The sequence below is a fragment of the Ursus americanus genome, chromosome 24, assembly GCF_024610735.1.
Source record: "Ursus americanus isolate L20-20 chromosome 24, mUrsAme1.1.p, whole genome shotgun sequence".
In the NCBI taxonomy this organism is placed as follows: domain Eukaryota; kingdom Metazoa; phylum Chordata; class Mammalia; order Carnivora; family Ursidae; genus Ursus; species Ursus americanus.
The window spans coordinates 19974066-20118244 of record NC_142150.1 but is presented as its reverse complement, the minus strand read 5'-3'; the positions used below and the strand labels follow the sequence as shown (position 1 = coordinate 20118244).

General features: G+C 39.8%; 1 protein-coding gene across 5 annotated transcripts; it reads right to left on the bottom strand.

The window, feature by feature from the left end:
* Nucleotides 1-53584: 53584 nt before the first annotated feature.
* HIPK3 (homeodomain interacting protein kinase 3) lies at nt 53585-140599 on the bottom strand. Of its 5 annotated transcripts, none has more exons than XM_045808530.2 (17): nt 140020-140599; nt 110882-111980; nt 78080-78203; nt 70593-70712; nt 69821-69907; nt 69118-69302; nt 67896-68055; nt 67378-67501; nt 62423-62544; nt 62036-62163; nt 61784-61945; nt 61565-61627; nt 60975-61271; nt 60538-60678; nt 58818-59053; nt 58400-58527; nt 53585-57544 (listed from the first exon to the last, which is right to left on the bottom strand). In XM_045808530.2, exons 2-17 carry the CDS (start codon nt 111976-111978, stop codon nt 57068-57070), a joined length of 3651 nt encoding a protein of 1216 aa, XP_045664486.1. In that variant the 5' UTR covers nt 111979-111980; nt 140020-140599; the 3' UTR covers nt 53585-57067. The 5 variants fall into 5 exon arrangements, with proteins under 5 accessions (XP_045664486.1, XP_045664489.1, XP_045664487.1 ...); XM_045808533.2 differs by having other exon boundaries at nt 62036-62160; XM_045808531.2 differs by lacking the exon at nt 140020-140599 and adding an exon at nt 139237-139597.
* Nucleotides 140600-144179: the final 3580 nt, after the last annotated feature.

The window sequence follows — 144179 nt, the reverse complement described above, 5'->3', positions numbered from 1 at the left end:
CTCCACAGATCCCTCACTCCCTGGACTGTTAATCGGCATTCTTGATAAAAGAATTCCATGTTCAAATAAATCGGGGAAACTCTGGGGTAAACAAAGTAAAACTGGTTTCTTTGCCGCCAAACCTCTGTAAAGACACTCATTACTATACGACACTATGTACTTCGATACTAATACTACAGCAAGGCAGTACCCAGAAACACGACTTCTTGCCCCAGTGTAGAACCCAACTCCTTTTCCAGGATCATCCAGCCCACGCAATCTTATTTATAGCAAGTTTGTAAGGGTATTAGTAATTCAGGGAATGCCTATATTAGCAGGATTTAGCTAATATACTTCGTCTGCAAAACAAGCCCCAAGAGCAATACATGTAATTCTTTTTACCATTTGGATATATATCACAGAAGTTACTCATATAATAACCCAAGAAGACAAGTTTCCAATAGCCATTGGACATAATGTTGGGTAAACATATAGGCTTTCCTTCCTGGGTAGTTCATATAAAATATTCATGTAAGAACCAGAACATTAGCTGATTTAAACATCATCATTTTTATTGGCTATAACACAGGCTTAGAAACCTTTAACTCTAATGGAAATTAAACGCTTTGCATTTAAGATATTTCCTGCTCTGACCTTTAAACATTAAAATAACTAGAAGCACCACAAAGCAGAAATGATCACGTTTCACTTACATGGTGCTACATTTCAGACTGCAGTTGTGAGTAAAAAGATGTTTCACCTTCAAGGTCAGAAAGGACAAGACAGCCTGTGTGTAGCTAGAGTAGAGGGCACAGCTGACCCCCAAGAACCCTCTTCCCCACCAAAGAGGCAAGAGAAGGCTCAGATGGGGGAGGCCTGCATGTTTGACAGCCATCAGATCTGAGCGTCTGACTTCATTTCTCAATAATCCTCAGTGATAGTCAATCTGTGCTGGAGAACGCAAGTGACTTCTCCTTCATACAAACGCACTGTTCCCGAAAACGAGAATACACTGAATGCCAGGCAGGAACACTACAGGAGCTAACTCCTTAAAAAGAAAACTATCGCAAACTCTCCCTTGTCACGTGAAATGTTACCAGCACTTGGGTCCCTGCGGTTTGAATTTTACGCGTCAGTAAAACAAAACATTAAGTAGAAGTAAAAATGAAAACGCAAAACAAACAAGGTTGGGCAAAATGAACCAAGAGTTTCCAGTTTTTAATTTTGCCAAATATGGGCATCTAAACATTAAAACAAAGCAACCACCACCAGCACAAAATTCCTACCATGCACTAGAAGAGAGTCACAATCCTGGCTGCACCCCAGGATCGCCTGGGGAGGACCACACACACACCAGTACCTGGTCTGTCCCAGGATTCTGATTCAGCTACCTGAGGTGCAGCCAGGACTCCACTGTTTCTACGAGCTACCCCAAGTGGCTCTAATGTGCAGCTAGGGTTGAGAACCATCATCATTTCATCATGGAAAAAGCATTTTGAAACCAAAAAAGAGTAAGAGTATAACCTCAGATTACGGAATGACTACTAAAAATAAATAAAATGAAACTTATGAAAAACACACTACATTAGCTTTGTATTTCTTGCTTCGCCTCTAACAACCTAGGCTAAAGAACTTGTGGACCAGCAGGTGAAGACACTTGGTCTACACTAACAGACCATACTTTCCCACCTCTCACTCCATCCGTAACCCTCTACAACCAGGCTTGTGTCCTCTCCACCCCACCAAAGTAGCCCTTGCAAAGCTTAAGAAGGAATTTTAGGTAGCCAAATCCACTCACTTTTCCTCATTTCACCTAATTCCATATCTTTGCCCCTTCCCAGAGTGGGCTAGTCCTGCCTTCTTGAAACGATGTTCTTCCTGGCCTATAAGACAATTCACTATATCCCAAACACATCTGCAAATCCTTGCTTTTGGTTTTGCTCATCCTGCTCCCTTTTCTTGGAACTCCCTTTTTCCTTCTCCATGGACCCAGACCCTATATCCATTCCAAGGACAAAGTCAAATGCTTCTACCCATCCCCCTCGCTCATCCATGTTCCATGCGTGGGTCCACAGGGGACCTAGTAGAATTTAAAATGCAGTATGGATTTCAAGGGGTAAGGTGAACTCATGAGCTGAAAAGCCAACCTCAAGGTCAAAAGCCATGAAGACTAAAAATTTTGGAAAGCAGAGTACCAGACGGATTAAGGCAAGTGTTTCGAACCTAGATGGTTAATATCGTCCATTATAGTAAGAAACCTGTAACAAGACCTAATCCAGGTACTACCTCTAACCAGCCTGTGATAACAGTTGCCGTTTTCTGGAGCCATTTCCTAGACCCTGCCTAGGAACAGGAAATTCATCATCTCAATTAACCCTTGTAACCCCACAGGGAGTATTACTGTGCCGTTTACAAACGCGGTATACATCAGCCATGCTGATAAGAGACTTGCCCAACAGCACCCAGCTGGTGAGTGGCTGAGACAGCGTGGGAGCCCACCCCTTTGCACTCCCAAACCTCGGGAAAATCTCTCCACTACAGTGCACTGCCTCTTTTAATGAGAACTTCTCTAAGCCTTAGCTTACTTTTCCAAAAACATGAGGGGTTTGGTTTTCATGATTCCCATGGTCCAGGCTCCACATCTAACATTCTCACAGTTCTGTGAACAGGGGAAGTAAGGCAGAAACACAGGCACAGCAGAGGGCCGCGAACAGAGAGAAATAAAAGACAGAAAGGCAGCAATAATAGAAAGAGGAGAATGAGAAAAGACAAAATGGCCTTTGTGACCCCCGCCAGCCCAGACTCCCTTGGGTTTGTTCCTGGCTGTTTCGAGGGGTTTTTTTCCCCCCCTACTCTGAGACGGATGAAAGGTAACTCTATACTGTACTGAGCTTTCCTTCCAAATCTCATCCCCAAATGCCCTGAGGACTTGCAGAAAACCACTAAGGAAATAAAAGTACCGGGAATTAAAAAAGAGAGAGAGAGAGAGGCGAGAATACACTAGAAAAACAAGCTTAGGGGTTTTCACTTTAAACTGAGAAAGAGGATTATGATAATGATCGAGTGAAGTCATTCAAAAGGGGTGTTTTCCAAAGAAAGAGAATAAATGAGGAATGAGAACAGAAAAGAAAAAGCAAGCAGAATGACCTTGATTTAGCAACTGATCTTTATTGATTTTCTTTCACCTTCTTACTTGGTTCTGGGAAAAGTCATAATCCAAAGTGTGTGACATTGGAGCCTACCCTTAATGAAATTAGTGGATTAACAAAAATGTCTGTGAAGTACAAAGGAGGAGGGAAATATCTTGGAAGAAAGGCTACCTCCTTTAATCACCAGGAAAACCAGCAAGAAAAAAAAGAGCACTTAGTGGAAACCTTCAGGGTGGTAAATGTCTTCTATTTTACTTTCCTACAAAATGCCCTTTAGAGAACAATAAATTATGAACCACCGCCTTTCTGACCCTGATGAAGAATTTTGCAAAGCCACTGAGCCAATACATTAGTAGACCAGGACCTTAAAGAGTCTCAGGTTTCGTAAGCGTCAGCGTTGACGTGATTTGGTTTCAGTGCTGGAGGCATACTTTTGAGACTCTTCCGAACCCCTCCAAAAAAGAAAACAAACAAACAAACAAACAAACAAACAAACACAGGTGTTATGACACCTGCCCCCCAACCCCCCAGCATCTAAACTCTGTTATTTTACAGGAGAAAATGTTTGCCATGCAAGCAGCGTTTGGCCTTTTTTAGAGATTAGTTTAAGGGCAGGACACCTAATATTAAGGGCAGTGTCCAAGTGAGGTAACCAACCCTTTAACAGAGGAAAATCTGTATCACCTTGGCCACAGAGAGCTGGGATGCAGAGATGGGCAAAAAATGGCACACACAACATATCCGTGTTTAGGAAGTTCTAAAATTTATATTGATTGGTTCAAAGCTAAGGTCATATAGCTGATAAGTGGCAAAGTCCCCTGCATTTCACTTCCAGCTTGGAATTTAGTTCTCTACTCCCTATTGCCCCCCCAAACAGTTACTGGCTAAAAGAATTTCCCTCAGCTCCAGAACATATTAGCTATTGTGCATTTTAGAAAAGAAGGTGTGGCAAAAGGCACTTTCCAATCTTTATTCTTTGTATACAACAAATATCTATTCCTCATTTCAGAAAAGTCGAATTTACTGCAATTTCTCTTTCTCTAGAAGATAGATAACTAACTAAAAGAGTGAACTTTCTATTATCTTAACAGTTCTTAAGAATTATCTTGTTTAGGAGGGGAAAAAAACTTGCTGAGCTCCTTGGGCTTAGAAGGTGAGACCCCACATGCAGAATCATTGAGAGTATGAAGTGACTAAAAAAACTCAACAGATCTCAGTGAAAACTGTTGAGGAGTTGCGGGGGGAGGGGTAGGCGAAAGGGAAGAGAGAAGACCAAAAGACAGGAGCAGAAGGCTGAGGGTTTTTAGAGTTGGCCAGAGAACCTGTCAGAACAGGCATACAGAGTGAACTTTTTAAAGCCATTTGCCTGCTTTGAAGTGCAAATCCTTTGGACTCCCCATCCCTCTTTAAAGTCATCTTAACAAAGACAACAAAAGCAAAAACAAACTTGTGGGACTGCCATCAAACTAAAAAGTTTCTTCCCAGGAAAGGAAACCATCAACAAAATGAAAAGGCAACCCACCAAATGGGAGAAAATATTTGCAAATCATTTTTTGATAAGAGGTTAATATCCAGGGCGCCTGGGTAGCGCAGTCGTTAAAGCGTCTGCCTTCGGCTCAGGGCGTGATCCCGGCGTGCCTGGATCGAGTCCCATATCGGGCTCCTCCACTGTGAGCCTGCTTCTTCCTCTCCCACTCCCCCTGCTGTGTTCCCTCCCTCGCTGCCTGTCTCTCTGTCACATAAATAAATAAAAAGTCTTTAAAAAAAAAAAAAGAGGTTAATATCCAAAATACATAAAGAACTTACACAACTCAGTAGCAAAAAACACAAACAATCCAATTAAAAACGGGGCAGAGGAACTGAATATTTTTCCAAAGAGGACATACATATGGTCATCAGGTACATTCACCATCACTAATCATCAGGGAAATATAAACCAAAACCACAATGAGACATTGCCTCACACCTGTTAGAATGGCTATCATCAAAAAGACAAGAGACAACAGTACTGACAAGGATGTGGAGAAAAGGGAACCCTGGTGCATTGTTGATGGCAACGTAAATTGGTACAGCCACTATGGGAAACAGTCCAGAGGTGCCTCAAAAATTTAAAAATAGAACAATCATATCATCTAGCAATTTCACTTCTGGGTATTTATCAAAAGGAAACACACTATGTCAAAGAGATATTTGCACCTCCATGTTCATTGTAGCATTATTACAATAGCCAAGACACAGAAACAATCTAAGAGTCCATCAATGGATAAATGGATAAAGAAAATGTGATATGTATGTATCATATGCTATTTATAGCATATGTCATATATATACATATATATAGTGAAATATTATGCAGCCACAAAAAGAAGGAACCCTTGCCATCTGTGACAACATGGATAAACCTTGGGGACATTATGCTAAGTAAAATAAGTGAGACAAATATATATACTATATAATCTCACTTATATGTGGAATCTAAAAAACCAAACTCATAGAAACGGAGAACTGATTTGTAGTCCCAGAATCCGAGCGAGGGATGGGTGAAATGGATGAAGGTGATCAAAAGGGACAAACTTTCAGTTATAAGATAAATAAGTTCTGGGGATGTAATCTAAAAAAATTTCTTAATTAGGGGCGCCTGGGTGGCGCAGTCGTTAGGGCGTCTGCCTTCGGCTCAGGGCGTGATCCTGGCGATCCTGGATCGAGTCCCACATCAGGCTCTTCCGCTGTGAGCCTGCTTCTTCCTCTCACACTCCCCCTGCTGTGTTCCCTCTCTCGCTGGCTGTCTCTCTGTCACATAAATAAATAAAAATCTTTAAAAAAAAAAAATTTCTTAATTAAAAACTAAAGTCTTCTGTGGACTTACAAATGCTTAGTTCACATGGGCTGTTTGAAGAAATTAAGGAAAAGGACCAAATTCCATATGATCTAGATGGACATGTGAAGAGCGAGGACAGACAGCCCCTAAACTGAGCGCACTCAGCGCAAGCAGGAGCTCAAAGCCAGAAGTGAGTTTAAGAACGTAAGTCCCTGAAAATTGGCAGGAATCTTAGAGCCTTATGCTTCTACCTGCAGGCAATGGGGCAGTGGGGGGAGGGGGGGGAAGACCATCTAAAAGTAGGGTTTAAGGAGCAAAAAGACCTCATCTGGCATCTGGGTATATGGAAGCGAAGGTTAACCAAAGAGTTCCAGGCAAAAAAAAAAAGAAGAAGAAGAAAGAAGAAGAACAACAACAAAAACAACAAGAAGAAAAAATCCAAAGAAGCAGCAGCAAACTAACTGCTTCCTGGAAGGTGCCCTGATCCTTGTGTTAGATTCGTGAAGATGATGCAGTGGGAGGTAATCCCTTCTAGTGCAGTGTAAGGTCAGGGGGCCGTAAGAAAGAAAAGTACAGAGCAGAGAGCAAATGTCAGGCCTCCCAGAATTTCAGGGCTCTTGAGAGCTTTGCTAAGCCAGTTGAGATTTCTGCTGGATTACAACATAACATTAGCAAAGATAAGTGTGTGCTGCTGCCCCGCCCCCACCCACATCCACCTGTCTGTGAGACATACGAGGTCATACGATTTGGACCAAAGATCATTTGAAAACAGAGACACCAAATGGAAAGCCTAGGGGTCCCAGCAGCCAGCCCTCCTCTGCACATGCACACTCGTGTGGCCATATGGCCAGCGCACGTGTGAGGCATCCGTGGGAGCCTGCAGGAGCCCCCTCCCCTCCCAGCCCTTCTGAAAGCGGGCCAAGCAAATTAAAGCAACACTCAGTTACTAACAGAAACGCGAACAGGGGTGGGTTGGGGTTGTGGGATTCTGGATTATATTTTTCCGTCTTCTCTGCATGCCAGTTTGGGGGGGGGAGCAATGTGGTTTTATTATATTCACACACACACACACACACAACACACGAAATTAAAATAAAATTATATTTTGTTACTAAAACCAAAAAAAAAAAAAAAAGACATCACAATGGTCATCGTTCATTCTTCGACTCCTGTACAAATGAGTTAGTTTTGCTCCAACTGCTAGAATCACTCAAAGGAATGGTACACACAGCTAATAATAAGCAGCCCTACTTGGAGAAATCATGAACCTTCCCTGTAGCTGACCAGGTCCATCAGCCTATAGACGTATCGCCTCCCTCTTCTGAAAACGGGGCTAATGTTACCTCCCACACAGATAAGATACTAGTCCTGCTGCAGGTTTCAGTTCTTTTGAAAACAAAACATATAGGGTGATACTAGAAAAGACATTACCAGAGGATATTTAGCCTGAAATTTCGTTGTTGTTGTTAATTTGTTATGGTAGTTTTATTTGAATTGTCTGTTACTCAAAACCACTGTTTAAATCATTTCATAGCTCAAAATAATTTTGGTCATCTTGTAAAGTCTTTTTGGTTACTCCCAACACAGCCCCTTCCACAAGCCTAACCTAACTTTTTCTGTTACATATTTTGGCATCAACACATTCATGATATTGATTCTATTCACATGAATGCTTTATTGATACTCTATTTCTATTTCTCATTCTTCGTTTCTGGACTGAAAGACCCATGAGGGCAAGAACATTTATTCTGTTCCCCACTATGTTCTTCATTCCTATTACCAAGGACAGTTGTTGAATAAATGACCTGATATATGCCAAAAACATTTTTTTCTTGGCTGTTATTTTATTTGACTTCGAATGAAGGTTTTATGAAACCTCCTTCACCCAGTAAATCCTTTTCATTGTGCTTCACCCGGTTTTTCCCTCCCGCACGTACAAGAGATTGAAGGGACCCATTTCACTCTCCCTGAGAGTCTGCAAGTATTAACTTCACTTAACAACAAACAATACAGGACATGTCAGAGAGCTGACACAAAGGGCCCACATTCAAAATAATTATCACTAATTTCTATGCTTGCGTGCACCAAACTGGCAATGTCGAATCCCGCTGAAAATAAATTATCTAAATCAGTGGTTACGAAATCTGTTTTCGTCAGGCCCCTTGGAAAGTGGAGTGCCAATGAAGTTCCTCTCTCCCAGAAAAAATGCAGGTATGGTAAACACTAAATTTAAACACATAATCTTAAGGATTTATAGACACCCGCCCCCCACCTCGGGCAGTGTTTTTCTAAGTATGGATTGTGATGCATTACTGGATCATGAAATCAATGTAGTGGGGGTCCTGACCAGCTTAGAAGCACAAGAAAGAAAAGGAGGAAGGGAGGATGAGGGAAGAAGAGGGGAAAAGGAGGGAAGCAGGAAGAGAGGTAACGGTAAGTATTATTTCCCAGCACTTTTGTTCAGTTGTGGGCATGTGGGGGCGCTTACGCACGCGTATTCAAGTGCTAAGCCAAAATATAAAATGTAGTGCTTATTGTGTATTGCCAACAAAATAATTTAGAAAAGAATACTCTAGGGGTTCATGGAGTCCTGACCCAAATGATTAAGGATAAAACTGCCATCTTACTTGGTTGCCAAGATCCTCAGGAAAGAATATTGCCTCTTGTGTGAGTTTTAACCAGAAGAGGGATACGTGCCAAGGCAGAGGTGTGAAACAGAATGCCGAGTTTGAGGTACTCCCAGAAATGAAGCTTGATGGGCATGGGGTGCAAGGACTGCAGTGGGGCCCTTGCAGCCAGAGGAGGCCCAACTTCATTTCACAAACCAAACCCAGGTGGGTGACGTGGTGTGGAAAGCACGCATGGGAAGGTGGGGTCTTTGATTCGCTGGAGAGGGTGCACACCTCCAAGAGGCGCAGATGTCTTTCTGTCCAGCCAGTGGCTGTCCTAGAGGAATGCAGAAGCCAGAGGGCCAAGATTTCCGGCTTCCAAAGATCAGCGAGAAATCTGGAGTTGCGAATGTGAAATGTTCTGATTTTTAATACAGGCAAGTAAAGCCAAAAGAAAATTGTTTTTAAACATGGTGCAAGCTAATGTTATGAGTTAAATAAAACCTATCTGGGGGCTGGATCCAATTTTCAGCCCTAGGCTAAGGAAGGAAATATAATTTGTTTTCTGATCTAGAAAGACCTATGGAGGATGGACTGAGGTGGGAGGGAGGAGAAAAACCAGATAGGAGGCTACAGAAATCACTAGATGGGAGATCACAGGGGCTGAGTAAAGGCTGTAGGAGGAAGAGGGGACACAGGAAATATTAAGGAGACAGAACTGAAGGACCAATTAGATGTGCAAGCTGAAAGAGAGCAAAGGCGCTTAGGGTGACTCTGGTTTCTGGCTTGCACGGCCTCGCAGGCAGAGGCTCCATTCAACAAGACTGGGAATATGGCAAGAACACCGGGTGAGGAGATCAGACTGGCAAACAGCTGAATGCAAGGTGCTTGGAGAGCACCTCATTGGAAGCATCCATAGCAGAGAAGAACAGGGCTGACGTACAGCAGAAAGTATAGTGGAGATGAAGCGCTGTGAGTTGTCTACACCTGGATGTCGGTGAAGCTAAAAGTAAGAAGGCTAAGACAGAACCTTGGGGCCCACCCACATTAAGGGATGAGCAGCTAAAGAAGATGCCACAGAAGACATCTATTGGAAGCAGGTGAGAAGGCTCAAGGAGAGTCATGGCCATTTGAAAGAGCCATTTGGGGAAATGGGAAATGGCACTGATGAGAAATCCATGAAGAGATCGCAAATGGCACCAAAGCCCCGCTAAGATGAGCAGCATTGGACCTGTTGACTACAGGGATGCTGGAAACAAGAATCCTAAGGGCACCAAACTACCAGTTGTATTTTCATCTATTTCGCAGCCTGTGGGGTGAGGCAGACACAGTGAATGGCTGGAGTACTGCAAAGCGGAGGGTCCACAGGATGAGAAAGACAGAAAGGCCAGGAGGCTGCGACACACATTGGGATTGGCTGGATGAGAAGAAAACCGAAGCATGATGGGGGAGACGGACTAACATAAAAGTCAGAGGAGGAGGCAGCCAAAACCTCAGAGAGGCCAAAAAGTAGACCAAGTGGGAATAAGAGAGCGAGCATCAGAATGATAAGAGATTGTAGACAGCATGGAATACCACAGTCTGAGATGTCAGAGGGGCTCAAGCTCCTGCAGGTGGTCAAGGGCGTGGCCACCGGGGAAGGGCAACTGAACTGAAGGGAAAACAAAGATGGTTCCAATTAAAAAGTCAAGAAACTCGGAAGCTGGGGGAGGAGCGGGGTGGGGAGGGTCTCCACCTGGATCCTGATGCTGCTTGTACTGACACCAGGACCTGGCTAAGAGAGTCCTGGAGCGTGTCAAATCCTCAATAAACGAGGCCATGTCGCTGTCAAGTCTGAAGGTGACAGCAACAAGAAGGGGGAAGGCAGGAATCTCAATGGAAGAGGATGCTTTGTATGAAGGTGAAAGACGTAAAGCAGGGAGCAGCAGAACAGTTCAAATCAGCTTCCCCCCCACCCCCCCCACAGTGCCGGTAGAGCCAGAGAAGCAGCAACGTCACCGCGGAACCCGGAACGCCACGCCTCGGGCTCCTGCACGCCACGCCCGTTCACCCGACAGATTCCCCGCCTTCCACTTACAACTTATTCTCCCCTTTTTCCTTCCCGATGACGCATAAGGGCACTGCTCCAGGCACGCCGTGGTGACAAAGAGACAGGACACTCGGGCTCTGGGTCTGAATCCGCCATTTACCAGCAGAGTGACCGTGAGCGAGTCACGTCATCTCTGTGCGCCCGAAGTTAATCGTCTAGAAAAATGGGGCTGATACTCGTCTTCTTCACCAGTGCTTGGCTATTTCGAAAAATATAAAAGTCAAAGCAAGAAAATGTTTTCAAGGGCAACTTTATTCCTTAATCCAACTGGTGGAGCTTAAAGCTAAAGAGGTTGCCAGGGGCGCCTGGGTGGCGCAGTCGTTAGGGCGTCTGCCTTCGGCTCAGGGCGTGATCATGGTGTTTCGGGATCGAGTCCCACATCGGGCTCCTCCGCTGGGAGCCTGCTTCTTCCTCTCCCACTCCCCCTACTTGTGTTCCCTCTCTCACTGGCTGTCTCTGTCCAATAAATAAATAAAATCTTTAAAAAATAAAATAAAGAGGTTGCCAAATTTTAAAATGAAGCTTCGATACTACTGGTTACTTAATTTGACCAAATGATTCTTCTTGGAGCCTCAATATCTTATCTGTAAAATGAGGGAGATGGGTTAAATGATGGTCACCTGTCTACCCAACATTTATTTTTGTTTATTTGCTTCGGGGGGAGTCTCCCCGTGCTCCGATGCCTGGGAGTGTTTCTGTGACCAAGGTTCTCCCAGCCTGAGCCTAACCTGTTAGCGATGTTTATGACTGCCCTAACACCTGACAACCCCTCCAGATAGCTGGCTGCCAGCAAATGTTTGGGGGACAGCTGAGCGCTGATGGTCACCCAGAGGTGGTTAGCAGAGTCAGCGGAGAAACGGGCTGGACGAGAGGTGAGTGTCCAGGAGAGCACAGCCCTTGCACACAAGAGGCACTCAGTAATTATTGTTGAATAGATTGGTGATCTAAGAAATCTGGAAATTTTTTTTTTATTAATAATGATTTTTTATTATATTATGTTAGTCACCATACAGTACATCCCCGGTTTTCGATGTAAGGCTCGATGATTCATTAGTTGTGTATAACACCCAGTGCACCATGCAATATGTGCCCTCCTTACTACCCATCACCGGTCTATCCCATTCCCCCACCCCCCTCCCCTCTGTAGCCCTCAGTTTGTTTCTCATAGTCCATAGTCTCTCATGTTTCATTCCCCCTTCTGATTACCCCCCCTTTCTTTATCCCTTTCTTCCCCTACTGATCATTCTAGTTCTTATGTTCCATAGATGAGAGAAATCATATGATAGTTGTCTTTCTCTGCTTGACTTATTTCACTAAGCATTATCTCCTCCAGTGCCGTCCATGTTGTAGCAAATGTTGAGAACTCATTCTTTCTGATTGCTGAGTAATATTCCATTGTATATATGGACCACAACTTCTTAATCCAGTCATCTGTTGCAGGGCATCTCGGCTCCTTCCACAAGAAATCTGGAAATTTTTTAACTGAGCATATAGATGCAAGAAATTCTCAATACCCATCTCAGATCCAGTTCTCTGGTATAAATTTATGTGAATTCCATAAAAGGTAGCTGGAAACCAAAACATTATTTTCAATATTGCCGGCATAAGCCGAGCCCACAGTGGTCACCGAGGGCAAGGAAAATGACGAGTCCCCAGACAAAATCATAATTCACCGAGCTCAGAGGGCAAATTCAGAAACGTATCCCACGGCATCTAAATTTTATTTAGATGTGGCCACAGTGTGACTCATGCCTATGCATTTTTTTAAGGGCTGAAACGAGACCAAAGGCACAAATGATTCAATCCCTACGTGTGAGCTACGGAAATTTCTATAAAAATTCTTTTAGAATTCTTGCCAGTGTATTTGAATTTCAAGCACTAGGGGGTCAAAACCCAGTCTAGTCAGTTCTCATTATCCCCAATAATAAGAGCTTGGAAATAAATGCCATATAGTGTGTATCTGAAATCTGAAATCCGGAGACACAAACGTGGATATGCTTGCGGCCAGAGCCACGCTCATACCCGCTTTGTGGCCAAATCGTACTACAGAGATGGCGGATGTAAAAGCTCTCTGTAAAGCATTCAATATGCGCCTATCGGGTAAAACTGCTTTATTTTAATTTTGTTTGTATTTTATTCACACAATCACAGGGAGCACTCAGCAGAGCAGTGGACAGAGCATAGGTCCAACATCGTTATGCTCTGTGGTCCTGGCAAAAGTCACATCGTCCCTCTAAGCCTCAGCGTCCCCATCTGTAAAACAAGAATCATTATATTTCACGCGTCCCGTGAAATGGCTGTGAGGGTAAGATGCTGTAATACGCACGTCAGGCCCTCAGCACAGAGGCAGAAACATGGTAGGCGTTCCCAAGAGAAGCAGAAACCATTGCTGTCACTGGAAAGTCCGTATCGCAGAGTTGCGTAGTAAAAATATCCTACAGTTTCAGGTAATTCAAGTAAGAACAGTTTAAAGATAACTTTATTCCACAATTTCCACTGTGTCTTGTGGTCAGAAGTAAAATGCCAGCTTCTCTTTTAAAGATTCTGTTGCTGGTGCCTGATTCTCTAAGACTTGCTCTGGTAAAAATCAATAATTCGGAAGTTCCCAGAGGGCCTCTAGCACCATCCCAGACCGTGGGATCCCGGATCCCAGACACTCAGCAATCCTTGCTCTTTCAGACAGCTTCTCCACAGCAGGGACCCACCAGTCCATTCCTGTTGGAACCCAAAGCAAGGTAGATGGAAACTTGACAGCGCAGTCCATGAGGAATAAAAATGAGACAAATTCTTTTAATGTCCATTCTCTGCATCACTCACTTCGCATCTGAGTGCTTTATCTTCCATATTTAATGAACTATCTTCTTGCAACCATGTATGTCCCTGTGTATATTTCTTAAAAGCACTATTGGTACCACTTTGGAAACCTCCCCCTACACCGGCCTTCCTTAGCACATCGTGCGTGTTCTGCAAACATCTGATTGGTTGATTTCTACACATTTACAAATATCATTGACTCATGAAGATGTACTCTACCTAAAAAGCCAGAAACCAACAAGACTGCCAAAATCATTGTCAAAATAGATGACATTATGTCAAAATAATAGAAATTATTTTTCTACTAATTAATACTAAATTCAGACCAGATTATTAAACATCCTTCTTAAAGATGGCTTGAGATAAACAACTAACTAAATAGAAAATCAGTTTCCTATCAGCAGGTGGGGGATTAGCTCTTTCCAACAAGGGCCAGCTTTATGAAGCTACAAGCCAAAAAGCTGAGCCCACAGGCAAACGACCCACAACGAAGAGGAGCTGGAATGCCACAGCCTATGACAAAACCTGGCCACGTCCTCCTTCCTTCTTCATCTTTGTCACTCTGAATTACTAAAACTGAGTGAGTACAATTTGGAACCATTTCTGAGGCTTAGGAAGAGATTTTTAATGAATAAATAAATAAATAAATAAATAAATAAATAAATAAGACCAAGGTGGGCACAGGTGACTCAGAAGAGATCGCATCCGTCAGCACGGAAAGCCAAAATAAACCCTGGGGTGGGGGAGAACAGATGGCCTGTGGGCAGTGGACAGAGCCAGGGGGATTCAGAACCATGGCCCTGTGGATGGCATTCCACCATGGGAGATGCCTGTTTGTAGGAGGTGATGACCATTTTCACCAGATGGCCCGCTCACCGCCTGCAGTCTCCACCACCAGGTAAGCTGGGTGACTTGCGAGGGTTTAACCTCACCTGAACAGAGAAAACCACCAGAGGACAGAAAACGCATCTTCTATAATCCTTGGGCTTAGTGAGAGTCGAATACTGCAAAGGTAAAGATGCCTGCATTATTGTCTAGCTGTTCTTGTCTGCATAAACCAAAAACATTTAAAACAGAGAGGAAAAATACCTTCTTCCCCTCACCCTCACAAAAATCTCAGGATGTTATAAACCTAACTGGAGCCAAAGCAGCTGAAAATTCCTTTAAAAGGAGACAATCAGGAGATTAAACTGATTACTAAATCATTAACTCAGACTATAGATGAATCACAAAAATGGCGCATGACGTCAACTAGGAACCCGCGTCTGAAGATGCAGACACCGTGATGGATGATGGTTACGATAATGGTGAAAGGTGTTCGAAGCGAAAGGATGAAAGGAAAGACAGCAATCCCGAGAATGGTTGTGTTCGACTGCTGGGATTAGGGGTGATTTTTCTTCTTCTAACTAGACTATGAAGAGAAGAATAAGTGATAACTTAATAGCAAGCGGTGTGGAACACTATCCATGCCGAAGCACTAGTGCTCTGTGTGTTGGTTGGTTAGTTGGCTGGGTGGTTGGTTTTCACTTTCCAGTCCATCACCTACAGCTCATCACATCTGCAACTCACCATGTGGGTTCGATCCCACCCAAACTGGACTAGTCCCTACTCTGTGGGACAAGTCCAGCAATCACACACATCTGATGTCCCACAATGTCTAACTGCGACGTTTCTATACCTTTCGTCCCTGTTCCTGTCTCACCATTCACTGCTAAAAAGTCACGTGAAGCAGTAATTCTGGTGTAGAGAGGATGCTGGCCTGACATGAGTACCTCACAGCCGACCACCATATTGGAACTTTTAGTTTCCAACCAGATATAAATTGAGTCATTAATGCAAGAAATCTGTGAGTGATTTTTCCTTCTTTCAAAACATTCCTTTAATATTATTAAAAGGTTGCCTTGCAAAAAAAAAAAAATTTAAGGTTGCCTTGTGGTGCATTTTTTAATGGAAAAATGTACATTTTAATGGAAAAATAAGTTTTAACTTTTAAAGACATTATGATGAAATTTAGAAAGAGGAGGGAAGGCCTAAAACAAGCATTAATTCATTACTTGAAGCTTTTAAAAGAAAGGAAAAAGATAAAAAGTGAGTGCTAGTGGTAAGGCAGAGGAGCAAAAAGAATGAGTGAGTTTGAGTGCCCTTTTCACTCAGGTTTTCCTGAGTTTCCCACTGTGGCCGGAAATCACTCAAGTCAAACTCCTCCCCTCAAAACTGTTGAAGGTCTTCCCTCCGATTAAGCCCACTTCTCAGACGTCCTCCCAGCACCACCCCGAGTCTTCCTCCTCTCACAATACTTCTGTAAATATCTAAATGGTCTACTTCTATGAGGTCTGTGTTCATGCATTTCTATTTTCACTGCATCCTTCCCACTTCTTATGGGCAGTGTTCTGGGAAAAGGGACTCGAGCAGAGTCTGGGAGACACAGGTACCTGCAGCCAAGCTGCTGCACCCCAGCGGCCCCTTAATAAACGGAAATACAGATTTCCAATAGCTTGATGGCCACGTGATAGGGTATACTTCATGCAAAGGGAACTACGCTTCCTGCTGCGCTGAACGCTGTGCCATCACCTTAAATTGCTCTGGCTGAGGGCTTCGGGCCGTAGGGTCCCATGATAACTGACAAAGATGCTGTGCCAGGGATAACAAGATGTGGAGGATTTTACCTGTACTCTTATGGGGAAAGAAAAAAATGCAATCAATTCTTTCTAGTTAGGCTCAGACTTCCTCCCAAATAAATCAGAAAGGTACAACAATGACAGCAACAAATTGGAATTTGTTACATACGGAAAGGAAAGTCTCCCTTGAAGTAGGAACCTCCTGTCTACCAAAGCTACGGAGGTTGAAAACAGCTGATCTGATACCCCAGCAATCAGTCAATAAGAAAATATGTTAAATTTTGTCATCAGTATCTAGATAGAGGGAATCCCAGAAAAACACTGAAAGTGGGAGAGAAGAGAAAATCACATTCACCCTTCATTCTAATTCTGTGGCCATAATTACTGTCCAAATCCCAGCACTCTTTTCCTGAGACAGCACCCAGCCTACCAACAGAATTAAGTACATAACAAGCACTAAGTAAATGGTAGCTATTATCACTGCTTGGGACAGAAAAGGGACTTGTTCATATAATCCACAAAGACCTGTTGAAACACCTTCTGTGTGCCAGGCACTGGGTATACAGCAGAGACCAAAACAGAGTAAGCCTCTGTCCTGCTAGAGCTGACGTTATAGTGACTTGACCCTAAGGTTCCTTGTCCCCACGGACTGCAAACTCAAATGCCTAAAGGGGCCAAGAAGGTAAATTAAATGAGTTGGATCAGAGACTACCTGGCTGTTCACCCAACCTCTTTTCTCTTCCTTCTGGGCCCACTCTTAGTTTACATTTCTCAGCCTCTTTCTGCAGGTAGGTGTGGCCAAGTGATGGAGCCCTAATCCATGGAATGTGAGCAGAATGATGCATAGTCCTTTGGGTCCTGTTCCCCTTTCTCTTCCCCCTTCCATCTGATGGATGCAGACAAGCACAGTAGCCTCGGAAGCCACAGACTTAAGATGGCAAAATCACAAAAGAAGGTTCCTGGGTCCCTGAATCACTGCTGTGAGCTCCCCGCCAATCAGGTACGCTCATTGGGTCTTTACGCGCATGAAAAATAAACGCTATGGCTTTGAGCCATGATAGATTTGAGTATTGGATTAACTAACCCATATCAGCCAGTATGGGATTGAGGTGGGACAGGCAGGGGCCGTGACAGATGCCCCATAGATATCACTTTAGACTCCAGCTAATTGTTGCCATGCAAGAATGTAATTTACTTCACCAGTGTGGTCAACCTTCTGGTCGTTTCAAGAGAACCTAGAAATCCTGATTTTTATGGAAAAGCTCCTGATTTTTAAATGATTTTTATTTTTGTCTGACAAGTGTTTGATTTTTGAAAACACATCTGTAGACAGAAGTGAGTCCTCTGGGCTATGATCCCCACACACCATTCCACCACCAGTACTGCGCTATCCATAAGTAATTTTTGGCAGAATAGTCAAGAAAGGTTCTAAGAATAGAAATAACAGAACAGGATTTTATAAGTAGGGTGAGAATGTACTAGGAAATTCTCTTCCTGCCTTTATACATACCACGATTATCCCATATCTATTATGTATGTGTAAGATGCTGTGCTAAGACAAATAAGACATGATCCCAGCCTTTGTAACTTCAGAGGTTGTCTGCACACCTTCATCTGTAGAGCTGATGCTGACTTCACAGTTACCCCAGCTTTTAGCAGTTAAGTGGCATTGCTTCCTGCCCCGACAGCTCTGTCCACGGTCTTCTGTGTTCAGGAGCCCATATCTTGGTTGTCCCTTAGAACGGGCTTGACTTTGTTGTATATTCTTCCCTCTTGCTCTGAGCAAGTTGTCTTACTTACTGAGCTCACTGTTTCTCCAAATGGACATGGGCTGTAATAGCATGTGTCCTCAGTTATCATGAAAATAGATTTTGCACACGGATCATAGTTCTTGTGAAAGCATTTCCAGGACCCCAGTGAACCTGAGACTACCTTTAGAAAATTGCTCAAAGGAGCGCAGTCTGAGATAGGAGCCAGATCAGTAGACCATCTCAGATGGGACAGGGGTTGGGAGTGGGGAGAATGGTTTCTAACTCCTGTGGAGGAGGGCAGACTGTGTGCCAGGAAAGGCTACTTGAAGGAGGCAGGACTTGGACTGGGTCTTCAAGTAAGTACAGCTGCTAACCAAGCAGACAGGGCTGAGAAGTGTTTCCCAGGCAGAAAGAAAAAAGGTAAGGGCTTTGGGGGAACTGCAAGTCTGGCTATGGTGGCAGGCAGGAGTTGGAGGCGGTTCATTCAGAAAGTACCCAGAGTGCTAAGCAATGCTGAACTGAGTTACAGGGCACCACTGGGTAGATTTATGCTTTATAAAAACCTCTGGCTGAAGGATGAGATGGGTTAGCAGGGGCCAAGACTAGAAGCAGAGTAGTCAGTTAGCAGGCATGGCTTTGACAAGAACACCAACCACACAAAGGGAAGGTCTGAAAAAAGGGCAGCAGAGACAGAAAAGGGACAGAAATATAACAGTTTTCAGAAATACAATAAAGAAGATTTAGTGGCCAACTAAATGAAGGGAAGGAGAAAAAGGAAAGAACCTAGAATGATTCTCGGATTTCTGGGTCCAAATCTCTGGTTGGTCAACCATTGAAATAGTAAATCCTGGTGAGGAGCAAGACTCCAGAGAAGATGAGCTCACTTTGAGGGAGAAATGCTGAAGTGTTGATAGGCAGGGTGGAGCTATCCAGTAAACAGCTGCACAGATGGGTCTCAACCTCGGGACACAACAGAGAGTCTTTTACATCATCAGTACATAGGTGGTTGTTAAATCCATGAGTTTGAAGGAGGCCACCCCGGGAGGGTCTACAGAATGACGGAGCAAACAGGATTAGACAACGGCTCCAGGATTTAAGCGATCAGGCAGTCACTGTGACTCTAGCAGGATCCAGTGGAGGGGAATTAGTTAAGGAGCGGAAGAGGCAACGAAATAGAGGCAGTGAGGGTGGAAGGTACAGGCAAACAAGAGCTCCAGGTACCGAGGATGTTTATCTCATGGTTATTACTGCCCAGGCAGGCAGACAGGTGAGGAAGAACACGATAAGGAATCCAAAGATCTCTGTAGGGTTCATAATGTGAATCATAAAGCTCCTAAAACTTGGAAATTTCATGCCTATACTATTTCATTTTTGTTATGATTCCAGAGCATATAGTCCATGTCTTCTCTTCATCCAACTCAACTGGTCGGGCAATTGAATGTCAAGGTCACACAATGGCTTCCTAATTTAAAAGCTAGAGTCTATGGCCCATCTCCTGTGTGACGTGGCCCCTGCCACCTCTCCTGCCTAGTCCAGCACTCACTATCCTCTTGATTCCTGCCCCCCCAACCTCCTTCTCTCTAGTTCCGGAATAAACCACGCTTCTTCCCAACACAGAGGACAGTACCCACACTTCCCTTTGCTCTAAATCTCTGCCTGGTTGTCTCCTACTCATTTTTTCTGATGTTGGCTCAAGTTTCACTTGAGGAAAGTCTTCCCTGACCACCCTCCTCCTTACTCACCCAGACTCCGCCGCACCTGAGGTTTCCCTTCACAACTCTCACCTCTGCTGGTAAGTGTATACTTATTCCTATGAAGAACTGACTGATGTCTCTCTCTCCCCTACAAACCAATGTCTGCTTCCTCCCCACTATATCCCTTACAGCCAGCACAGTGCCTGCCACATACCAGCTGCTCAATAAATACTGTCTGAATTAATACATATAAGGAAGAGTCCGTTTAGAAACAACAGGCATCATTATTTAAGACTAGTATTAAAATTAAAACATGGTGAAAAAAATCAAACCATGATGCCTGGGGAGAGGGTGGGTAGAGATGGGGAAGGAGGGAAATGTCTACAGAAGAGCAAGAGGAAACTGATTTCCTGGGGTGATGGTCATGTTCGAAATCCTAACAAGAATTTGGGTTAAACAGGTGCGTGCATTTGTCAAAACACAGAAATATACACTTAGGATTTCCATATTTCTCTGTACATAAAAGTTACCTAAAAAATTAAAAATAAACAAATACTGAAGTTTAATCAATGGCATGCATGCCAAAGTGTTTAGGGATAACATGTACTGATGTCTGCAACTTACTTGGAAATATATCCAAAAAAATAAGAGGACTTAATGGATGGACAGAAGTACAGACAAGATAGATGATAAAACAAATGTAACAAAATGTTAGCGGTATCATCCAGGTGATAGGTAATGGCTGTCCACTGTACAGTACTTTGAACACTTCTGTATGCTTAAAAATTGACTAAGATGTGGGGGGGGGGAGCCTGCAGAGTATAGCTGAAAACGGATTTACATTGTAGTCACTGGTTTCAAATCCCATCTTCACCACTTACAAGCAATGTGCCCTGAGGCAAGTCGGTTTCTTACATGTTCTCTCAATCCTGGCTTCCTCCAAGAAAAATGGGCAAGGATTACCTCACAGCGTCATCATGGGGGTTAAGTAAGGTGGAATTCCTGATCCGGTGACTCGCACGAGAGCAGCTATTTCATCAATGTTAGTCCTCCTATTCAGAAGTCAACATAGCCACGAACTAGGACAAATCTCCAGTGAAACAAAAAAGAAGAATCTTGTCAAATTTTTCTCTCACACAACCCCTGGGAAATTAAAAGAATAAATTAACTGTGCTATTTTTATAGGTAAAGACGCTGACCTTCCATCAGTAGGACACTTGGAACTCCATGTCTAAAGGAGATCTACGCTGTCGACACTTCCTCCTTCCATCTCCCGGCGGCCAACACCACTCTTTAGAGCTGGCCAGAGTTAGTGACATAGTCACATCAGGCAGAAGGACGGCGAACGTCGGCCGAACTCTAAGTAGTGTACAGAAGCCAAGACTCCCAGTCCCCTCCCAGATGTGCAAGGGAGAAGAGCCAACCAGACGAGCCTTAAGATCTGTGAAAGCATCTGACATGTCGTCAGGGGTGGCAGTCCCAAGACTGTCCTGGCTTTTAGCATAATTATATGAACTGAGAGATGGCCTTATGACCATAAATAAAAGCCTCCGGTCAAGAATAATAGTGTTGATTCTACTGGAAGACGTGTAACAGGCCACCACATGGCCTTCACCTCTCTAGGTCTGTAAGGTGGAAGAAAGGAATCCGTTGATGACGACCTGAAATGAGAAGGAATTGCTGACCTCGAGAACCAAGGAAAACAACAAAACCAATGCGCCTCCAAGAAAATGAGGCCTGACATCTTAAAATCGGTGGAAGTGTTAATTCTATGTCACAAGTGAGACATTACAGGCGGAGGAAATTGTGAGTTTTTAGAAAGCATCCCTGTGTGCCTACTAGATGGCACATTTAGGACTATATAATTCAAGCTATTTTAGGCTGTGCATGCCCAATCTAACTTCCACCCTCTCTTCCTTGAAATAGTATTTCCTTTTACATAACTCGAAACCCACCTAGTTCGTTAGCCTCTTAAGCCTAGACTTTAAACTTCTCGGGGACTTGCTGCATTTACTGGGTACACTGCATGGGTCGTGCATGGAGCCTACGGATGGATAGGATCCCATCGGCGCTGAGCCAACTGTGCACATCTCTTCCCGACTCCACCGTCACATTGGTAGTCCGAAATCAGCCATGGTGGGAGTATCTATACCATGGAAATTGGCCAACACTATAAATCAGGCCACTTATCCTTGATGTGTTTCATAGAGCCAGCTTACGAGAGCACATGAACTTGTTTTTCCCTGCTATGGAAGAGACAGATTTGGGGAAGCCCGCCCTATCCACACCACCTTATTTAAAACTGCCCTCTACGGTAGGCCGTGGCTAGAGGACGGGTCAGCCTAGGAAGTCATTTTTGTACTGCCTGCCCCTTCTCCCCTGGCCTCTGCTGATCAGACGAGGGGTACATTCCTCACCCCATTGGTCAGATGATGGCAGCCTGATTTTCCTTCCTGGGAAATATGGAAATGGGACAGAGACTGGACGGTAGGCCCTGAAACTGAAAAGTCTTGCCAACCCTAGCTGCGGTGAGCACCACAGCAAGAAAAAGCACGCTGAAGATTTAGTTACAGGCGGATCGAGTGGCTGTGATAAGCAGAGAAAGCCAGTCTGCAGGAAGAGGCAGAGAAGGACAGACCCAGCCTGCGGGAAAAGAGAGAGGGGCCCTGAGACACAAGGCCAGTAACCTCAGCCTCTTAGTGTCGAGGAAGGCAATATCATGCAGCAGAGTGAGGGCTATGGAATCAAACTGCCTGGGTTCAAATCCCACCTCTGACACTTACCCAGTGATACTGGATGAAAACTATAAAGTTCCTCTGTGCCTCTGTTTCCTCATCTGAAACGTGGAGATTATAACAGAACCCACTTCCTAGGGTTGTTGTGAAAAGTGAAACGGGCTGATACAAACAGTAAACGCTCCAAAATGTTAGCTATTATTTCTATCAATTAATTGTATAGTGCACACGGCCCAGTTATATTTTATTCCTAGTCTGAATCTGTCACGTGAGAGTCCCCTGTGGCCAGAGGCCCCATACTTGGGCTAGTTTTAGTTAAGTAGCTAGGTACTGTAATAGAGCAGTGTAATCGTCCAAGCAGAGAACAACACAGAATTCCTGAATCATAGAACGATGTAAAAATCCCTGGACCATTGTGTGACCTTTAGCAAACCGCTTCCTTAACCCTCTCAAGACCGATATGAGATTCAAAGAAGGGAGTGAGAACTTCAGCAAGTGTGAGGTGTGACGCCAAACTCCGGAGACTCTTATCCCTGTAGGGAAAAGTGAATGTATCACATTAGCCATAGGATGGGAAAATACTTAAGTTTAAAATGTTGTTTTTCTCGTTGGACTAGAGACAAGAAATTATTCTCCATCCCACTGCGAGGAAGGTTTTGTTCCTGCAGGATTCTCCGGGTTGACACGTGTGTTCACCTCCAGTGGTAAGTAACATAATAGCAGGGAACTGGCAGAGACAGCTCTATGGCACTGATTTTTTAATACATTTCCATTGGGCTTAATTATATTCAAAATAATGCTCGTAATCCAGATCCTCCTATTCTTTTCAAAACAAAGACTCGTTATTTGATAATGAAGTACGTAGGTTTAGAGATATTTTTGCTCAGCTCTTTTAGACAAGGACTTACAAAGCAGCACCATTAATTTCAACACATTTTCTTCTCAGACTTCACATTTTTGCCAGTCCTCCTTGGTTTGCTGTTGACATTTGGTAAATAAAAAGACAAGTGACAGAGGCGCAGCATTCATTACCAGAAACCGAGGTAGAGGGGTAGGTCTGGGAGGCCTGGTTTCATTGTGGCACTTAATTCCATATTTCACGCTACAAGAGGAAAGTTAGAAATATTCTAGACCTTCCTATTTACTGGTACCGCATAAATAACAAAGCCATTTTGTGTTTCTGACGTCAAGGGATTTTATTTCGGGCTAAGAATAGATTTAACATATATAAATCAAAATCAAAATCAAATTCCCCTCTTGTGGTTAGGATGCATTAGGCGAAGACTCGCCTGAGTGGACAGATGGCAGGTGCAGCAATGTCCTTGGGCTAAATACTTGGGGCGGCCACTTGGCCTTATTTACATCCACATTAGTTGGTTTAAACACAGTGTTTCTCCCTATTCTGTTTGGTGTTTCAGGGGGGTTGTGATTTTTCATCAGCATCTGTGGAAGTTTTTTCCAAGGAAGGAAGCCAAGGAGTAGAGAAAATAGGAGAAATGGTCTAAGGAGAGGTTTTAACTCTATAGGTTTGAATCCAATCGGTGGTTTTAAAACAGTTTTCTTTTATAGTAAAGGCTTTTCTATGTTTCAGGGAGAAGTCCAAATTCACTTGTGACAAAATTTACTTAACATGGAAAAAGGGTCATGATACAGTGTCAAGTTACAAAAATTCTGAATAGTACACCCTTAATCTTTTTAATTTTTTTCAGATTTTTAAAAATTTATTTATTTGAGAAAGAGAGAGAGAGCATCAGTGGAGGGAGGGGCAGAGGGAGAGAGAGAAGCAGACTCCCCGCTGAGCAGGGAGTCCAACCAAGGGCTCAATCCCAGGACCCTGGGATCATGACCTGAGCTTAAGGCAGACACTTAACTGACTGAGCCACCCAGGCGCCTCCACCCTTAATCTCTATAAAAAATTAAATGAGGATATGTGTATGGATATAAATATGGTATGAAAGAAAGGTCTGGAAAGACTCATCCTATTTGCTTGACAGCACCACTCTAGGAAATAGCAATGGGGCCAACAAGGCCTTTTGCATTTCACTGCATACACTTGTGTACTGTTTGAACTTAATAAAGTATATATGACTTTTACAATTTTTAAAAGCCAATGAAGATTAAAGATAAGCCAATGTTTATCTGGGCTTCAAGTTGGAACCATGAGAGCAAAATAAGGGAAAACTCTTCCCTTTTGAGAATGAGAGTCCTTGACTGGGCTCACCACTAATGTAGGAAGAGATAAGAAATGCAAATGGTCTAACCCACCAAAACATTTGCCCAGGGCTCATAAACACACAGCCCGGGGAATGCGGGGAAGAAGGGAGGAGCCTGAGGCTCTTACTTACTGATGAGAAGACTAAAGTCCTGAAAAGCGAAGTGAATTGATAAATAGCCAACAGCCAGCTAGGGGTGACCTGTCTCCTGAGTACATCCAACACAATTTCCCCTCACCCAGGCCACTCGCCCTAGACCTTAAACCAAATCAATGTCTTAATGTCTAAGAAGTGTCCCCTGTTAGCCCCCAGAATGAGGAAATGTACTAGAGGTACCTGATACTTCTTAATTTACTAAAGAAACCCTTAAGCAATCTTCAATCTCATCTATAAAACCATAGGCCCTAGGGGAGAAATAATACCAATTCTATCCAAACACTTAATATAAAATTGAAGAGAGAATGCTTTCCAACCATTTTAGAGATCAGCATTACCCTTATTCCAAAACCAGACAAAACATACCAGGAAAACAAAGCTACACACCAATCAATATTCTTCATGAACATAAGACTTTATAAATTTCCAATAAAAAGATTAGAAAATCAGGCCCAGCTGGAACATACATCATGACTAAGCTGGAGTTTATCCCGGGAATACAAGGTTGGTCCAACATTCTAAAATCAACCAATGTCTTTTTACAGACTGAAAAAGAGAAACCTTGTGGTGATTTCAACAGATAAAGAGAAAGCATTTGACAAAATTCACTACCCATTTATGATAAAACTTTCACAGCAAGTTGGGTATAGAAGGGCACTTCCTAAACCTGATAAAGGGCCTCTACAAAACAAAGCAAAACAAAACAAAACAAAACTACAACCAATATCATACTTAATAGTGAAAGACCGAACGAGATCAAGGCAAGGATGCCCACTCTCCCCATTCCTACTCAACAATGTACTTGAAGTTATAACCACTGCAATGAGGCAAGAAAAAGAAATAAAAGGCATAAAGATCTGAAATAAAGAACAATCCCAAAGATTCTACAGAAAGCAGCTAGAACTACTGTGAGTTTGGAAGGGTCACATGATACAAGGTTAATCTTCTTAAAAACATATATCTATGTACTGACAAAGAATTTTTTAAAGTACTGCTTACCAAAGCATTGTAAAACATGAAATACATATGTACAAAATTTGTACGCTGAAAACTATAAAACACTCATGAAAGAAAAAGAAGACTACCTAAATAAATGGAGAGAAACATGTTCATGGACCAAAAATTTCAATATTGTTAAGATATCAGTCTTCTCCAATGAAATCCCAGTAGAAATTCCAGCAAGTCTTTTTTATACAGATTGCCAAAAAGATATTAAGCTCTCTAGGGAAAAACACAAGACCTAGAATACCCAAAAAGATTTTGAAAAAGAAGAAAAAATTTAGAGGATTCACACTATCTGATTTCAAGACTTACTAGAGAGGTCAATCAGGGGTAATTTTACTTCCCTAGGGGCCGTTTAGCAATGTCTGAAGACATTTTGGTTGTCACAACTGGGGAAGGAGGGAGCTACTGGCACCTACTGGGCACAGGCCAGAAATGGCACTAAACATCCTACAAGGCACAGGACAGTCCCCCACAACAAAGAATTATCTAACCTAGAATATCAGTAGTGCTGCGATTAAGAAACTCTGAGCTAGAGAAATCAAGACAGTGTTTTATTGACATAAGGAAAGAAGTATACATTAATAGAACAAGCTAGACTCCAGAAATAAGCCCATACATATAAAGCACCAGGTAATTCAACAGAACAAATACAATCTCTTTAATAAATGGAGCTGGAGCAATTAAACACCCATATGCAAAAGACATTAACCTCAACTCTTTCCCTGCCTCGTATATAAAAATTAACATGAAATGGACCACAGATCTAAAGGTAAAAATAAGACTATAAAACTTCTAGAAGAAATCATAGCTGTTTGTGACCTTGAATTAGGCAAGTATTTCTGTCCTCGGATATAAATAACTACAAATTTTTTATTTTAACGTGGAATGAAGCCTCCTTAATTTTATTTTTATTTATTTTATTTTAATTCCAATGTAGTTAATATACAGCGTTGAATTTGTTTCAGGTGTACAATATAGCAATGCAACAATTCCATGTATCACTCAGTGCTCGTCAAGGAAAGTGTACTCTTCGTCCCTTTCGCCTGTTTCACCCCACAACCACAAATCTTACATTTAAATGCTGGTAAACTAGAGTTAGCCAAAACCTGAAACTTCTGTTCTTTAGAAAATACTGTTAATGAAACAAGAAGCCACAGGCTGGGAGAAAATATCTGCAAAGAGCATATCTGATAAACACCCTGCATCCAGAATACATAAAGAAAGCTCAAAACTCAATAATAACGAAACAAATACTCTAATTTTTTAATGGGCAAAAGACTTAACAGACACTTCAAAACAGATACATATGCCAAGTAAGAAAATGAACACACACGTAGCGATGACATCATTAGTAGCCAGAGAAATGCAGACTAACACTACAGTGAGACACCACTAAAAACTTTTGGAATAGCTGGAATTTAAATTTAAAAAGAAAGTTGACAAAACCAAGTGCTAGGGAGGCTACCAGGGAACAACCAGAACACTCACACATTGCTTATGGGAATACAAAATTGTACAGCCACTTTGGAAAAGAATTTGGCAGTTTCTTTTTCTTTTTTGTAGAGGGTGGGGGAGGAAAAGGGAGAGAATTTTAAGTGGGCTCCACGCTCAGCACAGAGCCTGATGTGGGGCTCGATCTCACAACCCTGAGATCATGACCTGAGCCAATATCAAGAGTTGGACACTTAACTGACTGAGCCACCCAAGCGCCCCAAGAATTTGGCAGTTTCTTATAAGATTAAATACATATCTAATGTAAGATCCAGAAATTCCTCTCCTAGGTATTTACCCAAGAGCTGAAAGCTGCTCAGACAAAAATTTTTATGCTGAAAACTGGAAACAAGCCAAACATCTATCAACTGGTGAATGGGTAAGCAACCCGAGGTGCTTCCCAATAAAAATCGTACAGAAACAGAGATGCCTGCACGCAATACCATGTATGATTCTCAAGAGCATTGTGCTAAATCAAAGAAGCCGGACATAAAAATGTTACATACTGTACGATTCCTTCTACGGGCCTCAGTTAAAGGCAAAATTATAGGGACAGAGAATAGATTAGTGCTTGTCAGGGACTGGATGTGTCGGGGGGAGAAGACTGACGACAAAGGAGCAGGAGGAAATTTTTGGAGGTGACAGAAACGTTCTATATCTGAATCGTGGTTGTGGATCCATGATTATATACTTCTGTCAAGACTACTCATGCAGTACACCTAAAAAGGGTGAACTTTACTGTATGTAAATTATACCTTAATAAACTTGACTTAAAAAAAGAGAAAAAGTGGTGGCTCATGGCTCATTTTCTTTGTACGGCATGACATTTCAAAAATGTGAATTAGTTGGTGACATTTGAAAACAAGATTTTACGTAAAGACGCAGCTTTTCTTGAGAAGTCAGAACTTTGGCGCCCTGGGCCCCATCCCCTCCCAGGCTGCAGGTAAGCGAGAGCTGCCTCTTTGCACAGAGCAAATACTTTACGTCTTGCTGCACCCCCCAACCTGAACCAACTCACATAGGTATTTTATTGACCTGCTACTCCACCCACTGAGTAAGGGCTGCTTACCCTTGGCCATAGACGGTTCGAGGCCAGAGGCCAGGCCTAGTAGTTCTGCAGCATACCGCCAGTATCTGGTGAAGAGCTTGGCCCTGCATATGCCAGGTGGTTGATAAACATTATCAAATCGTTGTGACGCACTTGCCACCTTCCCACCAGCTTCAATACTGATATTCACAATATCCAGATTGCCAACTGCTCCTTTGGACCTGCAGTCCCCAAAGGGTCACCATCCAAGGCAGCCATCTAGTGACCTAGAATAATGTGTCCCTCTGTGTGTTTAGAAATCCCCTGGAATATGTTGTCAAGCAACGAAAATGTTTTAGGATCATTCCAACTATTCATTTTTGTCTGCAGAAGAGTAGAGCTGTTGTTTGTTTTAAAAAAAAGAAAGAAAGAAAGAAAGAAAACCACAATACAGACTTCACGGGTAGTGAAAATGAAAAAGGAAGGGTGCACATTTGGAATATTCTCAGATCATATTCTAGTAATTTAAGACTTAAGATAAGTAGGCTTCTGTGAGATTCTCTGGTTGTCGTCAGAATGCAGTATCTCAAAGTTTTCACAGTGACGTTCAGTTGTCGGGAGGGGGTAGGGCAGGGAGGGGCTTCTGACTTCTGTCTGATGTCAATATTAAAAGTAGAGTGTTACTATTCCCCAAATCTTCTTTACTTGTGTGCTTCTTTCCCCAAAGAAGCAGCAGCAAGGTTTAGGACATCTTGCAAGTATCTCTGAAGCACTGATAATTAACAGAGAGAGTAAAAACCCAAATACATTTTATTGGATCGTCTATATCTGGGGGGAATAAACACCAAATCAAACACTCTTCCTTGTACTTCTTTAAAGTTAAAAAATGAGAAAGTACAAACGTAATACAATTATATCCCATCTTAACCCTCCCTTGACCCTCTCCTCTTACCCTGCTTTCCTTGACAGAAAAGACTTTTAAAGAGTTGTGGGGTTTCCTTACTATCTCTGATTTCTCTTTTTCCTTTCTCTCTTGAACCCACTGCAGTGAGACTTCCATTCCCTCTACTCTCAGGGCACCAAACACGTCCACAACTCCAAACCCAACGTCCACTGCTAGTCCCCCTTTCTCAGTCTCTTTTGCTGGTCCCGCTTCCCCCATGAACCCCTAAATGCTGCAGTATCCTACGGCTCATTGCTTGGATCACCCCTCTTCTCTATACTTACTCTCTAGGTTTCTCAACCAATCTCATGCTGATGGCTTCCAAATTTATATCTCTGGACCCAATATCTGCCTGGAATTCCAGACTACTGTGTTCACCTGGCTCCTGGACATCTCAGCTTAGATGTTTAATAAACATTTTCAGCTTAACATACCCCAAAGCAGCTCTTTATTTCCTCCCGCAATCCTCAGCCTCTTGCAATCTTCTGCATCTCAACTGATGGTAACTTCATCTTCCTAGTTGCTCAAGCCAAAAATCTTGGCGCCATATTGGTTCCTCTCTTTTTCTCCCACACCACCTCCAGCTGATTAGAAAAGTGTATTAGCTCTATCTTCAAAAGACGTCCAAAATTTCACCACTCTCTAAGCCGCACTACCTGGTCTCCCTGTTTCTACCCTTGACCTTACAGTCTTTTCTCCCCACAATAGTGAAAGAGATTCTTTTAAAACTGAAGTCAGATCACATCACCTCTTACTTATTCTCATTCAAAATAAAACGCCAAGTTCTCACCATGCCAAAACGTCCTACACGATCTGGCCTCAGCCTGCTCAGCCAGCAATGGTCATATCTTACCACTGTCCCCTTGTTCACTCAATTTCACATGGCCTCCATGCTGGTCCTCAACCATCCCAAACACAATCTCTTCTCAAGGCCTTTGCACTTGCTTTCCCGTCTGCCTGGAATATCTTCCTCCCGATACCCACTTTTAGGTAGCTACGCAAATGTCATCTGATCATGGAGGTCTTCCGTCCCTGTTCTACCCATAAGCACATGCGTGAGGGCACACACATACACACCAACATCAGCCTCTTGCTATCCCCTTACCCTGATTTATGTGTTTTACCACCATCCAACCTACAGTCATTTCTGTCTTGCCACTTGCTACTTAACGTGGGGGTCAACGAACCCCCGGTGCTTGCAAGAAATACAGAACATCAGGCCTTATCCCAGACTTGCTGAATCAGAACCTGCATGCTAACAGGATCTTCAAGTAATTCACATCCGCAGTCAAGTTTGGAAAGCACGGGGCTTGTTCCATGAGAATGAGAGTTTCTTTTCGCTCATTTTGGTGACCTCAGAAAGCTGAGGCACTCAAGATACACCGAGTGAAGGAAAAAACAAGTGAGCGATTGCACCTGTTTCAAATGGAACTCCAAGTTGATGATGTGGTACAAGGTTGGAGAAGGACAAGAAAGACATCCTAGGTCAAAATTAACTCCCCTAAATTTTGTGCTAAACTAGAGATTCCCCGGGAACAGCAAACCCTCCTTCCAAAATGCAAAATACATTCCCCGGCTAAAGCAGTCATTCACAACTGACTGTGGGTTATTTAAATGAGATACTTACTCTAACAAAAACAGAATCAGCCAAACTGAGGGAACAGGAGTGTAAGAAGGCTGAAACTTTACTAAGTGCCTACTGTGTGTCGGGCATCATAACAGGCAAGAGGGAAACACAGATAAATCAGGGAACTTACAAGTAGGTGGGCGAGGCAGAGGGCCTTTCAGAGAAGGGCAAAGACGGTGTGGTGCCCTGGGAGGAGGGCTTGGGAAAGCCGCAGGGCACGGAGAAAGTCTGGAGAACTCCTCCCTGTGGGCATCCTGTGCTCCGGCCACAAAGAACCCTTTACTTTTGCTCAGCCGGAAATGCCACCATCAATCCTACCAACACCGACTCATGCTTTAAGGGGCCTCCCCGCTCCCCAGAATTAACTGCTCCTTCATTTTGTGAGCTCTGATCCCATAGCGTCAGAAATCAAGGGTGCCTATCACTCTCTCCATGAGGGGCTTCTACTACTGTCTTCTCCTTATTCACCTCTGCAGCCGCAGCCCCTGCACTAGCGCCGGACGCAGTAATATTCAGTCCATTTCTGCCATTTTGTAAGAACAGCTAGTATTCCTGGAGCATTTACTATGTGTACCAAGCACCGTTTGAAACACTTCACATGAATTAACTCATTCGAGCCTCATGACAACCCAATGAGATTAGAGCTATTATCTCCATTTTACAGATCAGAGAACTGAGGCCCAGAGAGGCAAGGTCACAGAAATGAATGAGCCCTGTACCTGCGCCCAACCGGCACACGGTGAAGGTTTACGGATGTGAACTGCAGGGAGGATCAGTAGTTAAGAAGGCTGGGAAGGCAAACTTGAACTTCACCATCCTGCCTGGAGCCCCTGAGGGCAGAAGAGGCTAGAGGAGGTCAGAGCCCGCTGTTCTAAAGAAACTCCTTTCCCACACCGGTCTCCCATGTCCAAAACAGAAGTTACTGCCTGGGAGCAAGAGCGCCGTGGAGATGGAAGTTAGGAGAGGAGGTCCAGGGGAGGACACTGAAGGCCTTTCCTTTATAGGACAAAGAGAAGGGGCTCCAATTCCCCAGGAATGTTAAAGCAAAAGCACTGGGAGGAATGGGTGGAGGGAGGCTAGAACAGACAGTAGGGGCTTGGGAACACAAAGGTTCTCAACCGCTGCTACAGATTTTCCTGAAACAAACTATTTTCACCCATTTTTCAACCCAGGGAAATGTTTACCTTGGCCGTGCTTAGAAAACAAAGCACAGCAAGGGCATGACTGCAGCAAACTAGCACCTTTAGTCAGATCTTAATATCATAGGTCTGGCTTCTCAGGCAACTCGGGATCAGACACATTGGGCAGCGAATAACAGCACCAAACTGCAGCTACCCCTCCCAGAAGTCCAAAACCAGGTTGTCGGGAAGTTACAGTTCCCAGAAAAGTGTCATCCAATCCCCTGCCTCCCTCCAGACACTGCTTCCTTACACAAATCCCTGAGGATGCCTTGCGTCAGTCCCAGGACTCACCCACCCTGCAGTGGTGCTGCCTCAATCGGAAATCAGAGAACAAATGAAAGCAGGTAGGAGGCAGGACAGGGAGCCCAGGAATGACACTGAATCAGCAGCCAACTCACAGGAAACTGTGGAGCCCAGTGGTACACTCTGGATCCGCAGGTGAGCTAGACCACAGGAAACTGGTCATCAAGGGTGACAGCAGAAAGGGCACCGCCAAAAAGCACAGAGGAAGCAACAAGTGATTCCAATGAGAGGGGAAGACAGGAGACTTTGGGGAACAGCATCCATTTTCATGATTTTACCATCATTTCAATCAAAGCACCTTTCTTACTCATCCCCGTGAACACCACACTAAGAAGAAAAAGAAAAAGGACATCAGGGCTAAAACTTAAAGATACAGATCAAAAGCCCCCTATGTCAGGCTCTGGCAGTCTGAAGGAAGAGCCAAGTCAAGTCGGGTCAGAAGGGTCAGCGGTCCGAAGGAAGAACAGAAATTCAAAACTGACCAGAGGGACTCACGCGACATCAGGCTGAACAGGAACAATACGTAAACTCCAAACTGCACGTATTCCAGATGGCTGAACAGTTTTTGGTACATGCGCTCAAATGAACAGCATCCAAAATTACCATCTCATAAACAGTTTACAAACCTACCAGAGATCTGATTTATTTTAAATGAAAACTCAAAGTGTGTTTCTGATCCAAGGAATACTAAGGTGTTTACATGTGTCTGACTCTGGACTTAACGTTTAACCATTATGCCAAATACACATCACCGAAAACTGCCAGAGGCATAAAAATTGGGGGCTAAAATTCTTCAAAGCTTTTTCTCGGGTCTCAGGCACCCATCCAAAGATTACCAAACTTTGTCACCACTATAATCGTAACAGAAAATTTCTGGACAGTAACTTGTACACATAGACACTTCATGTTAGGGACCCTTTAAATGAATCCCCCCCCCCAAAAAATAAAATGGGCTTTGAATTAAGCTGTTGAAGACAGGCAATAATTTAACCTGAAACCCTCTTGCCTATATCCTTCATAATTAGGAAATTTAATCTAATTTGGGGGAAGGTGTACTGTGGGAAAAAAAGCAGTCTTCATTAGTCCTTGCTAGAAATCACATAACTACAGGATCCCATTTGCTAAAGTGAGAACTATAGTCCTTGATAAATGAAATGTACCAAGAGCCCAGAACTTCATCACAAACAAAAGCCTGACCTTTACAAGTGCCATAGTAATCATTCTTATTTCAAAGACCATTCCTGACCGCACAGTAAGTTTTGAAGCACATTAGCAAAATAACCCCCCCCCCAAATAGTTACAAGAGATTTCTCAAAATCGTCCGAGGAATTACAGAAATCTATTTCCTGGGGTTCTTGGGAGTCTAAAAGACAAGCGGGATTATTTTTAACTACCCTCCTGCAAGCAGTGGGTTATATACTTGGTCAGTGACTGGATACCTTTGCGATGCAAGCAATTATTTTAGGTACCTCTATCCCAAAAGAAAATGGGTCTTCTGTCAACATGCAGGGAAAAACGCTATTTGGGAAGCAGGGAATTGCCTAAAACTCTCTGGCCATTTCATGCAGTTAAAACAAAGTGGACACCCAACAGGGAGCCCAAAATACAGTGGACGTCCCCACCCTGAAATGTGTCCTATTAAAACACATCCCTTTTAAGGTGCCTTTAACACACCATGTCTTTATCTAAATGAAGCGTGCCTGCCGGGACCACTGGGAAGGATCTGCAACTTGTCCAGAAAGAAGATACGAATGCACCTCTTTTTACTTCCCCGCCCAACGGTGCCTTCCCGGGAGACAGATTCCTGACAGTTCTCCTGCTGTGGCAGCAGCAAAGGGCGGAGAAAATCCCAGCGCCGGTGCTGCAAAGACCTCTCCATCCACCGCCACCCCGCCAGGTGCCGGCCCCGACGGGCGGCCCCGCTCCTCCAGAAACCTCCATGGGCGCAAAGCAGCCGCCAAGTGCTTACCGGTGTCGGCCAGGCAGTGCTCGGAGAGGGCCGCCAGCAGCAGGAGTCCCAGCAGCAGCGGCGGCGGCGGCGCATCCTGGGACGCGGCGGCCCGGGGACCCCGCGCCGGCCGCGAGCCCCTCACGCCCGGGCCGCGGGCTGTTCCCCCGCCGGCCCGGCCCCTGCGCCCCCGTGCCGCCGGCGCAGCTTCCCTCGGGCCCTGGGGCTTCGCCTCCTGCCGAGCCATGGGGACGCTTTACACATCCAGGCCGCAGCCTCGCTCCGCACCGCGCCGGGGAGCCCAGCCTTCGGCGCCCCGGTCCTCACCGGGCATCTCCGGCCATAGCCCGGGCGCCGGAGGGCGGGGGCGCCGGGCGGCGCGACTTGCTCGCTCGTCCTGCCGCGCCCGGGGCGGGCTCCGCGGAGCCGCGGCTTCACCCGCGCAGGGCCGGGGGCCGCATGAAGCCGCGGCAGGAGCCGGCCGAGATGCCCACGGTGCCTGTCGCCCCGCGCCGGCGCGCCCGGGCTGCGAGGGTGGGACGGGCGCCGCCCGGGGCCCCCACCCCGGGGCCGGCTCCTGCGGACTGAGGGGGCGAGGCGGCGAGGAGCGGGCGCTGGCGGCCGCGGGGCGCGCTCGGGACCCTCCCTCCCGCCGCCGGCTGCTGCCTCTCCGCGCGGCTCTCCTCGCTCGCTCGGGCTCGGGTTCCAGCTCCGGCTCCGGCTCCCGGGCCGAGAGTGTTACTGCAGCTCAGAGCGGCGCCTCATTGACAAAGAAAGCACGTAGCTACCGGAGCGGGCGAGGGAGGCGAGGCAGGCGCGCGCGCGCATCCCCGCGCGGAGCCACCGCGCGCCCCCCGCTCTCGCGCGCCCCGCCGGCCCCTGCCCGGAGGGGGACCCCTCGCGGCCGTTCCCGCGCGCGGAGGTCCGGACCCGGGTGTGGAGGCGGCGGGAGACGCCGGAGGGGACTCACCTCTCCTCCCCCTCATTTCCCTGCTAGTCTCCCATCTAGAGGAGGGGAGATGGCCAGGAGAGCTCCTCCGGCCCCAAAGGGGGGGGGGGGTAGATGGTCATGGTCAACGTACTGAAGAGGCCAGTAAGCTCCTCAGCCTGGATTTTGGAAACCCATGGCAGATAGGCGCGCGCGCTTTGTGCTGTTTGTTCACTGCTTCTCCTCCGAGGGGCCGGCGGACACCTGCATGTCCGGCTTACTACCCCTGAGGAACTAAAGCGACTATGGCCTAGTTGCAGTAACACGCTGGACTAAAACACATCCTGAATATTTACTGCAGCCATACTATGTGCAAAGGAAAATCTTTTCATGAAAGTCCCTTCCCGCAAGTAGAATTGGGCAGTCACTACCCAGTAGAACAAAAAGCCTCCGCCGAGTCAGCCGAATTGGCCTGCTTGCTTGTCCGCTTGCCAAGCTTGATGACCTTAGGCAAGTTACCTCGTTCATCAGAGCTTCGTGCTTCCCTCAGTCAATAAACATTGAGAGCCCACTGCCAGCCAGCTACTGTGTTAGGTACTGGGGATAGAAATGGTGAGCAAAAACACAGGTCCCTGACCTCAGGAAGCTCAAACTCTATTCATTCCACAGTACTTACTGATTGCCTATTGTGTGTCAGGCACTGTTCTAGACACTGAGGACAACAGCCACAAACAAAATCCCTGCCCTCCTGGAGCTGACCTTCTAGTGGAAATACAATGGCAATAAACAAATAAGTGATAGATAATCTGTCAGCCCATGATAAATGCTATGGAGAAAAATGAGTATAAAAGAATGAAAAGCAGGGAGGGAGTGTTGCAATTAGATGGGGTAAAGGAAAGCCTCACTGAGAAGGTGACATTTCAGCAAAGAGCTGGAGGAAGTGAGGGAATAAGGCGCACAGGGAGAGCATTCCAGGTAAAGGGACAGCAAGAGCAAAATCTCAGAAACAGAGTGTGCCTGGTGTGCCCAAAGCACTTCGAGCCAGCTAGTGGGTGTGGAAAAGTGTTATATCTCACTCATTGTGCATCAGTAGGATAGAAATAACACCATATTTCATCTAAGACACTCATCTTTTTTTACATATGAACTTCTCAGACGTCAGATGTGTTTTATAATGCATCTAAGATTTGTTGAAATACAGAATGCCTTCTTTGGGTCATTATTATTTAAGTTGCTGTTCAATTAAATTAGTTCTGCTGTTTTTAAGAAACTTAGTCTAGTTGAGGCAAGAAAACAGCTCAAAGAACCAGTTTGAGCCACTGATGAGGAAGCCAGTTCATGGCCATGATTCAGGTAGCATCACAAGGCAGGAGGAATGGTCTTGGCAGCAAGTGGTGATCCCAGGGAGAGGGAGGGGGGCGTTGCTGGCCTGAGATAGAAAAGATCCAGAAAGGGAGAGGCTGTGGGCAAGAGATAAGATCAGAATACAGCTGGGTTCTCCATGAGCATTTAGAGAAAGAAGAGAGGGGCGCCTGAGTGGCTCAGTTGGGTAAGTGTCTGCCTTCAGATCAGGTCATGATCCTAGGGTTCTAGGATGGAGCCCTGCGTTGGGCTCCCTGCTAAGCTCCCTGCTGGCCTCCCTGTCTCCCCCGCCCTCCCCAGCCTCTCTCATCCTCTGCCTGCGGCTCCCCCTGCTTGTGCTCTCTCTCTCTCTGTGTCAAATGATTAAATAAAATCTTTAATAAGAGAGAGAAAAGAGACATTTGGGGGGGCAAATTCCTTGGGGTTGAGATATAACAAATGTGTATCTCGAAAGCATGTCTTCTATGTGTTAATTGGGATTTTCCCTTCAAAATTACTTGCCAGACTTAGACAAAATATAAATTTCCTTTCAGTGATATCGGTTGTTAGACGTGTTTCATTGAGTTTCTCTGCCAGATGAAGCTGGCGTCCAGAGCAGACACGATTCTTGTCCTTAGGAAGCCCGCAGTCTAGTGAAAGGAGCAGACGGGGCAGCATTAACTGTCGGGAGACAGGAGGGCACCCGGTGGAGGCACCCACCGCACCCCCATCATCGCGGCAACGTGGGGGAGGGGTGGCTCTTGGGGCCTGGAGGAGTTTGCCAGGCCCAGCAAATGGCAAGGTGGAAAGGCGGGAACAAATTTGTAGTGTTTTCAGAGGAAGAGCAAAGTACCCGGTGAGGGCCGCGCAGAGGGCACTTGGGGGGACCCGGCTTTCGGGTGGGAGATCCACGTTGGCGCCGAAGTGGAAAGGCCGAGTTTGTGCCTCATTCTCATCCAGTAGGAACAACTGCGGGAAGGTTTCCTGCCAAAGCAGGAAGCTTGATGAGATCCCTGTACTTGCTTGATAATGAGCCAGAGCCCAGACTCCGAAACTCGACTCCTTGGATATGTAAATTCAGGCTCTGTCATCCACTAGGTGTGTAACTCTGGACAAGTCACGTATTCTTCATATAACTCGCCTATAACCCTGGCATGATAAGACTGCCTACCTCACTGGGTTGTTTTCAGGACTGAGTTGATATATGTCAGACATTTAGAAATTTACACACAGCAAGCCAGTCAATCTCAATCTTATATATTATGTAACAACTGCATCTCTCCTAACCCATAAACCCTTTAGTTAACTTTAGTCGGTTGAAACTAAGGCTCTGGGACTTTCCCTGTGTGGGATATTGCTACATAGCTTAAGAAGCCTGTGTCTCTATGCAAAGTGTTTTGTTGGTCCATGGGTAAAGATCAATCTCCAGATGGTGGTTTCTGGCCCTCAAAGGAGATTTCCGACATTGCCTTAGAGGGGAGATACCTGGGCCTCTGTTTTGTTCTTTTTGCACTAAGCAGACCTCCCTGCTCTAGCCCTAATCTCTATCCCTGACACTCCTTGCTTGTTCAAAGCCCACGTCTACACTGAAGTCCTTCTTTTGTGTGCCCAGGATGATGCTAGGTCCTGCGGCTGCTACGTGCGCCGGGCCCTTGCCTCACTGTCCCTATCCTTAGAGTCAAGTGAGGGAGACACACAATTATGCCACGACCATATAACAATGTTATACGAAATGGACCATCAACGGGCCCCCTCCTGCATCTCAGTGTCCCCCACCCTGAGAAAAGTGTTTGACTCACTACGTGGGTTTCTGCAGACAAGAACCGCCCTGAAGGACAGGAAGATGTGGTTGAATTAACTACGCCCGAGGGTAGTAGGGAGCTATGGGAGAGTTTGAAAGCAGAATGAGTGATCAATTGTGTGTTTTGGGAATATCACTCTCCAGCTCACAGAATGAACTAGAAGAGGGATGAGAGGGGAGTGAGGAGCCCAGCTAAAAGTCTGTTGGAGAATTGTAGATCATCTTGTTTCCCTTTCTCTCTTCTCTCAACCTACTTTTCTGAAAGCAGCTTCCAAATCCTGCTCCAGGCCCCCACACAACGGGCCCCACGGCGTGGTGCCAGCAGCCACGAAGGCCAACTCCGAGGGCCCCGGTGGGCGAAGCTGATCTCAGACCTCACCTCGGCCCCACAGCAGCCTCGCAACTCAGTGCTTGTTGATTTGCACTGGTCTCCTGTTGACAACATTTCAACGTCCCAGGTTCTGCCTAATTATTCTCCAAATCCTCCAGTGGGAGAATGCAGTTCTTTAACCATGAAGGGCTAATTTGTCTTAATATTTCTGGGGCTCCTGGGGCTCATCTAATCACAGAGCGGGGGGTATGGTCCAGGCTTTGACACTATGGGACTAGCTCATTTTTACTGCATCTCTTTGCCTTCAAGTTCCACTTAGCTGTCTTAAGTCCTTTTCTCAGGCCCTTTGCAGGCTGGGAAGTAGGAGTGAAATCATTGAAAATCTCAGGGATTTACCACCTGGGTTCCAGTCCTAATCTATCACCTAATAACTGGAGACCTTAGGAAAAAAGTAAAACTCAGTATCCTGCTCTCAGAAAACCGGAGATGTCTACCCAAGATGCCAAGGTTATCTACCCAAGATAAACAAAAACATATGTCCACAGAAATACCTGGATATAAATATTTGGAGCAGCATTATTCACAACTGCCAAAAATGATAAAACCCAAATTTCCACTGACTGATGGGCAGATGAGTAAAACGTGCTACAACAGCCCATTATTCATCGACGAAAAGGAAACAGGCTACAATACGGGTGAGCCTTGAGAATATCCTGCAGAGTGAAAGAGGCCGGTCACAAAAGGCCACATATCATATGATTCCATTTATACGAAATGTCCAGAAAAGGCAAACTCAGAGAGACAGAACGGGATTGTGGTTGCCCGAGGCTGGGGAGTAACAATGGGGACTGGCTGACTGTAAGTGGGCACAACGTTTCTTTTTCTGGTGATAAAAATATTCTAAATTCGATCATGGTTACGGATCTATAACTCTGTAAACACACTCAACTTCACTTTTTAAAAATTTATTTATGGGCGCCTGGGTGGCGCAGTCGTTAAAGCGTCTGCCTTCGGCTCAGGGCGTGATCCTGGCGATCTGGGATCGAGTCCCACATCAGGCTCTTCCGCTGTGAGCCTGCTTCTTCCTCTCCCACTCCCCCTGCTGTGTTCCCTCTCTCGCTGGCTGTCTCTCTGTCACATAAATAAATAAAATCTTTTAAAAAAAAATAAATAAAGATTTATTTATTTTAGAGAGAGACAGAGAGCACCAGGGGAGGGGCAGAGGGAGAGGAAGAGAGAATCTCAAGCAGACTCCCCAGTGAGTACGGAGCCCAACGCGGGGCTCCCTCTCTCGACTCAGAGATCATGACCCTGAGATCCCAACCTGAGTAGAAACCAAGAGTCAGACACTTAACTGACTGACCCACGCAGGCGCCCCGTATACCAAACTTCATTTAAGTGAGTACCAAAAACTAGTGAGTTTTATGTTATGTACATCTTCTTTCAATGAAGGTGTTAAAAAAACTGAATCTGGCACAAAGTTCTCAGTGAATTTTTGATGTTATTGTTATATATAGTGTTTTTCTTAAGCAGGTAAAGGATATTTATATTTAAATTTTCGTTTTAAAGGTCTATCACTTCTTGTAAAAAAGAAAACCCACAAAAGACTCAACAAAATTTGCATTGGAAAGGGAGGTGGGTGGGGGGATGGGGTAACTGGGTGATGGGCAGTAAGGAGGGCATGGGACGCAATGAGCGCAGGGTGTTATAGGCAACTAATAAATCATTGAACACTAAAAAAAATTGCATGGTTCATTGTAGCACTATTGGTAATAAAAGAACAAATGTTTGTGTGTTTTTACTTGAAAATCCTTCTCCTGTTTCATTTGGGAAGATGAACAAGGTCTGCGTCCTTCATTTTACTTCCCCTTCTGTTTTGGAAAGGCAGTTTCGCCAAGCTTAATGCAAGAATATCTGACTGTTTAGAAGAGAGATATGGCCACAATCTCTGGACGGTTTCCAGCGTTGCATTATTGCTGAGCTTCGTCTTTCCAGAATGGACAAAACACTGTCCGGTTTTTGTTATGACTTTGTAATAAATGTGCACATTTAAAAAATTTTTGGACATCACAGGAATAAAGGTATGTATGTACGAATGTGTATATATTGTATATATGACATCTATTTTGGAAAATGTTTGCCCTGGTGTACCTCATTTTTAGGAGGTGTGCACGGGTGCAATATATGAAAATGGAACATTCTGGAACTGCTGGTCATGGGACTTTATCGCCCTGTGCACTAAAGGGCCAGATTTTCAGGAGCCAAGGACATCCATACCTACGTGAATATGATGGGACTTAAGGAAGTGAACTGAGAAGATTCCCTCTAGCTGTTGGAATGGCAGCGTTTCATAGGAAGAGAAAAAAGGATCAATCCTGTATTTTCTGACCACATAAAGGCTTCTTTTTGTGATAAAGTAGAAAAGCTGTCCTCAAAAAAATATAATAAAATAAATAAATGTCTATCATTTTTGAAAGTCTGTAAGACATGTAATATAAACAACATTCTATCAGGGGTTCAGCCCACCAGCAATAAATGCCAACCCTCCCAACCAATCAATGCCCCTTTTTGTTTGACAAAAACAGCTTTATTCTATTAGGAAGTCCAATCAAATGCATCTTTCCAATCAAATGATGAAACCGTCGCTCCTTTAGAGGCACCATGCACAATACTAAAAGCATCTTCCATTCCTACGTACCTGTTAGGTGCCCGAGTAGACTTTTTTTAATATAAATCCAATCCTATCTATCGTTTCTTCACAGTGTTGGGTTTAAGCCATTTTAATCTTTACTATTTCATTTGATAAACCTTTATTGAGCACCTACGATGTGCTCAACCCTGTGCTCACTGGGGCTATGAAGATGAGTGAGTCCTCAAGGGTCTCAGGATATAGCAGCAATGGAGATCTAAGATCATAAACCAATTACTCCTGCCGGAGGCGAAAATGACATAAGGAAGGAGAGAGTACATCTCTTCCTGAGCTAGGGGAAGCTGACGGAGGTGAGGACACCTGAGCTGGGACAGAACAGGCAGATGAGATGGAGGCAGGAGAGGGGGCATTTGAGCCACGCAAAAATGTGGAGTTACACATCAACACGTACCCTCTGCAGAGACCAAGTAGCTGATATGGCTGTTCAGTATGAGGAGAAAGGCAATGAGCGATTCCGCTGGTGAGTCAGACAATGGACATGTCATAGAGAGTTTAACATCCTCCCAGGAGATCTGGACATTTTCCTGAAAGTGATAGTAAATTTTAAAGCAGGCAAACATCCATTGGCTCCTGGAGACACCAGGGTTTCCACATGAGGAGCTTTGGGGAAACTGGTCTAAGACTTGCCTCGAAACTGAATAGGCTAGGCAGAGCTCTGCTTTTAGGCTAGGCAGAGCTCTGCTTTCACTCGTGTGTTTACTTGCACTCCCTCCCCTGCCCCAAGCATCTCCTTGTCACCTCCACTGCGACGATCTTAATGGGAATTGAACTCTGGTAAGACCACAGGGCAAGTAAGAAGAAGGCTGGCTGGAGTTGGGAGTAGGGGTGGATGGGAGGCAAGGAAAGCAGACGGGAGCCTTAGTTTAGTTCCTAAGCTGAACCAAGACGGCACAGTGGGGATGGTGAGGACGAGACAGGAATGATGTCGAAGTGGGTCTGACAGGGGTGACGCGATAGGAGGGGGAGAAGTTGAGGACAACATTCAGTTTGGGGGTTGGGGTGAATGAGGATGCCGTTTCCCAAGATCCGGGAAGAAACAAAGGGAGTTTGGGGGATCAGGAAAACACAAGCTAGAAAGGGCATCTGGGGGGAGATGTCTGTTAGGCCTGAGCTTCACAAATTTTAATGTGTACGTGAATTTGTAGTCCTTGTTAAAAAGAAGATTCTGGTTACGTTTGTGGCCATCTGAGTCTGCTTTTCTTTTTCTTTTTCAGGTTTATTTTAGAGAGACAGCAAGAGCATGCATGCGTGTGGAGGGAGGAGTGGAGGGCAGGGAGATTAGTGGGGGGAGAAGGAGAGAAGCAGACTCCCTACTGCGCATGGAGCCCGATGTGGGGCTCAATCCCAACACCCTGAGATCATGACCTCATGATCATGAGCCAAAATCAAGAATCGGGTGCTCAACCCACTGAGCCACCCAGGCGCTCCCTGAGTTTCCTTTCCAAGAAAAAAAACTCCTAAGTGATGCTGATCCTGACTGATAGGCCACTCTTGGAGTAACAAGACATTAGGCCATCGACTACAGGGCTTTTTTCTTATCTCAATAACTGAATTTTTAAAAAATCAAGTCCCTGAGCTTTGGTAGTTTTTGAGAAGCTAGCTCTGTCCCTTCACAAGGAAAAACAAAGACCAGCTTTCTTTCCGTTCTTCACTTCCCCCTGAAGATTATACTTCCCCACCCGTGACTGTGTGACTTGCAGTATTTTTCTGTCCGGGCTCTTTTTCCCTCCCCGCTGATATTTGGCACGGCCGTGTGACCTTTTTGGCTAACAGAATGTGACAGTAGAGACGGTGGGCCGGTTCCATTCATAAGCTTCAAGAACCATTGCAAAGTCTAACTCTGCGTCTTTTCCCTCCTCCATTAGGACGGCGTGTCCTATAGTTATTATTCCTTCAGTCCAGACATAAAAATGAAGGAGACCCATGGACTAGACGTGGCCTGTACCCAGGAGCAGAGCTGCCACCAACCTGGGACCGATATGGCACAAGAGCAAGAGATAAGGCTGTGTTGTTTGCAGCCCCTGAGATGTGGGGATCACTTGTGACTGCAGTGTAACCCAGCAAAAACTCACCATAGATTATCTCCGCTATTAACGAAAGAAATGAGGCGAGGAAGGAATCAGAGGAGCTAAAATAAATGTTGCATTCTTTTAAAATTATTAAGTGTTCTCATAGATCCTCTTTCTGGATATTAGGAAGATCTAGAACAAGGGCTTATGGTCACTCTCGAGATGATTTGATTGAAAGCTATCAGGAAAGTTGAAGGAACATCATCAGCCTTGGAGTGATCGCTCTGGCCATGCCATTCTTCTGTGAGCTTGAACAATGCACGGCCCTCTGCTGTTCACAAAAATGAGGGACGTGAAAGTGTGAACCGCTTATGGGTGTGCGGGATCTGGCTTGTACCAGCTCATTAGAGTCCATTGTTAAATTTGCAGGAATTTTGTGAACCAGTTGTTTAAACACACTCATTATTAAAAATGGAATTACATAAAAGGGCGCCTTGGTGGCTCAGTCGGTTAAGCGTCTGCCTTGGTCTCAGGTCATGATCCTGGAGTCCGGGGATCAAGCCCCCAGTCAGGCTCCCTGCTCAGCAGGGAGTCTGCTTCTCCCTCTGTCCCTCACCCTGCTCGTTCTCTCTCTCTCGCTCTCACTCTCCCTCAAATAAACAAATAAAATCTTTAAAAAAAAGAGATTCTCTCTCCAAAAAAAAATTGAATTATACAGTTACAATTAGGGGCTCCTGGCTGGCTCAGCCTGTAGGACATGCAGCTCTTGATCTCGGGGTTGTGAGTTTGAGCCCCACGTTGGGTGTGGAGATTAGTTAAATAAATAAACTTTAAAAAAGAAATAAAGTTACAATTAAATTGTGTTAAAAACTAAAGGTAGGCTCCCGGCTGGCTCAGTTGGTAGAGCATGGGGCTCTTGATCTCAGGGCTGTGACAAGCCTACTTTAAAAATAACAACTTCCCCTGCTGTGTTCCCTCTCTCGCTGGCTGTCTCTATGTCACATGGATAAATAAAATCTTTAAAAAAATAAAAAAAATAAAAAATAAAATAAAAAAAATAACAACAACAACAACAAACAAACAAAAAACCCTTCTATTTGGGACGCCAGCTGCCAGTCGTTAAGCGTCTGCCTTCAGCTCAGGCGGTGATCTCAGGGTCCTGGGATCAAGTCCGCATTGGGCTCCTTGCTCAGCAGGGAGTCTGCTTCTCCCTCTGCCTGCAGCTCCCCCTGCTGTGCTCTATCTCCCTCTCTCTTTCCCAATAAATAAAATCTGGGGGAAAAAAGGTAATAAATACAAGCAACTCTCACTTTACACAGTTGCAATATGCACGAATTTCAGTCACCACAGTTCAGTGAAATAACACAGTCCGCCGCCAACGTGGTTCAGCTTCTAGTTACCACAGTGTATTTGCCACGAGTGACGGCGTGAAGTTTGTGCTTTGCTGTCGGCTCTCCAGTCCATAAATCACCGTATGAATAATAGATGCGCTTCATCGTCAGTGACCGGTCACACCCATCTTTCAAGGCCTGTTGGTGATTGATCACTGCTCATCTGTTAATAGTTCGTGCAGACGGGGCGCCTGGGTAGCGCAGCGGTTAAGCGTCTGCCTTCAGCTCAGGGCGTGATCCCGGCGTTATGGGATCGAGCCCCACATCAGGCTCCTCCGCTATGCGCCTGCTTCTTCCTCTCCTACTCCCCCTGCCTGTGTTCCCTCTCGCGCTGGCTGTCTCTATCTCTGTCAAATAAATAAATAAAATCTTAAAAAAAAAAATAGTTCGTGCAGACACCAAAGCATGGACTTGGGTTCCCTACTTGTCTCTTGTGACAAACCCGTGTGGCATTTTACAAACATGGACGATGAAGAAAGGGAACTGTTCAACAAAGATGTAAGCGCGGCAGAGAAATGAAAATTGATAACGCTGGAAGGCACATCTGAATCACATCTGAATCAAAGGTGAAGACACTCGTGGAAGAAGGAGCTGGTTGTGGGGATGCTGACAGGCTGCGGTCTGAGAGACGGAACAGATAAAGCCAGGGGAAGTCAGCAAAGGCGAACGCGTCGGTGGAAGTGAGCAAAGTGTTCGTGACAGAAAGGATGAAGAGATCCAGAGACGTGATACCGGCAAAAAAAATAAAAACAAAATCACATTAGAAGGATTCTCAGAGATACTTCACGACGTTCGAAGCACAAGGGATAAAATGTTAGAAGCTGATCCAAAGTGAGAAAGAGGCGTGACAATTCACCACGGTGTAGAAAAAAGGCATTGTACGTTAGACAACGAGAGGTATGCAAGCACCACTAAACCTTCGTTCTTGATGTTTCTAATGTCTAAAATTAGTATACTATCTAAGTATTAGCCTATTTTTTCATTTCCCTATATACATTTGTAACCAATAGTACGAAAGTTTGTAATGTCTTAACAAAAAATATTGAAAGTCATGCAACAACTGCGATTTTCCCCATTGATTATTAAGGTCATTTAGCATGGTTTCAGTTTGCACCGTCATTTTTATGGTCCCACAGTCCTATCCAAATGAGGCCTGCTTGTTCGCAAAGCTCACCACTCCCTAATTACTTTACTACATTTTATTATTACCTGTGCTCCTGCAGTTACTTCTGTCTATTGTATCGATACAGTGGAAATACTACATAATGGTACACGTCGCTTCCCAACTTTATGCTCACGGACACCATGTAAGTAGCATGAAATTGTCTGTGGTGGGAGCATTTACACCACAGAAACTGGAAACACTACAAATCAGAGTTTGGTTTATTGCTTTGTGGATTTTCTAGACTTAGGTGATGGAGAAAATGTTAATGCAAGTTTAAAGTGTTTCATGTCTGCAGCTGTCCACTGTAAGCAGCACAAAACAATTAAGAGAAGGCATGTTTTCCAATATTTGAAAACTATCATCAAATTGAGCAAAGAATTCACTCATGGCACTGGCAACAAGTGAAGTTCCAAGACCTGTCTTTGCTGTTTCACTTTGGTCTTAAATGTAAAAGAAAATAACAGCGAACGTTCAGGTCAGAACTGCCCTTGTTCATCAGTAACATAAGCAACTTCTTTGCTAAGTGAGATAACGTTCGAGTATTCACAGCCTGATTTTGTCAAATTGTGATTTAACTAGAACCGTAGGTTGGCTATAGATACAAGAGTTTGGCAAAGCTCAATGAACGCATTCTGTGAGAATTAATTGGATATATGGAAATAATCATAAAAGTATTGTATATTTTACCATCATTTGTGTGCCACATTCTTTTTTCAAAAAAGATTATTTATTTATTTAAAAGCAAAAGAGGGGGGAGGGGCAGAGGGAGAAGAAGAGGAAGAGAAGCAGACTCCCCGCTGAGCACGGAGCCAGATGTAGGGCTCTATCTCATGACCCCGAGATGGATCTGAGCCGAAATCAAGAGTTGGACACTTATCTCTTGCTGGCTCTCTCTCTCTGTCAAATAAATAAATAAAATCTTTAAAAAAAAATTAAAAAAAAAAAAGAGTTGGACACTTAACTGAGCCCCCCAGGCGCCCCTGTGTGCTACACTCTGTAATGAAATTTACAACAAACTCATGTAGGTACATATACATGCAGCCCTCTCCCCCTCCCACCCCTTCCCCTGCCCCACCTCCTTCCTCAGGCAGTTCTCAAACATTTACCAGTACTGGGTTTAGAGAAGGTGGGGAGGTGGAATTTTCACAATCTTTGGAGTCAAATGGGGCCTTGCATTTCAGCACTGCTCCTTTCTGTGTTATCTGAAGTAAATTATTGAGCCTCTCTAAGCCTTTTCTTCCGCAAAATTAAAAAATAGATAAATAAATAAAAAATCTTGGCACAGGAAGGGGTTGTTGCGAGGAGGATGCCATTTCCCTCCCCTTCCGGCTGCCAAATCCTCTGAAGTCTGATTTCCTTTGCTGGAGATGAAATGGCCCACACATTATTGGACTACACGGCGGGTCCTAGTGGCAGCAGAGGAATGGATGGATGAACGGATGTCCTCCTTTGATTCCATGGTAAACCAACCAGGCTAAGTAATCTAAAGATTTGCTGAGGCTTGGAATCCTCCCCGACTTTTTCAAAATCTATCTACAAAAGTTAGAAACTTCTCCCATTATATTATCAGTGTTCATGGGACACAGCCTCCCCTACCCACTTCTGATTTGTTAAAGTTATGGGACCAAACTTGAGAGAAAAATTAGAGAACACTTTCTCCCCCTGCTGGCCATACCACAATGAAGCAACACGGAAAGGAACAGAATTATTAAATGTCAAAACAGACAGGAAACTCAAAGAATAACTATTTCAGCAGACTGGCTACCCACAGACTAACTCTGGCCTACAGACAATTTGTATTTATTTATTTATTTATTTATTTATTTATTTATTTATTTATTTTATTTATTAAAGATTTATTTATTTATTTATTTGACAGAGATAGAGACAGCCAGTGAGAGAGAGAACACAAGCAGGGGGAGTAGGAGAGGAAGAAGCAGTCTCATAGCGGGGGAGCCTGATGTGGGGCTCGATCCCAGAACGCCGGGATCACGCCCTGAGCCAAAGGCAGACGCTTAACGACTGAGCCACCCAGGTGCCCCGACAATTTGTATTTAAAATGAAAAAAAAAAAAAACCAAACCTTTAATTAGTTGTATTTCACCGACATCCATTTTCTCAAAAAACTAGAAGTTGGTACACATTGGTCTATCATCCTGATGCATTTCCCACTCCCTTGACTCTCCGCTGGGCCACAGTCGCCACTCTAATTCACATACTTAGGTCGTTGGCCCAGCCCTTGCTGCTTGAGTTTGCACCCCCAAGCTCTCTCAATTTACCAGTGAATAAACTGAAGCCCAGACTTGCTCAAAACCATACCACCTAATTAGTACCAAGGCAGACGATAAAATTTGAGCCTCCTAAATTCTATTCAACAAATCTTTGTTCATTTCATTCATTTATTTTGCAAATGTTTTAGTGCTTACTATGGCCAGGCACATAGTAAGTGCCAAAGATACAGAGTATACAAGATAAAAATGGTCTTTGCATTCAGAGTTTAGTTGGTGGGAAAAGCAGCCAGGGAATTACAAGAAATATGGCGAAAGTGACATATGAAGGCAAGGACGGGGACTATGGTGTTGGGGCAACACAATCCCTGCTCCCATCGCCTCATCGCCGGGTTCAAGTCGATCAGCAGGGTGAACACAATGCAAATATTACCAAGACTTACCGAATAACGCCCTCCAAACCCAGGGTTCACATTTATTGCACATTCACTGGCACAAGTGCTAACCATTGGGGAAACAGCTATAAACACAGCATTTATTAGATGAATCCTACTTACATGCACGCCCTCTAAATTGTCATTCATTCTTCTCCGCATTCATCCTGGCTTTGAATTACCATCTGCAATCAATGCACAAGGCCAAGAGGGAGTCAAGATCAGCAATAGTCACAAGATAGTTAACAGAGGTGGGCAGCAGCTGCTGGGCAAGCGGCATCTGTCCACAGAAAGAGCAGTCAGATTTGAGCTTCAGTAGTCAGATTTGGGGAGACAGGATGAAAGCTAAACTAAGAATTGGTCAGCAACACCCATGGCACTGTACAGGGACGGCACTCCAAAAGACAAGGAACTACCTTATGTGTAGGATAGAGCCATTACTCAAACTGGGTCCTTTGAAACCTGGGCTCTTTGGAGAAATGACCAATTCCAGATCCAAGGCCAGAAGAATACAAGATGAGCCTAAGACACCTTATTGGGCCAGAGAACAAGGAAATATTTGAGACTAATGCAGTGATATCAAAAGGATTCAGTGAATTAAAATTAACTTACTGAATAAAGCAAAATCCATGAATCCATAATGATGGGGGAGGGCAGGGTACAAGCAGGCTCAGGGAGAAAACCAAAAAAGTCTTTCTTTATAGAATGATGAATGATGCCAGGTAATGAATGTATAAGGAATGATGTATAAGGAATTGAAAATCAGCATTTGTAACCCCAATGTAATAACTGATTCAGACGACATCAAGGGATGTTAACCCCACTGAGTAAGATGTTACTGATTCTGCCACAGCATCACCCCACAGATGACAACGGAGAGATTTGCTACCAACCTCTTTATCCCAGTGCCATTACTGATAATGGACAACCTGGAAACTATGTGCTTCTTGCCGTGATGCAATAAGGACACATCTCCTATAATTCTTGTGATGAACAAAGAACTCAATGAACAAACATTGAAATTAATCAAGCCATTAGACCCAACTTGTACTTTACAGAAAATATAGAGAGGAACCAGTTAGCATGAAAAAACAGTGAGACAAATTCAGAATGTAGGACATTCCAGCCTAAATTCTTCAAAAATGTCATAAATATGGAGGACTGCTCTGAATTAAAAGTAGTCAAAGATGTATGTCATAACCAAATGTAATGGGTGAATCTTGATAGGTTCCTGGAGTTGAGGGGAGAAGGGAAGAGGTATAAAAGATATTGAAACAACGGGGTAAATTTGAATATGGAATGGATGCTATAAAATCATTAATTTTGCTAGGCGTTATGAAGTTTTGTGGTTAGTTGAAGAATGTCATTCTTACAGATGCATGCTTAAGTATTTAGGGGCTATGATTATCCACAAACGGTTCAATTTAAAAATTATATGTAGAGATGAAGCGTTAACAACTAGTGAATCCAGGTTAAAGTTTTATGTGTGCTCATTGTACTATTCTTTTGTTCCTGTTCATATTTTCTTAAATTAAAAAACTGGCTTAAAAGAGTATAAAAATCTGATGTGGCAAGAAAGATAAGTGAATTCTTTGGATTCTCCAGGGTCACTGAGGAAACAAGCAATGATTAGATTACAGTTGATCATCTCCAAGTTTCACATTTTGGCATTTGAAATGCAAGATGCTCATGTTCCAAGTTGGAAGTAGAAACTATCAGGATCTAAAATTGCTTACAATGGGCACCTGGGTGACTCAGTTGGTTAAATGACTGCCTTCAGCTCAGGTCATGATCCTGGAGTTCCAGGATCGAATCCCACATCAGGGGGATTCTCCCCCTGACCCTCCCCCTGCTTGTGCTCACTCTCTCTCTCTCATTTTCTCTCTCTCAAATAAATAAAATCTTCTAAAAAATAAAAAAAATAAAATTGCTTATGTTATTTTAACTATCTGAACACTTATATTTCAATGAGTTTTCAAAACCTGCTTTTCTGCATTTCCCAAATACATTGTAATAATGTATTATTCTTACAGTGGAAAAATACGAAACATTAACTTTTTTTCTATTTCAAATGACCAAACTTCTAATTAGGGAAAATACATGGGTTCTCATAGGATAAAATGATGTCGTAAAATAAAAAATTGACACAAAAATTAACATGAAATGAATCACAGACCTAATAAAGCTTAAACCATAAAACTTCTGGCAGAGAACAAAGAAGAAAAGTCTTTGCAACTTTGAGAAAGGCAAAAATTTCTTCGGACACAAAAGCACAAACCATAAAAGAATATACGGAGAAACTGGACTTTATCAAAGTTCAAAACCTTTGCTCTTCCAAACACCCTGTAAAGAAAATGAAAGGACAAGTCACAACCTGGGAGAAAATATTTGTAATACAAACGTCTTGACAAAGGACTGGTTATGTGTCATCTCTCATCTGAACTATTTCAACAACCTTGTCCTATCTGGTCTTCCAGCTTCCCCTCTGGCCCTGCCTGTCTGCCTGCTTAAAATCTTCCCAAGGCGTCCCATAATGTCTGACATTAAATCTAGACTCCTTTCTTTGGCAAAGGCCTGCATGCTCACCCCTCTAGTTCTATCTTCCAGCTTCTGCTCCCAATCGCACGCTTACTCTTCAGCCTTACGGGCCACTTTCTGATTTGCCCATATTAAAAGCTCATTCCTGATCTAGGCCCATTGCCCCTGCTGCTCCCTCCACCAGACACTCTTTTCCTGCATAGCTGACCAGCATCCTCCTTGTCGCAACCCAAACGACATCTTCTCACTGTGGCACTCCCTGACCTGCCCTGTCCAGTCAGTACACCGTATTTATCCCATTCATCTAAGCGGACTTAATTGCTTTAAATCTTTCCCTCCCACTAATAGGAAAGATCGAGAAGAGCAAGAGAACCTTCTGTTTTGTCCACTGACATATGCCTAGTATATAGTGCTTGGAACATGGTAGATGCTTCAGGATGCTTCAGAAGTGTTATTGAATGACTCATGAGACATACTGTGTGCCCGGCACTGCGCTAAGTACTGACTGAATGGTTTATACATGTTGCTCAAAGACTTTTTTCACCTCTTTAAAAAACAATTTTGTTATGTCCCTTACTCCATGTAAAATGGCTGAGTACTTCTTGGTACAGGTATCCCCCATTTTTCAAAAAGTTTGGATTACGGCACTTCACTTTGAAGGCAGACTTGTATCAGTACCTGTTCTTACTAACCAAAAGAGGATTTCAGTTTTTATGAAGCAAAAAGCGAAAAGAGAGTTCAGCAGCGTTTGTTTTGCAGAAAGCCATTGCAGAGGCAGCGCACCCGGAGCAGAGAGAGCCGCCCCACCAAGCTCGTTCCTGGGGAGCTACACTCAGCATCCTAGCGCCAAGCAGCCATAGCTTTGAACTGTGTTTGTAAAGGTCTGTGCTCTAGCTCCATTATTTTGTACGGCTGTGTCCTAAGGGATCAGAAGAACCTCAGAGAGCTTATTTTTGGCGTCTGGGAAAGCTCAAAAGCTTCTCCATTAAAATGAATGGTGATTGCTTCTTCACATCATTTGGCTTACGGAAGGTTTCACAGGAATGCCCTACTTTCACATAGTGGAGAAACTTGTCTTCTTAAGAAGCCAATCGACTCTCCTTTCAAGTAAATTGCAAAATCTGGATCTCATCTATATGTAGGATCAGTGCTTTGGGCTAAATGAAAATCTTCACATTACTTTGAAAAACTCACACCCACAAGAATGACTAAGATGAAAGAAAAAAATATAATGTGTGAGGACATAAAGTAACTGGAACTCTCATATTACTGCTATTGAGGGTAAATTGAATTTAACTACTTTGGAATATTGTTTTAGTATCTAATAATGTAGAACGTCTGTAAGACCCTATGATCCAGCTCCGTGGCTGCATATATGCCCACAGGAAATGCATACACGTGTTCTCCAAAAGATACAAACAAAACACCATCAAACAAAGTATTACATAAGCACACAAAAGAACAATCTACAGCAGTGGGAATAAATAAGCCACTGCTAAACACAATGTGGATGTATCTTACAGAAAAATGTCGAACAAGAGAAGCCAGCTACAAAAGTGCGTATGTTATACTTCTATTAAAAGTTTGCCGAGAGATTATGTATTCTCACTATTCTGGTAGAATATTCCTCCCAAAAACTCTCCTACTGATGTTCCTCTAAAGCTCAATCCTTGAAGTGTGAGATGGTATCTGAGGACGTAACTTAACTTGGCCTACTACGACTACATTCTCCTGAGCTCTGTTTTAGAGAGAGAGAGACAGAGACCGAGCATGAGCGAGCATGGGGGCGGGAGGGGCAGAGGGAGGAGGAGAGAGAATCTGAAGCAGGTTCCGTGCCCAGCACAGAGCACAACACGCCGCTCGATCTCACCACCCTGAGATCATGACCTGAGCTGAAATCAAGATTTGGATGCTTAACTGAGCCACCCAGATGCCCCTTGAAGTCTCATGTTTTGCATCTTAAAAATACTTGTGAATTCTCTACTCTTCATTCATCCATATTAAACAAGTATTTACCTCAAAAAATATTGAAGGAAATGATATTCAAGGAAAATAGGCTGTGGTTATCTTGTGGGTGCAGGACTTCTGACACACCGCCTCAGGCCTCAGTTTAAGAAGAACCAGTGGAGGGGCGCCGGTTAAGCATCTGACTCTTGATTTTGGTTCAGGTCATGATCTCCCGGTCATGAGATCAAGCTCCACACTGGGCTCCATGCTCAGCAGGGAGTCTGCTGGACATTCTCTCTCTTCCTCTGCCCCTCCCCCTGCTCCCACACACGTTCTCCCCTCAAATAATCGTTAAAAACAAGCGAACAGAAGAACTGGTGAAAAGCAGAGGAGTTGTGATGAGACAGCCGAGTTCATAGATGAGATTCACCACTGAGCGGTGGGACTCTGGACAACTTCCCTAGATCTTTCGAACCTATTTCTTCACTTATCTCAGAGGTGGTTTTGAGAATTAAATGAGATGATGGATGTAAGTCAGGTGCTAAGTGTTACTAGCCTTTTCCTTCCCTCCCCTGTAAGAAGTCCTAGGGTGGAAAAAAAGCCAACAAGCTGTTTGCTGCAATATATATATTTTAATTCAAAGTGAATCGACAGTAATACACCATAAATTCTTATTTTGACACTCACCAAAATAGTCACCTGGAAAACCCGCTTTTTGTGACAAAGTACAGAAGGCTTGGTCACATTTAAATCACTGAGAACTAGAGAGAAATACTAGCGCAAACCGTAATAGACATTACATCCATAAAAATTTTCCCAGTCCTTATTGTAATATTGCACAGTGCAATTGCTACATGGCAAACTAGTGTAGCATAGAAGTAAAAGCAAAAACAAACCAAAGAAAGAAAGCCACAAGTCTAAAATTGTTAAACAGTTAACAGTTCAAACTCAGTAATCAAATCTATTATCATTGGGTTCATTAAAACAAATCTTCCTACACCTTGCAGTGTATGATTTAACTTTTACTTAAAACAAACCAAGATTAAAATTAGTAGTAGAGATTTGAAAAAGTGAAAATGCTTTGCTATTACAGTAACATATTTAAACACCCTGAAGGAAAAGGAAAAGTAAAAATCAGGGTATTTGGTTAAAAAAAAAAAATTGCAAATTAAAATAGTATGCAAATATGCAACTTGGAAGTCATGCAGTGTTTTATTTAAGAAAGCAGTAAAACCAAAGAAAACTGGTAAAATGGTTTTAAAGAGGGTATAAATCCAAATTCTTTTGTCAATAGGCCAAATTCAGAAGTTAGCAGGATTCTGATACTTTTAATTTTTAAACACATTAAAAAGCCCATGATTAGAATCGGTTAAGAGCAGTGTACTCGACTAGGGTACGCCTTTATCAAACTTTACTATTACGAAAACATTTACCGTCCACTTAACAAGACCATCTGAGTCTTGGAACTGAAATACAGAAAATACGACATTTCAGGGTAGTCAATATGGCCCTGAACGAAAATAAAACTGCGCCAGTTCTGTACCTGTGGTACAAACAGAAATCGATCCTTTGCACTTGGTGTTTCTGAAACATCCGCTGCCAGCACTGATTCTTTTCCAAGAGGCGAGCAGACACCGGGGTTCTGCCGGACCGTATAAATAAAATTCGTAAGCTGTGGAGGACAGCAAGTTTACTTAAATAGTGACTCCATAAATTTGCCATCTGTAAATAATCTTTTAAATTAATCTTAGGCTACTCCTTTTTTCTGTGTAATATATATATGTATATATATATTTCTATTTATATAAAATGCATAGAATTGATTACTAAAAACACTGAAACTTGTGGGGAAAATTAAGTCCTTCATTTTCAGTGTGACTAAAAATGTACTGCTGGTTTTTTATTTTATGATCTAATACTGTAATTTTAAAATCAATTTCAGGCACATTTATTTCATTGATGATTATTAAATAAAACACTGCTTGTGTTAATGGAGTAAAGAAAAGTTTATCCATTATTAGCTTATTGTCAACGCTGTATTAGAGCTGTACTAGTGGTATACAATTCATTTATCAAAGAAATGCTGTAAATCCAAAACATTTGGAGAGTTTTACACTCAAATGCTTTGTACTGCTTATTCCAGTAAATGCTGTAAGATTATATTCCAGATTTTTAAGGAAAAAAAGTTAAGTCAAGCCTGCAAGATACAGCTTTCTCAAGTGTCTACAATGCCAGTATGAAAATAAAAAATTAAGTTACATTGATACATCCAAGTTTTTTATATGCAGTGATGAGCACAAACATTAATAGAGATAAAATACTGATGCAAATAACACACCCCAAAATAACATATGCAATTATTTTCCATCATTTACAATACAGTAGTTACAATGACACTCCAAACAGAAAAGCAAAGTAAAAAATCAAAACCCCAACTTCTATTTCATGTAATTAGACTTATACAGAAATTAGAAGGCTAAATAACAACTAGTTAATCACCTAATTTCACAGCTATCTGAAGTGGCAATCGTTATATAGCAGCTTATCTATGATACATTCAAGATAAATGATACAATTTATTACTTGTCCATAAGCTAAAACACAGCCTGTTTAATACCTTTCCTTAAATTCCACCTCTACACTACAATATACTTGAGGTCTATGCAAAAAAGTAGCTACCTTTTATATAGGAAATGGATGATTAAGTCTTTGGTGCTGTAAAAGCAACTTCATTTAAACATAACCACCACCGCCACCAAAAAAAGAAAAAAAGAAAGAAAGAAAGAAAATTAGAAGGAAAAAAACCCAAGACACACTTCCTAGGAAAGAAAAAGCATGTAATTTCTGTCCCTGACGGAATGTATTAAATAAGCAAACACCACCAACAAGCAAAACAAGTACTACAATGTAAAAATACTTAAAAAAAAAAAAAAAACAAAAACCCCTCTCACATGCATAAATGAAAAATTGCACACAAAGAACTCACATCTTTTCAAGCTTCAATAGTAAATATTCCGCTACTATTTATTAAATACTGCATGGTTTGCCCAAGCTAAGATGAAACCACATCATGAATCAATGAGCATTTTGCATTTTCTTTCATTATCTACTCAAAGTCATGCCTACTGCACCTCTAAACATTTTATTAAATCCAATTATACAGCAAACACTCCCAAAATAAACTTAGATTGTATTGCAGTTTCACTTAACAGTATATAAAATGCTGTGTTGTGACAGATATCAACTATCCATTAGATACTGAATCAATTTTTCTTAAGCACTACGAACTGCTTGCTTTTCTTGAAGCTAGATCATTCGGAAAAATCAGACAGCAGAATTCAGCTATAGCAAACATGCTGCCCTCTTAGTAAGGAAAAAACAGCTACAACCTGAAATCATACCACACAAAACCAAAAATGAACATTACTCTATCAAAAGAAAACTAAAGAATAGATCTGAATTTTAAGTGCTGCAGTCCTCAACATTTATATATAGGTAATAACATTAACAACCTCAAATATTTAAGGCACTATGTGTGGGAACGGTTTACAATGCAGCTGAGATTATTAGAACAACATTTAAGAGCAAAGTCTAGGCAACATTTTGCCCATGCAAAGACACATGCAAATGTAAAGAACAATAGCTCAATTTCTTAGGTAAGTGACCCAACATTTATACACTAAGACACAGATAATACAATTCACTCGTATGCTGTAATTCTGACATATGTGCATCTGTTGCTCTAAGTCTGTACACAGAATGGCTTCCCAAATGTGGATGTGTCTTGCACTAGTTAGAAGGCAATTTTATAAAAAATAGCAGGAGCAAAACTGGACTTCTGCTCCCATAAGTCACCTGTCTAGAGTTACTACATAAGAAGATAACATGACCAAAGACAAGTTATACCAAATGTGCAAAACACATTAAAAGTGAGTTTTTTTTTTTAAAGCTCAAAGTTGTTTAAATTGCACCCAAGTCTACATGATTCAAAAATAATTTTCTTGTGCCATGGCTAATATTTATTAAATACCATGTTTTTATTTTTAATCAAATGTTTATATCATTGAGCTTCCTCAATATACTCTTTTTGAGTTTTCACATATATGGATACTGGCTGAGTTTTGTTGGACTCAATGGAAATCCAGTATATGCAGGTGATGCTGCAATGTAAGAATGTGGTGGGAAGATTGGTTTGTACGGAGTCTGATGAATGGTTGGGGATGGTAACAGACGGGGATTTATGCCCACTGGGACTTGGTGAACTATGCCACCGGGATGAGAGATATTGTAAGTTGGATGCTGTAACATAGGTCTTGAGGTACATGGAGAGGCTAAGAGGTGGGCCACTGGTGCAGCACTACTGAGGGTAGCTGATGATGGGTATGGAAGTAGAGTAGGCTGTCCTCCAAGATGCGCATTTCCGGCCAGATGGGCATGCACGGCTGTGTGATTGGGACTTCCATGAGAAAGAGTGAATGGATTACTGGTAACACTAGTAGGTATATAAGCTTGCTGTCTTCGATGTCCGAAGTTTCCATTCCACTCCTGATGCCCAGATCCAAAGTGCTGAGCCTATCCAAACACATAAATGAAGAAAGACTGAATGCATATTTTATAAGTTAAAAAAAAAAAGGAAGACAGGGAAATGACAACACACTCTGGGACTGATCATCCACAGAGGACCTCTCCGATCTCCACTTCTACTCAACACACAGAATTCTGAGTAAAATATCAATTGTACGCATATTAACAGTAAATGTGTTGATATTTATTACTATGTATTATAATAATATTAACATTGCCACTACCACTGCTACTAGTATCACTATTCCCCCATCACTACTAATCACTACCATTTGTGGAGCATTTATTTTATGGAAAGCTAACGCCGTACATATGTGACATTATTTAATTCCAAAACAACCCTACAACATAGCTCTTATTCCCATTAACTATGGTCCAGATCTGTTGAAGAGATCTGGCCGAGGTAATATACATAGTACTTGGCAAAGGCAGGATTTGAACACAGGTCTGACTCCAATACCTGTGATCTTTTCTCTCCCAAACTGAAATACAACTGCTGAGCACAGTACTGACCAGATGGAAAGTACTCAGTAAGGTGTGACTATTACCACAACTGACACAACAAACGCAGCCACCAATCCATTAGTGTGCATTCTGAGTGGAAGAGTCTTAGACAACAGACACACTAGAAAATTATCTGAGAGAATCTAAAAGCTTAATCTTTCTGACAAACTCAGGTTCTGCTTCATTATCCTCTTACAAGGCGGATTTCTCCTTAGTCACATGGGATGATGAAAAGGGATACATTTTTCAAGACTGTGTACAGCATTAGAATCTTTCTTCCTCCAAATGAAACACTGCTGATATTGAATCCCAAAGACTCTTGTGACTTCACAAACATACCTGACTGAAATTCAAATGCTGCTGCTGGAATGCTGATGTCAGTTTCTGCTGACGATGACCCACCGTGGAAGGCTGGTTTAATCTCCCAGGAGCGGATCGGCCTTTTATTAATGGCTGGCATATAGAATCTGGTAACAAACAAAAGAGTAGACAGCTGACGCTTTTCCCTTCCCATATAAAAGTTAGAAAGGTCTTAGATATTTTACACAGTACTGATCTGACAACCTTAAAATTAAAGAGAAAAGACATCTCATGGTTTCCAGCACCAAATGACATTTGGAAAGATTTCCCTTCTAGGATAGGTTTGGCAGGATCAAGCTGGAATTTCAGAGATGACTTCTGGCAATGTTGTTCTCTAAGGTTCCCAAATTAAGACTTTTTGAAGGGCTAACAGGGAACTAAGGCAGACTCAGTTTACCTGTGTTTGCCATATGCTCGTCGGCATTTAATCCATTCTCCAGTCCCACTGGTGGCACCACGACAGTACAAACAGCTGGTTTGGTTTCCGTGCTGGCAGAGGTCACTAGTTCTGGGTTTTGATGAGCGTCCTCCACAAAGCTGCTCTCTGCAAAGGGACTGTCGTGTCCCGAAGAGTCTGATGTTGGAGAGCCATCCACGGTATCACAACCACTTTCCTGCTCTTCATCTGACATACTACAAGAAAGAATTTTTATGAAGAGTATGTTTTTCAACATTACATCCAAAGTTAAGTACTATCCAGGCTCCAGTACATTAATGAGAATCTTATTGTTATTTCACATCTAATTATAACTTCTTCTTATCCAATAACATTTTTTTCATAGACTTTCTAGACTCTCACATTAATTCTCTATGCAGACTGTTAACCCTAATTCTATCCCGTTTAGGTACATCATTTTGGCACTTTATTTTCTCTCCTTTCCCTTCCCACTTGATTCTTAGTAGCGGTTCACAAAATTCCACTTTATAAACTCCAAAAAATCTCATCAAGACACTACAAAAGATCCACTATTCTGGATAATTTAAATGAAATGTACAAACATATAATCATGTGACCTGGATATTTCAAATTAAGTTCTAATGTCAGGATTCATATCTTCAGTGGTAATTAGGGTCCTTTTAACTGGACAGTTATCTGAAAGGTCTTTCCCATCTCTCCAAAGGCCTAGCCAGAGTCCCATATTTCCCTTCTCTTCCTGGCCCCCTCAGGCCATGACAATCTCTCCCCTCTTGGAAAGAGCAGTGATGGTCTATTTCAATCATTCATTTCATACTTAACAACGTGAAGCATCTCTTTTTATATATGTACTTTTAGTTATGTTTCTTATTTGTACATTTATACATATACATACATATTTTATATAGACATATATATTTACATAGATGTATATATATGTCAACTGCCAAACCATATTATAAGCAATTCACAAAAAGATGTGTTAAAACCTCTTTACATCTTCCAAAGTATTCAATACCGTATTTCCTGACTAAGGAAAAAAGAGAAAACAAATATATACAATTAAGACTTAAAGGATTTTTCAAATTCTGTTTCCACTAAAAAAAGGAATTTCTAAGAGTTGAAATCAAATGTATTTCACTGAGATCTTTACGGCTAATTCCCTTCATGTGTTGGTGTATCACAATGACGAGAAGCTCACTACGTTAGTGGCAACGCATGTCCCTGGCCCAAAAAAGAGCAGGAAAGGAAATATGGATAAAACCATGCAAATCAATCACCAATGAGAGAAAAAAATCATATTGGATACTTGACAGTGGGTTATTACTTTATTATGCAAAAATTCCTTTTATTTTGCCAAAATGTTTATTTTGCTCTATGTTCTTATTCCAAATTTAAGTAATGACTGTAGTCTATGGAGAACTTGAGGACATGGCTTTTTCTACCCTTTCAAAAACAAATCATTCTTTAAAAATCATTTATTAGAAGCTCAATTTTCCATTTAGATGTGTTCTACAACAATAGAAGAAAAGTATTACTTAAAACCCAAGTTTCTAAAAAGTGGTCTGGTTAAAAAATTATGTTCCAGAGAGAAGCCACTGTGGTAAATTGACAGGCACTTATTAACGTAAACAGCAAAAGAAATGACGGGCTTTTTAGCAGACCTAGTATTTACGGTATGCCACCACTGAAATGCCCTTACCTGTTCGGTCTCTTGCAAGGGGATGGGCTGGACTGCCCTGAGGAGCTGGTGCTCAGAGTACTGTCAGGACTACTTAATGAACACATCCGATCGATATTCAAAGTGCTCTGGCAAGCTTCACAATCTAGACTATCTTTACATCTAGTGAAAGAGGCACGGGAAAACCACAGGTCAAAAATGAGAAGGAGCCAAAATTTGCATTATTTAATTAAGGACATGAAGCAGTTCAGAGTGCCCCACATCAACCAAAATCTAAAGCTTACTAATACAGGAGAAACGCTGGTAATAAACATGTTAATTACTATTCAGGATGTTTCCTCCAAAGGACACTGACAGGCCAGAGGTAAGTCCCAGGAAGGTGTTTTTCACCACACCAGAGGGCGCCCTCATTATTTAAGGATGCGCCATGAACACAAGGAAATGCTTCCGGCACTTACTCTCTGAGTGAGTGTCTCTGCGACGTCCCCTCGTCATCAGTGTCACTGCTAATAGTGATCACACTCACTGCAGGGCTCGGGGAGTCAGCAATGATGATGGTTTGCCGCTGCTTGTCGGAAACTGAGGAATCAGACTCCTGCCGGACAGATGTTTCACAACAGTCTCTTGCCTCTCCTACTGAGTTATGATTGTCCTGTGTTTCTATACAACGTACTTCCTCGACATCTTTCCCATTTACTATCTTTGGAGAAATAAATGTTGAATGTGGGACATTCGTATTCTGCAACGAATTACTCCTGCAATCAAAGGAATAACGTGTCATTTCTATAATAAAAAAATGTACCTGACATTTTTCTAAGACAGCTTGTTAAAATGAACAATGTGAAACTTCACTTGTTTAAGATCACGTATATAACATACTAAACACATAGATCATTTTATAAATATATTATCTCTAGAAATATCAGTGTAGGCTGCAGTTATATACATTAAAATGGTCATTTCTTGGTAAATGTGATATCTGAGTATCTAAAATTGTCTAAAATTATATGTAGATAATAAATCAAAAGGGCAATAAAGACAATCTTACCAACTGAAAGCATTTATTTCCTCTCTTCCTGGCTCCCATTCCATTAGTTTTACCAAAATACCTCTGAGAAATTGAGAAGGGAGCTGGCTTAGTGTTTGTAACAAAGCTATCAAAGAGGTCATTTTGAATAAAACAGCGTGACCCTTTAGTGTACATGCAAAATTTACTTTAAAGACTAATCTTCAAAATGCAGAGGAAAGTTAAAATATTGATACCAACCTGTTCTGGCACAGTTTATTTTTCTTTGCAGTGGCAGGCTGAGGCCAGACAACATGCGCAATGCCCACACTAATTGGCTGTGGGGCCGATAAAGTTATCTGATTGGTTAGAAGAGGTTGTGGCATCACTGAGCTATAATGATTACTGTGCGAAATCATTTTCCTAGGGAGAAAGTTTAGAAAAATTGAATCCCTTCTACACCCAGCTCTATTTTGCAAACTTCACAAACTAGTATTTTTGTTTTTAACTTACCCCCAGTCTCCAAGCCTTTGGGAACCAGCCACCCCCTCAGAAGTTAATGCAGTAGTAGCAGGAGCCAGGGGTGTGACCTGCTGCCAGGCAGGTACGAGCATCTGCTGCGTTCTGCCAGACCATGTCTGCTGCACCAAAAGCAAAAGAAAAGCTAGGAAGTTACAGGTAATTCATCATCACTACATCTTAAAATCAAAAATACATTGCAGTAACAATCATTAATAATTACGTAAAAGTTAAAGCCAATAACTGCAAAAGATCAAATTCCCATCTAGATAATTTTTACTATTTCTCAACAGCACAGGCTGATATATTACAAGTGGATCAGTGCCTTACTTGAGAATGAGGAGGACGGCACATATGCAAAAGTAATAAATTATTACCAACCTGAGAGAGAACTCCCGGTCGGATCTGTAGTGGTTGTACAGCTGGGGCCTGAGTTACAAGTGGAACTGTATTATCTACTCTTATTGAATAACTAGTAGGTTTACCATGTGTTGCAGGAATACCTGTGAAAAAGAAAAACAGAACAAAAACAAAAACAGTTCTTAAATCAAAACTATTTCTCTGAGTTAACTTACAAAACTCTTAAATTCAAAGAATTGCTAAAATTCTGATTAGGATTTTAAGACCAACTCCTACATAAAATGTTCATAACCTTAACAAAGCAATCTGTTAGGAAAGTGAGGTTCTTTCTATCTACCCTATTTACATCATTCTAAAAACTGATACAAAGCGACTCCTTCTACTGCTTTAAAATGCATACCACCAAGTTGAATCATTTATTTTTCTTGAAACCTCCCATTCCTTTTAAGGTTTGCTACTCTAGCTTTATTTCCTTCTCAAATAGTTTTGCCACTATGCTAAAGGACATGGAAGGTGAGGGGATCTAGCCCAACATCCTGATCTTCTAGCAGGCCACGTACATCTTCTCATACAAACTTAGCTATGCTTAGTATTCTCCTCTTTAAAAACTGTAACAGGATCTTAACACTTTTGGCACCGAAGGGGGGAATGTATCATAACTTCACACTTCAATGGCCATGATGGTTTACATGATTCAAGAAAATTCAGAGCTGACACACTCATTCCAACCTCCAAAGGAAAAGCAAAAATAACCTTTCATGCCTAGTCTGACGCTACAGCTGAGCTTTGGCCAATGTGGCTTACTCTACTAGTACTCCTAGCAGAGAGCAAACGCGCTCCACTTTGCTCATCCACTAGGAAAGTTTGAAAGTAGGACTGCCAGTCATGTTAATCCTGTTAATACTTCTGTGTCATATACTGCAAAAGTACCTTGCAAATACTGTCTTGTATTAAACTCTGAGACAGTGAAATAGTATCACCCCAAATGAGAACTCTGACTCAACAAGATTTTAGGGATCCCCGAAGCTCAGAAAGCTCGGTTATGAGAATAAATTCACTACTTCACAGTTCAGGTCTCTTGCACTGACTTTCAATATAGGCTGGCAGATTATTTAGGTACCATCAGTTTTTGCATAAAAGTGATCTTAGGTGTTTCTGATCAGCCATAAGAGAAAAATGTAACAATTTTTTTCTTTTACTATTTAAAAATAACCTTATAATTTTATTGCACAAATATATTACAAGTGTTAATCCTGAAGAGAATGTGAATTTGGTTGTGTTAATTTATCTTCATAGAGGCTTTTCTCCTACTACCGGGGTGTTCTACCCCCTGAACTCCACCTAAAAAGCTAGGATTAAGTTTAACAAAGATCTTCAGATTATTTTTTTAAAACTGACCTTCTTACCCTTCCAAAAAGCATGTCTTGATCAGCAAATTCCCCAAGAAATGGAATATAAGCACACCCAGGCAGTGCAGATGTATGGCAGCAACAGACAATCTCATCAGAGAAAAAAGTAGAATTCACTTTGACAAGGAGGAAAGGACAGAGCGAATTCTCAAATCCCAACAAAAATCAAGTTGCCCTTAAACTCTCCTCATAATTGATGTCTTATAAATGAGACAAATTCTCCTATTATCTTCTCTCCTCGTGAGGTCCAATTTGTTTTTATCAAGTTCAAGGTGGTTAAGATCCCCATTTTCTATATAGCTATTAGATTAGCTAAAACTTCATCTTTGTTTGATTAGATTTGCTGTAATACCTGCACAGCAGGGCACAAAAGCTTACAGATTGTTCTAGTACAACAGGAGAATTTTGTTGAAACGTAGTTGATTCTGAAATAGCAGTTTTCAGCCAGAGGGGATGAATAATTAGCTCTTCAGATTGCCAAATAATGTTAAATGCTTGTTTAATACATACTCAAGTTTGTTAAATAAAAGCTTGGCAGTCTTTCTTAACCTAAAAAAGGTACAATGTCATGGCTACAGTACCTCTATTTCTATGTCTGCATGTTATATGTATAAGATGGAGAATGTATGAAAGGCATGACGAACCTATAGACACTGTAGCCCCAAAGTAAAAAGTGTAAAGTGGAACAGACATAAAAGTTATTCAAAAATACAAACTATAATGATGCCCTAACTGCTGCCCAACAGCTACCCAATAACCATTTAAAATGTTTCTTCAGAATGGACTGGCAGCCCATTATGAGGGAAAGCAGTAAGAAGACCCACACTGGGATTTTCTACAGAGATACTGAAGCAGATTAGATGGAGAGCTTTCATTTCCAAGCAGACACTATACTAAGACAAGAAACACTGAACCAACATATGCATAGAGCCTACATGTCCTGCTACAGCTGTACCTGTTACATAAGCTAACAAGTGTTTTGCTTTGTCCGTTAACTCTAATTCCAAAATACTGTTCTTGACATTTAAAAGGTTAATGACTCTGAGGGTATCTCCTTTTTTTTTTGGTACCCTTATTATGAACCACTCATTAGCTGTTGGCTTATGTATGGAAAGGTTACTAATCTTTTATCAATTATAAGGCACATTCAAAGAGAAAAGATTTATCTGACGTCTCACTGTGTTTAAAAATGTGTCTTGCAAGCCTCAAATTTTTGCTACAAACAGATGATAGGCTCTGAAAAAAGAGCTGCTATTCTAAATCTTGATGAGATACACCACACTGTAGGTGAGTGACCCTCCAGCTGATTTGGTACACAGGTGGAAATTATTAGAAAAGAATCTAGGGCGCCCGGGTGGCTCAGATGGTTAAGTATCTGACTCTTGGTCTCAGCTCAGGTCTTGATCTCAAGGCCATAAATTCAAACCCCACATTGGGCTCCACACTGAGTGTGGAGCCTACTTAAACAACGAAGAACTCAGATTAAGAATCTGTTAGTACAGAGTAAAAACTCATCTAAGTGCAAACGCATCTGTCAAGACCCCCCTTACATGATAACTGATTAAAAAACAAAAAAGCATCAGTCTTGCATGCTCAAGTATTTGGAAGTGAGATGTCTACCACTTACTATCAAGCAGCTATGCATGTTCGGACAGAAAGAGCACATATGGCAAAATGTTAACACTTGCTGAATCTAGGGTAGAAGGCATTAGGTTATTCTTTGAACTTTTCTCTAGGTTTGAAATTTTTATAATTAACAAACAATTGAGGAAAAACAAAGAAATAAACACAACAGCATCTTTAAGAGCACTGACATCGTGATGACGTGGGCATTTTTATTACCCGCCGCCATGGGTTACCGTCACAGATAATTACAGACCACCTTGACCCACAAGTTCATCTTAAAAATCAACCATCTAAGCTGTTGTTTTTTATCTTAAGCGCTACAAATCTTTCTCTTGATGAAACCTTATGTGAAAACCCGATACATATAAAAGATGAAAATAAAGCTATGCTGGTAGAACAAAAGTGGCCGCAGAGCTGACATGTTTTCACATCTCTTACTACCAGTCAATCAAGTCAACAAACATACCTCAGTGCTTTATTAGGCACTGTCAGAGATATCAGAACTTTAGAAACGTTGCTCAAATCCTTAAACCACATAAAAAATTCAAATAACCTTCAGAATCCAGAAATATTAGAGCTAGAACTCACCAAGATATTACCTATTCAGCCCATTTCCTTTGACTAAGGCTGAAAACAGGTTAGCAGACTCATCTAGAATGACACCGCAAACGGCAGGGAACAGAATGCTATTCTAGGTGTCCTGACGGAGCACCAACTGTTTTCACCAACCGTGTGCAGTACTACCACCACACTTCCAAGAGTCATTTAGGGCCTCATTTGCAATTAACCTCTTGCTTTGAGACAAAACTAGATGTTAAAGCCTAGCAAAGACAAAATGCTAGGAAAGGAAGGACCTAGAAAGTCAAGTTTTATTCTGGTTATTCCAGCCATAACGCTGGCTGCTACTGTCCTTTAGGAACCACTACCAAGTGCCCCGGTTTGAGAATTTATGGCCTCTTCAAAGGTTTTCTGCCATTCATCTCATTTCAGGTTTTAATTTGCTTTTTATCTAAATAAGGGACATAATCTAATTGAGTCAAAATCAATCTCTCTCTTTTTCTAATCCTAAGGTGTGGGCAAAGAACAAGACTCTAAAATTTGGGGACAGAATTCCTTTGACCAGTCATCAAAAAAAATGAAATCATGCCATTTGGAACAACATGGATGGAACTAGAGGGTATTACGCTAAGCGAAATAAATCAATCAGAGAAGACAATTATCGTATGATCTCACTGATACGTGGAATTTAAGAAACAAGACAGAGTATCATAGGGGAAGAGAGGAAAAAATGAAGCAAGATGAAACCAGAGAGGGAGACAAACCATAAGAGACTCTTAATCATAGGAAACAAACTGAAGGTTGCTGGAAGGATAGGGTGACGGGGTGATGGACATTGGGGAGGGTATGTGTTGTAATGAGCACTGGGTATTAAATAAGACTGATGAATCACAGACCTGCATCCCTGAAACAAATAATCATTACACGTTAATGACCTGAATTTAAATTTTTAAAAAATTTTAAAAATTAAAAAAAAAAGAATTCCTTTGACCAAAATTTAAAGAACTGATCTCAGTCACTTTAATGTCTGGTAAGAACAGACAGATAAAAGGTACTTACCTAAACATCTGGAGCGGTGATAACCACTAAAGGACAACCCCACAGCTTTCCAAGCTGATTAATTTCTACTAAGGTATTTCATCATGCTAGACTCTACAGGAAATTTAATTATCATATTACCCATTTTGTTAGTGATGATTACAGTAGAGCTCCGGTCAAGAGAGGAGTGTCACTTGTCTAAAGGCTACCGACCAACTTAAATTAAATTCAAATGTAGCACCAAATATACCAAAAACTATGCAACATATTTAATTACTAGATGCCTAAATTTGTTTAAAAGTAACTTCTGCCTAAGTTCAAAGTGTAATTTAAATCAAAGAGTACCTTGAATAGCTGGGGGACAGATAATCAGGGTCTGCTGAAAAGCATCACCACAACCAAAATGAGCACTTCCGGCCTGCAGAGGAATTCCATGGTGCACCACTGAATGAGCAGACGTGGTTAATGCCTGAAAGACCAGCACAGGCCGCATTATCCCGAGCAGTCTACCAACTGCTACATGCGTGCTTTACAAATGCAATTCCAATATGCTTCTTAAAATCACACATCTATTGATAAAAATGGACCCAGAAACTGATTTTACTCAACTTTACCTTTCGTAGAGCTGCTGCACAGAAGGGCAGATAGGGGATACTGAGAGCGAGAGGTGATAAAATAAATGAGCTTCAGTAGACATGCTCTGATTGTTACCCTGAAATACTCGAGGTTTCACAAAATAACCAGTGAGACCCTCACTAGCACGTGACTTTTAACTGCTGACATGAGGCTTCTATATACCTCAAAAGCAAAATGAGCAATCATAAAAAAAGAAGTATAAATTATTAAATACTCTAAGTTCTTACCTGATTTCTTAATGTGCCAATTTTAGTAAAATTCGCTGTCAGATTAGCAGTACTGCCTGAAGCAACTGGTCTTAAAAGTGAAGTTTTATTGTGATTATTTGTGTCACATGAATTTGGGTGGGACTTACAAATATCCATAATATGAAAACAGGACTTTACACTGCAAAAAAAAAAAAAAAAAAGGGAGGAAAGGTGATTGTAATATTATTTTAAATGTTTACAGTAGTTAAAGTTCCCAAAAAGAAAAAAAGTTCTACCGGAAATTTCTACCAGAAAAACCTACAAAAGGTTGAATTTTAAAGCAAGTGAAAGTATCTTATATCTGCAATATTTTCTAAGACTTCAAAGCAACAGTAAGCATTTTTTGACTAGCACAATTAATTTTATGACCCCTGCCTGAAATAATTTTTCCTAAATTTCTAGATCTCTACATTCCTAAACTACTGGTACAAAGTATATAGCTATCATGTTATTTTCAAAGTGCTTATAAATGGAAATCATTAGATATTTTTAACCTTTGGGGATAGAAATGGGGAGAGTAGTTGGGCTTTATAAAAATACCAATTTCAAGGGTAATCCATAATAATGGATACTGGTTCATCCCTATACCTTCTTTACTCAGTCATCTACAAATATTAATATCAGTCATTAAATAATATTAAGTTGTATTAATATATAAAAATACTGAAAATATTTTATAAAATATTATAAGAAAAGGTGTGGGGTTCAAAGAATTCATAAGATTTGTCTAAGGTAACTCTGATAAGACCTTCTCAATTTCAGAATATATTCTTCTCCACTAACCCATAAAAACCCTCCTTTCCTTCCACAACACAGAGGAGAAGGTGTGAGCAGGGACAGCAAAAGGTGTGAAGGCAAATTAAAGATGGAGTTTGCAGAACTCAAAGAGGGTGGAAAACCATTAACACTTTCTTTTATTATATATATGCCTGGTTATTAAGGTAAGAATGTCATGTAAAAACAAAATCGCTCAGTCATTTCAATATGGTATTTTGGGAAAAGAACACTGGAATGCAACTCAGATTTATATTCTAGTACTAGCTGCCACTTACTAGTCTACATGAATTTGGCCAAGTTAGCTTAACCTCTTCTGACTCCCTTTACTTAATAAATATACTGAATCATCTCTTTAACACACAACTTTTCTACAGACTTAGTATTATTTCTCTAGATCATTTTAAAAGATTTTAAAGTAACATACTGGTTGCTATGAGGGAAATCTAGAAGATGTTTCATGTTAACAAAAGGATGGTTCAAAGTCTCAGCTGGAGTAATTCTTAAATCTGCATCGATTAGCAACATTTTCTTCAACAGACTAACAAATTCTCTTCTATCAGCTTTCTCAGCCAAAAGATCACTTCCTTCCAAATCCATCACTGTGTTCACCTATAAGATCAAAATTTTAAATCATCAAAAAAAAAAAAAAAAGCCACAGAAAGTAGTATATGTTAAAGATTCACAGTTAAAAAAAAATACAACAACACAGGAACAGGAAAGAACACAGAACTACAATTATTTTGAAACAAGAATGAATAACTGAATTTAACAAATTCGCAGAATGTTTCAAGGTACCAAATAGTATTCAAAGCAAGAGAAAAAAAATTTTAACAAATATCCACTTCTAACAAAATATAAGGAAAAGAAATTTGTACAGCTAGGATTTTCCCTCTTAAAGAAAATACTTTTTACTAAAGCACAGGATAGTATAAATTAAATATGTGATAAAGACAAATGCAAGTTAGTTCCTGAGAGGCTGAAGCATTAGAATCAATTTTGTTTGAAAAGCTTAAATCCAGCAAGTACTCTATAGTGCTTTAGAAGATGATTAACATGAACTGGCATCCTTGGCATTCAAGTCCATCATCGTAAGCAGAGGAGACTAACAACATGTCTGTGGTACTCACATGCACTATATCATCCAGACTGTTGAATATGTACTTTCTGGCTTCTTTAGACTTCATTCCTGTCTCTGCCTCATGCTCTTCTAGTGTCTTATTGGATATATCAAAGAGGGAAAATAATATATTATTACCCACCATTCGGAAATTCTTTATTTCTTTAGTTCTGGCACATTTAGTCAAATACACTGAATGTTCTAAGGCAAGGAATTCCGAAAGAGTAACTATCAAAAATGTACTTTTTAAAAGTACAAAAAAAAAAAAAAAATGAGAGAGAGAGAGAAGTGCTTGGTTCAGGTTAAAAAAAAAAATATATATATATATATATATATATATATATATAAAATACATGTTTTTTATAAAATATACATATATTTAAAAGTAACTGGCTATAAAGTTAATCACTGAGAATTTACTAATCTCCCAAAGAGCCTAGGAATAAATTAGGTACTTGGGTTATGGAGTAAATGGTGAAATTTAGTCCCTGTCCTATAAAGCTTAATAATGGGAAACTGGATAGAGAAGATGCAACACACAAAAGTAATTCATACATAAAATTTAAAAAACCATTTAAGATGAGTTAATAATTATGTTGCCAGGTTAGAGAATAAGCTAAGTTATTCAGAGAAGGCTTCCCCCCACCCCATTAAAAAGGGGGAAGGTCAAAAATGAAAATTCAAAAGAAGAAATACAATAAAATAAAAATAGGCATGGGGATATTATCCACATGATGCATCTTCAAAAAACTGTTTCTCTAAGTATTTTTTAAATGAATTACCTTTAATCTCCAACCAGAATGAGAAATATCTGTTTCTCTGCAAAAAAATCTTGTTGATTTCGTGCCCACATTTAACAACTGTTCTCCTGGTAAACCTTGAGTCTGAGAAATATATCGAATCTGAAAAATAATTTATAAAACAGATGAGTTTATTCTTTCATACAATAGATATTAATTGAACACCTATTCTGTATCAGACACAAAGCTAGATGTTAGGTCAAGAATTAAATGACGTGGGGCGCCTGGGTAGCGCAGTCGTTAAAGCGTCTGCCTTCGGCTCAGGGCGTGATCCTGGCGATCCGGGATCGAGTCCCACATCAGGCTCTTCCGCTATGAGCCTGCTTCTTCCTCTCCCACTCCCCCTGCTGTGTTCCCTCTCTCGCTGGCTGTCTCTCTGTCACATAAATAAATAAAATCTTTAAAAAAAAAAAAAAAGAATTAAATGACGTAGTCTATGCCCTCAAGAAATTCTAGTGGGGAACATACAAGTTAACAATTATAATACAGGGTTGTAAGTACCAAAATAAATACATGCTTATGGAAAGACAGAGAAGGGACACCTAAAATAATTGTAGTCACATAAAGTTCCAGAAGAGGTGAGGCTCAAGCTGAGTTTGAAAGGACGTTAAGAGTTCTTTAGCCCTGGAGGAGTGGGGAAAACCTGATCACGATTTATGCTAAGGTTGTAATATGAGTAAATATGCAGAATCAGGAGAAAATACCCACACATTGCGATTGTGGAAGCACAGAGGTTCACTCAGTGAAAAATGACAAGGAGTAAAACTGAACTAGCAGGCAGAGGGCTTTATCAGTAAGGTAAGAAGTTTTATCTGTCCTCTTTCCCTCTATAAGCCCCAAGTGCCCATAGTTTTGTCTCTGAATCTGTATCTACATATGTCTCTCTAGCCCTGGAGCCGTAGACCCAACTGCTTACTGAAAGTCTCCACCTGGCTCGACCTGAGGCACCTCAAAGTGAACATCTCCTGAACTGAATGTTCCCTTAAATCTGTTAATACTTATGCATTTCCCAGCAACAAACACCAACACCAACTACCCAAACCAGAAACCTGAAAGGTAGACCAGACACATACTCTCTCCCTCATCTCTCTCCCACAACATCCAAAACCCTAACAATTTTACCTCATTAGTATTTTTCATAACTGTCCCTTCTCTCCATCCCTCTTTCCGGGTCTTCTTCAATTTCACAAGCCTCCTAACGTAGTTTATCTGCCTCCCTGATACTATCCATTCACCCTCAATTCATTATTCACACTGCTAACGGCCATTTTGGTAAAACCAACTGTGACTGTTACTCCCCTGTATAAAATCACTTTACCACCTACAGGATCAAATCCAAACCTCCGATCATGGCACGCAGGCCTTCTGGCTTTATCTCTTCCCTGCTCTTTACATGGTCCTGTAAAGAGCAGCCCCATCTAGCACCATGCTGAACTTCACGTAAACTGCTAACTCCTACTTAAAGTCCCTGTGCACCTCCCCACTCAACTTCACCAAGTCCTGTGACAAATCTTACCATTCCTTCTTCAAGACCCTGTTCAAGAACTTCTCCTCTGCAAAGCTATGACCAACCATCTCAAACAAAGGTTATCACTTTCCTGTTTCCATCACACCTAAAACATAACCATTTTAATGCATTTATAATACTATTTACAATTCTTTTTTACATGTCTGTTCTCCCTACTAGACTGCTGAGTCTCCTGACAACAAAGATGTTTATACATATTTGCATCCCCAATTTTACATGAAATAATATCTAAAATCACCACTTTACAAATCAGTTTCATTTCATTAAAATGTGGTGCCTTCCCCTCACTCCACATCCCTTAAGTGGCTGAGTTCCTTGTTTTACAGAAACAGAAAGTAAGAAGTACCAAGGGTCCAGTAACTAGATGCTACATCAGTCTCTCAGATGGCAGGAAAGGTGTTCAACAATTCAACAAACATACACGAAGCATTTATGTCAGATGCTAAAGATATGCAGATGAATAAAACATGGTGACAATCTCCAAAAGGAAATAATTCAGCAGAATAAATATGTAAGCACATAATATGCAATTAAGCTAGGAAGTGCCATTATGAAGAAAACAAAGTGCTAAAAGAACAGAGAATAGGGCAATTAATGTACCTATGAACCAGAGAGGTCACTGAAAACAAAACAAAACAAACAAAATGGCAAAAAAAAACTTGTGAGTTTATTTTTGGTCATAATGCCTGTCCTGTTTCCTGAAGAAAAACTGTTCCATCTGTACCCCCTAATACATGAAAGGACTCACCCTTTGCCTCCTCTGTCCCCAGTGAATGAAGGGTGAAAACCTGACTCCAAAACAATTAATTCATAAATTCATGTTGTCAACTTGACTAGAAATAAGTTAATAAGCAAATTAGACTTAAATGTCAGGAATGTGAATTAACAAATATCAATCACTGTTGAGGGATGAGCTAAAAGGTTATAAAATGGGGCTGGAGTTTGGTGGCCATGCTAATCTAACTAAAGTTCCAAGTGAGCAGAAACTCTCAGCAGCAAGTTGGAACGAGAACAAATACAAGCGCCTGAGCAAGAGCTAAGTCACACATACAATCCAACACCAAAGTGAAGTTCTGTCAATGTCCATTAATTCTGTAAGTGTTGCTTTGAATCCAAAAGCACCTTCAACTTCAGACTTCACAAAATCCAGTCATATTGCAGGTCCATTCTTGGATTTTTGTGACAGTCTACACCTAAGTACAGGAACTCTTACTTGAGCCAGCTTACTGGAGAAGGTCTCTACGTAACCCAAACAGACTGAAAAAAAACTTTAAAGATTCCCACTCCCTCATCACACACAGGAGCTGAAATAGTCAACTTTATTTTTCTTACATAGGATATGACTTGAAATTACCAAGTAAAATAATTTGAATACAATTTCAGACTTTTAGCTGTTCCGGATGAGATTCTATCTACACTCCAACAAACATTTTGCAAGAACAATGAACATTTACCAAGTTAATACTGTCCATCCACCCATAAAAATATTATTTAATTCCCTAGAACGTTTTTGATATTTCTCTGGTAAAAAGAAGTTAAATCCAATACACAGAACACTAGTAAGACAGTATACCTACAATTAAGACAGGAAGGGAGTCAAGCACAGTACTAATTTGCAGGGCAGCCCTCTCTAAACACACATACCATTCGTTTGTGTACGAATGGAAATGAAATGCACATATGAGAAAATATGACATGTAAGACATTCTCAACAAGGTCAGAGCCTAATTGTAGAATCTAAAATTCAAAGAGGAAACTGACTTGGAAAGGCTTTAAGAAATAGATGATAAAGATGATTAAAGAGCTAGAACACAAACCCCACAATAAAGAATTAAAATAATCTGCATATTTTTTCCTGGTGACTCAAATGTGGCTTTTAAGTATATAATAATTAATAAGTCTACTGTTAATTCTTTTTCACCTCCTTTGGGAAAAAGAAACCTGTTACTGCATTGCAGAAGGTTAAATAAAGGTTAGATACAAAACATACCAACAAGAGTAAAGAAAGAGATAAGTTATATTTCTTAGAAAGTCTTTATTTTTGTAAATGTTCCATGTGCACTTGAAAAGTATGCATTCTGCAGTTCTGCACGTAGTACTGGATGTAGTACTCTATGCCTGTGTCATTAAATCACCTTAGTTAATCATGGGCTCAAAGCCTCTACACACTGATCATTTTTCTATTTTTGCTCCATCAATTATTGAAAGAAATGTGCTAAAATGTCTACCTATGATTGTGGTTTAATCTATTTCTCTTCTGGTTCTGTCAATTTTAGATTTATGTTATTTTAAAGTTATTACTACATGTATAAAATATAGAATTGTCATATGTTCGTGTTGAACTGAATTTCCTGAATTAATTGGCTAAGCTTCCCCTATTTATAAATAATGCTGATGTATCTGTAATATAAGAATACTTCTGTTGTTACAGCAATGTTATTAATAAAAGCAAAACAGAAAAAAAAAAGAATATCTTGTACAACATACATTCTGCAAGATAAACATTTGTACAAAGTATTATTACAGGACAAACTGATAAACTAAGCTCCTGGCTCCATCCCTAGAACTCAATCTGGAGAGAGAGAATACCGGTGGAGGTGGATGGATTTGAGAAACTAACATGAAGACCATGAAAACCCTCTTCCAGTGACAGCAGAGAGACAGTGGTAGGGGTCAAGGCACAGTCTGGAAGAGGGCTGGTGCCAGGATCTGACCAGAGACTGGAGCAGGGTTTAGTTGGGCCTTTTTAACTCTCCCCCATATTGCCTTGAAAGTATCATTATCCATAAGGTAGCGTAGAGGTGGTCCACTGCTAACAGCATAGATTCTGGATTCAGATTGCCTGTGCTGGATTCTTGGGGCAAGTTATTTAACCTCCCCCACACCCTGGTTTCCTCATCTGTAAAACAGAGGCAATAGCAGTATGTACCTCCAGCAGTACAGGGTTGCTGTGAGCATTAAATGAATTAATGACAGTGTAGGAACAGTTTCTGACACATAAAAGAGTTCAGTATGTATTAATTAATAACATTACCATTACCCACTGTACTGCCACTGTAAGAAAAAAAATAAGTTTAAAAATAAAGTAGCAACAGCACCCCAATTAGGTGTCCAAGTATATATCAGGGCAGCTGATCACTGGAACAGGGAAGAGATAACAGATAAAGGCATACCCTACTGATGGCCTCTTCACATCCTAAGTAGACAAACGTAATCTAGGAAGCTTGCGAAAATCTATGAAATCCAACCACATTAATAAACAGACTAAAGAAAAAACAACCCAAAAAACACTTACATGAACATTTTAATAGATGCATAAAAGTATTTGAAAGTGCAAAACCAATTTAGGATAAAAAAAATAATTAGAAAATTAGGAATAGAGGGAATTCCCTAATCTTGAAAACAGACATTTATCAAAACCCACACAGCACACATATTTGGAAATGAGTATATAAAGTCTAGGACTGAAACCAAAACAAGAATGCTTACATCCACTCTTATTCACTTCCACTCATATATTTGGGAAAATAACTTTTAAAATACCAAACTAATAATTATGCAACTATTGATGCTATACGCTAATATATTTTTTAATAATTATATTCTTTTGGAATTAAAGTAATATACATTCTGAAAATATTATTAATCTGGATCAGATTAACACCTGTTCCCAGTTTACAAAACAAAAAATCTATTACAGAATTTAGAAAAAGCTTTGATCAGGGCTTTATCTTAAATTACCACTGTGACTTTCGACAAGTCATTTCATTTTTCTGGGCCTCAGTTATCCCTTTTCTAAAATAGGAAGGAGTAGTAAATAATCTGTAGGGTCCTTTTCAGTACTAATGTCAGGTGTCCAAGACTAGATCTGTAGAAGTCCCATCCAAAGTACAGCAGCAAATCAATCTGAAGTTGCCACTAGATGGTGTCCTGCTCCAGAATGCCATCCATGTCATACCCTGTAGTTCACAAAACCAGAGGTGCACTTCTAGCATCTGACTGGGACTTCCATCCTTTAGCAACTACAAGACTACCGGACTCTCCCAACTAGATCACCAACGCTTTCAAAACTAGCACCAGTCTAGCATCCGCATCAAAGTTAGTGGTTGGTATAAAGTTGAAGGAAACCAGGATGTATGGAAAATGTTACAGACACTACCTTCTAAGAGATATGCTAAACATGGAAGCTGAAAGGTAGAGACTATAGGAAGCCTGGCATAAAAGAGGAGGTTTATGGGTAGAAAGTCACTGTAAGAAGGTAAGAGATGAAAGTTAATGATAACATCTAATCTAATAATTAGTATTAAAAGACTTTTAGGCTCATCTCAGCAACAGGTAAATTATCAAATTCATAACTTCTCATATCTTTTTTAAAAAAAGATTTATCTACCCAAGAGAGAGACAGAGAGAGAGAAAGAGAGAGAGGAAGAGGGGGAGGGAAGGACAGAGGGAAAGAGAGAATCCTAAAGCAGACTCCACACTGAGCGCAGAGCCCAAAGCAGGGCTCAATCCCAGGACCCTGACTGAGGTCATGACCTGAGCCGAAACCAAGAGATGGCTGCTTAACTAACTGAACCACCCAGTAGCCCCCTCATACCCTTTTTGATACAGAAAGTTAAGCCCTGAAAATCAGAGACAAGGCACATTTTATTGTTACAATTGTGTCATGGCTGCATTAAAGTGTTCTATTTTCTATTTTTTCATTAAAAGTTAAATAGTATATCATTTAAATAAAAATATTTATCTATTAGAAACACAAAACTGATTTAAGCATTTTGTTAATTTTAACTAACGTTTTCCACTAAAATAGGATTATATATCTAATAAGGAAGATACTATGAAACTTTTTCAAATAATACTGATTAAATTACTCCAAAAAAGAACCTCAGTGTTAAAACACAACAAAACAAAAACACATGAAAATAGTAAACAACAATCATTGTCTAATAGCTTAGAGAGGCTAATGAACATAACTGAAAACTATCATGAAAAGTGTTTAAGGGGGGATCCGGGTGGCTCAGTCAGTTAAGCGTCTGTCTTCAGCTGAGGTCATGATCTTGGGGACCTGGACTGAGCCCCGTGTCCAGCTCCCTGCTCTGCAGGGAGTCTGCTTGTCCCTCTGCCCCTTCCCCCTGCTCATGCTCTCTCTCTCTCTCTAAGAAATATAATCTTAAAAAAAAAAATGAATGAAAAGAAAAAAGTGTTTAATGAAGTAATTTGCTGGATTCTACTGAGAATCATTTAAATAACGTTAAACTAGATTTCCAGTGTCATTCATAAACAGCTTAAAATACTGAAGAAGGCCCAGTAATGGTTGTTGATTTAAGATCAATAGTTACGATGCCTTTTATTCCTTGGGAGTGGCTGACATTTCATCCATCAACAAAGTTTGTCACCCAAGTGTAGCTTTATTACTTAAATGGACCGAATCCAGCTCTTTAAATGTCTACAGCATAAAAATGATACAAAAAGCGTTTTTGCAAAACTGGTTTTGGAGCCTGTGGACTGTAACTTTCTTTATGAAACCTTACTTCAGCTGTTACAAAAAGGTTTTTAAAAATCAATTACAGTTTTGAGATCTTGAATTTAAATTCCCTAAGATCTCAGGTTTTGTCATTTTATCTTAAAGGTTTTTTTTCTTTTCTTTTCTTTTTTGACAGACTGAGAGAACACAAGCAGGGGGGTCGGGAGGCCGAGGGAGAGGCAGGATCCCCATTGAGCAGGGAGCCCAACGCAGGGCTCCCTCCCAGGATCACAACCTGAGCCCAAGGCAGATGGGTAACGATTGAGCCAACTAGGCACCCACTGTCATTTTATTTTTAAAAAGATTTTCACAGGTATTATATACCTGGGGAAATGTATTCCTATTAGTCTATTATTTTTCTTGACATTCTACCAATTCTTTACATCCTATCTAGATCTATCATGACAGTTTTGTTACCTGGTCATACTCCAAGGCTCCTGGGTAGAGCGGCCATCCAAGGAATAATTCTGCAATCACGCATCCCAATGACCACATGTCTATGGCTTCACAAAATGGCAACCCCAATATAATCTCTGGAGCTCTGAAATTAAAAAAACAAAACAAAACAAACCACAGTGATTTTCCTTTAAAATTATCTTATTTCATCTGACATTCTAAGAAAAGTTAGTAAAATACAGAGTAGTGCTTCTACTTATATTAACCCTTCACTTTTCAGAATTCTTTGAAGCTTAGACATAATCTTAAGCTTACAAGGGTATGAAGAGTACAACCATCACTAGGATAAAATCTCTGTACTTAACCTTATAGAGAATTTTATTAACATATTAAAAAGAGGAAAAAGCACAGATCTTGTCTTTGAGACTACAACAGGTTAGAAATAATACACTAGAAAGACAACTGGCAAACTATGAAATATACGCACTGTTGGTATCAACAGAAATGAAAAGCAGACATTGAGAGGTAAGAGCAAAACAAAACAAGCCCAAAGGCTAAAAGTGGATCTAGACCTAGATATTACTTTAGAAAACAATAATAAATATTCACAAAATCAGGACTGTTTGTCATTGAAAGAGATAAGACCATGTGCAATGTATTCTGCTTTAAAAGACAGAAAAATACAAGGCATCAAGACAGATAGAAAGCATTTCAGCACTTGAAGAGCTTCGATTACATGGAAAATGTATTCCATGAAAAATATCATGCCCAGGCAAATTATGTGCTACTTCACATGACTTTCCATGAGAAAATTAAGATTCTGAGAGGCTTCACATACAGCTATGTAATTCCAAAGTGAGTCATACAATCATAGCTACCCTAAACAGTCTCAAATTTAAATAAGATCAATACAATGAATGGGTTTTTTCATGAACCACTTGAGAGTAATTTGCCAAATAACTGTATACTTTGTATTTTCTACAAAGAAGGCTATTCCCCCACATAACCACAATACAATCATCAAAATCAGGAAATGAACACTGATACATCTCTACCATCTAAGCCTCAGACTCCAAGTTTGGCCAATTATACTAATAATGAATGTCCTTTATGGCAAAGGGATCCAATCAGAACCATGCATCTCATTTAGTTGTCCTATCTTCTAGAATAGTTCCTCAAGTCCTTCCTTGATTTCTACGACCTTGGCACAAGATATTACAGGCTAGTTCTTTGTAGAATGTCTCTTAGTGTGGGTTTGCCTAATGTTTCCTCATAATTAGATCTGGGTTATAAATCTTTGGGAGGAGTATGACAGAAGTGATACTTTTTCTCATGATGTGCTGTCATGTGGCATATAATTTTGATTTGTTCCAGTACTGACAATGTTCACTTTGATTATTTAACATGGTGTCTGCTAGATACTTCCACTATTGAGTTCCTCCTTTTCCCTCTGTAATTAAGTACTTTGCAGGATTTCAATTTGAGACTACATGTGTAAGCCATTCCTTACCAAATTTTCAACTTCATTTATTTGCCTATGTGAGTATAAATTAATAGAATCCTATTTTATTCAACGAGTTATAATCCATTACTGTAATTATCTATTTTGATACTCTAATTTTCTCAGACTTGACCAGTCACAACTCCCTCAACGAGCTATGGGTCCTCATTAGTACCGGGATGGCACTGTTTCCAGGCTCTCTCAGTATTCATATTATATACAGTTAGACAAAATAAGGCTTCTGCTAATTTCTTTAACTGAGACTGCTGATTGTCATTATCTCCTAAAGCAGCGGTTCTCAATCTTAGGTGCATATTACAATCACCTGGTCCTGGCCACACTCCATACCAATTAAATCAGAAACTCTGGGGGAGGGACTTGGGAATCAGTATTTTTGTAAAGCTCCCAGGGTGATTCCAATACATGGCCAAAGCTGAGAACCAAAGCCCCAGGCTCAAGTAGTTAGATCAATGGGAAGATTGCTCCACCTTCTCCCTATAGCTCTTCTGACCAAAATAAGTTCAAGGGGTAATAAAAAAGCTGTTTTTTTGTTGTGTTTTTTTTTTTTTTACCACTGATTTAGGATCTGTCCAGTGAGTCCTCTCCTGGACATCTCTATTATAATTAATACTCAGGTTCAATACGCTCTTAATTCACTAGCATTTGTTAAAAACAAGTATGTGCTATGAGGCATAAAAAATCTTTAGAACATAGTTACAAAAGGCTTTCATTCTTTTGACAAAATACTTAAGTATTAGTACAGATATAAACATGTGAATTATACTGATATAACCAAATGCTAAATTGTGTAGAAAGAAGGGAAAAAACAAGTTACACTAAGTTATCATTCTTAAATATTCACGATATCGTACAAAAGAAGAGGCGATCTTACCCTTTTTTGTTCACTATGGTATACACAGAACCGAGCGGAGAAAATGCACTCAGTAAACATTTCTCAAATAAATCATTCCTACACAGGTTGGGTCACACAAAGGAAAGCATCAGAGTTTTGAAAATATGGGTTTGAACTAAGCCTTGAGGAACAGAAGTCTAGGCAGAAAGAAAGAGAAATGGCCACAAGAGTTAATAAAGAGTATGTATTAACCATACTAAAAAAGATTCAAAGCAAAAAGTTTCAGAAGTATGGAATAAAAAGAGATTCACTAGTGATGTTTATTCATGTACTAATTTGAATTCTGAAGAATTATTAAGACTAACAGATCTACAACCATGTAGTAAGAGTTTTATGATTATTTTGAAATATTCACTATGAAAAAGTAATGGGGTTTGAAATTGGCTATTGGAAACTTCAATAGCGTATTTGGCAATGAAAGAAAAGTAACAGAATGATGGTGCCTAGGATATACAACTTAACGAGAATGAAATTCTCTGATACCTGATTAACAGTAAGAAAGGAGTTTCTGTCAACTAGACAAAGAGCAATGAATTCCTTCTGCCGTTTGCTACCATTTAATGAATGAGCCAAATTTCTAATTGATGGTGACAAAAATGTAGAGACATCTTTTCAAAATCTAGACCAGGAATTGCATAAAGCCACTTCAAGCATAAAACTTGAGATACAGAAGTTATACTCAAGGAAGCAAACTCAAATTTCTCATTTTAAAGTAAGAATTTTAACTGCAAGTTTTACACAAACTCACAGTGTATTATTGAGTCAGCTAGGGTCTTCAGAAAAGCAGATTAGATGTGCAAGAAATGTCTTGGGGGAAGGCAGGGAGAGGAGGCAGGAGCAGTGGAGACAGCCCTCAGACCCTGAGCAGTTCGGACATGCGCAAGGAGAGAGGCAAAGGGAGAGGCAGAGAAAACTTCCCCCTACAGCGCTGTTAGGAGAAAGTCTTGGCGGGGCCTCAGAGTCCCTAAGCAAAAAATGACCTGCTGGAGGAGCTCGCCATCAAGACAGTCCAGCTCTAGCACACCTACGGGGCTTGGTCACTGGCTAGAACAGCCGGGACGCATATCTGAAGATCAGCAGCAAGTGCGCTCCCCACAGGAGGTTCTCTTGAAGGGGAATCGGAGTGACACAATTCCATGCCTGCCACAACTATCCTCCCCCACCTTCTGTATTTTATTTTCAAATACATACATATCATAAAGAAAATACAACAGATTTCCTCACCAAATCCCATTTAAATGTGCCCAAACTCCCTCCAGTCTACCCTAGCATGCCACAGATACTGCCATTTTCTATGCGGATCAATGTAGAAGGTTGGGAAGCAATACTGTAAGGCATTCACAATCTAGATGAAGCTGCCAGAAATGTCAGAGCTCCACCAGCCAGTCTCACAAAAAACTTTAAAAATTAATTATGCATGAAAGAAAAATATATCCATCTGTCAGTAATGAAGAAAGCTTAGCTTTCTGGTTATATCTTAATTGGCTCTCAAATTCTTCCCCTGGGCTAACTATACTTTTGGATAAAAATGATTGTAACAGGGATTCTAATATGTGGACCATTCTTAAAAAAAATCTGTCCTACTCCTAAAGGAAATTGTTCCACTTCTTTTTTCTCCTTTCTGAGCACCTATAACGTGGTGGTGTTAAGGATATAACAGGGAATAGATATCATTTGTACTTTTGGAGACCAGGCAAGTCACACATTAAACATGTCTATGGAATGGAGAGTATAACAAAACCTCTTGCTCACCACTCTATAAATAAAAACTCACAATTAGAAGTGTCAAACCCACAAACTAAAAACATTAGGTCATATGGTAACAAAGGCAATCTATATCTAAAATGCTATGCTTCTTTTTTGTTATTTTTTGTCATGTGCTTTTAATCAAATTTATCAATATTCATTAAGAATAAATCCTTTCTACTTTTCTGAAACCTTGAAACACTAATATAAAATATAGGGTAAAGTGGGTAAGATGAAAATAAAAAATTTTTTTAACTACATAAACTGAACTCTGGGGACTTTTGCCAGAGAAGAAGAGAACGTTGGCAGTCGATACTTCAAACAAGAACATAGTGAAATACTGTCATTCAGAAAAGATGACTATTAATGGAATATTTTATTTGCTTTACCTCATCTTTACTTACTTTTGTAAGTTGAAAATTCAATTACTGGCAGAAGAAACCCAGCCCCATTAGGAAAAAGGGTATCTCAATTTAAGAACTCAGTATGTCTAGCTCTAGGAACAACTGCATTTTTTTTAAAGGGGGGGCAGAGGGAGAGGGTGAGAGAATCTGTAGCAGACTCCCGCTGAGTGGGGAGCCACATGTGGGGTTCAATCTCACAAGCTTGAGATCAAGACCTGAGCAGAAATTAAGAGTTAAGACACTCAACCAACGGAGCCACACAGGCACCCTAACAATTACATTCTTATAATAGAGATGCCTTGGGTCATCACTGCAAATGCCACTAAACTATGAACTGAAGTGACGACTTCATGGCCATCAAGAAAATGTTGCTCATACTCCTAACTTACAGAGTTTTCTTTTTGACATAAAGAACACTGGTTAGGCCAGTGTGAATATCTAGTCTGCCTAACAGCTTCACTTCTCATTAAACTTAAAAAATTAGCATAATGCTGATACACTTCAGCCTCTGGTGAGTCTAGTGGCAGAACCACCCAGGTCTGGTCAAGTCTAGAACACTAATCAAAGAATTTCTGAAATGCCAAGCTAAGGGCCAGAAGCTGACGGTTCCGGTAGGTAACATCACTCACTGAGACTGAGAGGTACAGTCATTCAGGCTTCTCTTGATGATACTTCTATACCACGTATTTATCTACACACTTCTCTCTGCTTTTGACATTAAAAAAATACTAGAGAAATGCAGCACAAACTTGGAAAAGGTAAATAAATGGTAAATTCAATAAAGATAAAAATACTACAATGACAACAGTCTTTTCTGAGATAGAAGATGAAGACTGCATTGTTTAAAATAACAGTTTTATTAAGCTATGGTATGATTCAATGGTTTTTAGTGTGTTCACAGACTTGTGCAACCATCCCCACAATCAATTTCAGAACATTTTCATCATCCCAAAAAGAAAACCCTATAGCCATTAGCATTTACTCTCCATTCCTCCCAAACTTCTCCATCCTCGGCCACCACAACTCTACTTTTGGTCTTGTTAGATCTGCCTATTCTGGACATTTTGTACAAACAGAATCACAGAAAGGAATGTTTCGTGACTGGCTTCTTTCACTTGCATGTTTCGAGACTGTACCGTGTGCCAGTACATCACTCACTTCCACTGCTGAATAGTATTCCACTGCATGGATACACCACACTTACTTAGCCACTCATCATGTCATGGACACCTGAATTTCTTCCACTTCTTCTGGCTATTATGAACAATATGAAGTTACCCAAGAGAGGCCGTGCACCAGCTCACCACGCTGCGGCGCAAGAATACACTGCAGTACCGAAGGAGGTCAGAGCAGAGGCCGCACACCAAAGACAAGCGCCACCTCAGATAGAACTAGCCAGTCCGGGACAGAAATGCCTCTGACCGAACAGAAAGTCACAATCGGAAAGGAGAGTGCTAGTGTTCAAAGAACTACTGATTTTTCTACTGTTTTCAATGCTGCAACATTTATAATCAAGTTAATATTGCGCTACCCCTTTTCAGACCCCTAGGGCACTAGAAGAACCTCCCGCCCATATACTGGCAATCCATTATACAACAGCGTGCGTCACAGGTGCAATTCCCTTCGGGTAAGTTTCATGAGAACATCATGCTATGCTGGTACTAAAAAACTGCGAATCTATGCACAAAAGCTCTGGGAAGACAAATTTTGGAGTCTGGTAAGGAGGCACTGATTTCAAACAATGAAAATCATCTAAAGAGAGCTATATTTTTAACACTCAAGAATAAGCACTTAGCTCTCCCTCCAACAGCAAGTAATTTACCTGAACCTTCATTTCATTTCTTCAAAGATGGGGTTCTACCAACCCTACATTCTCCGAGGATTATCTAAAGGACTAATCTTATACTTTTACCTATAAAACAATGTGTGTAAAATGTAAAACAGTATATACATTCCCCTAATTTATTCATCCTCCCACTGTCCGAATTCACACCTCCTCTCTTCTCAAGCCACCACCTCCTCCCCATCCTCATTCCGGACTGTTGTCCTTGCATCCTACTTTACTGAAAAAAATAGACAGAATTTGAAAGAAACTTCCACCTTCTCATCACCACATCTACTAGCCCACTTGCATCTGTCAGTGCTTCTATCTAAGGCACCCAGACTCACTCACTGAAGTATATCACTCCACCAATTTCCCACTCTCTCCCTCCACCCAGCCCTCTTCATCTCTCTCTCTCTCCAGAACCATCTTGTTTATACACTGTTCATCAGCCATCACCCCTTTCCTTTTCCCCCTTATAACAGTCCTTGAAAGCACTAGAAACGCTGCCTCCAATTCTGCCCCTGTATTCAATTTACTCTAATCAGGCTTTCATTACCCCACCATTCCACCAAAACAGCTCTTGTCAAGGTCGCCATCAGCCACTGCATTGCCACATCCTCGATTTACTGGACTTGCAGCATCTAACATGGCTGACTAGGCTCTCCTGCTTTAAACACTGTCTGCATCTGTCTTCCACAACACCACTCTTTGCTCTCCCCTTTACCTCACTAGCTAGCACTTCCTTCTCAGAATTCTAGTTCCATCTCACTTCCACAACCTTTAAATTCTGGAGGCTCTGTCTTTGGATATCCATCTTCTCTATCTACATTCACTTCCCTTAGGTGATCTCATCCAATCACAGAGTTTTAAATAGCATCTCTATTGTCAACACACTCAAATATGTATCTCCAACCCAGACCTCTCTCCTTACCCCCAGACTTAGGTATCCAACTGTCTACTCGACATCCCTTGAGTGTCTCTTAGATATAGCAAACTAAACACATTCAAAAAGAACTCCTTATTCCCCCCAATCCACTCCTTCTGCATCTCAGGAAATAATAAATTTATCCTTAGTTTCTCAGGCTCATAACATGGGCAAATCAAATTTGACTCTTCTTTCTCTCACTTCCCACATCTATCATCAGATCCCATGGACTCCATCTACAAAATAGATCCAGAATCTGACCATTTTGCTCCACCTTTACTGCTACCACCCCAATCCAAGCCTCCATCATCTCTCATCTGGATAATTGCAAAAGTTTCCTAACTGTTCTTCTTGCTTCTGCCCGTCTTCTACCATCTATTTTCAACTTCGCAGCCAGAGTGGTCCATTTAAAACACAAGTTAGACACATCACACTTCTCTTCAAAATCCCCCAATAGCTTCCTATCTCAGAGTAAAGTCAATTCCTTACAATGGCTTACAAGGTCATACATGATTCAGCCCTTCGCTACATCTAATATTTCCTATCACTATCTTACCTGCTTGCTCTGATCCACCCACACTAGCCTCCTTACTGTTTCTTTTCTTTCTCTCTTTTTTTTTAAAGATTTTATTTATTTATTTGACAGAGATAGCCAGCGAGAGAGGGAACACAAGCAGGGGGAGTGGGAGAGGAAGAAGCAGGCTCCCAGCGGAAGAGCCTGATGTGGGGCTCGATCCCAGAACACCGGGATCACGCCCTGAGCCGAAGGCACACGCTTAACGACTGCGCCACCCAGGCGCCCCCCTCCTTACTGTTTCTAACCACAGTTTCTGCCTCTAAACCTTTGCACTTATCTAGGAGAAGATTCCAGGCAGAAGGAATAGCATGACTTAACCTCTCTACTCTTACTTTGTGTTTCTGCTCAAGGACCATCTTATTAGAAAGGCCTTCCCTGACCACATTAAATAGAAAAGTAAGCCCCTGCCAACACATAAACTCACCTTTCCTCCTTTATCCTCCTTTATAGTTCTCTGTAGCATTTGCCACCAATATATATGTTTGATTATCTTTTCCCCTTCCCCACTAGAATGCGCTCCATAAGAGCAAGAGCTTTTTTTTCCCTAAGTAATCTCTATACCCAATATGGGGTTCAAACTCATGACCGTGAGATCAAGAGTTGCATGCTCTACTGATTCAGCCAGCCAAATGCCCCAAGGATAGGAACTTTAATTCTCTCAATGCTATATTCCCAGCACTGAGAAAACTGCCTGGCAGATAGTAGGCACTCAATCATTATTTGTGCAATGAACTGATCAACCAAAGGGAGCTATTAGCATACATTCATTAATTTGAAAAAGCTAAGAATATTTTTGTTACATCAAATGCATGAGCCAAACAGGTATCAACTGAGAGACTTTTAAGTGAGTTGATAGACTTTTAAGTGCCAGCCACTTTGCATTAGGGACAGCTGAAAAGTTTCGACTAGAGGGGAAAAAACCCACCATCTACTGAGCTTTAACAAAGGGCCAGGCATCATGGAAATAACTTTTAATGCATTATCTCATTTAATGAAGTGTTCTGAAAAACAGATTTCTGCATTGTTCTTCTGTCCAAGATTAAAAAAATGCTGGTAAACAAAATGTTCCACGTAAAACAGAAGAAGCCCTCAGTTGAGTACAGCCAGCCCACAGAATCATGAGAAATAATAAATCATTGTTTTTGAAGCAACTAAGTTTGGAGCTGCCACACAGCAACAGATAACTGATACGCTGCCCCAAGTTACCCAAAAGTGATGGAACTAAAGATTTTGAATGCCCGATTCAAAAGCCTTTCTCTATACTATACAACCTTAAATTATAAAATCTTGTGACTGAAAGAAACACAGAAAGTCAAATAGAAAACCTGGAAATTAACACCAAAGTCATTTTAGCAGTTCAATTAAAGTTATTCTCTAGCTGTATTTCCCACAGAATAGGAAAATACTAACTGATCTATGTTTCTAATAGTTACATAACATGAGAAAACATCTGTTTGTGCTTTTTTTTTTTTTAACTGGTCTTTAGCTTTCCAAGACAATTTAAAAAAAAAAGATTTTGCTGCCATTTTTTAAACCAACTTTTCATTCTGTATAAATCCTTTAGGAAATACATAATAGTAATAACATCAAACAGTTACATAACACTATGAACCAGGCAATGCTCTAAATGCTTTGTAAGTATTAACCCATCTGATAGCCCTGCTAATCCATTTAATAGATAAAGAAATAGACACTAGGATAAGTAATTTGCCTAAGAGCCACACAGTTAGTGCAAGATACAGTTGGGATTCGAACCCAGGTTTTATGACTTTGGAATCCACACTTTTAACTACTATACTTTAACATAAATAATTCTTAGGACTACTGAAACTATCACATTTTTGTCTTACTGGAAATTCTCCCACTCGGATACTATATTTATCATTAAAAGTGTTCTTCTTTTCTCTTTAAACATATCACCTTTGATTTTAAGACTAACCAGGAAATGTGAAATATAAATACACTTACGTAAAGAACTTAGTTCACATTTTACTCCTTTGATCTTTAAGCATTTATTCATCTTAACCATAAATAATCTTTCACATTAAATACACAGTCATCTGCTAGATACATCTTAGTTAAAATAGGGCTCTCATTTTGGCAGATACTGTTTCCAAAGATGACTATAATATCCTTTTACAGAAACAATTAGGAAATGAGCTCAACAGTGGATCTGACCATCTACTCATAAGTATCAGTTCAACATCACGCATTCAATAAATTCTTACATGTCGAAGCCCCGTACCTAGCAAAAGACAGCAAAGACCCAAAGTAGTTATAAAATGCAAGCATCAGTAAACGTGCGTTTGTACAAGTACAATCACCTAGGAAAGGATACACACTCAAGTTTTACTGGCAATTAACTGTGACGAATCAACCTGACGAGGGGAGGGAAAAGTATACATTTCCACGATGTTTTGTTTTTGGGTTTTTTAAAAAGATTTTATTTATTTATTTATTTATTTATTTATTTATTTATTTATTTATTTATTTAATTTATGAGAAGGAAAGAACACGTGCGCAAGGGAAGGAGCAGAGCTGGAGAGGGAGAGAATCTCAAGCACAGAGCCCAAAGTGGCGCCCAATCTCACCATCCTGAGATTATGACCTGAGGAGGCTCAGCCGACTGAGCCAACCAGGAGCCCCTCACAATGTTCTGTTTTTAAAACAAGCACCTCATAATATACAATAAAAAACTAACGTTAAAAAAAATTGTCAGTCACCTGGACTTTACAGGATTTCTTGTTTCCAATATTATCATCAAGTTAGACTACATAATCAGTGTTAAGTGAACCTTGTTTCCTTTTATTGTAAGGAAGAATCTTCTAGTGAGAGTTTTTGAGGTAGGAATATACTGCCTCTGGAAAGAAAGAACACTGGAGGTGCATCTTAGAGCCTCTCTGTCCTTACGGAAGCCTGTGAAAGAGATTCTTGTAAGCACAACAGGGGAACTTACACTGGAGGGACCTCTAACGATCCTTCCAAATCAGAATGCTACTAAAATTTATGAAAATATCAAAGAGCATTTCTACAACTGGAACTTTAACAGAAGAATGACTGTTAAAATATACTAGTGAGTTAATTTCCAGCTTGATCAGCACTCTTTTCAGTATCCTGCAGTATGGTGCTTTTTTAAAACAACCAACAAAAAAACCTCAACACTCTGAGAAAGGCAAATAAATTTCCAAAGAGACAATCAACCACTTTTAGAAATACTTTTCTAGGGGCACGTGGGTGGCACAGCGGTTAAGCGTCTGCCTTCAGCTCAGGGCGTGATCCCAGCGTTGTGGGATCGAGCCCCACATCAGGCTCCTCCACTATGAGCCTGCTTCTTCCTCTCCCACTCCCCCTGTGTTCCCGCTCTCGCTGGCTGTCTCTATCTCTGTCGAATAAATAAATAAATAAATAAATAAATAAATAAATAAATAAACAAACAAACAAACAAACAAACAAACGAAATACTTTTCTAAGTTATGAATGTTTTTAACATGATAAAAAATTTGTTGCTGTAGGCAATAATACCACTATAGAATACTAGATAATCACGATGACTGTTTTTATGACTGGAATAGCAAACTATTCAATAACATGTTCAAGTGTAATCAAAGTACACACTCTCAGAATAGACACTCATTCAAATGTAGCTTAAGTCGTGGGCTAAAAATATCACAATTAAAAATATCCTTATTGCAAGGCCACTTAATCTTTTAAGCATGCAGGACAATGATCCAGATCAAAGCTCCAAGTACAAAGAACAGCAATAATAATAAATAATTTCAAAACCTATTAAATGTTAAACCTGAGAGGTAGAAGATAGGAGACAGCAAAGATTTAATATTCATCACCAATATGCCAAATAGCATTTAGAGCCCAATGTCCAAAAAGATGGATACATCACTAATTTGCATATCTATGACTGATCAACAGCTGATATTTTGTAAAGATAGGTAAGGCTCAGAAACATAATCCATTTATAGACAGCACTATATCTTTCATGTTTTATCTACCAAGAAGAGTTGCAAGATGACCAAAAATTCTCATGATATGGAAGAGAAAATGGAGAATATTATTATTAACATATATCAAGACAGAGAAGCAAAGGAGCTGAATTGGGAGGGGAATATGAAAAATACTTGTAAAAAATAAAGGAAAAACAAAACAACTGAGTTTGACTGTGTCTGTTCTTTATATGTTTGGTTACATGCTATTGGATGAAAAAATCAATATGTAACTATCATATATATGAGTTATATTATTAATATCTAACATCTGTATTGTATTTGTATTTTACAACCTGTTCAAACATTTTATTCTATGAGCTAACAAGATAAATGTTGTTATCCCCCTTCTACAGGTGATTAGGAGGGAAGTACAGAACAATCCCAAGATTTCCTAAATTTAACTATGAGATATATTTAAAATTATAGTGTGTCATCAGTATGTGCCAATAGAAGCTCATAATCTATAAGGTGTATTTAAACTAAATCAGACAACAAAAAATATTTAATTGCAATAAGTGGTTCAATTTTTAAGACTTTGACAGAGAGAGAGAACATGCAAGCACAAGTAGGGGCAGCAGTAGAGGGAGAGGGAGAAGCAGGCTCCCCGCTGAGCAGGGAGCCAGCCCAACTCGGGCTCAATTCCAGAATCCTGGGGTCATGACCTGAGTCGAAGGCAGATGCTTAACCAAATGAGGCACCCAGGGGCCCCAAATGATTCAATTTTATAATTTTATAATAATTACTGAAAATGACAAAAAATGTTTATTGAGCTCTATTAGGAGTTAGATTCTATGCTAAATGTTTTACACTTATCTCATTAAATCCTAACAAAACCCTCTGGGGTAGGTACTGTATTATCCCATTTTAGAGATGAGGAAATTGAAGTACAGAAGCAACTTTTTAAAGCCTCTGTGGGTAGTAGGGCTTGTAAACAAACCTATGCAGGCTGAGTGAGAGTCCAAGCTCCTCAACACCACATAGATAAATCATCTTTATTTTATGAACTACTGCAAATGCATTACTAATCATAGGACCATATACCTATGCATTAATAAGCAAGTAGAAGGTTAGGCATTGATTCATCAGATGATCTTACACAATCTGGTGGCACTCTGGAACATATCATTTCTTTCTCTTTTTTAAAAAGATTTATTTACTTACTTTTGAGAGAGTGCACGCATGAGGGGGTGTGTATGAGCAGGGGGTAGGTGCATGAATGTGGGGTAGGGCAGCAGAGAATCACAGGCAAATTCCCCACTTGGGGCTAGATCTCACAATCCTGAGATTATGACCTGAGCCAAAATCAACAGTCGGACGCTTGACTGACTGAGCCACCCAGATACCCCTGGAGCATACCATCTCTTAAAGGCCAGTAATCTTTTAACAGTTAGGCAAATATAGTATTCCCCCCTTACCCATGAGGGTTATATTCTAAGACCCTCAGTGGATGCCTGAAACCATGGATAGTACCAAACCCTATACACACACATACCCACACACACATAACCAGTATGTATACATATATACCTTTTTTTTCCTATACATACATATGCTAAAGCTTAATTCATAAACTGGACACAGTAAGAGATTAACAATAACAACTAACAATAAAATAGAATAATTATAACAATATGCTATAATAAAAGTTAAGTCAATGTAGTCTCTTTCTCTCTCTCTAAATATCTTATTGTACCATACTCACCCTTCTTCTTGTGATGATGTGAGATAAAATGCCTATGTGATGAGATGAAGTGAAGTGAATGATGCAGGCATTATAACGTACTGACCCTCTGACAGTAAGTCAGGAGGGGGATCACTTCCTGCCGGATCGCAGAAACCGCAAAAAGCGAAACAGTGGAAAAGGGGTGAACTACTGAATATTACTATTTTTTCACACTTTTTTTTTTATATTGACATACTTCTAGACTCATAGAAAAGTTGCAAAATAATGCAAAGAATTCTTCAATCAGATTCCTCAAATGTTAACATTTTGCCACATTTGTATTATCTTCTCTTATACACATATACAAATACAATTGTTCTGAATCGTCTAAGCGTTAAGTTACAGACACTGCATCCCTTTACCCCTAAATACTTCATTGTGTATTTCCTAAAAACAAGGACAGTCTCTTACATAGCTACAATGTATTTGTAAAAATCAGGAAATTAATACTGATACAATACTATTATTCAGATTTTGCCAACTATCCCAATAATGCCTTCCTTTATATCAAACAATATTTTTAAAAATAAAGAAATCCCAGACCCATGTCTCTTTAGTTTCATTTATCTGAAATAGTTCCTCAACATTTTTTGTGGTTTTCATGATACTGTCATTTTTTAATACAGGCCAGGTATTTTCCAGAATGTCCCTCAATTTGTGTTTATTTAATGTTTCCTCACAAGGTTTAAGCTCTTTTCTGCGGGAATACCACAGGAGTGATGCTATCTTACACTTTATTTTTAAAAGCATATATTAGAAAACATATTGCTATCGTCAGTTTTTTCAAGGAATATTTATCAATACTTCTCAGAATAGATTGTTATGTGCTAGTATAATCAAGTAACAACAGACTCTGGAGTAACAAGAGAACAGAATTCAAATCCCAGCTCTGGTAGTTACATACAAAACTCTAGGCCTTAGGCAAGTTATAAATGTTACTGCCACCTCAACTCATTCATTTGCCAATGACGGATATACTTGCCTTCCCAGATTATTGTGACAATAAAACCAAGTAAAGTACTTGGCACATAATTAATATCCCTTCCCTCCAAAACCATCTGAAGTTGACTGCTTGAGTGATTTCTCCAAGGTCACAGAGTCAATCAATGGTGGTGCCAAACAGAAACTTCGGTTTAACCTTTAAATCCCTTAAGAAATAAAATGTGCCTTCTACAAGCAGTCCTGTTAACATGTGTCTTATCTTCTCTATTAAGAAGAACATAAGGTCTTTAATACCAGGAGCTGCCTCTCACTTGGTTTTATACTCATACAGCCCCTGGCAGAGGATTTTATAAGCGGAAATCACTCCTTAAGGAAGTACAATGAACACAAAATATTCAATTAGACACAATGCTTCCCCAAATACATTCCATTTTAATATACATTTTAAATCCTCAGATATCTGATAACCTACAAAAATGGCCAACTACATTAAGCAATGTCTGTACCTAGAACAAGAGAATTTAAGGGAATATGAAAATATGAAACACCCACACATACATATTTTCCCCTAAATACCTAACACTGTATACTTTCCTACCAGGACCATTAATCCCAAAAAATAAAAATTCCAAAGAATTGCCAGAAATCATTAAGAAGTTTTCAAATATATTGAGTTATATTTGGCTGCTATCGCATTAATAGTCCCAGGGAGAACTACTACAAAAACTGGCCACACATACACACACACACACACACACACACACACACAATAGCTGTGTATAGCGGTTTTTGGGTGATAGCTGTGTGTCACTGTAGGTTCATCAATTGTAACAAATTTACTGATGTGGCTGAGGGGGCAGGGCTGTCATACTGGGAGAGGTTGTATGTATGTGGAAGCAGGAGGGATATGGGAACACTGTATTTTCTGCTCAATTTCACTGTGAACCTAAAATGGCTCTAAGAAATAAAGTCTATTATTAAAAAAAAAAAAAGTAGTGTGAAGTCATCAGAGAGCAGACAAGACAGCTAGGACTTGAGGGAACAAAATCCCAGAGCAAAGAGAAAACTTTAAAATTAAAGTTGACCTTACATTTCCTTGAGGTAGTCACCAACTGACGGCGGGGGGAGGGGGTGCCACAGAAAACGGTGGCCTAAATTTAGCCTACAGCTATTCCACTGGGCTGGGAAAACAAAAACTGGAATTCAGAACCTACCAAGGAAGAGGGGCCTTGGTGAATACCGGAAGCTTTTCAAATGAAACCACAAAGGGCTATATCCTAGGAACAAGGGCAAACTGAAATAGACAATAACATGAACTACCTCCTCTACCTGGTTTCCAGAATAAAAAAGAACTATCTCTGGAAGAAGATTTTACCATCCAGAGTCACTAACACAGCACTGTCCAACTGAACTTGCTGCAGTGACAGGACTGGTCACATGCAGCTACTGAGCACTTGAGATGTAGCTAACGTGACTGAAGAAATGAATTTTTAAATTTATTTAATTTTAATTAATTTAAATTTAAACCTAAATAGTAATGAGTGATTAGGACTACCATATTGAACAGGAGAGCTCAAGAATTCTTCATACCTAAGACTGAATACTAAAGAAACAAGCAAGCAAGCAAACAAACAAAAAAAAAAAGTACCAGACCAAGAGGAAATGCAATCAAGTGTAAAGAAAGAAAAGATTTTTCCTAGCCAGGGAAATTATAACAGGGATTTTAAAATAACAATAACAATGTTCAAGAAAATTTCACCAGAAAACTGAAATTTATTTTAAAATTAACAAATTCCTGATTTTAGCACATAACAACACACACGCGCACGCGCACACACACACACACACACACACACACACACCCAGACACCTCAGAGTCAACTGCTTACACCAAAGAAAAAACATTAACTGCAGCCAAATAGGGGAAAAAGGACACACATCATCAAAAGAGCCAATTTTCTATGGAAATAATGGAAGCCAAAATATAACAGAATAACATCTTTAAAGTGCTAAAAGAAAATAATTCCCAAAGCATACCTGGGGAAAATATACTTCAGAAATTAAAATATAATTGAGACATTCTGAAATTCATCTAGAAATGCAAAGAACCAGAAACAATCCTCTGAAGGACAAGCAGGACTTACACTATCAGTTATGGTAATGACACTATGATACTGGTGCAAGAATAGACAAAATAGTGAAAGGACAGAACAAGAGAGTCCAAAAACAGACCCATACATATAAACGCACACCTGGTTTATGACAAAGTTGTTACTACTGTGCAGCGGGATGATAAATGGTGTTCAGTTAAGGTGTATCTACGTAGGGGGAAATGTACCTTAATCCCTACCTCACACTATACACAAATATCAATTCCAGACAGATGGCAGATCTAACTTAATGTGAAAGGTAAAACAATAAAGCTTTTAAAAGAAAACATAGGAAAACAAACACCTTAGTGACCCTAGAGTAGATGAAGATTTCTTAAATAGGACACAAATGGTGTTAATCAGAAGTATTTTGAAAAATGAAACTACAGTTGACCCTTGAACGATGCAGAGGAGTTAGGGGCACCAACTCCCATACAATCAAAACTTCATGTATAACTTCTGACTCCCCAAAAACTCAACAACTAATAGTCTACTGCTGCCCAGAAGCCTTCACAATAACATAAAGAGTTAACAAATACATACTTTGTGTTTTATAGATACAAATTACACACATATATATACACATACACTGTATTCGCACAATAAAGTAAGCTGAAGAAAAGAAAATGTGGCGCCTGGCTGGCTCAGTCGGTAGAGCATGCGACTCTTAATTTCGGGGTTGCAAGTTCAAGCCCCACATTGGGTGCAGAGGTTACTTAAAGTCTTTTTTAAAAAATCATAAGGAACAGAAAATATATTTACAGTGCTGTAAATAAGAAAAAAGAAAGTCCACATAGAAGTGGACCCATGAAGTTCAAACCCATGTTGTTCAAGGGTCAACTACATATTAAAATGAAACCATGTATTAAATTTAGTCCATGCATTCACCTAAATCAGCTCTAAGAAAAGCCACAGAATGAAGAAGGGATTTCTCCAAAATGTTTTATACTGAGAACAAACACTTTAAAAATCACAAATGAGTAAGACTGTCAAAGCAAACAGAAAGTTAGGCAAAAGAAACTTCACAAAATAGAACACCCAAATAGTCAATAACCTTGACTTGGGTAGTGGTTACAGGGTTAGTTCACACTGCAATTATGAAGCTGTAAACTTAAAATTTGTGTACTTTATACTATCTTATACTTTAAAAAACAGTTTACAAAAAATGGCTGCATTAGACATTATTAACACAAATTCAGTTATTTCATGAAAGCTTTCAAAGGTTCTGCTCTGAAGAGGAACAGCAGCACATTATACACCACGCAGGCCACCAGGAACAACTGGGTGACTCCTTATCCTCTTGCTACCACTGCATCATTTTCCTTTAAACCACACCTCCCCCTTTTTTAATAGCTTCTATTTATAAAGCATATACAATGTCCCAAGACTGTACTAAGTGCTTTACATGCATTATGGAGTTTAACTTTTACAAGAAACTCTGAGGTGGCTATTAGCATCATTATTTTACAGATGAGTAAACTGAGGCTCAGAAAAGTTACACAATTTGTTCTAGTTGCCATATTAAGTGGCAGAACTGGAATTATGAGCCTGTGAATAAATACAATAGCATATGTATAAATATGAGCCTGTGAATAAATACAATAGCATAATGTTACCTGATGTTATTTAGCACCAACAGACGGTAAGTATACTGTTTTCTTTTTTCAGTTCTATCCTTCTTTGAAAATACTTTGTATTTAATGCCTCACATGAACCACTGAAAAGTCTAAGGTCTTCTTGCAAGCACTAAAAAAGGAACACTATCATATTTTTGAATACTGCAGTGTTTAGAAGCTTCTTAGTAATTCAATGACATTTTCTCTGGAAGAGTAGTTATATGTTAATGAGAAGCAATTCAGAGCAAGCAAAACCTTTAAAAGATTCACACACATACTTCTTTCATGTTACATAGTTTCACCACCATATTACTCAAATACAAATTCTCTCAATGAGTTTACTCCTTCTAAACACTTCTGGAAGTATTTTGTTTGAAAATGAACATTCTGGAGGTGCCTGGGTGGCTCAGCTGGTTAAGCATCTGCCTTCAGCTCAGGTCATGATCTTGGTCCTGGGATAGAGCCCCATGTTGGGTTCCCTGCTCAGTCATGCTCCCTGCTCAGTGGAGAGTATGCTTCTCCCTCTGCCTCTCCCCCTCCCCCACCGCTCATGCACTGCACACGCTCGCGCTCTCTCTCTCAAATAAATAAAATCTTTAAAAAAAGAAAATGACATCCTGTTTTCAGGTAACTTTCACCAACCGACTGACTGATTGCCAAATTCTGCAATTATGTTTTACCATTTACAAAGAAGCTATATCCTTAGATTCAAAGGATAAGTTTATTATTACTTCGTTATTACTAAAAATCAAACATACCCATATTTATACATGTAAAAATTAAAAGAGTTATTTATAAATGCTGATATACCAATTCTCATTTAGGTATACTGGATTTCAGTTGCCTCTTCTATAACGTAAGTTAGACTAAATGTCTATGTAAATGTTTCCAACTCTGAAATTATTTGCTTCTACATAACAGTATCTTTAGTACAAATATTTTATCTTTAGGAAATGCTAATGATTAATTTAGCCCTGAGGAAGGAAAGAGGAAAAAAACCCCACATTTACAATGCCAGAGAGCATTCTGTTACAATATGAAACAGCTCCATACCAAAGAAGAGAGAGGACAATCAGAGACACTCGTGACACAGGAAAAGAGATACAAGGGCTCGTGTTATCAAGGCATGTACTCGAAAATCTACTGAAAGCTACTAAAAGCTTCCTTAGCACAACATTCTACTCACACATTTTAAAGTATTTGAATCACCTTTTTGATTACTTTGTCAGCTTTTTCCAATTGTACAGGGCTATTTCAAGGCCAAAGTCATGCCATACTCTTGATACCACTGCAATTAGGTTTCTAAGAGGTCGCTAGTTTGTGACATTTGCTGATAAGTACACTCTGTATAAAGAACTGGGGGTAAGAAAGCACAAAGCAGTAAAAATAAAATTTCAGGTATTTATGTCTGTGTATAGTTCTGTGATTTCTTAAATCAATCCATAACACATACCTAACAATGCAGGATAAACTGCAAGAGGCAGAGACTATTAAAAAATGAATTTCTAACCTAGCATAGAAGTCTAGACCAGAATAAGGCAGTGTGAAGTATGGCAAAATTTACATGTGAGGCTATTTCAGAGATAAAAATCACTAGGATTTGGTCACACAATGACTAGATATATAACAGGGAAACAAAAACAAGCCAAAAACTCAGTTTCCCACACTGAGTAACAGGGAAATGGTTCTTCAATAATGTTTTGTTGTTTGTTTTTTTTTTTTAAAGAGAGAAAGCATGTGGGGAAGGCGAAGAGGGAGAGAGAGAATCCTAAGCAGGCTCTACCCCCAGCATGGAGCCTGACACGGAGCTCGATCTCACAACCCTGAGCCAAAACCACGAGCTGGATGCTTAATAATCTTAATACAGTAATATGAGAAGATGAGAAGATGTAGCATCTTTGGAAGAAAGATGAATCATGAATATGAGTTAGTAATATCCAGAGACTGCTCAAGGATATTCCAACCAGAAACAGAAATTAGGTGTTCAAAGGAAGGTCAGGGGTACAGGAAGGTGTCTAAAAGCTTACCATATTAAACAAACTGAAGTCATGGGACAGAGTAAGATCGCCAAGAGGGAAATATATTGAATGAGAAAAGGGCGCAGGACTGAATTCAGGAGAATGTATTCATTTAAGAGGAGAGAAAAAGGACAAGAAGTCTGTCAGAGAAGTGAAAGAAAAAACTGAGAGTATAGTGTTTAGGAACCAACAAAGAAAGTTTCAGTAAAATAAACCACTAACAGTGCTGAAAGACAGAAGTCCAGCCAGATGTGGGCTTAAAAAAAAAAAAATCCATCAAATCTGGTGATTAACAAACAAGTCACCAGTGTCCTTCAAGAGAGGAATTTCAAGAAGATGAGGGAAAATCCCTGGAGAAAGAGCATGGTAAAATGGAGAGGCAGAGCTGAGTTCAAATCACACCTCTCCAGCTTATGAGAAGCTATGTACCACCCTAGACAGGTTGCTTAACATATTGAATCTCAAATTCCCTGTTTGTAAAATGTAGTATTACCACTATTCATGGTTGTTGTAAGGGTAAGGGGTAATTATGAAAAGTTTCTAGCACAGTGGCTGTTACTATGCAGTCAACAAATGTTGTTATTATATGAACCCTGTTCATTTTCATTCCCCACATAAAAAAGAACAACCAGCAGTACGACATTATGACACTAGACCATTTTTCATGTACTGCAGGTGATAAAAAAAATTAAAACTTGATTTTGGCTTTTGCTTATTTAAAGCCAACAATTTGAAAAACCAGAAATATCCTTGTGATGACAAGAATGTGAAGAAAAGAGCATTTTCAAACACTATTGGTGATATTATAAGCCAAAGTAATGTTTCTAGAAGGAAATTTGGCAGTACCCATCAGCAAAATGTACATACCCTTTGGCCCAATTAATCTAGAAATGTCATGGAAATGTATCAAACAAGTGTCCAAGGACATACAAGAAGATTTCCTGTGGCATTATGAGAAAACAAACAAAATATACATCATAGAGGACTGCTTAAAGTATAAAATATATTACAAAAAATTATGGTATAGAACGTCTTTAGGAAATGCTAATTTCCTAAAGGAAACATTAAGGGGGGAAATTGCTCCTGCTTTGCTTCAGAGCCTTCTTGAATACTGAATTTTTTCCAATAGTAAGCATCTATTACTTTTATAATTAAAAAATCATTAATTGAATAATTTTTAATTTAGTATACTGGTTTTTGGATAAATATATTCAACATTTTTTTTTGTAATTCAGCATTTTCCTCACAAAAGAAACATATGTTGTTTTTAATGTCAAAGTTTAACATATTAGATCTCTCTCCTAAGTAATACAATCTTACCACACCAGCTGATGCCTGAATTATTCACTGGCCATCAAACTGGCACTCTTCTGTGGCAGCAGGCACTCTGTTAATAACATCCACGGTAATGGATTCCATTCATAAGAAAATGCTGAAGACTCAAAAACAGACAGGCACATACATTCGGAGGTGTGTGATGTCAGAAATGTTATCATTACATCCTATTATACAGTACATTCATGAGACAATATGCACCTTTAAAACAAAGCCCTAGAAACAAGGGGAAAAAAACTGATAACCTTTGAAATTAAAGGCTTTTATTCAAAATAATTTAAAAAATCACAAAAATAGAACTACCACATAATCAAAGCATCCCACTATTGGGTACACAGCTAAAAGAATTGAAAGCAAAGTCTTGAAGAGATATTTGTACACTCATGTTGATAGCAGCCCTATTCACAACAACTAAGAGGTAGAAGCAACCCAAATGTCCAGAGCTAAAGAATGGATAAACAAACTACGGAATATACAATGGAATTTTTCAGACTTTTTTAAAAAGGAAGGAAATCCTGACACATGCTATAACATGGATAAACCTGAGGACATTATACTAAGTGAAAAAAGCTAGTCACCAAAAGAGAAGTTCTATATGATTCTCCTTCTATAAGATATTTCAAGTAGTCAAATTCATAGAAACAAAAAGTAGAATGGTGGTGACCAGGGGCTGGGGAGAGGGGAAAAAAGGGAGTTGTTTAATGGGTACAGATTTTCAAATGTACAAGATGAAAAAGTTCTAGAGATTTGTTTTAAAACAATGTGAACATCCTTAATACTAATGAACTGCATGCTTAAAAATGTTTAAGATGATACATATTATGTTATACTTTCTCATAATAAAAAAATGAAAAAAATTCTATATTAAAAGTAATTCTGGTCACCAAATTGATAGCTCAAGATGATAGTACAACTTACAAACTAGTCCAATTTGTTTTTCTAATATAGGGAGCAGTATGAACAAATGTTTTCAGAATGAAATATGTAAAGAAAGAGGTTAGTAAGTATAAAAATGCTCTAATAGTATATAGCAATTTTTAGAAAGATAACATTCTTTTCTAAACATTAATATTAATATATCTAAAATTGTAATTTGATGAAATAATTTCAAAACAAAGTGTAAAAGGATGTTTTTCTTGAATCCCATTAATAATCAAGATTTCCATTTTTCACCCATTAGAAATAAAAGATTTCCGGGGCGCCTGGGTGGCTCAGTTGTTAAGCGTCTGCCTTCAGCTCAAGTCATGGCCCCAGCGTTCTGGGATCGAGCCCCACATCGGGCTCCCTGCTCAGCGGGAAGCCTGCTTCTCCCTCTCCCACTCTCCCTGCTTGTGTTCCCTCCTTCGCTGGCTGTCTCTATCTCTGTCGAATAAATAAATAAAATGTTTAAAAAAAAAAAAAGAAATAAAAGATTGCCTAAAACTCAGTAAAAAACAGAGCACCTGGGTGGCTCAGTTGGTTGAGCATCCAACTCTTGATTTCAGCTCAGGTCATGATCTCAGGGTCCTGGGATCAAGCCCCACATTGGGCTCTGCACTGAGCGTGAAGCTTGCTTAAGATTCTCTCTCCCCCTCTACCCCTCCCCTGCACTCTCAAAAAAAAAAAAAAAAAAAAAACCGACAATGCTCTCCCCTCCCCCTACTCCCTCTCAAAAAAACCCCACAATGCTCTTATCACATAAAAAAATCAATAATTCCCTAATATCATCTGACATTCAAAAAAAAATATATCGTCTGACATTCAAATTTTCTCTATTGCCTTATAACTGTCTCTTTACAGTTAACCTGTTCAATTAGTATGTAAGTGAGTTCACACATGAAAATTCTATTTAACAGTTTCACAGAATAATCTACAGAATTTACATTGGAAGAAAAAAAAAAAAGACCACAGGTATAGAATTAAACAAAAGCAAACTGCAAAACAGAATGTAATCTGTAAGCCTATTTTTATTTAAATGTTTATCTTTTTTTTTTTTTTAAGATTTTATTTATTCATTTGTGGAGGGGTGGGAGAGAGCACAAGGCAGAGCGAGCAGCTGGCAGAGGGAGAAGCAGGCTCCCCGCTGAGCAAGGAGCCTCATGCGGACTGGATCCCAGGACCCTGGGATCATGACCTGAGCTGAAGGCAGACACTTAAGCGACTGAGCCACCCAGGTGTCCCTTAAATGTTTATCTCAATAAATGACAACAAAAAGTAGTCATTTTTAGAAGATAAATACTAACCACGATTTGGGGGAATTATAAACAAATCAGCCTGAAATAACTGAGCTGTAAAAACAAAATATGATTTAGCTTAAAGAAATTTCAAAGGCTATATTTCACTTCCTCTGATTCAGGTCTAAAATACCAGTAATAGAGAGTTTTCCAGGTTCTTTTGTTTGTCTTGTTTGTTTCTGTTTGGTTCTAATGTGGATTTTAACACATGGTGTTAAATATATATTTAGATATAGATATTCATAGAAGTCAGGTGCATGTCTAAATTCACACATAATTTAAGTCAACAAATATCAACCGTAACAAAGCATCTTTCCCCAGGAGGGGGAGTATCCTAGTAAAAAGCAAAATAACCACACTAACACCAATCTATCCATTTCTTTCCACTGCCACCATGTCCTCTCTGTGCATTACCTTAATGCCTCTTTCCTAATGGTTTTCCTATCCCTACTCTCATTCTGGTCCTCTTCCCCCTCCAAATAGCAGCCAGAACGATTAAAACATAAACCATAGCGGCTACCCTCCAACCTCAAATCACACCCCTACTTTATCCGTTCCACTATGCCTAAGTCTCACTGGCAGGCTTTCAGATTCTTTATCAAACTCTTTCCAACCTCAGAGGCTTCACACAGGATCTTTCTTTGCCCAAGGCTCTCTCAGTCCACCCATTCTGGTTGGTGGTCTCCCTTCAGGCCCCAGTTTAATATACTATGTCCTTAAGAGATTTTTCCCTGTCCACCCAATCTAAAGTCCCTACAACTGATTAGCTACTTGAAAAAAAAATAGATCCACATCTCACATAAATTCTAAGAATAAACTTAAAATAAGTTAGAGATCTAAATATTTAAAATGGTAATTCAGTAAGTACTAGAAGAAAACAGGGTGAATGCCTCTTTGAACTCAGCAATGGGAAGGCCTTCTAATTATGACTTAAAATCCAGAGGCAATGAAAGAGGAGACTGATAAAACCAACCACACACAGGGGGTGCCTGGGTGGTTCAGTCAGCTAAGCATCCAATTTCAGCTAAGATCATGATCTCAAGGTCATGAGATCGAACCCAGCATGGCTCTGTGCCGGGTGTAGAACCTGCTTAAGATTCTTTCTCTCTCCCTCTCCTTCTGCCCCTTCACCTGCCCCCCACAACCTTTCTTTCTCTCAAAAAACAAAACAAACAAAAAAAAACCACACACAAAAAACTTTGTACAAGGCAAATAAAAAAACCACAAAAAAGTCAAAATGAAAAAAAATTCGACATATATGACAAATAAAGGGCTAACACCCCATATGTATAAGAGATCTCTAAAACTGATGGACAAAAGACCAAACTCTTAATAGAAATACGGGCAAAAGACATGAACAGGCAATTCACATTTATACACACAATTTTTTTTTAAAGATTCATTTATTTATTTTAGAGAGCACGCACGTGAGCAGGGGGAGGGGCAGAGGGAGAAAAAAAAGGAGAGAAGCAGACTCCCCGCTTGAGCAGGGAGTCCAACACAGGGCTCAATCTAGAGACCCGAGCTAAAATCAAGAGTTGGATGCTTAACTGACTGAGCCACCCAGGCACCACTCATACACACAATTTAAAAACTACCCTTAAACATGAGATGTTTAACTTCACTCATAATGACACATGCAAAATAAAACTACACAGATTAACAATTTTGCCAATCAACTGGCAAAATTGTTAAAGAATAACAAATTCCGCTGGCAAGGCTATAGAGAAACAGGCACTACCGTATGTTGCTGCTGGGAATGCAAACTGGTACAGTTCTGACTGAGAGAAGTTCGGCAATATCTAACAAAACTATATATGCATTTACCTTTTGACTAAATAATCCCACTTCTGAAAATTTACCTTGAAGATACAACTTGAATACAAAAATATGTATGCACAAAACTATTCTTTGTAATTGTAATTGGGAAACACAATATCAATAATTAGGAAAGTGGCTGAATAAACTATGGTTATCCACATAATGTAGTACTATTCAGCAATAAAATAGAATGAGAAAGATCTCTATGAACTGACATGAAGTGATTTCCAGGAAACACTGTTAAGGGAAAACAGCCAAGTGCAAACAGGCATCTATAGTACCTTACCTTTCCTGTAAGAAGAGAAATTGAGAAAACAAACATTTATCTGTTTATATACCCCCCACCAAACACACAGATACATATACACAGACACACGAAGAATAAAACAAAAACTAATGATAATGGTTACTAAAAGGGGTTAGAGAGGAAGGAGGTGGGAAGGATGGTGAGGAGGGAGTGTGACGCTTCTGATGGTTTTAGCATGCTTCTAATTTACAGAACCACATTAATGTTTCACATAGTCAAACAAACAAGGATATGGATGGGCCCAAAATGAAATACAAAGAAATGAACTTAAATATATTTAAAAAAAAAAAAAAAAAAAAAAAAAACAACAACATAATCACACTTGAAGGTGGAGGTTTGGAGAAGAACCAAAGTAACTTAAAACAGTATTTTGACTACATGCTCCAAATCTATGGCTAAAGAAAAGAACTGTAAATAAATGTTGTACTCCAGTTAGTAAATTAGCAATGGTATGGGTAGCAATTCCAAAACTACATTAAATGTATTCTAGAACTGAGCTAATAAGTAACATATGGTAGATAAAGAGAGCCAAGTTTCCTGGTATCATAAAAGGGATTATAAATAAAGGAAGAAGGACAGAATGAACTCTTGAGGTGTCAGAACTGGACACAGCAGTATGAATTCATGGTTTTAATATATAAACAGATAGATACAGAACTACTAAAACACACACATGCCATTTTTTAGCTTTACCACTCAAAGGGCCTAAAAGCATAACACCTTAGTACTAATGAGCACATACGGCACTAGCATCCATCTTGTTTTCTAAACACCATTCTCCAATAAAAGGAACCAGAGCTCCTTAGATAAATAGCCAATATCAGGGATGGGGCAGGAAGGTACAATGTCAGTCTGGAACATCTTGTGGTACCAGACGGTAAGCACTCAAGGGAGGAAGGGGCCATGGCAAAGGGGACACAGAACAAGCTTAAATCGGCTCCTGCTGGACAATTTAGGACAATTATTTAATAAGACAGTAACAAGTAACATTACAACCCAATGGATATGAATCCATGAGTCCATACAGAAACAAAAAGACTAGGGGCACCTGGTTGGCACAGTCATTAAGCGTCTGCCTTCAGCTCAGGGCGGGATCCCGGTGCTCTGGGATCGAGCCCCACATCAGGCTCCTCCGCTAGGAACCTGCTTATTCCTCTCCCACTCCCCCTGCTTGTGTTCCCTCTCTCGCTGGCTGTCTCTCTCTGTCATATAAATAAATAAAATCTTAAAAAAAAAAAAAGAAACAAAAAGACTAAGTAAAGGAAAATTCTTCCTTATAAAGGAATTTCTTATACAGGAATGATTGAATTAGAAAATCATCATTTCACAACCCCATAGTTGTAATTGTTTAAGGCCATATCCACCAAGAGAGGCTAAAACTTGTTTGTGAAAATAAGATGAGAAAGCAGTATACTCTCAAAGTTCCTCTTCACAAGATACTTGTTAATTACAAAGAAAAAAAAACCCTACAGCGGAAAAATCTGACAGTCACCACCTCAACCAAGTGATCAAAAGTTAACCAGTAATGGGAAAAAATGACATCATGTTCCTCTGAATATGTTAGAATACAACAACACTTCTGTGCAGTTATTCTAAAAATGCATAACCTGAAAACATCAGACAAACTAAAATTGAGGAGCATTCTACAAAATAACTATCCAGTACTCTTTAAAAGTGTCAGGTTTGGGACATCTGGGTGGCTCAGTCGGTTAAGTGTCTGTCTGACTCTTGATCTCATCTCAGGTCTTCATCTTAGGGTTGTGAGTTCAAGCCTCACACTGGGTTCCACGGCTGGGCGTGGAGCCTACTTAAAAAAAAAAAAAGTTCATGGTATGTGAATTATATCTTAATAAAGTTGTTTAAAAAAAACTTTAAGAGCCCTGTCAAAATTTTTATTTGAAAGCCGTGTGTGTGTATATATATATATATATATATATATATGCATATCATTAACATTAATATAGTATTATATATGTATTAAATAATCTATGTCTGTGACCACAATGTATGGTACAGAAAACCACTTCATTACAGACTTCTATTAAACTTTTTTCTTTCTTTTCTCTTTTAAGATTTTATTTATTTATTTGTCCAAGAGAAAGAGACAGTGAGTGCACAAGCAAGGGGAGCGACAGGCAGAGGGAGAAGCAGGCTCCCCACTGAGCAAGGAGCCTGATGTGGGACTCGATCTCAGGACACGGGGATCACGACCTGAGCTGAAGGCAGACGCTTAACCGACTGAGCCACCCAGGCATCCCTTCCCATTAAAACTTCTGTTAAAACGAGGGGCACCTAGGTGGTTCAGTCGGTTAAGCATTCGACTCCTGATTTTGGCTCAGATCATGATCTCGAGGTGGTGAGATTGAGCCCCATGGCAGGCTCCGTCCTCAGCAGGGGGTCTGCTTGAGATTCTCTCCCTCTCTCTCTCTCTGCCCCTCCCCACATTTGCACGCACTCTCTCTAAAACAAATAATATCTTTAAAAATAAAAAAAACTTGTTAAAACAAAACCCAGTTGACAACCTTTTGCCTAATAAGGATTCCCCGCAAAAATAACTATTTCATAATACAGAGAAGAAACTGTCAACAATTTCAGACAATACTGAGCTTTTTTGGATAAGGGTGGTTTAGAAACAGAGAACTTTAATACTCGTTGCTCGTAACTCCTTCTCTACTCTCAAGGCTCATTCAAGGGTCATCTCTCACCAGAAGCCTTCTTTGAACCCTCAAATGAAGCTAAGTGCTCTCCTCTGTGTTCCCATAGCACCCTGCACACACCTATACCCCAGGACTTCTTAAGACAAACTATTCTTCTCCTCCATTAAATGATGAAATCATGTTTTAATCACCTCTGCATCCCTCGCAGAGTGCCAACACACAAAAAGGACTCAAGAAAAATTCAGTTAAATTTGCAGTGTGAATTTGGACCTGTTTAACTTCTATAAGCCTCAGTTTTCTGCTTATGCAATAGGAATTCTACCAATTGTCTTACCTAACTCATGGGGGTGAGACATGAGAAACAAACAAGGAAATATACATATAAAAGCACTTGAAAAAAATGTAGTATACATACACAGTCTTCTATTATTATAGAGTACCTTACATAAAGTATTGGCTATTATTGTATGGGTCATTCTATGTATCTTAATTTTGTTACAGGAACTCTGTCTTTGATACTTTTGAGTCTAGAAAGGCATAAGGGGATGTATTTGAATACCCTAAACAAAAAATGATAAGCCTAAATTAATTATCATTACATACCATTCGGTCAACCATTACAGGCAAAATAGAAAGTATTTTTTTACCTCAACAACAATTAATGCTAAATTACTCAGTAAACTTGCAATAAATACAACTGCTTTTCAGGTTACTTTACAGCCCACTTTCCTGTCTCTATGTTCTGAAATGACTCAAACCACAAGCTAGAATTCTACATTTAAAAGAAAAAGGAAAATATTCATGAACTGAATGTTGCCACCACACCTCATAAACACAGCACCTTCTGCTGCTAAAACCTTTTATGCATTCAAGAGCCCTGCGTGTTCTTGACAGAAACCATACTCATGCAGCTGAATTTAGAACATGCTGACCTTGAGCAAATCAATGCCCTTAGCATGTACTTCTGGCTTATATCACTACAAGAGGTAGACAGCCTCACCATCTATAGTAGTCAACAATTTCTGGCCACTGTCCCCTGTCTATTTTAAGATATCCCTACTACATTTCTGTGTTGCACAGTTCAAAGAAACAGAATAACACATGAACCTGTGTTTAAACACAAATCATTTACCTTGGAACTTGTGGTATGTGTGTTCATACTGTGATTAGCTCAAAAATATTTAATTTGGTAAGTTTCCACTTCCTGCTTTCGTTTTTTAAATACAACGTATTTTTAACAAAGAGTTAAAAATCAAGTTTAAGACACTTCTGCTTACTGTCTAATCAAATTTTAAGTAACCTTAGTCAAAAACTAAGCCAAAATTGGTGAACAAATATTGAAAAAGATTAAGTTACCTGCTATTTTCATGCAAAACTACACTAGATATTAAAACAGTACATAATTAAGGACTATAAGACATTTTCACCAGTCTACCTTAATACTTACTAACTCTAACTCCTGAATCTAATTCACATAAAGTCCTTTTTAAATGTTTTTACCCAAGCAACAGCAACCAAAATGCTACTAGCACGAGCCCCTGTTTACAAATAAGAATCTCATTTTTTTTTACTCTAAACACAAAACCTGTAAGGTAGCAATTGTATACCCTGTGAAATTCAGATTATCTACTTGAAATTTATACAGAAAAACAAATTAGAAACTTAGTAATTGTACTTAGCAATTATTCATAGCTTTTTTTTCCACTCCCAACAGAGGCTAGTATTTGTGCAAAGGCCTAATACTAGAAATAAACACTGTAAAACATTTAGCATTTGATTGGTTTTTAAAGGATTTCCTTTACTTTCTTGAAACATTTAATAAATGTTTAATAAATGTTCAAGTATAAAAAATAAAGTGTTTTTTTTTTAACTCTCATCCAAAATATTTCAAATAAAAAAAAGGAGTCTAGGTATCACACAGAGCTAAATCTGATACGCAGTATAATGCAGGACCCAAATAAAATGAAGTCATTTACTAACAAGTGAACTAAATATAGAGCCCAAGCAGCTGGAGCCTGGGGGTTTATATAATATGCTAGCTGACAACTAAAAGCTCTTAAGACAGAATCCATAGAACACAAAGTGAAGGAAAAAACCACTTTTCTTCTCATGCTGTTAAATAATATTTTAAAATAAATTTTCTGGGAAAAATGAACTAAATGCTAATCCTGTATTCCATTATATTAAATAAATCTGTCAGGAGTACAGAGGATCAAATAAATGTAATTATATGATATATTAAATAAGACTACCCTGACACAACTATAGTTTTTGGGTTTTGTTTTGTTTTGTTTTTGAGAGAGAGAGAGAACGAGCAGTGGGAAGGGTCAGAGGGAGAGAGAGCAGCAGCAGACTCCCTCCTGAGCAGGAAGCCCACTGTGGGGCTTGATTCCAGGACCCCGAGATCATGACCTGAGCCGAAGGCAGATGCTTAACTGACTGAGCCACCTAGGTGCCCCTACAATATCTTTTAAACCATTTAAAAGGAATAGTACCTCAGCACTCTAGTACTAAAAATCTTACAATCAGGGATATACTAAACAATAAATTAGGCTATGTTCCTGATTTCTAACACATTTTTTTTTAAGATTTTATTTATTTATTTGACAGAGAGAGACAGCCAGCGAGAGAGGGAATGCAAGCAGGGGGAGTGGGAGAGGAAGAAGCAGGCTCCCAGCAGAGAAGCCTGATGTGGGGCTTGATCCCAGGACTCCGGGATCATGCCCTGAGGCAAAGGCAGACACTTAACGACTGAGCCACCCAGGCGCTCCTCTAATACGTATTTTAATAAATTATCACTAACTGACATAAATGTGGGACTCCTAATGACCTACTAATGGCAAGGCATATATGTGGAGTTGGTTTTTGTAGTAGCTAATTAATTTCTCCTAGATCTTGTCCTGGATACTAAGGCATGTATTTGCAAGAAACTAATCAGAGTGAGAGGTATTGTACAAAGGTAGATACAATACCAGAAGATAGGGGCGCCTGGGTGGCTCAGCGGGTTGAGCATCCGACTCTTGATTTTGGCTCAGGTTACAATCTCAGGGTCCTAGGATCAAGCCCCGCATCTGACTCCACGCTCAGCACAGATCTGCTTGTCCCTCTCCCTCTGCCCCTCCCCGCCACTCATGCTCACAAGTGCTCACGCTCACGTGTGCTCTCTCTCTAAAAATAAGTAAATAAATCTTCAAAAAAAAATACCAGAAAATACCCCTTGCCAGGTCTAAATTTATAATCCTCAAATTCTAACAATCTCCAACAATAAACTGCATGTATCTGTCTATTCACTAACTTCTTAACGGCCAATATTGGCAGCTTCTGTATTTGTCCACTGTGTTGGGGCTCTAGAGTTCACCAAGACCATAAATTCATTCTAGCTGAAATGAAAACAATTTCTCAAAATGATAGAGCTATGAATCCAAAACAATTTTACCTACTCAAGAAGATATTTTGAATCTTGGTAATCATTAGTCCTTAAGACTACCAATATACGCCAGGCTAGCACCATATTAATCATGACACTATAGCACTTTATCAGTATTTACATGGAAGTTATTTTCTTCTTTAAATTCTACCCATAGCACCAACACCAAAATAACATTACCCATAACATATAGATGAAAAGAGTATAATCAAACTTGTTATGGAAAAGTCTCCTGAACATTTATGGCAGCCATGGAAGTGTGTCTGAATCTTCTGAATCTTAAAATCGCTAATCAGAATAACTTTCTGAATTCTCATATATAACTTTTCTAAGTATTCAGTTACATCTGATTGTCTTTAATAAACTAGTTCTCTTAAGTGCCAAAATGCCCAAAGATATATACAAAAATTACTAAAAACCTCTCCCAACATTTGAAGACTTCTGTTTGATCATCATTAATCACCTACCATTCCTTCAGGTCTTCTATTAACAATAAAAATAACCGACCCAATGTCTTTGGCTCAGAACTGCAGCAGGTATTTCTATCCTGTTTGGGCAGATTTTATGCCTAAATTTTAAAAATTTTTAACACCTCAAACCTAAACTGATCTTGATTTCTTTACTTATCCAAGCTGTCTTTTTCACCATGTATGCACACAAACTTATTTCATTTAGCCAAAATTCAACATTTACTAAAGAGCCAAAAAGTAGCTGTCACCTACCTGTAGTACCGAGACTGTAGGTATGTTGAACAAACAGTCTTTGATACATGACTGGCCGACCCAAAGTCTATCACCTTAACCCTGTATGGCTGCCGAACAGGATCCACCAACATAATATTCTCTGGTTTGAGGTCAGCATGAATTAAACCAAGACTTTTCAATTTTTTCAGTGCAGTGGCCACTTGTTGAAGAATGGGTCGAATTACTTTTAGTGGCAGGGGACTGAACTTATTTTGTTTCAGAAAGTCATACAAGTTTTGTTCCAGCATCTCAAAGACTAGACAAGTATGGTTACGGTGCTGAAAGCATTCATAAGCTCGTACAAAGTTATATTCATCAGCATTTTCAGTACTGAGCCTTGCTAATATGCTCACTTCTATTTGACCTTGACGTGCATAAGAAGGGTGATTCTTCAAAATTTTGATTGCTACAATTTCATTTGTCCCTCTTTTCCAGCATTTCACTACCTGGCCAAAAGTGCCTCGACCAAGAAAATCAAGGACTTCGTAAGTATTTTTCAAGGAGCATAAGACTTCATGCTGTACTAACTGATAGTCACCTTCTCCAGTGGTACAATTCTGTTTTGTTCCTGTGGTAGTTGTCACAACTGTCACTGGATTTCCCATGTTGGTTTGCAACATTGCAGGAAGTATGGACAATTCATCGACAATCTGCATTGCGCTGCTATGATTATCCAACTCCTCACTCTTGCGCTTCAATCCACATCGCTGGGGGCCTTCTAGGAAATTTAACCTGTGTCGCCACGCCCCAATCGGAGGTGCCTCCACTTGAGCTTGCTGCGCCTGAGCTGCTATGACCTTTGTAGCACCCACAGTGTTTTTTAAAACAACAGCACTTGTCTGCAATGAAAAGTTGTGTCCTCGAGGTCTGTTAAATGGTATCTTTGTCTGAAAAACACTACCCTTCGTGGGAGGATGAGAATTTCCAACGTTTTTACCATTCACATAGGTCCGTGGATAGTTTCTTTCCTGGAATACACAACTGCTTGGCTCTACTTTGAGTTTCTTCACACTACAAAAGGCACTTGACTGAGTTTGATAAACATACGGTGGGTAGACCAAGACTTGTGAGGCCATACCTGGGTGGGGAGAGAGGAAAGAAAAACGACATATTAACTACAAAAATTTGTCTTTAATTTTAAAAATCATGTAAGAAAACTTTCAAGGGTCAAGTCCATAATTTGTAAATATAATTTAACTCCATTAAGATTTTTTTCCCTGAAGAAGGTAAGTATTTCAGTATCTCCTAGCTAATTAGTGCTTCAGCTATTTTGAGTATTGCATAAAAGACTGGAAATAAAGAGCTGAGTGCATTCATTTAATCAAAAAATATTTACCAAGCAGTTGCAATCACCAAGATATGCCCTAAGAACTGTACCAACCATTTTTCCCCCAAAAGGAAAAGTACAGACCCCTAAACTATACACATCTGGCAAAGGTAAAGCATTCTATCACCAAATTATCATTTATGAACCAATGACAATGAAAGAAAACACCCATTACATATTACAGTCACAATCCTTAAATCTAAAACTCAAGAATCGCCTCAGGAAAAATAATCAATCGTAAAAATAAGTATAGAAGCCAGATGTAGGTCCCTTTGCATGATGTTCTCTTACTGTCTTTTTCCACATCCACCCTTGTACCCTTAAGCAGACTTCTTTACATTCAGATCAACGTGTGAACACCTTCTTGCTGAGGATTTTCTTGGGACACACGCTCGCCACTCACCCTGTAGGCCAGAGCTGGGTGTTCAGTGCTCTCATTAAAGCTTCTATGTTCTTCTAATTAGCATTCATGACATGACATTACATTACATTGTAATTTTCACACTAGATCTGAAACAAAGTTCCCAGGATTTAGAGTCGATGTTCAAGAAACGTGAGCAGGTCAGATTAATTGTAAAATATTTCCACTCTCTGCAATTTAAAAATCTGTATTGTATTAACTGGGCAATCTCCTACTGTTTTAACGAATCAAACATCAATTCTCCAATTCAAAAATAACAGACTACCATCATAACATGAAACACATATAATATTTAAAATAATGAGTCACCACCTATTGAAGGACTTACTATACAAAGAATTTTAACAAATGCTTTATTTGTAATATTTTTTTAAAAAGATGTTATTTATTTGAGAGAGAGAGAGCACGAGCAAGGGGAGGGGCAGAGGTAGGAGACTCCCCAGTAATTGGGGAGCCCAATTCAGGGCTTGGTCGCAGGACCCCAAGATCACGACCTGCGCAGAAGGCAGATGCTTAATGAACAAAGCCACCCAGGTGGCCCTGCGATATTTTATTTAATCATATTAATATCTTCCCAATTTGCTGTTAAGAAAACTAAAACTCAAAGGAACTAGAAAACTGTCCAAGGTCACATAGCTGGGGTATAGTAAAAGGAACAGGAAAATACATTGCCCTTCAGATAAAAGGCATAAATTTATGCCTCCTTCAACTTCCAAAACTTTTTTTTTTTTTTTAAGATTCTATTTTTAAGTAATCTCTACACCCAACACAGGGCTCAAACTCATAAACCCCAGATCAAGAGTCCCATGCTCTACCAACTGAGCCAGCCAGGCACCCCCTAAACATTTCTTGTTAACTACCTACCACATTCCTAAACTGACCTGGCTCTGGTAAGAAATAAGCAATAAAACTTTATTAGACAAATTAAGATTTGATGTTCAATGTGTAAGAGGAAATCATAAATTAAAATCCTGGAGTTCCAAACCATTTCATCCAGCATCAGAAGAGGTTTCAATATTCCACCAATTAATCTCCTTTTAATGAAGCAAAGCCACACTGAAAACTCCATCTAACCATTCCGAACCCATCTGCTAATTCACTTAATGCTGTTTGTGAGGACCCCCAACCTTATCTTCAATAATTTAGCATTATCACGATTCTCATTTCAAACCACTTCTGTGACCCCACACCCACAGAAACAGACTCAGAGAGACAGATGATGAAACTCACAGATAAAAATTTCAAAAACAGCTATTATAAATATACTTGTGGATTTAAAGAAAAGCTTGAACATAAATAGGAGAGACATGAAAAACATTTTTAAAATGGAACTGGTGGGCCTAGAAAACCTTACATACCATACACATTCAGCAGAAAAGCAATTTGGCCTTGTCTAACAAAACTAACATACAATCAGGCAACTCAAATACAGTAAAAGAATATTTGTGCAGTACTGTGTAAAGAAACACAGTACTGGAAATAGCCTAAATATCCATTCGAAAACTGGGTAAACACACCTTGATATACAGACCACCTACAGTCTTTAAAAAGAATGGAAACAGGGACACCCGGGTGGCTCAGTAGGTTGAGCAACCCACTCTTGGTTTCGGCTCAGGCCATGATCTCAGTGTCATGAGATCAAGCCTGCATGGGGCTCTGTGCTCAAGCAGACTCCCTGCTTGAGATTCCCTGCCCCCCTTCTCTGCCCCTCCCCCAACTTGTGTGCGTGTGCACACTAACGCACGCTCTCCCCCCCCACCTTTCTCTCTCTAAAATAAGTATTTTTTTAAAAAAAGAACGAAAACAATCTACCCTGTTATGGACTGATTCCCATATCATTATATAAAAAGCGAGATTCAGAAAAATGTGTACAATAGATACCACCATGTGTAATAAAAAAGAATTACGTATGTATATAATTGCACATACACTGAAGTATCTGTACCTACATAAAGACACTGTTGGTTTCTTTGTCTCAGGGAAGAGTAACAAGAATACTGGGGGCAGTGACAAAGACTTACTTTTCACTGTATATCCTTTTCACAACACTTTAATTTTTACTATGTACCTGTACTGCCTGTTCAAAATACATTTTTGAATCATCTGAGAAACCTATTAAAATAGATAAATTTCCTATTTAGAAATGAACCAATACATCCGGGATTCGCTTCAAAATAATAAAGAGAAAATGGATGGGGATATGAATAAAATGAGATTAGCCATAAATCGTTCGTTATAGGACCTTAATAGTAAAAAGGGGTTCTACTTTTGAATATGTTTATTTATATCTTTCCTTAATAAAAAGTTAAATAAGTAAATATATATTTAAAATTCCACCCAGAAAGATTCTGATTCAGTAAGTCTGTGGTGCAGTCCAGGCATCTTCATGTGCACAAGCTTTCAAGGCCATTTCGATTCACACTAAGATCTGATAAAGAAAGTGATCTAGTCTGTACGAAAACCGTAGCAAATTCAAGTTCTACCAATTCAGGGACCTTGAGTCTGAAAAAATCAGGATGAAGTCCTAGAGAATAGAACACATACCACTCTTGGCCAATCCAAGCCATTTTTTTTTAAAGATTTTATTTATTTGTCAGAGAGAGAGACAGAGAGCACACAAGTAGGGGGAGCAGCAGACAGAGGGAGAAGCAGACTCCCTGCTGAGCAAGGAGCTCAATGCAGGACTCAATCCCAGGACCCTGGGATCGTGAACTGAGCTGAAGGCAGATGCTTAACCAACTGCACCACCCAGGCATCTCAATCCACACCATTTTAAATCACGGTGTTATGTGGATGACAGCTGAGATCCACGTAACTGAACCTAGAGATATTTAAGAATCTACTACAATTTCTGAATCCTGCGGTTCTTACCTTTTCTTTCCCAACATGCCAAACTAGAAAGCAAACAGTTAAGCCAAGGGCCCAACCAAGGTCACCTAAAGGAGGCTTAGAAAATCACCCCTCACCAACCACTGCGCTATGTGGGGCCAATCTCAAAGGGGACTTTAAAAAAATAAACACAGATAGGAATGTCACATAACATACATAGCATCTAAGAAGGGGATGGGGTGCTGCTGGAGATAACGGTTATAAAAGACCAAAAGGAAAGAACTCCAAATTATTAATTAACCTAGCCACTGTGATTCCCTGCCATATCCAGGTATTAAGTCTTTCCTTCTACCAACCCTCCACCAGATAAACTCATGACCTGGTAAGAGTATCTTCTGCTCGGAGTTTATGGATTTTATATAGTAAGCTGAGTACGGGAGCTGCTTAAGTCCATGGAGTCCAAAATACTCAGTACAATACTATTATTTCTTATTATTTTTCATTGCAATTCAAACTACGTTATACCTCTGTAGCTGTATTATTCATGACTTTGTCATTTGTTCTTATCAACTGACTAAGAAATGAAGTTTTGAAATACCCCTTCGTAAGCTGGGGCTGCCTATAATATATCACTCAGAGGATCGTGAAGACTCCTGTTAGAAAAACCATTAAGCTTCCATTCCTCAAGCTTAATAATCTCAAGTACTTTAACTTTGATTAATAGGTCTTTTTTTTTTCCAACCCTCTAAAAGACTTTAAGACCCATCTGAATTCTATCCAAATTCTTCACATCCTTTTACAATTACCAAAACAGCAATGTAACCAATACTGACACCCGCAAGCATGTGTCTGACTACCACTAGCCAAAACGTTTTCTTCTTTCCTTTTGAGGCTTCCTGAAGAGGGAGGGAGGAAGCAAAAATAAAAATACTTTATTATCTTACATACAAATTACTAGCCAATATGAAAATTGTGAATAATTCTGCCAAACTTATACAAAGCCCATATGTAACTGGGTTCTTCTTTAAAATGTACTGTGACATCACAAATAGATGAGTAAAGGCAATGATGCCTTGCATTCTCCTTACTCAACTTTCTCCTTCTAGTTGTTCAAACCTCAATTTTTAAATTTCTCTTTAAAAATTATGATAAAATATGCATAACAAAAAAATTTACCATTTTGAAGTGTACAGTTCAGGGGCATAAACACATTCACACTGTTGTGCAACCATCACCACTATCCATCTCCAGAACTTTCTTCCTCTTCCGAAACTGAAACTCTACCCATTAAACAATTGTCCACTGCCCCCACCCCCAGCCCCTGGCAATCACCATTCTATGCTCTGGAAGAACTTAACTATTCTAGGTACCCCATATTATGAAATTATACAGTATTTGCTCTTTTAAGACTTATTTCACTCAGCATAATGTATTCAAAGTTCATCCATGTTGCAGTATGTGTCAGAATTTCCTTCCTTTTTGAGACTAAATAATATTTCATTGTATGAATATGCCACATTTTGTATATTCATTCAGCCACCAAAAGATATTTGGGGGTAGTACATGGCTGACTTAGTGGAGCATGCAACTCCTGATCTTGGGGTTGTAAGTTTGAGCTCCACACTGGGTGTAGAGATTACTTAAAAATAAAATCTTTAGGGGTGCCCAAGTAGCTCAGTTGGTTAAGCATCCAACTCTTCATTTCGGCTCAGGTCATGATCTCAGGGTCCTGGGATCAAGCCCCACATAGGGCTCTGCACTGAGAGTGGAGCCCGCATAAGATTCTCTCTCTCTCTACCTCCCCCTCTACCCCTCCCCCAACTCACATATGCATGCTCTCTCTCAAAAAATAAATTAATTAAATCTTCTAAAAAAAAAGATATTTGGGTTGCTTCCACCTTTTGACTACTGTGAATAATACTGCTACGAACATGGATGTACAAATTTCTCTTCAAGACCCTACTTTCAGTTCTTTTGTGTATATATACCCATAAGTGCAATTACTGGGTTATATGGAAATTCTATTTTTAATTTGAGGAATCACTATACTATTTCCCATAGCAACTATACCATTTTACATTTCAACCAGTATTGCACAAGGTTACGATTTCTCTACATCCTCACCAACACTTCTTATTTTTTTCTTCTTTAATAGCCACCCTAGTGGGTGTGAAGTGGTATCTCATTTGTGATTTTTTAATCTAATTCATCAATACTGGCTGTACTAACATCCAGAGCTTGACATCATCAGTAGCTGTAACAAGTAAGCCTTCTATTTTTTCATTTGAGTTCTTGACAAATATTAAACATTACACTTAAAACTAAACTCTACAGAAACCCACATTATTAGCTGGGCATTCCCAAACAACTACTGAATAATCCCCAGTGTTTTCAGACTATCAGTGGAAAGTACAGAAATTATTATATAACTAAAAGAATCAAGTTTTAAATTAAGATATAAATATGAAAATGATCAGCATTTCTAAATACCAACAAGAAGAAATAAATGAAAAGAACAAGTAGGGGGCGCCTGGGTGGCACAGTCGTTAAGCATCTGCCTTCGGCTCAGGGCGTGATCCCAGCATTCTGGGATCGAGCCCCACATCAGGCTCCTCCACTAGGAGACTGCTTCTTCCTCTCCCACTCCCCCTGCTTGTGTTCCCTCTCTCGCTGGCTGTCTCTGTCAAATAAATAAATAAAATCTTAAAAAAAAAAAAAAAGAACAAGTAAAACAAAAACCTTAAGACAAATTTGTTTTTTAACATAAAGAGGAGCTCAGGGCACTAAGAGATTATCTCATAATAAAATGGGTTAAGAAAGCAAAGTATTAAATTTGTAGCCAATATTCTACAATTAAAAAAAAAAACCAAAAAACAAAAGCAATACAACCACCAATTTAAAAAGGCACCTCTATGCAAGTTACCTTAGAGAATATTTTCATTCAACTGGAAATAAGCATATAGCTATACTAGATCAAAGTAAACCTTTGATTCTGTTTACACGAAAACCCTGCATTCAGAGTTCTCTTCTCAACACACCTATCAATTGTTTCCAGGAGATATATATTAAAATAAGGTAGACACAAGTGCAGTTCATTTTCAAAAGTGAACCTATTACCAAACTCTGTAAAGGGAGACAGATGGAACAGGAAATGAAAAATACAGTTAAGATTGCTTTATCAGGTACAATGTACCAATGTACCTTTAATCTGATGTCCTCAAAACTAACAGAGCTAGACAATTATCCTATGTGAAAAGAGTAATGATATGTTCTACACGGTTAGTATACTAAGTTCACTAACAGAATGATGCGTCTTCATTCAAATCACCAAACACACATTACAGATTATAAGTGCCTTTCAGCATACTACGATCAGCACCAGATACAAGAAGATTTAAAAAGCACTATGTAAAAATCACTGAAAATGCTAAAAAACAAAGCAAAACCACCACCTACCCTACACAAGCAGTCCCCTACACCAAATCCCCATCATTCTTGTCTTTACCTGGATCCAAACATTTCTTCTAGCCTTCTTTCTCTCCCTCGTCTCAATTAAACATCAAGATCTGACCTGTCCATGTCAACACAGTACTTCACATCCTGTCCTTAAAATATTATCTATCTCTTCCTGTGATCTACCATCTCTTTCTGATTATCTATCTCCCACCACACAAATTCCCAATACTCTTTGCTAAATTCTAGTTCCTCTCCTTCTAGTACAATAGATTCAAAATTAACACTTCTCTTATGTAACACAAAAGGTATTTTTAAAGATTCTTAGCAGCAAATGAATCCAAAATTCTAAATCTGAATTCTCTCAATCTTTTTCCTGACACACTTCAGGTATTTCATCATACCTTCTAAGAAGTGAAACACTTTAGGAGAGGCAATATTCAAAAGCAAAACTTTCTCACAGAAGTAAAAGCACTTTAGGGAAGGTGGTCTTTACCAAAGCATTTTTATGTGCAAATTAGTAATTTAGTCATTTCAAGAAAGGAGCTTTGTGCATCACTCTAATAATGACTTTCAACACTGCAAAATGCCTTTTTGAAAATAACAGAGTCAACCTAATTCACCCAGCTAGTGGACCAAAGAAAAATTAACACTGTTCTTTTTTTTTTTTTTTTTTTTTTAGATTTTATTATTTACTTATTTGAGAGAGCACTCATGTGCACTCAGGGGAGGGACAGAGGGACAGGGAAAAAGAGAATCTTAAGCAGGCTCCATCCCCAGTACGAGGCTGACACAGGGCTCAATCTCAGGACCCTGAGCCAGTCATGAGCCAAAGGGAAGAGTCCACATCACTTAACCAACTGAGTCACCCAGACACCCTGAAATAACACTGTTCTTAAACTACATTTGCATTCCTCAAAGTCTAGAACAGAGCTAAATGAGTAAAAGCCTCGAGCTATGCTAGAGCCTTACATCATTTCAAACTTTTTTTTATAAAGATTTTATTTTTTAATCTTTACACCCAACGTGGGGCTCAAACTCACAACCCCAAGATAAAAAGTCACATGCTCCACTGACTGAGCCAGCCAAGTGCCTTTCAAGTTTATTTTTTAATAAGATATTGCAAACATCAGTTTTATCAGAACTTTAAGTTTTATACAAATGCCTGTCTTGATTTCACAAAGTCTGACAAAGAGATCAAAGGAGATAGAATGGTAGCAATATGGTCTATAATCTAGTTTCATGTAAATAATAGATTATTCCAGCTTGGTTTATCCATAAAGACTTTGCTTTCATGAATATACCTAGGAAAAAGATATACCTTGGAAATATGTTTCAACTGAAAACTTGTCAACATTTCATGGGGTAGATAAAGGGACATTTTTCTTAGGAGCTTTATAACTCAAAGATAAGGTATTAAATACAGAGAAGAACATTAAAAACAAATATTACACTATTTTAATGACACAGTGACTGATTAAAGCCGTGAGTTGAACAATTTGTTATTGCAATGGTATTTCTTAAAGATTTATTTATCTGAGAGAGAGAGAGAGAGAGAGAGAGAACAGGCACCAGGAGGAGCAGAGGGAGACACAGAGAAACTTCAAGCAGGCTCCCCACTGAGTACAGAGCCCGACATCGGACTTGATCCCAGGACCCTGAAATCATGACCTGATCCAAAATCAAGAGTTGGACACCCAAACAACCGAGCCACCTAGGCAGCCCAGCAATGGTATTTTGGCTTTATTTTGGATTATCTCATAAACATAATATTTTTATTACTATTAATTTGTTGTATGTACTCAAAAAAATACGTTAAGAGCCCCTGAAATACTTAGGATACCACAAATGGAAATCATTAGCCAAAAGCTGTACTATTTGAGTTGAAGTTTAAATTTCTGCTAATTAACCTAATTTAAACTTACTTTTCAAATGATAAATGAGTTAGTAATTTATGAAAATTATATTGAACTTTTTATTTTTTAAAAAAATTTTATTTATTTATTTGACACAGAGAGAGAGGGCGCACAAGCAGGGGGAGCAGCAGAGGGAGAGGGAGAAGCAGGTTCTCCGCTGAGCAGGGAGCCCCATACAGGGCTCGATCCCAGGACTCTGGGATCATGACCTGAGTTAAAGGCAGACACTTAACAAACTGAGCCACCCAGGCACCCCTTGAACTCACTTTTTAAATGTCTTATAGCTATATTGACTATAAATATTATCAAATAATGTTTTAATATTATTTTAATTCTACCTTTACCGTACTTATATCTGACAACAGGCAGTTGGCCTATTCTCAGTGTTACAAGTTTGAAGTTTAAAGATTCAATCACTTGAAGCAAAAGAAAATTTAGCTTCCTTCATTAGTACCCAAACTCTAATTTGTGACAATAAAATATACTGAACCTATCAGTGTTTTTTAGGACATCAAAATGAATCATACTTTGTGGAAGAAATGAAAAAACAGCTAATTTAATCCTATGGAAAACTCTTCTATAAATTCTTTTTTTTTTTTTTTTTTTTTTTTTTTTTAAGATTTTATTCATTTGTCAGAGAAAGAGAGAACACAAGCAGTCTCCTGCAGGCACAGCATGCAGAGGGAGTAGCAGGCTCCCCAGTGAGCAAGAAGCCCAATGCAGGACTTGATCCCAGGACTCTGGGATCATGACCCAAGCCAAAGGTAGACAATTAACCGACTGAGCCACCCAGGCGTCCCTCTATAAATTATTTTCATTTGTAAATTCAAATTTGGGGTATTATTTTTTTTTAAATAATCAAGTTAATTTACCTGAAATGTAATCACTCCCGCCTTTTTTCTTTAACATGTACTAACTACAAAGGTAAAGCACTTTATAAACTCCTTTTATATCTTGTATGGAATGAACAGGTAATAACCATGTGCTTCATTTTGGAACAGCTACCCACCTCACCCTATCCCATCCAAAAAGAGAGAAAGATCTTCACTGCTTTATTTTTTTTTATATCTCCAGTTAGTGATTTCCCAAATTTTTATCATATAATGACCACCTGTGAATTTATGTGAGGTTTACGGTGCTGTATTTGTCCCTCATTAAATGGTTTCATATCCACATGCTCTAATTATTCTCCAACTAAAGTGCTAGAATTTCCTTTAAGAGGATAAATATAAAAGGGAAGGAAATCTTCCCCAAATTATAGATATTTCTACCCTTCCATTACAAAGAACATTAAAAGAAGGGGAAAAAACCCTGCACCTATAAATGTCTCATAACACAAAACATATCCTGGTCAGCCTAAATAGAGGTTTATATTTTTATGCCTTTCAGTTTAAAATTAATGTTATGTTTTTAACAAATCATAAACCTCTGAAAGAAGAAAGGTTTTCTTTACACAAGATAGAAAAAGCATAAAAAGATTGGAAAATCTGACTTTATTAAAAACTACATCTTGTATGCACTTATCAAATGATTCCAAAAACAAAAATAAGCCATAGAAACAAAGAAGATACTGGAAACACACAGAATAAAAGATCCGAAGAAATCACACTGTATTTAGCAAAATTCAGTAGAAAAATGGGTAAAAGATATGAACGAGCAATTCACAGAAAAGGAAATGGCATGCCAAAAGACTCACTCTCAGCCTCATGAGTGATAAGGACAACACTAATTAAAACTACAGTCAGATGCCATTTTATACCCATCAGACTGACAAAAAGTAGGGCAATACCCAATCTTAAAGACTTGTAGGTCAACAAAGACTCTTACTGCCTAAGAAGTACAATCACTTCTGAGAGCAAAGCTGAAAACGGACCTAGACCATAATCTAGCAATTGTTCCAGGTATACATCCTGCCAATGGAAACTTACATACATTAAGTACAAAAAGAAAAAAACAAAAACAAAAGCACAGAGGTAAAATAATGTTCACTGCTGCTCTGCACATAGTAGCAAAATTCTGAAAAAAAAAAAAACAAAAAAACCCCGATTGTCAAAAAAAGAATAAAGTATGGCTTTTTCATACAACACACACAATACAAGTGTGTCCTATACCACAATCATCATATGTTTATGTACCACAAAAAAAGAAAAAAAACCCACCAATTTTAAGGGTAAAACACCACTGATTTTAAGATGTATCACAATTTCAAAGATGTTAAAATGTGGGGTAAATTGTGTATGTTAGAATTAACAACATGCAGCAAAATGAATTAATGGAAATTATATGTATGACCATGGATAAATCTCAAAACAACAATGCAGAACAAAAACAAGTTGCAGAAGTGCATTATCTTATATTTAAGAGCTAACAGCAGACAAACCTATACTGTATTTATATATATTAAGTATGTGGTCAAAGTATAAAAACACACGTGGAAATGATAAACCTGCCAGGAAGAAAGGGAAAGAAGGACTTCAGCTACACAACCTGTTTGATTTTGCACCCAGGGTAACCACTGCACAGGAAATGATTCTATTACTCTCTATACTTTCACAGCCTACCTTCACATTAACTTTTAAATGAAGAGGAAAAATATATACCAGAGAAGAAAATTAATTGATTGTATTTTTTAAAGTAAAAACAAAAAAAAAAAACCCACTACAGATATATTTTATTAGCATATTCAATAGCCATATACTATATCAGGTTTTTTTTTCAACTTTTCTTTCAATTCAAATCAAGTAAAGCCACTTACAAGCAGGATGACACAGCAATGAAGAACACATATTTTTTTCATCAATGAGCTGTTTCTAGCAAAAGGCAAACACATGTATCCACATACCTACATCACTAATAAGGGTAGTAACAGATGTGTGAGACAAGCAGGTAGCAGGGAGAACAGAAATGATCAAAGTATGCTCCAGAAGGAGCACAAAAAGATTCAGTAAGTTAACCTATGAGCTAATTTTTGAAAGATCATGGGAAGAAGTCTCCCATGTAGAAAAGAATATTCCATGCAATACAAACCAACAGCACATACAAAGGCAGAGACTAATGAAAATTAGCTTTCTTTGGCTAGAAAAAGGTCCACAAATTGTGGCTGGCCAAATCTGACTCGGCCTATTTTTGTATGGTCCACAAGCTAAGAACGGTTTTTACATTTCTAAAAGGTTGTTTTTTTTTTTTTTAAGTATGCAACAGAGACCATATGTGGCTTGCAAAACTAAACTATTTGCCGTCTAGCCCTTAAATAAAGTTTGCTAACCTCCACACTAGAATTTAACTTGCCAGGGGAGTGGGCCACTGGAGAAAAAGATGATCCTTGAGAAGAAAGACAACTGTAAATAGAAAGAGCACAGATCATGAAGAACCTTGTCTTCCATGCTAAGGAGCTATAAGATGATGGGGGCCTCTGAAGAATTTTAAACAGAAAATCAACATAATCATATCTGTATTACAGAAAGATTACTCAGGCAAAGTTCTAAAGGATAAACTGGACAGAAACAATAATGGAAACAGCTGAAAGACTAGTGTAATAGTCCAGGTAACAGCTGATCAGAGCCTCAGCAAAGGCAGTACCCAAGGAATGAAACTGGGTACCGATTACCAATAGGTAGCTAGGAGGAAGAACCAGAGAGCTCAGTGAAGCGGGAAGAAGGAAATGACACAAGACGTTTCTGGCTTGAAAAACTGATAGCCAAATGATAATAGAAAACATTTTTTTTTTTAAATAGGAAAATTGAGAGGAAAAACTGGATTTTAGACATGATGAGTTTGAGATGCCCTGTGACGCAGCCCAAGTTCCCCTACATATAGATTCTTTTAGAAAGGCCTGTATTGCAGGCAGTTTACTTGGGAAGTTACCATCCCAGGGGGCAGGAGTGAAGGACATGGGGAATAAGTCAGGAAAAAGGGAAAAACAATTCATAAAATCCACCATTTGGCAACAATCATCATCACTGATTCAAACAAGAATTATCTCAAGATGCAAATCATAGTGGGAGAAAGCTTTAAAAGTAACAGAATATTACTGTTGGGAGACAATTCACCATAAGTTTCTCGTGTTCCTCCCTGTCTTGCAAGAAAGGGCACTGACTGCCTTTGTTCCAGAGTATCTCTTCAAGGGGTATTTGTATATCCCTGAACATCCCTGGAAGGTAGAGATAGTATAGTGCCTTCCTCCAGGGCAAAGGACAGGTTGTTTAATGTCCACGATAAGAAAGATAATGACTCCCTCTTGGTCCAGTGCAGGCAGGCTCACTGCCCCTTATGAAGATTCCAGTTTCCTAAACCTAGGGTTCCTCTCTAGCAACGCAACTGTTTTTGTTCAGAAGTCACCTGGCTGGCCCTGTTCTCATCATCCTGTGGGGAATTCAGTTGGGGACTCAGGGCAAATACTGACACAATGTCTACTGCTATTGCTATGAGTAAGAAAGTCCTTTATCTCTGACCTAATAGTCTCCTATCTTCTGCCAGCTTCTATGGCTAATTTGTTAGCTTGCAAGACCCTTCACAGCTCTCAAAATTTCACAGCTTCGGGGCACCTGGGTGGCTCAGTCGGTTAAGTGCCTGCCTTCAGCTAAGGTCATGATCTTCAGGTCCTAGGATCGATTCCTGCATCAGGCTTCCTGCTCAGCAGGGAGTCTGCATCTCTCTCTCTCTCTCTGCCCCTCTTCCCCCCTCCCTCTTGCTCATTCTCTCTCTCTCTCTCTCTCTCAAATAAATAAAAACAATTACATACTTCCAAAATATCTCCTCATAAGACTCATACTAATCAACAGAAAGGAATCAGCAGGTGCCACCTTAAGAGATCAAGGTTAAAATAACTAGTAATGGGACATATCAACATCGTGTGCCTCCTGATATGAATGTACTAAGAGGAACACATTTTACTATGAAATTTCTAAGTACAAGAAAATAAATCCAAACTGAGGGCCATTCTACAAAATAACTGGCAGTATTCTTCAAAATCTCAATGTCAGAAAACAACACAAAGACTGAGAAACTTTTCAGATTACAGATAACTAAAGAGACATAAAAACTGAATAGTCTTTGCTTTTAGGAAAAATATTAGGGGTAAAAATATAGATATATTAGGGGTAAAGGGACATTATGCCTGCAACTCAAAAAAAGTTCAGGAAAAAAAATACAGATATGTAGAGAAAAGGTAAACACAAATGGAATAAAATATTAACACCTGAAGAATCAAGGTGAAAGACACATAAGAATTCTTTGTACTACCGTAACTTTTCCATAGGTCTGAATTTGTCAAGTGATAAATTAAACAGAAGAAAAAGAATATGAGTGACAGGCATAAAACGATGTGTTTGGTTTTGGGGGGCTTTTGTTTTTGTTTTGTTTTTTGTTTTTTGGGTTTTTTTGCACAAGGCAACTCTTCAAGAGTTACTCATTTGGGAATGAACTGTTGAGTATTTTAGGCATGAGTGACAGGCATAAAACGATGTGTTTGGTTTTGGGGGGCTTTTATTTTTGTTTTTTGTTTTGTTTTTTTGCACAAGGCAACTCTTCAAGAGTTACTCATTTGGGAATGAACTGTTGAGTATTTTAGGCATGACCCAGATCACCTAAAATCTAGAATGGTCAGACACACAATGAGTCCCTGGGATCATCTGCCAACTTTAATAAAAAAGTATTCGTATGCAGCAAGAAGAAATCTTCTCATTTAAAAGTATTACTTAATTCACAGTAGTTTTGGAGCTTTTGGTCATTATGTAATTTCTTCAATGGAGACTAAAAGTAGAATTTCACTATGTGGTCCAATAAATTTGACAAAAAGGCCTTTTCATTCTTGAAAAAGACAGAGAACCCTAGTACTAGTCTATACAAGGCTCTGCAATAGGAATTAGAAAATAGAACCACATAACTAGCAATATTCAGACAATAAAACGTAGTTTCTAGTCACACTGTTTCGTTTCTCAATTACCTTGTTTGAAGTGCATATTTATAGAAGACAAAACAATATGTCTTCTTAGAAAAAATAAATACCCCAGAAATTTAACCCTCTTCAATGGCCATTTAAATATCAGTATTTTAAACACCTGTATCATTAACAGATTATTTTATCAGTATTCTGTCCAGGAAATTACTTAACACTGAAACATTTCACGTAAGAAACATTTTCACATAAATGAACTGCCACATATTATAAAGCTTCATAAAATAAACCTGTTCTCTGAGGTGTCTACAAAACATTTATTTGAAAACACTGAAGTCTTGGGTATTTTCCAGCAGTATTGTGAACAAAGCATCTAGAGAATGTGTTGACTATAACACAAACCAGCATGTTAAATAACAAGCTTCATCTGACTTAGCAAAACATTCCAACTTTTGGAACACAAAATGACCTGCTGGACATTTCACAGCTGCTAGAAATCACCCTGCAATACCAATTTACTTTAGAAAGGCTAGAGAAGAGTTAATTAAAATAGTACTTAAGGACTACACTTACTAAAGCATATAATTCTCCAGATTTTTTAAAGCTATCTAAAATCAAAACCCCAGGCGTGCCTGGCTGGCTTAGTCAGTGAAGCATACAACTCTTGATCTCGGGATCGTGAGTTCAAGCCCTACACTGGGCACAGAGCTGACTTTACCAAAAAATAAATAAATAAAAAATAATAAATAAAATATAAATTAAATTTTAAAAAACAAAATAAAAACCCAAAATTGAAATATTGATAGGAAAATTGACTAAAGATAAGAAGTTCACCTGAAGCACTCTCTTCCTTAAAGAAAACTTTAAGACTAACAATGCAAATCTAGTTTATAAAACTTAAGTACAAAGAAAACTTTCATTGGTCATCCAGTATCTGTCAATAGCTGTATGATGGCTTGCTAGGAAATGCAAACAGTCCTATAACTCTGGGTTATGAACAACTCCCTTAAGAGAAAGCCAAATGAATTACTTTCTATTTTATAGGAAATCTGTCCCAGAAGAACCACCACAAAATTTTTATTTTGTATTAAAAAAAAATCTATGTAACTAACTTTTACGCAAAGATGAGTATGTGATATTAAAAACTAAAAAAATAAAAGTCCTGACCAGAATACCTCCTAACGCAATCTACCTCTGAAACAACTCAAATCAACAGAGGAAGCTGAATCCTAGATTAATAATTTGATCTCATGTCCACTGCTGACAAAGCACTGTAAAGGAAAAAATTCTGCTGTTCTTTTAAGAAATAATGACTCAAAGTTCTAAATGAACATTCATAGAATCAAAGGTCCTGTTTTATAAAACTTTTCAAAATTACAGGCTATCCTAAATAAACGACTTTAATATTCTCATTTTGTACTTCCAATACTACAGCATTCTACATTCATAACTGAAAGAGAATTATCACTCCAGACTAACATATATCACAAGAACTAAAAGTCTAAAAACCAGTAAAGTGAGAACAGTAGCTGCTCCCCACCCCACACACCAATACAAATAACAGTTGTGCATTTGGAAAAGCTGAAAAGACAAATATTGACAGCAGTATAAGCTTGATTATAGTACTTTCAATTTTGAACAATATTTATGAACATCATTTTAGGGCTTGAAAAAATAAACTGAAACAAAAAAATCAGTGACTATTCTTTCCAAATTCTGTTAAGATCCTACACGCCCCTAGGTGACCTACACTGCTAATTCAAACTTGTTGGGTTTTTTCCTACAATTACATTCTTTCCCTACTCATATTTTAGTTGCCAGATATGCTACTTTATAAAAATGTCCTTTTTTAGAAATTTAGTGAAGTACATTCAAAAACCTTTCTAATGTAGAAACACTTTTTTAAGTTTCAATTTTAACTGTCATATATATCTTGTGAACTGGGGTCTCTCACAATGGCTTCAGGAAATCCTGTGCTTCAGGAAATTCTCTATGGTATCTAATTAGAAACAATAGAAGGAACAGAAATGAAAATATGTTAAGAAAAATAAAGATCTCTTTCTTATCCTCATGACAAATGTGAGGAAGGGAAAAGACAGAGATTTACAACAAGCCTCCCTATGAAAGCCAAAAAGAAACTAAAGAACAATGTAAATTCATAAAGACCTAAGGAAGAAAGAAAACAAGCAGCTTCTGAAAAGAGTACTTTCAAAGAAAGGACGCTGAATTCTTAGAAACCTATTAGAACTGCTTATGTTTGGCTCCGACTACCTCTAATCATTAACTTTTTAAAATGACACACATTGTTGGAGCGCCTAGCTGGCTCACTTGGTAGAGCATGCAACTCTTGAGCTCAGGGTTGTGAGTTTGAGCCCCACGTTGGGTACAGATTACTTTAAAAAATTAATTCAAAAAAATAAAAATTAAAAATTAATAAAAAAAATAAAATGACACATTGTTGGGTTGCTTATAATAAGCTGTGCACTAAACTGTAGATTTATATGGGCTTAGCAAGGGTCACATAAATATTTCTTTCTTCTACTAGCAGCCCCACAGAAATACTGAAAAAAAATTTTTCACATTAGTGTAAGAAGTCACACTGCCATGCATGATACTATAAAGTTATATGTATCAGAACTACAACTGTAAGAAAATCACATTCAGATCTATCAGCTGAAGAGATTTTTTAAATGCCATCAACATATTAAAAAGATTAAAAGATGATTACAAAAGTTTAATTCCTTTTGAAAATGTGTAAGTGATAGGTAACACATTTAAAGTTCAAAAATGAAGGCCAGCTATTGATCCCAGGGGATAAAATAAAGTATGTTAAATCATTTGACTGAAAATGGTCACACAACAGTTAACAGTTTACTGATGAGAAATTTATTCTCAGATAATAACTAAAAATCTCATACTGGCCAAAATAACTTCATGTCATTTTTCTGCCATTTGCATAAGAAGCTAGATAGAATCTCAGATAGAAAGTAATGATTACATATCAATTACACATGATGAATATGCCAAAACAATTATTTTATAGCAATGTTAAAAGTTAAGGGGCACCTGGGTGGTTCAGTCAAATAAGCCTCTGCCTTTGGCTCAGGTCATGATCCTGGGAACGAGCCCCACGTCAGGCTCCAACCCCACATCCAGAGGCCCACAGCTGGCTCCCTGCTCAGCGGGGAGTCTGCTTCTTCCCCTCCCCTTGCTCCTTCTCTCTCTCAAATAAATAAAATCTTCACACACAAAAAAAAAAAACAACCTTAAAATGTTATTTGTTCATAGTAACCTTGCAAGTTGAAAGGACAAAAATGATCACTAAGCCATTACCATTACCTGGAATCAGACTGCTAGAATATGGGTAGAGTACACTAATATGTGAAATTTAACTATTTTGCCATAAAAACATGAAAACATACACATTGTTCACTCCAGGAAGAGGTGGAATTTCAGTATGAAAATTATTTTTAAATTATTCAATTATTATAAATCACAAAATATTCAGGAAAAAGAACCTATTTCCTCCTAGTCATTCTAACATGTTTTATTATATGTTTACAATCATAATACATGTATAACTTGATATGCCAACTTGTTCTCTCTAGGATATCTTAGATGTGTTCTATTTAGGATCTTTTGAGAGCAGCATAATATTCTATCACGTGTGCATACTATAATTTGTTGAACTGCTTTTTTTTTTCAATTTTTTCACATTTATATAAAGTTGTGATGAACATGATCATATAAATAGCTTTTATGCATTTTTAATTTTCTTAGTATGTATTTCCAAAAAGGAAACTTGATAAATACTATCAAATTTTGCTTTGCAAAGTGCAAATTTTGCTGGGTTTTTTTAATGCATCGACCAGAAATAAATATTTTAAGATTTGAAGTTTCAAACATAGGGGCGCCTGGCTGGCTCAGTCAGCAGAGTATGTGACTCTTGATCTCGGGGTTGTGAGTTCAAGCCCCATGTTGGGTGTAGAGATGACTTAAAATCTTTAAAAACAAAATAAGTAAAATAAAAGTTTCAAACATAAACTGTAATAGAAATGAGTGAAGATACCAAAGAGGAAACACAGAAAAAGAAACAATGTGGAAATAAGATAATTCAATCTGAGCTACCTGTGAGGGAAAAATATGGAGCTCAATAGTTCAAAAGATGAGCTGAAAGCTAAGAATAGGGTACACTATAAATGCAATCATCCAGAGGAATACATAAACTGTGGATAAAAGAAACTACTGGAGAGCTTAGTGGGAGTAATCACTGGAGTGGCATGGACAGAACTATACTGCCAAGGGCTAAGAAGTGAATACAAATTCAGATAGATGCTCAAGTACACATTTAAGAAGTTTGGATGAGGGGCGCCTGGGTGGCTCAGTCATTAAGCATCTGCCTTCGGCTCAGGCGTGACCCCGGCGTTATAAGATCGAGCCCCACATCAGGCTCCTCTGCTGGGAGCCTCCTTCTTCCTCTCCCACTCCCCCTGCTTGTGTTCCCTCTCTCGCTGGCTGTCTCTCTGTCAAATAAATAAATAAAATCTTAAAAAAAAAAAAAAGTTTGGAAGAAATAAAGAGGAAGACAGGTCCAAAGATTGGAGGAGGCACAATTAAAAGATGGCTGCTTAAGATGATCTCAGGTATCCGATCATTTTTAAAGGCTGAAGAAAAATGGCCCACAAAAGTGTCGGACAGGCTCAAGATTCTGAAAAACACATTTCAGGATGAAATCCACAGTAGAGAATAGGAAATAATCTTGGAGGGAAGATGTTTCAGTCCTTGACAGAGTAGTGAAAACACAAAGCGTGTACTGGTATAAGTTACATTCAGAGGCAGAGGGTTGGAAATCTGGAGGAAGTTCATACCTATTGACTTCTACACGGGAAACAGACTCATCTGCTAGAATTAAAGAAGTGAGGGATATAGTAGGGATTTGAGAAGTAAAGTGTGTATATGACACCTTCTCAAGTGCTTGGGCAGGTATCTGTGAAGCCGCTTAGTAAAGGCACTATACTTTGACTAAAGGATATAGGTAGAGCATAGCATGCCTATATTTGATTACTTTTATGATAATCATGTATTTGATTCCCCAATGTCTATTAGACATTTTATATCCATGAAAACCTTTAAGACATGGTCTCTGACCCAAACAGTTCATATACTATTTTATATTTTGAAATGTAAAAATTTCCCAAAATGTAATATTAGATTACCTACTAACAGGTTATAAATTGATGTATTTCATTTTCTTCCAATCAGATTAGCAAGAAACAATTTCAATATACCTTCAGATGTGAGATACTTAAGAGAGATTTTAGAAGTTACAGAGTAGCCACTAGAAATACTTTCAGAAATGCCACACTAGGAGGTCTTAGGGCAACTCACAAGGCAAACATCCCAATTATTTTCTACTCAAAAGTACTGGCAAAACCAATTATATTATAATCCCTAACACCCTAAGTAAGTTTCCACACAGAATTCACTTTTAAATACACACGTATAATAAATATCAAAATGTCACCAAATTGTCAAATTTCATTAAGAATGTGTCATAAGTAATTATAATGGGGCAATATAATTCTTGCCCTTTGCATGACTGGGCGTCAAGGAGCCCAAATTAAACGTACTTCTGATTTACATAAATTAAGTACACAAATAATATCCCTTCTGTATAGTGGTTTCAGCTAGCAATTTCAATCTTCTTAAAAGTACCTTAAAATGGAATTCTATCTATACCCTGTTTTCACCTTCTATTTTCTTTCTACCAGTTGGCACAGGAATGAGGTTTGGAGAGCAACGCATTCCAAATTTAGAAGGTAATAATATAGTTAGAAAAGCAAACCCATTAGAATTTTCTCAAGCAATGCAAGAATTGTGCATCCAAAAGGAAAAACCATGAGAATAAGAGAACTAGATTAACCATACTTAAGAAATAGGAGCTTCCACTTGATTTAAATTAACATACAACATGTCTCTATAAAAATGAGACTATGAAACTGGTTAGACTTGATGGAAAGCCTGTAGCAGAAAATTCATAGACTGTTTTCATATTTTTTTAAAGATTAATTTATTTATTTTACAGAGAGCATGAGTACAAGCAGAGGTAGGGACAGGAAGAGGGAAAGAAATCCTCAAGGAGACTCCCTACTGAGCACAGAGCCCAAAACGGGGCTCTATCCCAGGACCCTGAGATCATGACTTGAGCTAAAACCAAGAGTTGGCCAAATAATCGACTGAGCCACCCAAGCGCCCCCAATTTTTTTCATATTTTTAAATGACTTTTTTGGCTTTAAACATTACAAGGAGTAACAAGTATTAATACACAACTTTCAGAAGCCGAACCATTCCTGATATTTTAAACATTATTTATTTCAATAAACAGTTTTTTAAAAACTTGAACATGCTATATATAAATCACTATTTTTCTCAGGCAGTGTTTTCCAGCTCACATACGCATGCACACGTATAAAAGAAAATTTACAGTACTTGGCCAATTTCAGCTACTACTTGCTCAAAGCAAGAACCATGTCTTACTCTCTTCATAGCAGAGTACTTTGCACTTAGTGGACACCCAAATATATACGAGGTAAAAGAGTTTCCACACACATATTTTATCACTGTTTTACCTGACGTAATAAAATTTCATTTAACTGTGGTGAGAATCTGTGATCCAGCCACAAAAAATATTTAAAGAAGAGTAACCAGATTAAAATCCTAATATTTTTGAAGTCAATACTATTCTTATCTAACTTTAAACACAAAACTACCATTAATATGCTGCAGAGATACTTGTACTGTCTCCACTGAAACTGATTACAAGTTGGCCCAAAACATGTTTTGAGAATGTAGTGAAGCGTAACATCGTAGCTATAAGCTATATAGCTCATAACCCGCAATTTTCATTGTGATTTTATGTCACTTACCCTACTTAATCTCAATATAAGTTGTCATAAATTACATATTTAAAATCCTCTGAAGTATTAATTTAAATTTTACTTTAGAAGAAATATCTCTAGAAAGGCAGGTTCAATTTTCAATATGTTATCACTCTATCTAACTTATTAACTATTTAAGACTATACATTACATATCTAAAGTCGTATAGTTTACCAAACCTACAAGACTCTCATTGTATTATTAAACAGGTAACACAGTCAAAATATACACAAATGATATCTTTAGGTGTTTAACCGCTTTATAGGGTATGAAATATTTTCTAAGCAAGTCATTTTCTACAAATGTTTCAAAGTTAAAAAACTGTAAGATATTTTAATTTATGAATAATATGCAACAAAAGCAGGGGGAAGCTGAAGAATTTGAAGTTAATAAACATTTTTTGTAAGTCACATGCTTTTTTTTTTTTTTAATTTCTAAAATGGAATACAGATCTTCCTCAACTTAAATGGGGTTACAACCCAATAAACCCATCATAAGTTAAAAATACCAAATAGAAAACGCATTTAATATACCTAACCTACCGGACATCATAGTTTAGCCTTGTCCACCTTAAACCCACTCAAAACACATTAGTCTACAGTTGGGCAAAGTCATCTAACACAAAGCCTATTTTATAATAAAGTGGTAAATATCTCATGTGATGTATTCAATAGTGTACTGAAAGTGAAAAAAGGAATGGCTGTGTGGGTGGGTACAGAATGGTTTTAAGTAGATCATTATTGACCCTCATGATCAGGTGGCTGACTGGAACTGTGGCTTGCTGCTTCCACCCAGCATCAAAGGAAGAGTATCAGACCCCACACTGCTAACCTGGGAAAAGATCAAAATTCAAAATTCCAAGTACTGAATGTGTGTGACTTTCACACTATGGTAAAGTCAAGAAATCCTAAGTCAAACCATGGTAAATAGGGGATCATCTGTAATTGGCTAGTCAAATGCAGCCAAGTTTTACAGTTTCTATCAAATTTTATAAAGGCAATGTTCTTGGTAAGCCATATGTAATCAAATGTAATTTATAATACATGGCTCCAAAATTCTAAAGGGGGGAGGAAATGACTCATTCTGTTCATCTAATTATTACAATATCAAATCTAAACAATTTTTTTTCCAATTAGAAAAGATGCTCCAGCATTAACAATATGCAAAATAAAACAATTTATCTGGCAGCCTCTGGCAATCCTTTATTTTCAATGAGACCAAGAATCCGTCTTTCACAATTTAGATCCTAACCTAAAGGATAAAGTACAGCTCAAAAGAACAATGTACTTGATTACGCTTTTCTAAATCTCCACTTCTTTTAGGTGTAATCTTTTTATTAAAGAAAAAAAAAGGCAAAACAGCAAAGAAAACGCAACATGAAAAGCCTACCTGGAAATCTAATTTTTAAAAGGAGATGTTAATCTCAGAAATTAAAATTGGACTGAGTGACAGATAACAGAGAAATTGGGTTTTAATTCAGTTTGAAAAACCTACATTCATTTATTATGCACCTTAAAGTATCTCTAAAAACTAAAAAAAAAAAAAGTTATTCTATAAATCAAGCTCATTTTAATAGCAATAATATGTTCTATGCTCTTCACACTTCTGATTTCAAATTAGGCATTTAACGTAAGATTTTTGTAATTGTACAGAAAGTTTATCTTCCCTAAATTTACATTAAGGAAAAGTAGTTTAGATTGAAGAAACAAAAGGCACAAAAAGGAAGGTGGTAGTGGTTTTAAAAACTGGTCAGGGATGATACACAGATATTAACTTCACAACTCTGACCTTTTAACAGGTGTTACAGTGTATTCTTAATCTTTCCCCCAAGCTACCACGTATTTCACTGATTTTATAACTAAGTGAACTCTGGTCTCTAGCAACTCGAACATTTAAGTCAAAACAGATTTCTAAGTTTCCCAGATTGAATTAAATCAACCTCTTCCCCCAACTTAAGAAGCCCAGCTTCCTCTACCTTACCTGTCCACTAGCTTCCCTCCCGCTCAGTCTTACCCAGCAAGGAAAAATCCTCACTTTCTTAGAAAATTAAAGAAATTGTTTGGGTCAAAGTTACAAAATACATTTAACGTAAAACATAATGTCCTTGGCTTGTTTCAGTTCAAAGACTTCCTTCCAAGTTATGACTTGGCCATAACTACTAAATACAAAAGATAAATCAGTTTAATGACTTAACTGTCCCCAAATCACAAATGCCATCCCTAAAAATACAGTTATTTCCAATACTCAACCAGTTGTTTTTTTTTTTTAATTTCCACACAAGTCCTAAGATTGGAGGCTCTAGGTCCCCAGCATAACAGTGTGCATCTCAGAATTCAGACAATATGTAGCTTTTGTGTAATAGCATCTGGCCCAAGTATCAGCTGAGAGCAGAATGCTCTGCCAAATAGGTCAAGGTCTAATTTAACGGACATTTAGGTAAAATGAATAACATCCATCTTCCAAATATCTATTCTAGCATGGTCCTAACGGTGATTAAGATAAGGTCCAAAGAAACAGCTATGACAAAACTACAGAAGCAACACACAAATATTAAGTTGTTTCTCCCCAAATCACTCCTAATCCAACCAAAAGAAGTGGACTGTTTTTGTTAGGTCAGCCACATAAGTGCTTTGGCTACCTGGAAAACTTACACTGATTCAAAACTTCAATTCCTGGGACACCTGGGTGGCTCAGTCATTTAAGTGTCGGCTCACGTCATGATCCCAGGATCCTGGGATCAGAGTCCCGCATCAGGCTCCTTGCTTAGCGGGGAGCCTGTTCTCCCTCTGCCTCTCACCTCAGCTTGTTCTCTCTAATACATAAATAAAATCTAGAGGCGCCTGGGTGGCACAGTCGTTAAGCGTCTGCCTTTGGCTCAGGGCGTTATCCCAGCGTTCTGGGATCGAGCCCCACATCAGGCTCCTCTGCTGGGAGCCTGCTTCTTCCTCTCCCACTCCCCCTGCTTGTGTTCCCTCTCTCGCTGGCTGTCTCTGTCAAATAAATAAAATAAAAATCTTAAAAAAATCTAAAAAAATAAAAACAAAACAACAACAAACTTCGACTCCAAATATATATCCCTATTCAACTTATGTTAAGTGAGTGTTTAAAGATACAAGTTATTTTTTAAGCAGCTGGATCCAGAACCAGTAAAGACATTCAAAACAATTCCTTTAGACTTACATTTGTATCATACAGAAAGGGTTCCCATAACAAAGCTTTCAGAAAGTTGGAGGGCGGGGAGGGAGGGACACCTTTAAAGAAGTAATAAAATAGACTGGTAGATTCCTCCATTTTAACAAAATTCTAGTAGTTTGTCTCAGAAGTAAACCTTGCAAGATAAACATACCACACTGGAAGTCTCAACTTCAGACATTAGAAAATTAGGACAGCCGCAAACCCAGAAATTTTACATGAACTTTTTTTTTTTTTTTTTAGCAGCAACAGTATAATCATATAGCAAGTTATTTTGTGTCCTCTAATAGTTAAGAGGCAAGAATTACTGAAGGAGTATTTTAAATACAGAGAACTTCAAAGTTCCTTAGATCTAAATATCACCATGACATCTTTATCTCCAAACTCAAACATAAATGGAATGCAATGGAAACTACATTACTTAGGCCTTTTAATTAACTACCAATAACACAATTCTAATCTACCATATCACCACCTTTGGTGAACTACTGCAGAAAGAACATAGAAAACTAAGTCACCAGAATACGTCATTGTAACACTCCAATGGAAAATAACATGCAACCAAGTATTCCATTCAATGGATGTGAAACAGGTTTAGGAAAGAGTATTTCAGCATTCTGAAATCCACATTTTCTCTTTCCTACCTATAAATGCCTTCAGTGTTCATGTATCAAATATTTAAAACAAAAGCTCAATCAGAAAGTTCATTTGATGGCTGTTGCTATTTTAAGTTGCAAGAAAAAAAAAGCTTTCAATATCTTACAATAAACAAATATTTATGTGACCTGCCATACTAGCTACAGCAGCCTACCTCTGTAATTTGCACCTTATTTTATGATACTCTATGACGGAACATCCAAAAAATTAAAACAGTATGATCTGAAGCTTCTTTTCAAGCATGTTTACAAGAAGAATTATCTCATAAAAACCATCTACTTTTATGTGACTCTAAAACTGCATGCCCAGAAGCCAATGACTGGTTTATAAGCAAGATAATGAGTAGTTCAATGGAAAAGGTATTATGACAATAAACGAAGACTGGCTCACCATGTTATGATCTGCTTGCCTAATATGTGTTTAGCTACTGTAGTCAGCAATGTCCAAATATAAATTTGAAACATTTAATGACTGGTTCTGTTCTAGATTTCAAGCTCATCTTACCTTTTTAAAACATAGTTTTAATCTAAGGCTCTCCACAAAAAAATTCTTTTTTAGAAAATATATTCCCTCGAGTAGAGAAAAATTTCAGGAACAAATTGTTATTCAATTTTACGGTAAGTACAAAAAAAACTCCACAGTGAAATGTGCAAAATCTCAACTATTTCAACACATTTCTATCTTAACACAAATTAAAATCAAGTAAGTTTCAAAAGTAAAAGAAAAATAAGCCTCAAACAGGTTGAGCACTATATTTTATAAATAAAGAGTTGTCCACACGTTATGAATGGACCCATAAATATACCAAGAAAACCTTAATTTAAAAGTACTCTATCTGGTTGGTTACATTTCAATTACTGTTAAGTGGCATGCAGGCATAAGGCAGCCAATAAAACTATAAAAACTTTTTTTTAAAAAAAGGCCGGTTTTATTTTGTTGACTAAGTTTACTAAGTTTAATACTAAGTTTAATCATGACCTATCAAACCTTATCATAGCTCACTGTATAAAATTAGCACTGCACTTGCAAACATAAGCAGAATCTAGACTTATCAAACATATGGTGAGGCTTGCCCAGCTTCTAAAAAATTAAATGAGAAAGCAGGATTAAAATGTTTTAACTGGGTAACAAACAAAGCCCACCGATCCTGCTCAAAAGTTTTCAACAAAAATTTGATCTAAAAGGGCACCTCTTAAAAATTTTAAGGCACCAAGAAATTAAAACTTTGAAATAATCTTAAATGGTGTGAATTTAAGCGATTCCACGCCAGAAGCTACAACAACAAGCAAATACCTAGAAGGGGGAGGGGGGCGGGGGGAATTCAGCTGATCTCCAAACTACTACAAGGTACACATAAACTAAGCACAAGCACAGGCCGGTTTACCAGCTAACTTTCCCGGCCCAGGCCCAGGGAGACACAAAGTTGACGATAGAATCAACCATGAGCTTTCCCTGTAAACCGGACGATAATCTGAAAAACTTCACTGCTGCTAATAGAAGCGCCTTATAATTAGAAGCAGCGACCTGACAGGTGGAAAAATAAATTCTAACAGGGCAGCAAGAGGTTGTGAAAACACAGTTTCAAGGACTGAACGTGTTATGACTACTCTGTAACAGGTCCAAGGTAATTTACGCACACACCCTTTAGCGCAATTCCTCAAGCCTAGATAAGATTGGGAAACAGGCTTCGCAGAGAGCCACATACCATTTTAAAACAGCCGTCTCCCTCCCGACAGGAAAACAGACATTCCCATCCGAAGTCTTTCCGAGAGTTCTCCACGAAGGGAAGCGGGCGGCCGCCACCGTAACGAGAGAAGCCGGCAACAGCCCCGTCGCGCGGCCGCCACGCCTTCCTCCGGCCGCGGCAGGGGACGCGGAGCGGCGGGTCACATTTCTCCTCCCCAACAATCACACGCACTCACGTCTCCAGAGTTGACACCCTCTAAACCTGCCGCTCGGCGACGCTGGTGACTGGGCCACAAAGCCAGGGACGCAGCCATGGGCTGGGGCGCTCAAGTTGCGTGCGTGCGTTTGTGTTTGTTCCCCTTAATGAAAGACAAGAGGTCTCCGTAGTTACGGCCTAGGGTTGCGGTGGGGAAAGAGGCCCCCTGTGGGACTAAACAAAACTTCGGTTGCTGGGAAGAGCCGTTGCGCAACCCTGGCAGGGGAAGGCCGGGGCCGCCCAGCCCGGCCCCAGCGCCGCTTCCTGGAGGCTGCGCCACCGCTCGCACCAACCACGCGCGGCCCCCGCGTCCGGCGGCCTTCGGCCCCGAGCGGCCCCCGGACCCGCCACCCCGCGGGAAGCCGCGCGAAAACGCGGAGCACCGGAGCGCAGGGGATCGGCAGGGGATGTAGGACGCGCGACGGGTGCGGGCCGCTCCGGAGGGGTTGGGCCCGGCCGGGGTCCGGCTGAGGGGCCCGGAGGCCCAGCGAACGAAGCTAGTCCCCCCACCCTGAGGCGGGGGCGCCCCTCGCCCTCCTTCCTTACCTTCCTAGAGGCCTGAGCTCTCCCCTCTTCGGGCGGCCGCAGCCCTGAGCATGTCCGGAGTGGGGTGCGGGGCCGTGCCGGGGACAGGGAGCCAGGCGCTTCAGCAGGCGGCACCACCCAGCCCGGGCTCAGCCCCTCTCCGCGGCCGCTGCCATCTTGTCCGGGCGGCTGAGAGGAAACGGCGAAACACCCTCCCCCGACCGCTGTTGCTGCTGCTCTCGCTGCTCTGGCTGCTGAGCGCCGGGCCCGTCTCCCTCATCTTCCTTCCCGGGGATTTGGGGTGGGGGCAGCAGGGCTGGGGCGAGGGGTGGCGAGAGGCCGGCCGGCCGGCCTCCGACTGCTGGGGCCTACGGGCGGCGCAGGGTGCAGGGCCCGCGGCGGCTGGGGCCCATTCCTGACGCCCCTGCCGCGAGAGGAGAAGAAGGAGACAGCCAAGAGAGGCGGCGACGCCGGGGCCCAGGGCTCGGTCTCCTCAGGCCGCCGCGCTGCCGGCAGTCGTCACGGAGGCAGCTGCCGCCGGCCGCCCGAGTCTCGGGCCCCTCCTCCGCGCCCGCCGGCCTCGGCCGCCGCCTCCGCAGCGCCACCGCCCGCCGGGCCGCGCTGCGCGCCGAGCCCGGGCGGCCCCGCTCGCCTCGGGCCGAGGCGCCTCCGCGAAGCCCCTCCCCGGGGCCCGCCCGCAGCCGCGCCCTTGTAGCTCCGAGCCCGCCTGGCGGCCGGCGTGGACCCGACCCGGAGCTCCCTCCCGCCGGCCAGCCCGCAGAAGCAGCATCCGTCAGCGCCCCCTCTGCTGTTCTGAACCTCACTCGAGGCCCACTCTGACAAAAATACACATTTAAAAAAAGATCCTAACCCCCCAAAGAAAGGATTAAAATGAGGAAGCAGGATTTTACAGGCCTTTCGAGATGCCGTAATCACAATTTCCCCTTCCACCCCTTAGGATCTGTTTCTTGGCAGCTTGTTGTTTTTTTTAAGGGTCCAAAAATAAGGAAAGGGGAAATGCTTGGTCAAGTGAACAGTCCCTGTCTAAAATAGGTCCTTCCCGCTCCCCATCCCAAAGAGAAGCGAACTGTAAAATCGGGTTGAAGAACGGGGGAAAGGCCTTCTTGCACGTTTTCCAAGAGCACCTCCAAGGTCCCAAACCCCATAATTGTGAAGTATGCCCACCTCTGCGTTGGTAACTCTCCATCGAGTTAGTTCCACTCCCAGAGACTAGTTACCTCTCTCCTGGAGACTAGGAAATCAACAGAATGGCCCATCTCAACGTAATCATAGAACTATAGAATTTTAGAGATGAAAGAAACTAAGAGATCCTTGGTCCAAACTCTTAAGCTAGGACAGGGCTTCAAAGAAGCTTCTGTGACCTGCCCAAGATTATACAGCAAAGCCCTGGTCCGCATGTCCTGTCCCCTTCTTTTCCCTAAGAAACAACTGACCTTCTAGTATCTATCATTCAGAGTTAAAATTTTTTAATACTTATTTCCTCTTGTTCTTAATCAATGTTTAATTGGGGGGAGAACTGAACACCTTTCTCTAAGGATGTGTCCTTTGTTTCTTTCATCATCTTTACTGGGAGGTTTGACTCTACCACGTTCTGTATTTATCCCCAGACATTTTCTCGTGCAGTAACTGGGGCAGGGCAAAGGGAGTGGCAAATTGCTGCATATTTAATACTACACATTTATTCCCTGCCGCTTTTCAAATGGAGAGGAGTAATTCTGAGAATTCTTTTTAAAAAGAGAAGAGGATAATACGCCCGTGAAGCAGTTGGAAGTATTTTCGAATGACAGTTGTTTTCTTTAAGTTAGGGAGGATAATCAGTGGAAAAGGCTTCCAAAATAGAAAACAAAACAATGTCTCAGAGAGATAGCAGCATATTAGCCATTCCTTTTTACTTAGTATTTAGTTACTTTTCATTTATTTATTTAAAAAAAAGCAATAGTTAAAAGAACCAAAAAAGGATAAAAACACTATTCACAGGAGAAAGTTACAATAATAATAATAATAATAATAAAATCTTAGTGAAACAGGGGAACTATTCCACTAGAACTTCAAACTTCCAGAATTTTTGTGAAATATTTCTCTGAATCACTTTTTTTTTTTAAGTATTTTTTTTTAAAGATTTTATTTATTGATTTGACAGAGATAGACAGCCAGCGAGAGAAGGAACACAAGCAGGGAGAGTTGGAGAGGAAGAAGAAGGCTCATGGCAGAGGAGCCTGATGGGCTTGATCCCATAACGCCAGGATCACACCCTGAGCCGAAGGCAGACGCCTAACTGCTGTGCCACCCAGGTGCCCGTCTCTGAATCACTTCTAATAGGAGCTTCCATTCTCCCTATTTTGTGGCATTACTACATTTATGGAAAAGCTGAAAAGGAGGAGGATTTGTTTTCCTTTCTATCCCTGACATTGGTATTCATTGCACTGTAAGTTCCAGGAGGGGATTCTGTCTTTTTTTTTTTTTTTTTTTTTTTTGGTAAACAATTGGATTGCCGGTGCTTACAGTGCCTGATTTATAGTAAATGTTGCTAAATTAAGTCAATAAGCACTATTATTTCAAGTCCTCCTCCGCTCTATACCTATTGTCTCTTAGCTTAATCTCTTTACTTCCAATCTCTTACCTCTCCAATCCATTCAGAACACCAACATCCAGATAGCTTTTAAAAGCCCCTGACTTAGCCATTTTATGAAGTTTGTAAGAAGAAAAATGGAAAACTTCCAGCGTTCTTTTTAAAAATGCAGACTACTAAATTGTATATGAAAAAGTTAATTGTGTGTAAAAAGATGATAACCAAAAAACTCAATAATCTTTTCATTCAGGGAGCGCCTGGGTGGTTCGGTTGGCTAACCTTCTGCCTTCAGCTCAGGTCATGATCCCAGGGTCCTGGGATGGAGCCCTGCCTCTGGGTCCCTGCTCAGTGGGGAGCCTGCTTCTCTCCTTCCCGCTCCCTCTGCCCCCCCCCACTTGTGCTCTCTCTGTCTCTCAAATGAATAAAATCTTTCAAAAAGAATCTTCTCATTCAGAATTACCACTTAAATACTGTGTACCAGACACTGGGCTGTAATCTGAGGATACAAGGAAAAGGGAAACAACTTGTGAGTTTATACTCTCTCTAGAAAGTTGGTTATTATACAGATAACTAATTATAATATTAATGAGCATTATAAAAAAGCACAGCCTGCAATGAGAGGGTAGACCCTACTCAAATGAGAGGCGGAGAAGCCATAACAAACTTCGTTCATTTTTCACTCTCCAGGACTCAGCTAAGTCCTTAACTTCCTCAGAAAGAACCTCCTGATTTCTCTAAGCCACATCCCCATATACCCTTCATGGGTAGCGTTTTTCTCAGTTTTCATTTCCTCAGTTGTTTATTTTCTGTTTGTTCTACCCCTACCACCAATCTGAAAAGTCTGCAAAAGTAGCAAGCCCATCTTTCTTTCTTTTTTTTTTTTAAGATTTTATGTATTTATTTGACAGAGAGAGACAGCCAGCGAGAGAGGGAACACAAGCAGGGGGAGTGGGAGAGGAAGAAGCAGGCTCCCAGGAGAGGAGCCTGACGTGGGGCTCGATCCCGGATTCCGGGATCACGCCCTGAGCCGAAGGCAGACGCCTAACGACTGCGCCACCCAGGCGCCCCGCAAGCCCATCTTTCTGTACATCATTGTATGCCCAACTCCAAGACAGCAAGGCAGACAAGTTACATTCGGGGCCCAGTGGAAAATGAAAAGGTGGGGTGCCTTGTTCAAAATCATGAAGGATTTCAAGATGGTAACAGCAGAGGATCGAACCCATCACGGGGGCCCTTGAAGCACGGGACTGTGCGCAACTACATAGGTCGAATGAATGAACAAAAGCTGAGATCTGAAAAGATGTGTGCAAAGTAGCCCAAGCAGAGAACACTTAAGACAAAAGACATATGCAAAAGCCATGTAGAAAAGGGCAAGAGAGAACAGAAATTTTGAGAAACTGGAAGACAGTTTTGAGTCAGAGTGAGAGGACAAATCCAAGCAGATGAAGGTAGAGGAAGAAGCAAAGTCCAGGTTGGGATTTACGACCTTATTCTACCTGCAACGGAAGCTATTGAAGGATTTAAGGAGGGACGCGATATGATCAAAAAAGCCATTGGCTTTGGGTATGGGAACTATCTATTTTTCTTCTTT

What these genes read in the sequence shown, in the direction of transcription:
- HIPK3 (XM_045808530.2), bottom strand. Translation starts at nt 111,978, where the DNA reads ATGGCCTCACAAGTCTTGGTCTACCCACCGTATGTTTATCAAACTCAG. An exon ending in AATAAACTGTGCCAGAACAG is followed by an intron (nt 61,628 to 61,783) that starts GTTGGTATCAAT and finishes TCAATTTCTCAG; the next exon opens with AGGTATTTTGGTAAAACTAA. An exon ending in GAAATAAATGCTTTCAGTTG is followed by an intron (nt 61,272 to 61,564) that starts GTAAGATTGTCT and finishes CTTTGATTGCAG; the next exon opens with GAGTAATTCGTTGCAGAATA.